The sequence below is a fragment of the Mustela nivalis genome (assembly GCF_964662115.1).
Source record: "Mustela nivalis genome assembly, chromosome: 5".
NCBI classification, from domain to species: domain Eukaryota; kingdom Metazoa; phylum Chordata; class Mammalia; order Carnivora; family Mustelidae; genus Mustela; species Mustela nivalis.
The window spans coordinates 39,700,345-39,844,523 of record NC_139024.1 but is presented as its reverse complement, the minus strand read 5'-3'; the positions used below and the strand labels follow the sequence as shown (position 1 = coordinate 39,844,523).

At 43.0% G+C, this 144,179-nt stretch overlaps 1 long non-coding RNA gene across 1 annotated transcript; it reads left to right on the top strand.

Annotated features, from left to right (window-relative positions):
- The first annotated feature begins 46,983 nt into the window (after positions 1-46,983).
- On the top strand, positions 46,984-140,812 carry LOC309864795. Its single transcript, XR_014311767.1, has 5 exons — positions 46,984-47,155; positions 98,220-98,307; positions 102,485-104,126; positions 137,801-138,019; positions 140,057-140,812. It is a non-coding gene; the product is annotated as an uncharacterized lncRNA (long non-coding RNA).
- The last annotated feature ends 3,367 nt before the right edge of the window (positions 140,813-144,179 follow it).

Genomic DNA, 144,179 nt, shown 5'->3' with positions numbered 1-144,179 from the left:
ATACCTCATGTGGGTTCATTTTCCAATAAAATTGCTGATACACACAGGCACCTGCAAAATACAGTCGCCCGGGACTCACGCTCCCTGGGGACAGCCATATCCTGGGGAACCATTGTAGATTCTCGGACAGGGGCTGACGCAGACTGAGTCTTTAGCAAGGGAGACTCTGGCGCCAGAGAAGAGGGGGGAGAGCGCTGTGGCATTCACAAGGCTGAGAGGAGCCAGTGTGGAGAAAGGAAAATACTCTAGCTTGAGTACCTCATTTAGACTTTAGGGGTCTCCTAGCTCTCAATGTTTGGGCTTCTAATGTAAGGCTGAGGCAGTAAAGGCTTCGGTGTGATGCTACCAGAGCCTACAGCGGAAGGAAGTGAAGAAATATTTTCACGTAATGTCAGTGCTGGTAAAAGTAACCTGAACAGTTCCACAGATACCTCCTGTGGAACTAAGCGTCACCCTGACACTGACATCCTGACACACACGGCCTTGTTCGGTCCTCACGTCAGTCTTCACTATTCACATTCTCCATATGTGGAAACAGAATTAGAGAAAAGTTAAATAACTGGCCAAGGTCAAAAGCTGTTATTACTGGGCAAATTGGGTAGAGGAGCTGAAGACATGAAAGGAGTCACAGGTGTCTCCAAGTGTTCGAGGCTGGAGGGCAGGGAGCACAATCTGGATGGGTTTGTGGTGAGTTTGCTTGCTTTGTTTTGTTTTCTCTTGGGTTATGGTGGTGAGGGCATTGAGATGATGAGTAAGTAGCTTTGATTGCAGGTCACCTGAGTAGTGCTATCATGGAGAGATCTGGAAATACTCCCCCAAGACCAGATGAGTGGTTGGGCTGGAGACTGTGGATTTGGGATCATCAGAGATGAGAGGGGCAGTTTTGTGAGCGGGAGAGGTGACTAACCTCTGGGATGGAGTGGGCAGAATTTCTTCCAAGAGAACCAGCTTGGGAGGGAGAGCTCCGTGGGCAAGACTCCAGCATCAACTCAGCAACTAAAGTCCCCAGCCACTTTTGAAGAGCTGTTCTTTTATGTAGTTTGGTCAGCAGCTCAGCCCCATATTTTCACCCACCAGAATGTTCAGATCAATACTGTCAGTCCTCATGATTTACTGAACCTGAATTTCTCTAACTGCTCCATTAACTTTCTGGAAAGGTTTCTCCCTCTGTTAGCACTAGATCATGATTTTCCATAAAATTTGCCCTTGAGCAAGCATTCTCTCATCATTGTCACTCGGGAAATCCTCTCCCCTTGCCCCCCACCCGGGTCCCCACCAATCCCCATCCTTCTTCACTTTCTTTGGAGCTTTGTTTCATGAACCTGCATTTTGCCTGCTTAATTAGTATTTTTGAATATACTTGCTATTGAGCTTGGAACCTATGGGTTTGGGTTTTTTTTCATGCCAGTTTGTGAGTCCCAAATTCTTTGTGTCAGTTCATAGTTCCCTAACGTGGTTATTAATTTAGGATCTTCTTGCTTCTATGCATAGTAGAGGCACTCTGGTGCTAACAGGCTTGGCTCTCTGGCCCTAGTCTCCACGTGCCCAGTCCTGTGTTCATGTTCATAGTGTTGCTTCCCTGCATGCTGGGCACACTGGGGTCCCGTGGCCAGACAGCCCATCATAAAAGGTGAATTCACACACAATGTGGTCCTTTGTTCCAGGGAATATTTTGTTCCTCTGATCCTCAGCTTCAGCATCATGAAAAAGCATTTGTCAAGCCCTTAATTGCCAGAGTGCTGCACTGAGCACTCCATAAAGAGGTTCACTGCCATGTCCGGCCAAGAGTGACAGAGCCAGGCCTGGGTGTGGAAGGATATTGCTATGGCTCTGGCCCTCAGACGCAGAGTCTTGCAATTTGACTGGAAAAATGGTGTCTTTCCAGGGATACCCAGCAACGTGGAGATACCTGAGTGGCAGTGGGGCGTGGAAGCCACAGTTCATGCGGTATACAGGAATGTATAGACAGACACCCCCAGAAAAGAGGAAGGGGGGCAAGCTGTTTTTCCCTCAGGAAGCCTGAAGGGTAAGCTCCTCAGAGGAAGCGACAACATCACCAAGTGGCACCCCCTTCCACAGTGTGCCAGGGAGGCAAGGAACGTCAAAAGTCTCTACAAGTTCTATCATTTGGCTAAGTGTTAGCATAGCGTTCTTGCCTATTAAAGCCAGTAATCTAGCTTGGAATGACACAGACACATAAATAAGAGCATAACACATGATCACATAAAAGGCATAAGCAAATAAAGAAGTAGACACACATGAAGGGCAAGGGATGGTTTGTATGTGGAGGGGGAGGGGTGCAAAAGCCACCCAACTGATAGAGTGCGGGATGGATTAAATGGGTTAATCCATGAAGTTAATCCTATATATGAGCTATATATATATATATATAGAGAGAGAGAGAGAGAGAGAGAGAGCGCGTGCACCCAAGCAAGAGAGCACAAGAGACCATGATATATATATATATATATAGAGAGAGAGAGAGAGCACTACATAAGTACTATATATGAGCCTGTTGAATGAATAAATGAATGAATGAATGAACAAACAAATCAAGTCCAAGTTAGTAAAACTGGAGGAATATAGCAAGTGATTTCTCTCTCTTTCCACACCAGATTGGCTGCCACAGCCCTGGATTCACAGTTCAGGACTGGGGAAGGTTCAGCTGCACAGAATGTCCTTGAAAGGCTGCCCCAGACCACCTTGATGAGGCATGTGATTCATCTCCAGGTAGGTGTCCCTGTGTGATGTGGCACATCGTAACCCAGGTAATTCTCTTAGGACAGTTCCTAAGGGTGGAGAAAGGAAGAGGACATTCCCATTTTGTTTGCTTTGCTCCCGATCCTGGCAAATTAACTCTAAAGGCAGTGACCGCTGGGTCCAAATATGTATAAATGTTAATACCATAAAAGGATGTTTAAAGTAAACATTTTATGAAGACCAAAGAATTTGTTAAAAAAGCTTGACCTTGCTCTCTGTTTTAAGATTGAACAAAGGTATGGATTTTGATGTCAGGCTTTAGTCTGTGATCACACAGAAATTGCTGGAAGCCTCACTGGTCCTGTCCAATACTCAGATGTGTCCATGTCATTCTTGTCCTTGGCTTGTCTGCCTGTCTTTGTGGACATTTGCTTCTTGACTTCCCTCATTGCCTCCAGAGGGTCTTTGGTCTTTGCTGGCTAATGGTGAGCACTGGGGCAGGATGCCTTGACTCTCTGCATTCCTAACCTGGGCCTTCTCAGTGTGTGGTTTCTCTGGCGTCTGGGTTCTTATACTGTGACCACAGGAGGGCAGTTTTAATGCCCCTCAGGAGTTGCTTGGATCAGATTTCTGGATTGGGCAGCCTTGAAATACTTTCTGCATTGTGTTAGGAAACATTCTCCAGGCAATTAGAGTGTAAAGAATCACCATTGACTACTCAGTAGCCAATGACAGATGATTTCCAGGACCCAAGCTCTCCTCTGATGGGTAGAGCTCCTCTGGGGTTCACAGGGATTCCTGCTGTCCAACTTTAGTCACCTAGAGAGACTTGAGAAGGTTATCCTCACCTGGGATCACAGAAGTGGGCGGATCCTGTTCAGCCACGTGGCTGAGTGTCTATAGACATCAGTCAAGTTTGTTAACAGGTTTATCTCTGCCCCGAGACAAACATATGAATTTTGGAATAGTAGAGGTGTGTGGGGTGCGTGTGGGGTTTATCACAGGGAAACCACGCACAGATTCCGTAATTCCTTCCTCTGTGCCTTGATGGATACCACAGCCCTTTCTCTGCTATCACCAGCCCTTGTAAGTCATTTTTCTAGCTTCACATTCACCTCTATAACATTTTCCCTGGTTAAATCAAACATGCTGTCATGACTTTCGTATTGATTAATACCTTTCTTGGAATTTTAAATTTTCCTCCGTATTGTGTGATATGATGTTTATCCCACAATAAGCATGCAGTTAAACCATGTGACTTAATTAGTGATATACCCAGTTAACGTTATTGATGACACTAGTGAGTCATAAGACTAACCAAGTAATTATGTGAAGCAAACCATGTTATCCAAGACATGACAGGGAAAGGGAAAATAACTTGCTCCGTCAGTTGTCTTTAGTGGTAGATGTGTGGAAAGTGGTATATTAATATACACTTGCCTAGAAATAGATATTGGTAGGGAGATCACAATGATTTTGTAGAAAAATATTATCACATCTGCTAACTCCTTTCTTTGGAATCTCCTCTTGCTTTCTAATGTGTAATGTATACTTTTTAAACTTTCAGTTACCAGAAAGGAAGCTTCATGCTCAGGGTATAAGGGCAGCCACTAAAGTGCTTGAGAATAAATATGAAATAAGAAAATGTACTGGAAGGGCTGCTGTTCACTCCATGAAGGGCCAGTATTTGTGGACCTTTGGGAGGAATAGTTCTCTGAGGACAGGACCCGTGTTCTAATCGTACCTGGAGTGCCAGCACCCAGTTCAGTGCTTTGCTCAGAGATGTGTGTGGAAGAAATGAATGGATATTTTAATTAGCCTGGGTATGGTGTTTTTGGCGCCTATGGGTATGACATATAGATTGTGATCTCATTTATAACACAAGAGAATGATTAAGCCGGAATAAATTTTGTGCTGTTATTTTTTTTAAATGACATAGTTTAGCTTTATAAGTTGTAACAATTTTAAATGTGTATTGTTGGTTTAAAAAAATTTTTTTTTGTAAAAATAGTATAACAATTCTAGTACTAGCATATGTGGGTGTTAGGCACTGCTTTTAATTGAAATAATTCTAACAGGAACTCTATAAGGAGATATTCTCATTTTATAAATGGGAAAGCTGAAGCACAGAGGAGTTGTGATTTTTCCAGAGCTAAGTGACAGGCATGTAATCTGAAGCCAGGCAATCTAGCTGAAGAATCCATGACTATTAGCCAGAAATTTATATAGCCTCTTGTGCTGGTGAGAATCTATCCATACTGCATACAGATAAAGACTGGTTTTGTATCCAGTCATAAAATAAATGTTTATTTGTCTATCAATTAGGTCCGATATGATGGTGATCAAGTTGGAAAGGATCAGGGACACCCAAAATACTTGTTACAGTCATTTAAAAAATCTGAAGAACATCAAAAAGAGAAAGGAACAATGGCTGCTTATAATCTGCCAAATTATTAATGTAGGACAATGTACATTTTTGTCCTAGTTGAAGATAAAAATCCTAGCAAAGGGACAAAGAAGAATTGAGCAACCAGGAGGAACTTAAATGGAGATTCTCCTGGGAGATAATAACCTGGACACATTGTCCATTATGAGTGGACTAAAATCATAGAATACGATCTTTAAATTAACCAGGAAGTTAATACATCTCCTTGAACTGATAAATTTCTGAGCTAAGGTAATCAGCAAGATGGGACAAAGAGACCATTAGGGCTGTCACTTACACATTTTATTAGGTGAGAGAGAGTGCCCTTCCTTCGAACTTATAAGAAAAACACAGTTTTGATAAAATACAAGATATTTTGCAATGTATTTCAGTTAGGTTTTATAAAAATGTTCTAAGGAATAAATATCTATAAAAGTTTGAGGAAAACCTGGAAGGATTTCATCCTGCAAAACTGCGTGTAGGTAAGTTTTAGCACCTCCTATCATTTACATGGGGGGAGGGACATATATATTCTAGATGGCATTTTTGATATTTTAATTCTCCAAGTTGTTTCTGGTTAAAAACATCTTTTAATTTCAGTTTAATAGCCATAAGCCTTTTTGAAATAATAATGCCTACAGTCTCAGGTATATGCATTAAAGGTGATGGCAAGCTTGAAAAAAAAAATCCCTTTCTCTGGTATCAGGCTGAGACCTCACTTTGGGTTTAAATGGATGTGACAGGGGATTCAAGTCTATGGTTTCAGGAGTCAGTGGTGCAGTGTGTTGGGCTCAGCTCACGGTGCTGGGTAGTGTCTGTCACTTTCCTACCTTTGACCACTGTTTCTCCTGTTGGTCCTGTTAGTAAGATACTGGTTTATTTTGGCTGTGTTCCTGCCCAACAGTGAGCTATTGGAACGAGAGGAACACTGGTGTGAAAAGCACCTTTTCTTCATGGAATTCTTATTAGTCATTTATTTCATTGACACATGAGAAAACCCCAAACCATAACGGTAGCGCTGACCTGGTCATATGGACACTTTCCCTGCAGCCCCTCCTCCTTCAGGACTGAGGCACCCATTCCTCCAGCTGCTGGGAGAACCCCTCCCAGAAACTGCCTTTGGATGAAGGTCAGCCTGAGCCTGATGACTGACAGCTGGGGATACAAAGGTCCTACCTCTTGGCTTTGCTTGGGACAACTCTGCCGGGTCATCCCAGCATAAAAGTGCCCACGTGGGGTCCGCTGAGGCTTTTGTTGTGACTAAATGCCACCCAGCTTTTCTTCCTGCTCAGTCCGGCTTGCTTCACTTTCCCACAGATGAGGTTCCTAAAATGCTCCCCAGTAAACTTCCTGCACCCCAGTCTGTTTCTGGGAGACTCGATCTGTAACCCCTGGCAACATATTCTGGATGCTAAATGGTGAAGAAAGGAGAAAGATTCATACAAACTTTCATAAGTTCTTTGGATAAGGGTGATATTTTTCTTATTCGCATGAACTCTTTCCCTGATGTCTACCTTCCCATTTTTTTCCAACCTTGATTGATCCCTAATTCACACATAGAAGTTTCCAATGGGAGATATAATTTGTGCTCAACGTAAAAAAATTCAAATACTGAAGAAATAGGTATACATACATGAGTTGTCGCTATAGTACGCCCCCAAGATTGCCATCATGTAGAAGACCCAGAGTGACCCTCTGCTTCCCCACCCAGCTCTGAGTGCTGGCTAGTCCTTTGTACATGACACTTAACACCTTGATTCACATATCTGAAGATGAACGGGCATTGGCAATTAGAATAATAATACTATTTGGGATTAATTTACAAAGCACTTTCCATCCGTTATATTGATTTATTTCTTGGCATCCTCGAGAAAGTTTGGCCATGCGAGCCCCACTTTATAGATGGAGAGTAACTTGCTGAAGACACTGGGGTTTGGAGAAATTTCTTTCTGACAGGCTCCAACTTCGAGGATCAATCAATGGGCCCAAGCCCATCATTCAAAGAAAACAGCAGAAAAGACACGGTGTTTTGTGAAATGGCACATTCTGAAGTCTCTGTCACTGAGAGACGGATGTAAGCTCGGGATCAAAGCGTCATCTTCAAAGAAGGGCGAAGTACTTGTTAAATAACTCCTGGCAACTGCTTAAGCACTGAGCATTGTAATTGCAGAGAACCAAAAATAGAAAAGTGGATAAGGACAGGACCAAAGACATCATTGTCACTCAAACTTGAATGTCACTTTTTGACAGCATTTGAGTAATTGATTCTTGGTTTTTCCATGCTCAGAATTCAGTAGTCACACTTTGCTGTGACAGCCCTAGGAGAAGGGAAAGGCCAGGACCCTGTCGGAGCCTGAGATTAATATAAAGGATGGAGGGTGAGAATTATTATCAGCCTGTGCCACCTCTTCTCTAGTTCAGTTTCCTTGGAAAGGAAAGAAAGCCACTCAGGCTAGCCCCAATGTACAGAAATGTTAGAGGATCTCATGGACCAGACACACAACCAGACCCTGCTTAGCAAAAGGCTGGCCCTGAGAAGTAGAGGGCTATTAGGAGCTAACCCTCTCTCTCCGTTTCCTAGAGCTGCACCGTTTCTATATCCTAAAATCTCCTCTCATCTAAACCAGTGTCCTTTGCATACGTCTTGTTGATTTCATCCAGGTCAATTGCCATTCTAACTCTGCATCATGATCTTGAAGCTCCTGTAACTACCACTAACTGACAACAGTCTCTGGGTCTCTTGGGGCAAGTTCTCATATGAGAGAGACTCATCAGGCCATATCTTGCTTTTCTCACAGTGGAGCAGCCATGCTGGATGGGGGAAGCCTGGGGGTATAGAGATATGCAGAATGGATGGGGAAGACAATGGGACCTATTTATTATATCCTCACTTATCTGTGTTTCCATCATGTTCTTCATCGTGCTCCATGATCTAGTCGAGAATACACAAGAGGTTGGGTAATCACAGCCGTGAATCACTGTGTAGAGTGTGGTGCCTGCTCTAAATGGGTGTATAATCTGGTTGATGTGATGAGGCACAAGACCAAGAAAAGGAAACAAGTCACACCAGGCATTGCCTGATGAGCATCAGATAACTGGCATAGTCATTAGGTGTTCTAAAGATTCAGAGGAGGGAGGAATCATTGTGTGCTGGGAAGTTCAAAGAGGATTTTTCAAGAGAGGTGGGGACAGAAGAGAGTCTTGCAGGATGGGAAGGATTTGGAGAGAAAGGGAAGAGGAGAGGGTTCTAGATTGGGGCAGAGGAGACAAGAGTGGGACACATAATGCATATCCAAAGCACAATAAATAGGCCAACCTATTCTGAGCGTAAAGTGTGTGTTGGAAAGTACTAGAAGGTACGTTAGGAAATAGGGGGAGGAATAAAATTGTATAGGACTTTGAATACCGTACTCAATAGTTTGGATTACTTTGAATTTTTTATTAGTGATGTTTGAGCAGGGCATGGCAGGGTCAGGGGCTCTCAGGTGTCCCACTGCAGTGGAGGAGGTCAGAGGGCAGACATGATCGAGAGGGCCTTGTAGTGTTGTCAGTAATATGGGGCAGGAGGCTTGAGGGCGAGGAGAGGGACTGAAAAATCTTGGAAAGAAAATGGGACCTTTGTCTTTTAAGGTCTCAGTTGCCTGTCAATTATGCACTTACAAAAGGAGTCACAAGTTCAGGAAAGTAAGCGACTGAAGCTATTGCCTTGAGCTCCCTGCACCCTACAGATCTCTGGCTTCAGTTAGTAAATGCAAATGCTACCACACTGAAATTAATACTCTGATGTTAAGATCTTGAGCCTCCGGGTATATGTAGGAAGTCCAGTCTTTACAGAGTTCCTCTCTTGACCAGTCAGGGAGCTGGCCTAGAAACTCGAGTTAACTTAGGCAGAAATGGTGTTTATTGGAATCATATCTCTTTCTTTTTTTTTTTTTTAAACATTTTATTTATTTATTTGATAGAGATCACAAGTAGGCAGAGAGGCAGGCAGAGAGAGAGAAGAGGAAACCGGCTCCCCGCCAAGCAGAGAGCCCGATGTGGGCTCAATCCCAGGACCTTGGGATCATGACCTGAGCCAAAGGCAGAGGCTTTAACCGACTGAGCCACCCAGGCTCCGCCCCGAATCATATCTCTTTCCTCTCATAGCTGGTTGAGAAGGAGTGTGCAACTCTAGCTTATATGGTGACTCTGTGAGCTCATTTTTTGTATTCTATGCATGACTGAGTTTTGAATTTATTCCCACCAAGTGTCCCTTCTTTCGTTCTGCATTAGCATTTTATCCCATCTGTATTCGTCTTCTCTGGCTGCCATCACAAAATGTTACAGAGTAGGTGGTTTAAGCAATAGAAATTAATCTTCTCACAGTTCTGGATGCTAGAGAGTCCAAGATCAGTAATAGGATAGTAATAGGATTAGTTAGATAGGCTTCATGGTGAGACCTCTTCTGGGGGCCTGTAGGAGGCTGCCATCTCTCTCAGTACTCATGACCTCTTCTTTTTATATGTGAGGACAGAGAGAGAAAGAGAGGTCTCACCTTTTGCCACTCAACCTATTGAATCAGGACTCCACCCTTAAAACCTTACTTAACCTTCATTACTTCCTTAGAGGCCCCATCTCCAGATACAGCCACACTGGAGGTTAGGACTTTCAACATAGGAATTTCGGGGAGACACGAACACTTTCTCCATAACACCTTCTCTATTTCCATACCCCTAATCTAGAGGTTCTCCTGTTTCAGTTCTTTAGAATCACCTGGAGGTGTGATTAATACCTATATGGTGGCTTCCCAGCCACAGAGTTTCTGACTCTGGGGAAGCCTGGGGAAGGGCTTGAGAATTTGCATTTCTAATACGTTGTTGCTCGGCGATGCTTCTGTTGCTGCTGCTGGTCCAGGGACCCCACTCTGAGAACCACTTCCCTGGTCTAAGCCGCCGTCATCACTTATCGGGATTATCCTCCTGACTTCTTAATTAATCGACTCCCGCTTTGCCTCTATTCTATTCACAGCAGCCACAGTGAATGTTTATGAATATAAGTAAAATCATGTTTTTCTACTGTTTAAGACTCTTCAGTGGTTTCTGACCACTCCTCGTGGTCTACCGACCCCGTAGGATCTAGCTCCTGCCAGCTCTGCAAACCCGTCTTATAAAACCTGTCTTAGTCATGTTCAACACTCCTGCCCTCTCCACCTTTAGTTCTCTACCTTGAATATGTGCTCCCAGGCCTTACACTTGAGTTCCTCTGGGATGCTCCCTCCAAAACCCCAGGGGGGAGGCTGGCTGGCTTTGTCTCCTCCTTGATGATTAAGCTCAGATGTTACCCCCTTCCTAGGACATCCTTGAACACCCTCTCTGAAGCAGCCTTCTTCAGTTTCTGTTTACTTCTTCACTCTCAATCTTTCCCTTTGTTGTAACTCTCACAATCATTAATTACCTTGTTTATGTGTTATTCTATCTAGTGTGGTCTGTCCTTCATTAAGATTGTAAGCACCTGGGGGGCGGGGCTTTTCTCTTCACAGCCCTAGCCCTAGGACTTTGCACAGTAGGGAGCACTTGATAAATATTCGTGGAATGAATATTATCTGTATGTACCTGAAATGGACAAGGTTCAGGTATTTTTCTTAAAAGTTCCATGTAGATCCGGGGATGTAAGTTGTTGCTTTGGAGAGGACGATCACCTGTCTCCAGCTTTCAGATTGATCTCATTTGATTCAGCACAGTGAGGATTTCCCTTATACCTGTAGCACCCGGCCTGATGAAGGCCAAGGTAGTTTTTGGCAAATCTCGTGCTTCATACCAGTTCCAACACCCCCATCCTCTCTTCCCTGTCTTTAAGCTTCCGGGGGCTGTTCACAGCCTCCCGCTGCAGCACCCACCAAGCCGATGTCTTCAGTACCCACCTGGTCGTGTCAGATCTTCTCCTCATTTTCAAACATACCTCCCTCCTGTCCCAGTATCTGAAGGCTCTGCTCTGCTAATGTGTGCGGATGGCTGGGCGAGTAGGGTAAACAGGACGATTACTTTAACTTCCTTTACGGTTAAGAGGTATCAGGGCCCCTTTGTTAATAAAACACACCTAAGCTGTATCTTAGAGAGCAGCAAACCATGGAATTCAGGTTTTTACTTAAGTGTCTACTTTGTTTTAGATTTTGTGTAAAGAATGAGAATAAATTGAAATAAAAATATTATTGGAATAGCAGGATTATGTAAACATAAAAAGTGAAAGGAGATCCTGGAAAACAGGTTGCAAAGTGGCTTTGATATTGATCAGCTGAGAGTTGTCCGTGTCTCTTTATCAGAGCGTGTAGTTATGCCGTAGGAAACATTACGATAATGAAAAAAATGATCTACAGATCTGAGTTTCATTCAGTAACATTCTTGGTTAAAATAAAAATGAGGAATGTTTTTTCCATTCAGAAAAAGAGAGTCACTTTGCCTGAGTCATGATTACCCACTTTTTTCCATATGGCTGAGTACTATTTATTGGCTGAAGTTGACAATATTCTAAAGACTTCGTGGTTGATGAACTCTATTTATGGCAGCAATTGAGAAAAGTAAACTTAGGCAATATTAGGAAGGAAATAGTTGGCTTATTAAAAAATAGAAATCAACCACTGTAGCAAATACTTTGAAAGGCAAAAAGGGCTGAAATCCTGAAAACTGCCTGGCTCTCCCCAAGGCCTCTCTCCCCATCCCATAATCACAAAATCCTGATGTTCCTGTTGTCTGGCTCATGGAGCTGCCACCTCCTCACCAGTTTGAGAGTTCACACCCTAGGCCGGTGCTTGGCATTGGGCCAAACTTCTCTACCTCATCGCTATTGATTAGTCTTCTTAGAACAAGATTTTGATAACCTTCCCTCTGATCAAGACTTGTGTCTGGGGACAGAAGATGAACGCCCACTCTCTCCTTCAGTGTCATAACCCACGTGTGGCTTGTTAAAAACCAAGGCGAACCATACATAACACAAACATTGCCATTTTAATAATTTTTAAGTGTACAATTCAGTGGCATTAAGTGTACTCGCAACGCCGTGCAGCCGTCACTGTTACCCATTTCTAGGACTTTCTCATCATCCCAAACACAAACTCCACCATTAAGTAAGAGCTCCTCATCCCCTTTGCTTCAGTCCTGGTAACCTCTATTATACTTTTACTCTCTATGACTTTATATATTTTAGGTGCCTCATATAAGTGGAATCATGCCTGTTTGTCCTGTGTGTCTGGCGGGTCTCCCTTAGCGTGAAGTTCTTAAGGTTTATCCGTGTTGCAGCACGTGTCAGAAGTTCCTTCGTTGTTAAGACTGAATGATATCCCGTGGTATCTATATATCATGTTGGTTTGTCCATTCATCCATCGATGGTCATTTAGGTTGTCCCTACTTTTTGCCTTTTGTGAATGAAGCTGCCGCAAACACCGGTATGCAAGTATGTGTTTGAGTTTCTCCTTCTAATATTTTGGGTCCGTACTTAGAGGTATAGAATTGTTAGGTCAGATGATGATTCTTAAGCTTTTGGAGGAATCCATCACAGGGTTTTGACGCACCCACACCTTTTATTCTCACTTTTCTTTTTCCCTGTTGGAGGCTCTTCTTAAGGTAGTCTGGTTCCCAGCACATTGCCCAAGCAGATCCCTCCTGTGTCTTCCTTCAAACTGAACACAAAATGCTTCTCCTGTTCCCCACCATCAGCCCGTCTTCACCAACTCAAGGTCTCCCTCCTAATGATAATAAATTCCAGCTTCTGCAACCCAGAAGTGAAAAGAGCAGTTACGAGAATGTGCCTCAAGTCTTTGCTTTTTCTTTCAAGAAAGCACACGCCATGACATTCGAAAAGCCCTCTTTCCCTGCTACCCTTATGTGGATTGCAGTGTCTTCCTGAGAGTCTCTCCCTCTCTCTTGTTTCCAACCCACAAGCTTCAACACTCAGGCTTGCTGTCTTTCTCCCTGCCCATCGCCCAAACTCTTCTTTCTGTAGTGGAACTTACCCTTTCAGGTTTTTATTTATTTTTTATTTATTTTATTTTTATTATTTATTTATTTATTTATTTATTTTAACCCTTCCAGGTTTTTAAAGTTTTGTTGTCTGTTCCTCATAACCTAGGCTCTGCATAATTGAGAACACCTGGCTGCTGACCCAGAAGGAAGAGTCACCCTGTAAAAGTTAGGGATGGGTGGGGTGCCTGGGTGGTTTAGTGGGTTTGGCTCAGGTCATGATCCCAGAGTACTGGTTTCAAGCCTCACGTTGGGCTTTCTGCTCAGTGGGGAGCCTGCTTCTCCCTCTTCCTCTGCCTGCTTGTGTACATACTCTCTGTCAAATAAATAAATAAATAAATAAATAAATAAAATCTTTACAAAAAAGTTAGGGATGGGCAAAAATTGTGAATACCTATGCATTAATTATTTCCCCCTTTTCTATATTTACCTCGGAAATGGTTTTCACTTTTTTGCATGATAAGAATTTTTTTCCCTAGGGGCACCTGGGTGGCTCAGTGGGGTCAGGGCCCTGGGATCAAGTCCCATATCAGGCTCCTGCTCAGTGGGGAGTTTGCTTCTCCCTCTGCCTGCTATTCTCCCAGCTTGGGCTCTCTCTCTGAAAAATAAATCAATAAAATCTTTTTTTAAAAAATGAATATTTTCCCTCTATACAATTCTGAGCTATGTGAAAGTACATTTGAGGGAGGTTCTTCTTTGGTTAAAAAACCTCATTGTTAAGAACACAAATCCTTGCCTTGGAACATATGCTCATAATTCAATGCATTGATCTCAAAGGGTCTTTCCAGTGGTATTTCCCACTACTCTCCTATGTGCCCTCCAGGCCCGGGTGAATGGGACTGCCAGCGACTTGCTAACTGTCCCTGCATTTTCCTGTCTGCATTTGTTCGTCTTTCCACTTCCCTTCTTTACCCTCCTTTCATGTCTGCCCAATATCTACCCATCTCTCAAGTTCAAAGTCAAATCCTGCTAGTTCCATAAAAATAACTGTTTGAGGATTAAACAAAACAATATGTGCAAAGCAAAGAATTTTGCACAGTGTCCAACATGTAAGTATGCCCTAGATAAATAGTGTATAATAAATACTTTGCCCTATCCCATTATTACTTGTGTAAACATCTTACTTATAATTTATAAGCTTTTTGGGTCTCACTTTTTCTGCATGTCTTCCTCAGCCTGTATCACTTTGGATTCTTTTGGCAACATAAAACCAAACTCAGCTGGCTTACACAGAATGTGGGATTTATTGGGTCACATAAATAAGAAGTCCAGGGCTGAACTGGCTTCTCCATGTTTCTAAACTCAGTTCTCCTCTACATATTTTAATTCTCAGGCTCCTGAGGAGGTTAGATGGCTGCACTAGCTTTAGCCTCCCAGTCTCTTGGGAGAAGTGAGGGCTGGCTCTCCAGAGAGCTGAAGCCAAACTCCTTGAGTTTCACTGACTCAGACTGGGTCATAGTCCCTTTCCTAAACCATCATTTTTGACAAAGCTGCTCAAGATGCTTTGACTGGCAGTGCCTAGGTCACATGTCACCTAGTAAACCCCAGCAAAACCACTCCGGGAGGGCAGGTAGGTACGATGGACCCACCTCCATAAAATTGGAGACACACCAAAAGTAGGGTGAATGGATGCTGGGAAGCTAAGAAACACCAAATGAGGAATCCTCCCTAGTGCCTTACATAAAGGAAGTTCTTGATAAATCTTTAATGGGTGGAATTCGTGTTCTCTTTAGTGGTCAAAGAATGTGCAAGATTAACTGCTCATCAAATGACAGATGAAAAGGGGGAAGAAGGTGACGTTTGTTGAGCACCTACTATGTACCAGGTACTGGGTTAGGAGATTTATATAGGTTGTCATTTGATTTAATCCAACAAAAAATCTGTGATACAGGTGTCATTATGCCCATTGTACGGGCAAATAAACTAGGAGTAAAAAGGTTAAGTAATTTTGGGGGGCTGCGCAGGGCTGAAATTCCAGCCCAGGTCTGCCCCACCCAGAGGCCTCTGTCCTTTTACAATGCATTTTACAATGCATTCTGGATGGCTATTTATCTTTCTTCAAAGATCACTGGGGATGGAAATTCTATAATCTACCCCTGAAGACCGGTCCATGTCATATAAATCTAAGGGTTAGGAAACTCCTTGATCTCTCCAATGTTTTAAGTAGACTGCATTTCACCCTTCTGTCTTCGATAGTGGAAAACCACTGATCAGTCTCTTAAAAAAAAAAAAAAAAAAAGTCTTCATTGTTTGATGTTAGTAATTAAGCAGCCACTTAATCTTTTCTTATTTTATGTTAAAGGGTTCAATCCTTTCAACCTTTGGTTGGAAAGCCTATTTTCCAACCCTTTGACATTAGTACACATTTTGGCTTACGCTCTGGCCCTGACTTTTCAGCTAGAACATGACTTGAGGCAACTGTCAGACCACAGTTTCCCTGACCTTCTAAAGAAAATGGACTCAGCTGGGTAGACTGTCTGATTTCCCTCAATGGAACCTCTGGGCTGTAGCCAAACCCTCTCTACTGCTGTGATCCCCTACACATATACATACACACACCAACAGCATATACAAACAACAGCACACACATACAGACAACAACACATACCCCCAACAACATGCATACAGAAAAAACACCTGCCCACGCCACGCGCGCACACACACACACACACACACAGCCTGACACATGCCCCAGGCCCTTGGGGAAGTCAAGATTTTGCTTCTCAGTGACAGCCACTGGAATCACCTTCTGTGAAGTCCTGACTCAAGAGAGATGCCTGGGCTTCTGACCACAGCAGATTCATGCCATTCTTGCTTTGAACCCCTGACAGTCTGATCATTTTATTTCTTCAGTCCCATGGTAGACAAGAGAGGAGCGTGATCTGCTGTTTTTGAATTTCAAGAAATGAAACAGAAACGAGGGCTAGTTTCTTGATAAGTTTGTCTCACCGTGCCCCGGATTGTGAAATGGTCCCCTTTCTGGTTTAATTGGCCTGTGACCTGTAAGCCCCAGTGTAGGCTCTCCTGGCTTTCTTTCAACATATCAAAGAAAATTTTAAAAGAAGGGGAAGAAAAAAGAGAAAATTCTGGCTACTGCGTGGTGGGTGATTTTGTGTGTGCGTGAGCTTTTCTGTAGTTGCCAGAATTTCTCTTATGAACATGAATTCACTTGGAAATTAGGAAAAATATCAATAAATATTAAAATTAACTCTAAGCAGTTAAAAGAATATGGGCCAGGGTCAAATCTTTATTAAGCAGATGCAAATGAAATGAGAACATGAATGGCAGTAATAAAGTAACAAAGTAGCATTTATCATAAAGCAGCCTTCAGGATAAAAGACCCATTTTGGCATTTTTATGTTGATATAAGATATAGGATATCTTAAATATGATATATTTATGTTGATATAAGTGATAAAAGCGTAACATTAAACAGAATAAATAAAAATTGACAGAAGGAGAAATGGACAGAAAAACATTTGTTTTTAGGAGACCTAAATTTTGACAATCAAAAAAGAGAAAAAAGGATGCTGAAGTTTGAAATACTATAGTTATTAAAAAGTAAAAAATAAAAAATTATTTTTCCCCTAACAACAAAGAAGAAACCATTTTAAAAGCTATTATTTGAAACCCTGAGCACAAGAAATAATATATAAGGTCACAAATAAAACTTTTATCTAAAATACAACAAAACTAGAAAAAAATTACTCAAGTTTAAATAAGAATAAATAAGTTTAAACTTTCAATTACTTGGAAGTTTTAAAAACTATTAGAATTCCATAAAAAAAGAAAATCAAAATCATAATTATAAACTATTTAGAAAGTAATGAAAATTAGAATATTGTATACAAGTGTTCATGGAAGTGGCTAGATCAGTACAAAGGAATATGTTGAAGGCCTTAACCATTATCATTAGTAAACCAGAAATAATGAAAATAAAATAACCTTCTCAATAACCTTGAGAAGGAATTGACAAAGTTATTGAGAAGCTCCTTTTGAGAACTCTTCAGGTCCAGAAGGCTTATGAAAAAATTCTTTAGAAGTTTTTGAAAACGTGATTTCTGTGTTTTGTAAACCATTCAGGAACATTACTAAAATTTGAGGTCTATCAGATTTTGTTTATTTATTCATCTCTTGATAGACATTTAAAAAACTAGAGGACCCAGCAATTTTACTCCTAGAATCTGCTAAGGGACAGGAAACATATCCACACAAAGACTTGTATACAAATGTTCATAGCAACATTATTCAAAATAGCCCCAAGTGTCCACTAACTGTTGAAAAGATAAACAAATGTGACACATACACATTAAAGAATACATAAATAAAAATGAAGTAAATAGTAAATAAAAATGAATTAAATATATGCTATGATAGCTTGCTAAAATGTGGATAAAAGTAAAAAACAGCGTGTTAAGTAAAGAGTTGGACACAAAACAGTACATATAATTCCATTTCTATGAAATCGCTAGAAAAGACAAATCTCTAGAGACAGAAAGCATATCAGTGGTTGCCTGAGGACTGGAGAGAGCAGGGGTTGACTACAAATGGGCTTCAGGGAATTTGGGGGGATTGTGGGGACTGTTCTAAAATTAGAAAATGTCCTAAAATTGTTTTAAAATTGGTTGTAGTTACATAAATCTATAAATTTACTAAGAACCTCTGAATTGTGCACTTACAATGAGATTTTATGGTATGTAAACTATACCTCAATAAAGCTCTTAAAAATAGCTAGTTATTAAACAAGTACAAATTAATATCAATAGGATGTTGTTAACAGATGTAAACATCTATACAACTAGTAAGATTAAAAAAAAATAGCAAAGATTCAGTTCAAGGGGTACTGTTATACATAATAATCGGGATATAATTGATACAATGCTTTTAGAAAACAAATTGAAGGTGACCTGTGGAATGGGAGAAGTTATTTGCAAATGACATATCTGATAAATGGTTAGTATCCAAATTATATAAAGAACTTATAAAATGCAACACCCAAAAAACAAATAATCCAATTAAAAATGGACAGAAGAGAACAGACATTTCTCCAGAGAAGACATACAGATGGCCAACAGACACATGAAAAGATGCTCAGCATCGCTGATCATGAGGGAAACGCAAATCAAAAGTACAGTTGAGAACAGCTAAAATCAACAACACAAGAAACAAGTGCTACTGAGGATGTGGAGGAAAAGGAATCCTCATGCACCATTGGTGGGAATGCAGACTGGTGCAGTCACTCTGGAAGACAGTAGAGGTTCCCCAAAAAGTAAAAAATAGAACTACCCTATAACCCAGCAGTCACACTACTGGATATTTACCCAGAGAACACAAAAATAGTAATTTGAAGTGATACATGTACCCCCAATGTTTATGGCAGCAGTATCTATAATAGCCAAATTATGGAAACAGACCATGTGTCTAATAAATAGATAAAGAAGATGTGGCATATATAGCCAATGGAACATTACTCAGCCCTTCAAAAGAATGAAATCTTTCCATTTGCAACGACATAGATGGAGCTAGAGAGTGTAATGTTAAGTGAAGTCAGTCAGAGAAAGACAAATATCATATGCTTTCACTCATATGTGGAACTTAAGAAACAAAAGCAACAAGCAAAGGGAAACAAACGAAAGAGGGACAAATCCAGAAACAGACTCTTAACTATGGAGAACAAACTGGTGGTTTTACCAGAGGGGAGGTGGGTGGTGATGGGGATGAAGGAGGGCACTGTATGAGCACTGGGTGATGTATGGAAGTGTTGCATCGCTACATTGTACACCTGAAACTATTATACAGTGTTATACTGTATGTTAGCTAATTGGAATTCAAATTAAAACTTTTTTTAAAAAAGAAAGCCAACTGAAAAAGGATACTATGAATTTGCAAACTGTTAATAGGCTTTGAATTATTAGTTTCATTTGAGGAATTTGTCTATCCAAAGTGAAGAAGTGTGCTATATAGGGATGGGTGTTACACAATTTTTTATGGTAACTACCAATTAGAAGAACCTTGATGTCCAACATTAGGGAAACAGGTACATACATCATAGTACACCAAACAGTGCAATATATGTGGTTTGTAAAAATCATGTTTTCAAAGACTACTTAAGGACATAGATGTATGTTCAAGAAATAATGTCAAATGGAAAGGAAAAGTAGGGCATAAGCTCTTTGTATATGCTAATCCTAAATGAAAAAAGAAGGGTCTGTTTATGATCGGTAAGGCCTAGGCCAAATGTTCACACTTATTATCTGGGTGATGTAATTATGGATGATGTAATTTTCTTCCCAATACTATTATTTTTACGATTTTATTTATTTATTTGAAAGAGAGAGCAGAAGTGGTGGGGAGAAGCATAGGGAGAAGCAGACTTCCTGCTAAGCAGGGAACCCGACCTGGGGCTCAATCCCAGGACCCTGGGATAATGACCTGAGCCAAAGGCAGACACTTAACTAACTGAGCCATTCAGGTGCCCCCTTTTCATTTTGTTTTATCTAAATTCTTGACAATAAACATTTGTTGCTTTATCATTTGCAAGTCAGAAATATTTTTGGAAAACTGTAAGTGTTATAAAAATCAAAGGTGAATGGAAATTAATTAAGTTTTTCTCCATCTGCACCAAATGCAGCTGTCAAATAGGAAGTAGAAGGTCTGTATAACAATCTGAGTTTCCATTAGGGGAAGCAGTTAATCGTGAGCCCTCCCTCACTTTGCCTTCTTCCCATTTCAGTGGAGACCTAGGAGCAACTGAATCAACTTGATGTGTAGGTATGGAGGGTGTATTTTGGGGAATGATGAACTTTTAGGACTGAGAAGCACTTTCCCACCTTGGAGTGAGGGAACTTTTGACAACTTACCCCCACAATGGTCCAAAGTTTGGCTCCCTGTCTTCAGCGATGCTGAAGGACCTATGTTTCAAAACACCGCATATCATGGAAGACACACTCCACCAACCAATACCCATGCATGGCGGCTTTCAGGTCCATGAGTATGCAGAAGCCCTGGGGTTTGTAATAAAAATCTTCCTTCTGGATTCCTTTTTACTTTGAAGATTCAGGCTTTTGTCTAAGTAACTTGGGTGTGATGTGAGTAGGGGAGGCAGATTGGAATCAGAGGGGCGAATGGCACCAACACAAGGAGAGAAACAAGGAGACAGCACCTAGCTGAGGGAAGTCCGACGTGAGGCAGCCTCAGAGCTAATGAGTGGGACGTGCCAAGCCTTCCCTCTCTGAAGTCACATTATGGGCTGCTCCACAAACATTTTCCAACCTAACTTTTAAAATAATTAAACAAATGAAAAAGAAACCAGATTCTCGTATAAAACCTCCTAGGGCTTTGGTCTTTATTACTAATAAACTTCCACCAGCCGCCCCCCATCCCCACCCCGCCTTGACAAGTGTGGGAGAAGCTGGCTGGTAACAAGATTGTGCCGCCCTGATGAGTGTGCTCATTAGGGAAGCCACTCGGTTTGCAGGCCCACCCTGGCCAATCTGATTGCGAATTTTATTGAAATAATTTTATAAACAAGTCTTCAGACAAGGTTTCGTCCTGATGAATCCTCGGAGCTCATTACCACCCTCGGGAAGAAATTTGAAGAGATAAAAATAAAAGTCTAGGATTAAAACAACACTTTCACCTTAGGCAAAACAGTCTCCCTGTGCCTCGGATTTCTTCATCTGTAAAACAAGGATAATGATATTTCCCTCTCCAGCTCATCAGAAGAGCTCACACTAAGTTCGGGGGAGCGTCTTGGCGGTTGGGAAAGAAGGTAACGCATAAACCTGATTATTCTGAATAGCACGAGGGACCTCACGGTGATCAATAGATGTCTGGTCTCTCTCAAGATGGGGTAAAAACAGTGTCAAGGGGAGGCATGCATATGGTGGGAGAAATCGGCCAAATGTCTTAGACATTCACGTGGCTTGAGTTAGAAAGCTCCTCTCCCTCCAGCATTGTCTTGGATATTAACGAGTTTTCAGCCCAATGACATTTCACCGTAAGATCATTAAATGTGTTTGTTGCGGCTGCTACCGCAGGAACAGAGCGACCTGAGCACGAGGCGTGTGTGGGAAAAGCAGTCGGGCGGCCGCCATGGATTCTCAGGCGGTGAGAAGGATTTCAAAGCAGCTTGGCTCTGCCACTCCTCACCAATCGCCTCGATCCAAAGGCAGATGACATTAAAATCCCTCTTGACCCACAAGAGGCACAATTCCACAGAAAGGGATGTGCCTGAATTTTAACACAATGCCACCAAGCCAGATTCAAGAGTCTGCACAGAAGTATCACGTTGAAAACGTGTGAAAGAGCTGGATGAGGTTCCGGGATGATCGATGTATCCCTTGCAGACAGAAGGGACAGCGTCTTCTGCTTCTACCTGGGTCCTTATTTTTGCATTAAACATAAATAGTAAGTGAAGAAATCTAAATCCATAGCAGAGCTTCGGGTTCCTGAGATTAGATGAAAGGGATCCTTAGCATGAAGGCACAAAGACTTGAGGAAAAAAGGCAGAGACTAAAGGAGCAGTAAAAGGCAAACTTCAGTCGGAAAACCATGTGCATCTGAGTGGCTGATCTGAGCTTCACAGAGTCGCCCGGAGCACATGTTACGCTGGGTTCAGCCACTCCATGTATGATCAGATATTTCATATAAATAATTAAAAAGTCGCCGGCTGCCAGGGCGGGTTCATGCGGACAGAAGGGGAGCGTGGGTCACCTGTGTTTAGGCGGAAGGCTTAATGAGGGGGTGGCTGTGGTGTTCTCCTGAGACGGGACCACAATCTAGGGAAGAATTTAAGGACACTTTAAGGATTTAAGGACACCCACCTCCAGCCCTCGGTGTCCACCCCACCCTCCCCCAAGCCTCCCTCTCTGGCTCAGGGTCTCTCGTGTGCTCATTTTATTCTCCTTTCTCAATTCACGGCTGCTACGTGGACATACTAAGGGACGGAAGCTTGCCTTCGAGAAAGAGGAGTACCTCGTCGGGTCCGAAGCTTCGGCCTCTCCTTGGACACAGGCGGGCCGGGGGTGTTTAAGATAACAGCATTGCAGAGTGCAAACGGCCCCCACAGTGGAGCCAGAGGAACCTATGAGATCATTTGGAAAAGCTTGTGAATTCACTGCCATTTGCCTACTTGGCGTTGGATGAAAAGCAAATCTTAAAGCTGCTCAAAATGTGTCTGATTCATCTGTAACTGAGAATGAGACCAATCAGGGATAAGAAGTGAGTAAAATCCTTGTGATCACAGAGCCAAGAGAGCCTATTTTAAAGCACTTAATGTATTTTTTTTCTTAAAGATATATACACCAACTGTAATTAAGCTCTCCCTTTCCTTATGATCTTGGCAAGATGTTAAAAAAGAGATAGAAGGAGGGAGTCGACTTGCCAAGTGGATTTTTCTAAGCGTTCTCAGCCCTAATTAAAAGTCCTTTGTGCAAGGCCAACCAGCAATCAGATTCCTAATTAGAGTTGAGCAAACTGCCTTGGTTAACCGTGGGTTTCTCTGAACCCAGGAATCTGGGGAGAAAGTCTGTCTGTCATATTGGGACCATTTTCTAAAACACATTCACAACCAAGTCCCAGAAGGCGGGTATGCGAAGGCAGGGGCACAACCCTATTCCCGTTGGGTCAGTTCCTTTTTTTGCCTTGAAATGGCTCTGTGGAATCCTGCATGTGGTGGTGTTACTTCTGTGTTGTTTGTCAGTTCCAGTGTTACTAGAAATTGTGCCTTTTTGAAAGCCAGTCTTCAGGATCTGGAATTAGGTGACTCGAGATTTAAGTATATCGAATGCTGGTATTTCATGGTTTATATCCAGATAAAGGAGACCATTCTGTGCTTAACTGGATTTCCCTTGGAGTTTTGGTTATCATAGTAGCAAACACGGGCTTCCTACATGCCTAGCGTGGAAGCTTTGAGAACCCTCTACGTACTAACTCACGTAACCCCCACAGGAGCCTCGTGAATTAGGTTCTGTGGTTTCCCCCATCCCAGGGAGGAAACTGAGGCACAGGGAAGTGAAGTAGCTGGCCCAAAGTCACTTTAGTAAGTGACGGAGCTGGGTTGCCCTGCTGTCAGTCAGGTGCTAGAGTCTGCCCATCCCAGCTGCCTCTAAGCTGGCCTCAAGCAGAGGAGGACCCCGACTGGCCAGGTACCACGGGTCAGAGCACCGCACGGAGACAAAAGCGTAGTTCAAACTCCCATGCGCCCCTGGCCTGCGTCCTGATTACTACACGGGGTTTTCCAAGAACCACATGTCAAATTGAGGCCTTCTGAAATGTAGGCCTTGAATAAAGAGATTCTACTGGGATGTAAAAATAAAGAATGGGGCTGTTCTCTGTTCCCAGAACTGTGGTGAAGGGAGCAACAATCGAATCCTTGTCTCTCTCAGTTCGAGACAAACCACCCCAAGCCACAGCACCTGAGGGGGATGCCACAGAAAGTACGCACACCCTGGGCTTAGCTCAACTCCCACTTAATCCTCTGTTTCTTGATGTTTCCAGAAATGTATACATCCTAAAACAGGGAAGACTTTCTGATAATTATGTAATTTCCTTTTCCTCATATCTTCATTTGGGTCAGAGTCATGCATACTCAAAGGTAAAGGGTCTTTATGGGCTTTCTTGAAATGACTATTTGATACTCTTAAAAGGAGCTATATTTTAACCTAGAGAATTAAGTTTAAAATGTACATGTAAATATGATGGTGTCAAACTCTTGAAACGCTATATGGCAGAATTACCTGAGTTGCAAAGGAAATACCTGTGTGCATTTTAGGGAGGTGGCTGCTGAGAAGGTGTCGGGGGGGGGGGGTTGCTTAGCACGATGAGGGGATGACAGCATTGGAGCAGGGGAAGAGGAAGGCTTAAGTCAAAGATGCCAACAGACGTGAGGCCGGTGGTGGGGGTGGAGGGAGAAAAACTGGACTAGGGAGAGAATTGAGGGAAAGGTAAGAGGCTCCAATGAAAGACTTGGATTTTTTTGTTTTTGTTTGTTTTCCAGAGCCACAGGAACATTCTGTAGCTCTCAGTAGAGTTTGCAGGTGACTAGGGGTTGATAGTATCAAGTGCACTGCCGTATATAATACCTTTGGGGTAGCAGGTTCTTAATAAATGTTCATTGATGGAATGCATTTCCCATATGATAGTAAGTAACATGTTTAAACATTTAAGTTCTGGGGGAAAAAAAAAAGAAAGAAAGAAGCTGGTAAGGTAGGAAGTCTAAGATCAGAATCATCCACGCTGCATAGCTCCCAGAGGAAAAAAAAAAGAGGAAAATAAAATATATGAGAATGATGAACAAATTTACTTCTGAAATGTTAAGGAACAAGACATGGTCCAGCATTTTAGGACCCCTCCTTCTACATCCACATTCCCTGAGTTGAGGAGTTTTTTCTGAAAGTCACTAGGACTTCTCAGGGTTTTGACATTCCCTAAAAGCAAGTCTGAGGAACTAGCCCAGATGCCACAACCATACCAGCACAGGGGTAAACAGTTACCATTTAAGTGAGTGTTGGTATGTGTAATTTATATGACCCTCAGGCAATATGCAAAGATATATAAATTCAGATGATCTAAGTTACAGAAAAATGTAGTTAGCTGATTAAATTAAGAAGTAGTGTTCATAACCAGAGACTGATGAGATTTTAAGATTAGCTTGGGCTGATGGTTATTCTTCATTTCCTGTTAAAACATTCTTCAAAGCTATGATCAGACACCAATCCAACCTGGAAGATACCTCGTTACTTTTCTATCCCGACTTATCTTAGTGCCAATTACACATGTCAGGCATTTTGCTAGTTTTTATATTCCTTTACTTGTTGACATCTAGAGCTGACTTCTCCCAGTTAGTATGTAAAGTGATTTGCTCCTGTGTGTGTTTGTAACACTTGGTTCCATAATGGCCAAATATCTTTGGAAGTGACATTGTGGCACTGGAAGATACACTGAGGTGTGGAGTAGGTCTCTTTTGTTCCCTGGATAGCAGGATGGGTGTGATGTGCATATTTTCCAACCAAACCTCAGACTCTCACACAGTAGGAATTAAAGGAAGCAAACTGTGTTCAATGGCTAAATATTTGCTGTGGACCAAAAATGTTAACTTCGCAAAACTAACGGTAAGTGGGGCTGTCCCAAAAATGTCTTTGGAGAGTATAGAGTAGAAACTGCTGTAGGAGCCAAGAGCATGGACAGACAGGATTATACTATGGAATTCCTGGACGCCTTTGGGTCTTGCTTGTCTACTTGTCTACTTTCCAGCTTGTGCTGGAAAAGGACTGGGATCAAATGTGAATGGGTTTACTAATGACATTTACCGAGTGTTTGCCGTGTCCATACCCTGAGCAGAGTGTAAGTGCTTGGCGCAGGTTAGCTCCTTTAGGCTTCAAAAGTCATCTTAGGGGCAAGGTTCTGGCAGTAGCCTTGTTTCACTGATAAGGAAGGTGAGACTTCGAAATACTAAGAAACTTGCCTAAGGCCAAGCAGCACGTAAGTGTGACACAGCTCCTAAAGGAAGGATTTCTATAACACTTTATGATTTATTAACTTTCTTTCACTGACACCATTTAATTTTATTTGTACCTAGCCTATGGGGATGGGTGGCATTGTCCTTATTTTGCACATGAGAAAACAAAAGCTCGGAACAGTTTTGTGGCTCACGTTGCTGTCTTCAGCAAAGGGAAGTCTAATGGTAAGTTAAGTAGAGAATTCTCTGTGGCACGTGGTTGAGCTGCCTGTCTGTCTCCAGCCTTAACAGGATGGAGAACCAAGAGAACTGAGCCAAGAGTCCGTGGCTCCAGCACCTTCCATAAAACCTGGGGGCTTCTGTTTCCTCAGTGGTAATATGATAGGTTCTCAAGGTTGTTTTGAGGATGAAGTAGGTTTTTTGAGAATTGTGTATTGCATGCAAATGTAAGTTATGAATAATATTGATTAAACAACTGCTCTTCTTCTTGTTCTGAAAGCATCCCCAGCCAGCACATAAATATAAGATGTGTCTTTCTCTCTTGTGCATTTGGGAAGGTTATGGACTAGGGCAGCTTGATTGAAATGAATTTTTAAAAACTTTCCTTCCATTTCTTTTTTTTTTTTTAATTGAGGTATGATTGACCTACAACTTTATAATTAGTTTCAGGTATACAGCACAATGATTTGGTATTTGTGTGTATTGTGAAATGATCACCACGATAAGTCTAGTTCATATCTATCAATCATCACACATAGTTACAGACTTTTTTGTGGTTGAGAACGTTTAAGGTCTACTCTTTTAGCAATTTTCAAATACATAGTACACTATTAATAACTCTAGTTGCTAGGCTGTACATTTTATCTCCATGATTTATTTATCTTGTAACTTAAAATTTGTATCATTTGACCCCCTTCACCAATTTTACCTACCCCCCCACCTCTGCTTCTGACAACCACCAATCTGTTCTCTGTATCTATGAGCTTTTTTTTTTTTTAAGATTCCCTGTGTAAGTGAGATCACGTGGTATTTGTCTTCCACTGTCTGACTTATTTCAATTAGCATACTATCTCAGGACCCCTCCTTGTTGTAAATGGCAAGCTTTCATTCTTTTTATGGCTGAATAATATTCCATTGAATATATGTTCCACATTTTCTTTATCCATTCATCCATCAACTGGCACTAAGATTGTTTCCTTGTTTTGGCTGTCGTAAATAATGCTGCAATAAACATGGGGCTGTATGTATCTTTTCAAGTTAGTGTTTTCATTTTCTTCGGATACTCAGAAGTATAATTGCTGGATCTTATAGTATTTCTATTTTTAATTTGTTGAGGAATCTCCATACTGTTTTCCATCATGGCTGCACCAATTTACATTCCCATCAACAGAGAGACAAGTATTGCTTTTTCTCCATATCCTTGTCAGCATTTGTTATTTCTTGTCTTTTTGATAATAGTCATTCTACCAGGTGTGCGGTTGCATTTCCCTGATGAGTAATGATTTTCATGTACATCTTTTCATCTGTCGATTTTTACTCAGATCCTATGCCCATTTTAAAAATTGGATTATTTGGGTTTTCTTTCTTTCTTTCTTTTTTATTTTATTTTTTTTTTGTTATTGTGTTATGTGATTTCTTTTTTGGATATTAACTCCTTATCCGATATATGATTTGCAACTGTTTTCTGCATTCAGTAGGTTGACTTATCATTTTGTTGATAGTTTCATTTCTCCAATTTCTCTTTCCGTGGTGTTGGTATGCACTTACAGAAGAACAAAAATGAGATAAGTGATTGAAAACAGAAGAAAGAGTAAGGAAATCAAGGCGAGCTGTCCAGATACTAATAAAAAAGTTCTCCTTAGAAGAAAATGTTACAAATATTCAAAATGTTTCAATCTACCAGCAATGGAGAAAAAAAAATATTTCCCTGTTAAAAAACAAAACATCTTGTGGTTAAAACATACTGATAGGAGGATTATCTATAGGGCACACTTTTTAAAAAATCATGCAAAACCTCATAGGTTTATGTGCTTTCACAAACCTTCATAAAGGTCCACTTTACTGATAGAAATAACTCTTTGGTGGTAGTTTTAGTACATTCTCCTTGAAGAATAAATGCCCAGAATGTTTGATAAATCAGTAAATTTGACATGTCCAGTGATGCAGGTTTAGCCTCTGTGTGAGTCCGGCTGCTACGGGATGTGTGGGGGCTGGGGCCTCGGCTCCACTGTCCTTCCTGGAACATCATTCTGCTTCTTTCGTTTTGTTTTTTCCTGGATTCTTTAAAAAAAAAAAAAAAGTCTTCTGGTCTGGGGAGAAAATGGTTTTAAAATTCCTATTTACTGTCTTTTTTTTTTTTTTGCAGTAGTAATGCCACATCCAGTTTAGTTGAATGTATAATAAAACTTCACATTTTGGTTCTTGATGACCAGCCAGTTCACACGCTGCTGAGTAAGCAAGATCCATCCTTTCTAGGGATTCATAGTGAATCCTCCACCCTACCCTTAAGAAAGCATTAAAGAAGTTCCGGAGAAGGGAGCAAAACAAAACGCCCAGCCAGAGACACCGTGTGCTGTAAGCAGCAGGCATGTACTGGTCAAGGAATTAGATTACTCAAGGTGGTGACTCATTCAGCAACCATGTAGTGTTTGCGGTTGAAGAGAAACCCTCGCCAGAGAATGACTAAAATCTATTGGCAGCGTCTTTAAAGAAATCATGACTGGGCCCAAACCAGTGAATACGCAAGTGTGTTTTTTTTCTTCGTCTTTTACTTATTCAAGACTGAGAGTAAGAAAACACCATCCCGGTTGACGTCTACTGTTGCAGCCTGGTCTCCGGGGCATTCCCAAAAACCACTCTCAGTAGGGCCGAGTCCAGACACATGTCTCTCTGTTTGGGCGTGGTCATGTAATTGTGCAAATGTGTGTGTGTGTGTGCGTGTGTGTGGTTGGTGCAATGAACAAATCAGACTTACACAAATTGTTAGAGGTATTTGATCTTGGCAGTTTAAAGAAAAGCCGAGAGGAGAAAATTTCCAAATTTGGTTGTTGTAGATTTCTAGGGCTGACACAACAAAGTGCTACAAATGGAGTGGCTTAAACAACAGACAATTTATTGTCCCGCAGTTCTGGAGACTAGAAGTCCAAGATCAAGGTGTTGGCAGTGTTGGTTCTTTCTGAGGGCTGAGAGGGAAAATCTTTTGCATTCCTGTCCCCTGTGTCTGGCGTCTGCTGCAAACTGTGGTGTTCCTCGGCTTGTAAAAGCAACACCCTGATCCCTTCCTTCACCTTCACATGGCCTTCTCTCTGTGTGTATCTGTCTCCAAATTTCCCCTTTTAATAAGGACACCAGTCATATTGGATTAGGGCCCCACTGTGCTCTGGTATGACTTCATCTTAGCTAATTACATCTGCAATGGCCCTATTCCAAATAAGATAACATTCGGAGGTACTGGGGTTTAGGACTCCAACACAGGAATTTGGGAGAGGGCGACAAATTTCAGCCCATAAGAGTTATCTATCTATCAGCCAAAGATAATATATTTTAAAAAATAATGGATTCATTTAAAATTCTTTGGTAGTTGATCTTAGTCTCTATTAAATCTGGCAGAAAAGTTGAGCCTTTTAACTTAATAAATAAGGAATAATTATTTAAAAGGAGAGAGAGTCTTTAAGCCAAACAGAATATTTCAGCTAAACAAATATTTTTTGAATCATCTGGGTACAATGCCAGGTAAATACATTTGCATTTATGAATGCAAGTACCGCACAAATGTCCCTGCATTAACAATAGTGCAAAATGTGAAATTTTTAATTTAACAAAATTGGAAGAGAAGACAAAGTTGGTACCTAAAACTTTAAGACTTTAGTTTTGAGGTTGCCAAGAGGCTTACTTTTTTTTTTTTTTTTCAATAATCCCTGAAAAAGGACATGCACCTGCGTGAGCACGTACATGTATACCCACATCCCTGTGAGTGCGGTGTGCGTCTTTATGCTAGTGCTGTTTCCCACGCTTGGAAGTCCATCATGTAAATGAGGGTGAACATAGACAGTCAAGGGAGAGAGGGACACTGTGTCACTATAAAGAACAAGATGAGCAGAAGTATAGATCCAAGAACAAGTGGAGTTCTGGGTGAGTTCTAGGGGCCAGGAAGGTATCAGACTTCCAGAGGGAGGCAGTTTATCTCTGCAGAAAAGAAAAACATATTGGGGCTGCCCCAGGGGCTCAGTCAGTTGAGTGTCTGACTCTTGATTTTGACTCAAGTTGTGATTTCAAGGTTTTGAGATCAAGGCCCTTATCAGGTTCTGCACTCAGCATGGGATCTGTTTAAAGTTTTTTTTCTCTCTCCTTCTGCCTCTCCCCAACACTCTTTCTCTCTCTCAAATAAATAAATACATCTTTAAAAAGAAAGAGAGAGAGAGAGAGAAGAGCATACTGGCTGTGAAAGTACCTGACCAGCCAATGTAATGACCCATCCTTTTCATTAGGGATTCATTTCTGCCCATCCCTGCGCTCTCTATATATCTATATGGGAAGTAACAGCCTGTCTCCCGGTTGGATGAGAGGCTTAGTAAGGGAGATCCTTGGGACATCTGGTGGACGAGGTCACTGAGGAGGTCATCATTAGGGGAGGTGAGTTTAAGCACTAAAGTTGAGGCTCTGACCTTTCTTTGTGGAAACTTCTCTTGCTGGGGCTGAAGACTGCTATTGTGTCCCCATCCCTTACATGAACATGAACTGTGAATAAATGCGCTCATTAGGATCATGGCCACCCTTTTATTGTCAGTTGTAATAATTTGTCACTTGAAGGTCTTTTAGCTCATTTTAGTACTAAGTGTGGCCAATTCACACAAGCACAGCCAGATATGCTTTTTACAAGAAGGCTAGAGATTTAGAATCATAAAATTTTATAGCAGAAGGTGACCTTGGAAATCATCTAGTTCAACCCCTCATTCTACCGATAAGGAAATTAAGTTTTGTAGAGATTAAGCCACTTGTCAAAGGTCAGCAACCAGGAAGTGGCAGAACCGGGGCTGAAACCCATTTCCTGACCCTCTTTTCTCTACTGAAAGTGCCATCTATGATGAATCCAGAACTAGGTTATAAACTAACAAAGAATTGTCCTACAACATGCACTGAAAACAGAATCCTGTCCAATGAAGGAGCTATCTGCTATTCTTTCCCTGTGGGTACTGGCCTCTGGTATAGTTATTCAAAGCAGATGCTAATGATTAATTTGTGGTCAATTCTAAGTTTTCAAAGAAGTGAAAAATCTGCCCAGTGGACCTAAAAGAAGGAAATGTGGATTATTTAGGATAAGGAAAAGAAAGGTGGGTCCTTGGATCTATCTCAGACTTCCTTCTCTCCAGGTTGTGGTCCTCAAAGAACAATATCAGATATTTACATGATATGAATACCAGTTCCTGGTATCAATAAGCCACATACTCCATTCTCCATTAAGATGTAGTTTACCAGTAGAAGAAATATGGAACTTATTTTAGATTTCTACCACCCACCCAAAAGTAGTTTCATGTTTTGTATATGAGCAGTTCTCTTTGATTAATTCCGAGACCCCCAAAGCTTACGCCTTAAACATTTCATGTCATCTAAGAAGAACATGTATTTCTTAGTACAGAGACGGAATGCTGCTTCTGCCACAAGTCATTGAAGTGTTCCGTGAGCAAGCAGCATAGGGTGGGGGTCTAGAAGAAATGAATTGGGGCATATTTCGTTGATTTTAATAGTCTGACCTCTGAGTGTGCACGCAGCAAGGCCAGGAGGTAGTGGCAGGCCATACATGACGGAATTAAAACGAAGCCTGGCATCGCTCAGGGAAGCCTTCCCACACCTGCTTCTCATTTCCTCTAGTTATTTCTGGTAATGAAAATTGGAACCGTTGCTATATATTTTGGGGTCTAGAAGGTCTATACATTTTTCTTTCATACAGTATGCTTGTGATTAAATATTTGTCTGTCTTTAAAAAAAACCAAAAAACAAAAAACCCGAAGACCTAAGGGTTCCTGGAAGAATAAGGAAAAAAAACTTAGCATGTTCCCCGAAAAATAGATTTTTGGGGGGTTGTTCTTTTCACAATTCCAGCTGAAAGGCTGTGCTTTACTGCCTCCTTCCCCCCTGTCTGCTAACATTTTCATCTACTCTTCTCTTTACCTTTTTGCATACTGGCTTGGCCCTTCTTTAGGGGCCTGAATGGCAAAGCGGAGTAATAATACCAGCTTGTTTTAAAGAAGCTGAAGGATTTCTCTAGAATGTTGAAAGCATTTGGATGGGAGAGCAGCCCTTCCCGAATTCATTTTTCACTTGAGTTTTTTATTCTCCAATCATCTCCTAGGCAGTCCTGATGTCTGTATCAAAAGAAAGAGATGTGTGGCTCAAAAATGCCAATTGGAGCCTTCTCTAGGGAGCTCTTAGCATAATTTGTGATGAGTTTAGGGCTGGAATTTGGCCCAGTCCTTAATCAATCCTTAGGTGGTCCTGGCTCTTATTTTTATGTTGCTAGGGACAGCCTTCCCATCTTCTTATCATTGTCTGCCTTCAATTGACATTCTGAAGTGCAGCTGTATTGATTATGACTTTTCCCTCCCCTCGCCGGTAGCTTGGAATCTCATTGCTGAGGAGTAATAACATGATATAGATTCATATGCACATATGCACGAACTACCGTGTTCAGTATTTGCATTTGCCTACACGTCTGCTGTGCAAGAGTATGCCATACGAGAGAGTCAGCCTCCTCCCCCTCCCTGCCATGTGATGTCTATATATTTATGAGTAGGAGAGGAACACTTGGGTATATGAATCTGCTTGCAATTTCCTAATGGAATCTGGCAGAAGAGCTTTGCAATAGGACAAGTTCCAGTAAAAAAATAAAAAGAGAAAAAAAAATGTGTTCATGGAAGTGCTTTCCTCTCATACCTTTCACCTATTTGCCCTCCCAGGCCATTGTAGAAATTAATCCTGAGTGAGCTAGATTCTCCCTCTGGTCAGCAACGGATAAAATACTGCGTTGAAGGAAGGGAAAGTATTGTAATTTTGCTCCTTTTAAACAGGACATATCATGGGGGAAGAGTCCAGGTGAACAGGATCCTGAAGGGGGAAAAGATTTTGTCAACAATGGCATAGTCTTCTGTAGCTGACTGGGCTTCAGGTGGTGTTATTTGGGAGCAGAGGGGCTGGGAATGGTCTTTAAGGGAGAACACCAAGTTGTCAATGGCATTAGAGATGAATGGGTTTGAAAAGTAACAGGCTCTTTTTCCCGGGGAGCTGCTGGGAGGGCATCCTGAGATGAGAAATCCTTGCTATTCAGAAAAGGCCTCCATCAGTGCCATGACCTTTGTTGTCATAGCCTGTGCCTGCGTGGACCATTTAAATCATGTGTCTTAAAGAAAACTATAGCAAAAGTCCCATCCTGTCCCACATCCATACTCCCTAGACTTTCTGCCTTCCATCATGGCTTTGGTGTGGCAAGGGCTGTTGGGATGAATGGAATCCTGGGAAGGAGATTTATGGTGATTGGAGATGCCAACATATAGAATCCACAGACCTTGAAAATGTCTGTGTCTCTGCATGCAGACTTTTTATTTGGAACTTTATGTACCCAAGGTCCATGTCTTCAAGTGAATGAAAGAAAAATTGCTTATTTGGGGAAGCCTTGGCCCAATTCACCTGGGATAATAAAGCCTTTGGATCACATACATCCACATATAGTATCATATCATCTGCAAAGAGTGATAATTTGACTTCTTCTTTGCCGATTTGGATGCCTTTAATTTCCTTTTGTTGTCTGATTGCTGAGGCTAGGACATACATCCCATTCCGTAGACATTCCATGGAATGGAATGCTGCAATGTAGTTATACAGCCTTGGGCAGAAAAGAGGCAGGAGAAAATATTCTAAGGAGCAAACTTCTTCAGAAGGACAATTTTTTTGTTATTTATTTTTTTCCTTTGGATACAATCTTCCATTATATCTGAGCAGTTGCTAATAGATATAAAGATAAATGAAGACTATATTTCTTTAGAGTTCATGTAAGGGGCAGAGTCAAAGCATAAATTCTTTTGCTATGGACACTGTCAAAGAATTTTAGTATTCCATATGACCCCCAGTACTTTCCTCATGCAGAGGTCTTGTCCTAGCCCGCAGGTATGAAATATGATGGTTAGACCTCTCCTGCAGCAACACTGCAGCTATTTTAGGGAAGATCCTGAGAACTTCAGCAATGGCTATCAAGCCTAGCAGATGGCAGGATGGCTGTAAGAGATTCTAGAGTTGGTTCATATAAAACAGGCTAAGGAAGAAAAAAAAAAAAAAAAAGATGCAGCCACCTTGTAGCATTCAGAAGCTTCTCCTGCTAGGAAGGACAATGGCCTGAGTGGCCTCCTTCCTGGGGGTGAGGAGACAGAACTGGTGACTTTGCAAGTACCTGAAATTCTCAGTCAAAGGAAGAGGAAATTGTGGCTGATATTTATTAATAATATTGTTTAAATCCTCTCCATTTTAATGGAGATTTTTCTTGTTGTGGTTTAGTTATTTTATCAATTGCTGGTGGGATTGTTAAAATCTCCAACTATGATTATATAGAATTGTCTATTTCTCACATACTCTATTTTATTTCATGTATTTTAAGCTCTGTTATTAGGTGCATATACATTTTTTATTGTCATGTCTTTCTGTTGAATTATGAAAAGTCCCTTTTTTCTTCTGGAAAACTCTGTAATGAAGTCTACTTTATCTAATATTATTATAGCCATTCCAGCCTCCTGGTGTTTATTGTTTGCATAACATATCTTTTCCCATCCACTTTATTGCAAACTATCTGGATCTTTATCTTTAAAGTATATCTCTTATATTGCTTAATATACAGTTGGGTTTTGCTTTGGATTAATTTTGACCATCTCTGTCTTTTAATTACAAGTGTTTAATCCACTTACATTTAATGTAATTTTTGATATGGTTGGATCTGGGTCTATTTTTTCTCATTCACTTTCTTTGTCCCAACTAATACTTATCTGTCACTCCTCAGAAAAGTCCTAAAGCTTGAAAATTAGGAAAGTTGGCTGCATGCCCTCTCAAAGTCATTCTAAAGCATTGTCTACAAGGCCTGCCTAAGGCCAGGAGAAGATAATTTTGTTTGACTTACTATTTGCTATTAAGGAAACTAAGGTGCAGAGAGGTTAGTTACTTTGCTCAAGATCAACAGGAATAAGTATTGGAGTTGGAATTCAGAACCCTAAGACTATAAATTTGGTCACTTTCCCATACTGCCTCCCACTGGTAATTGCCTCATTATTGAGTTTATGAACAATTATCAGAGGAAGCAGGGAGGACTAGTGCTGCCTTTTGCTTGCTATGGTACCTGCAGATGGCATTTTCCGTTAAAGGGAAGGGCAGCTGTGCGATACCTCAAGGCACACGTGAACCAAGCCCAGGGGTCCCAGGGCAGTGAGGCTCAGCCTGAATGCATAGGGCGTTTGTTCACTCTGTTGATCAGGAACCCCTCATGTTTACCACTGCCAAACACACAGATACATAGAAACGAAGTGCTGTTTTCAGGAAATATTCTGGTGACATGCTTTTGTTCTTCTGTCTGATAGGAGAGTGGAACTGAGGTGAAAGAAAGGAGAGTATGACCAGCCAGGAAAACACACTGATGTGACAAAATGTTAGCGATGTTTTAGCACTTCCTCATGAAGCAGTGTGACCTCCTGCCACCCAGACAGTCTCTTTCTTTAGATTTTTTTCTCGCTCATTTGCCACAGCTGTTTGTTGTTTTCTTAAATGTTAAGCTTTTTATAGCTCTTCAGTTACTTATAAAAAGTATCAGTTATTCAGGCCATACGAGTACTGGTTCAGTGCTAGTCTAATGAGCAGTGAGAACACTGAAGGCATATTTTTGTTGCTTCTATTTTCTCAACACTCCCCCAACCCCCTCTCTCACAAAGTTTCCCCTTTGGACTCAAATGACTCCAGATTTTTGGAATTTGCTAAAAAGGTGAGCCACCAGTTGGTCTTTGCTGCTTAAGAATAATTCACTGCCCGTGTTTAATGTTACTGACTTTCCATTGTTTTGTGAAGAGGAGAGGAATAGGTGGAACCTCACCCAGCCGTAGGTGTTCTGACGTGTTCAGAAGGGCTGCAAACCTGTATAGACGCACCTGTGATCTCTAGGGAAAAGAAGTCTCATCTTCGTCATGCTGGGGGGGGTTGCCTAGCACTTGGAGTGCCTTCATTAAGTAAATAGAACTGTCTCTTCAATCTGCATCCACATGGAAAGCAGGTCCTGATAGAAGCATAAGGAAGATTCCAGAAACCATGGTCAAAAACACAATTGACATTTATGTTGTTGAAGAAACTGGACAGTCTCTCCTAGGCTGGAGGCCTTTACAATGATGTCTCAGTTGTACTCACATTCTACATGAGAGCTACAGAATACTCAGAGAAATTGTTCTGATCTTAGTGCAGGAGAATATCATTGAACACATCATGGAAGAAACCTCTCAGGAGAGCCAAGATGGAGAAAATCTACATGTACATTCTGCCATGGAGGTTGCCCACCTCAGAGCTTCAAACACTGGGGGCACTTGGAATAATTTGTAAGCGTCCTCACCAAGCATTTTTTTTTTAAACTAGCCTACATATATATGTGCTATTTTTCAGAAATAAGTAGATACTAAAGTGATTACTAAAATATTAAATATAACATCAAACTACTGGTGCTTTTTTTTTTTTAAAGATTTTATTTATTTATTTGACAGAGAGAAATCACAAGTAGTCGGAGAGGCAGGCAGAGAGAGAGAGAAGCAGGCTCCCTGATGAGCAGAGAGCCCGATGCGGGACTCGATCCCAGGACCCTGAGATCATGACCTGAGCCGAAGACAGCGGCTTAACCCACTGAGCCACCCAGGCACCCCACTACTGGTGCTTTTAAAATATCGTGATTATTTTAATCTGTTTACTTGTTTTTACCTTAATATAGCTGTAGGTTAGAAGCTGATGTTCTAGAAGTGATAGGCCTTATATCCAGAATGTATTACAAATAAACTCCTTAGGATACCCTCTATTTGGAGGAGGTCTTCTATTTGGATGGAAAAAAATCAAATTATGATTTTGTATTTAGGGAACCATACCCTCAGCCTTTCCTTCTCAGTGCTGGAAGAAGTGATGTTTTCCTTTTTAAAGGAAGACAATTCACCTAGCATACAACCTGGGATGATTTTGCAGAAATGGGTCCTTGTTAAAAGTGTTTTGAGGTGGAAAATAGACTTTATTCCAACCAGTGGTGACCTGGATTGATCCCAAGTGTCCATGTTGTACAGGTTTATTTACAGAGGAAATTGTATATATATATATATATATTTATTTAGCTCAGAGGCTTTTACGTGTATCTATTGTAATATCATGCTTTTAAGTGTCCATGTAATAATAACAATGACTAATTATTGAGCGTTTAATACAAGCTGGACACCTTTCTAAACATTTCACATGTGTTATCTCAACAGGCCTTTGTGGTAGCTATTATTATTTTCATTTTCTACATAAAGACATTAGAGCCAGAGAGCTCAATACCTGGCTTACCAGCACATGCATGATGGAGCCAAGATTTGGACCCAGACTCTCTGACTTTTGAGCCAACACTCTAAACCACTATCCTACATTCACTTCATATAGAAAGTCTGACCCAAAGCTGGGATTTTTTTTTAAAATTACGACTTAACATTTTAAAGGATTTTCTTTGTTCTTATTTAATTTAGGAGTTAATTTTCCTTTCTCATGTGAAAATGACTCTATTATGATAAAAAAAAATCTATCTTCTATCTAGCTAGACTCTCAATTAGAGAAACTTATGAAAATTCACATGTACAAGTTTTTTCTTCTTCGAGAATATTGTCTCTCCTTAATATGCCCTGCATACGTGTGGGAGTTTACATTTTCTTTTCTTGGCCTTAGTTCATTAGTCTTTATAGTGGGGCCACCTTTACACTAAAAACAATATAAACAATTACGAATTAAAGAAGACATACAAACAGGGAGTTGGCACAAAAAAGATATTCAACATCATTACTCATTAGGAATATGTAAATTAAAATAAGGACAGGGGTGCCTGGGTGGTGCAGTCAGTTGATCCGTTGACTCTTAGTTTTGGCTTGGGTTGTGATCTCAGGGTCTTAGGATGGAACCCCGAGTCAGGCTTTGTGCCCAGCGGGGAGTCTGCTTGAGTTTCTCTCCCCCTTTCCCTCTGCTCCTCCCCGGCTCTCTTTCTCTCTCTCTAAAATAAATAAATAATTCTTTAAAAAATAAAATAAGGAGCTACCACTACATATGCACGAAAATGGCAAAAATGGAAAGAACTGACAACACCAAGTGTTGGTGAAAATGTAGAGCAGCTGGAACTCTCATTAATAGCTGGTGGAAATACAAAATGAGGCAGCCACTTTCAGAAAAGCAGTCTGACAATTTCTTATGAAGTTAAATATACACTTACGTATGATTCACCAATCCTACTTCTAGGTATTAACCCATGCGATGTGAAGGCTATGTCCAACACAAAGACCCACACGTGGGTCTTCGTAGTCCCAAATTAGAAACGACCCAAATGTTCGTCCATTGCTAAATGGATTAACAAATTTTGATACACCCAAACAATGGAATATTCCTTAGCAATAAAAAGGGAACAAACTATTGATAGATGTAACAACATGGCCAAATCCCAAAAGCAAAAGGAGCTGGACAAAAAGAGACTACGTATTCTGTGGTTCCATTTCTGTAAATACCTGGAAGTGGCAAAACCACTGTGACGTAAAGCCGAGCAGTAGTCAGGAGGGTGGGTTTGGGAGTGGGGTAGGTATTGATTTGGAAAGGGAATGAAGAAATTTGGGGGGATGAAACAAAGTTTCTGTATATTGGTTATAGTGGCAAACATGTTTGTCACAATTCATAAATGCTTATCAGACTCACCAAGCTGCACACTTTAAATCACACCTCAATAAAGCTGATTGAAAAAAATGTGTAGCAATATTAGCGACTGAGCTGTATGTGAGACAATTCCATTTTTAAAACTCTAGGGTCACCTTCTGTTGGGTTCAACCTAACTCATTTCACTCAATGTTTAATAAAAGGACTTGTGGTTTATAATGTTTTGTATCTTAAATCAAAGCTATTTCTTCAATTGGAAAAGAGGGTGCTTGAATTTAATGTAAAACAAATATTCAGTGAAAAAAGGAAAATTGAATGTGTTCATACTTGAAATGACTCATATCTTTTATTCAGTGATCATAGAGCCCTCTAAGGGTCAATACATTTTCGTATTTGTTGATACTGTTAATATCCTCTCATACTGGATCAGCTGCCTTGTGAAGACCTTATTTAGAGTTTGAGAATTTTGATGGTTGTAGGTGACATACTGGTTGCAGTATGAACCCCTTACAACCAAAAATTCTCCATGTGGAACAGAAGCTAACTCTATGAGCTACCTGATAAAGTTTAAGGCTGAGTTTCATTACAAGAAATCATTACAAGAAATAGTGACACTGCTATATGTCACTATACACAGTACATCATTAGTGGTTTGAGGCAAATAATGAATTATCCAGTTTATTTTGTAATTTTCCTATGAGAACCAATAAAAAATAGTGGTTTTTCCATACATCATACCCTTCAGAGATATGAATACATATCTATTTGCCCTCTCCTTCAGCCAAAACGTGTTTATCTAGGGGTTTACTTTAAGCAAGGCATTATCTTAAGAACCACAGGAAATGCCAAGTTGCTTAAACTATGATGATTGCAGTCATATTTAGTTAAAATTCTTCACTGGGAAATTGGCTGAAATGTCTATAAAATTACATGCAAATATTTGTTTTTTATTATTTCAGGAAAAGGATTCAAAAGATATATATTCTTTTTTTTCTTTTTTAAAAAAATGTTTTATTATGTTATGTCACTATACAATACATCGTTAGTTGTTTTTTTTTTTAAGATTTTGTTTATTTATCAGAGAGAGAGAGGGAGAGAGTGAGCACAGGCAGACAGAATGGCAGGCAGAGGCAGAGGGAGAAGCAGGCTCCCTGCTGAGCAAGGAGCCCAATGTGGGACTTGATCCCAGGACACTGGGATCATGACCTGAGCCGAAGGCAGATGCTTAACCAACTGAGCCACCCAGGCGTCCCACATCGTTAGATTTTGATGTAATGTTCCATGATTCATTGTTTGTGTATAACATCCAGTGCTCCATGCAATACCTGCCCTCTTTAATACCCACCAACAGGCTCACCCATCCACCCGCCTCCCCACCCCTCTAAAACCCTCAGTTTGTTTCTCAGAGTCCATAGTCTCTCACAGTTTGTCTCACCCTCCAACTTCTCCCCCTTCACTTTTCCCTTCCTTCTCCTAATGTCCTCCATACTATTCCTTATATTCCACAAGTAAGTGAAACCATATTATAATTGACTTTCTCTGCTTGTCTTATTTCACTCAACATAATCTCCTCCAGTCCCATCCATGTTGATGCTAAAGTTAGGTATTCATCCTTTCTGACGGCTGAGTCATATTCCATTTTGTATATGGACCACATCTTTTTTATCCATTTTTTATCCATTCATTTGTTGAAGGACATCTCATCTATTTCCACAGTTTGGCTATTGTAGACATTACTGCTATGAACATTGGGGTACATATTGCCTTCTTTTCACTACATCTATATCTTTGGGGTAAATACCCAGTAATGTAATTGCTGTGTTGTAGGGTAGCTCTATCTTTAATTTTTTGAGGAACCTCCACACTGTTTTCCAAAGTGACTGTACCAACATGTGTTCCCACCAACAGTTTAAAAGGGTTCCCCTTTCTCCACATCCTCTCCAACATTTGTTGTTTCTTGCCTTGTTAATTTTTGCCATCCTAGCTGGTGTAAGGTGGTGGTATCTCGATGTGGTTTTGATTTGAATTTCCTTTTTTTTTTTTAAAGATTTTATTTATTTATTTGACGGAGAGAGATCACAAGCAGATGGAGAGGCAGGCAGAGAGAGAGAGAGGGAAGCAGGCTCCCCGCTGAGCAGAGAGCCCGATGCGGGACTCGATCCCAGGACCCCGAGATCATGACCTGAGCCGAAGGCAGCGGCTTAATCCACTGAGCCACCCAGGCGCCCCATGATTTGAATTTCCTTGATGGCTAATGATGATGAACACCTTTTCATGTGTCTTTTTTGTAAAAGACCTATATTCTGAAGACAGAATATTTAGAAGTGACTGTGGGGTGCTAGAAAAGGCTCAACCCTCCACCCCCAGATGGGTTTCCCACCAACCTGCCCCGCAGGCCTGAAATGACGCTATTAGAGGAATATTGTGTTAAGCATTCTCTTTTCCCTCCAGTCAACATCACTTGGGAGCTTGTTAGAAATGCAAAATCTCAGCATCCACCCACAGACTGACTGAACTAGAATCTGCATTTTAACGAGATTCCCAGACATCTAGACCACATCGTAATGTTTCTTCCAACCCTGAAGCTTTTCGTTGCTCTCTGGCTACCAGTAGTATGAACATTAAAGGGCTTAATTTCTTCTGCTGCCGTATTTTGAGATGCACTGAAGGTCAGGTGTCTGACCCCTTCCAGCAGGGAGAGACTTGAACCATTCATCAGGTTTCCTGTGAGACCTCTCCTGATGTTTACTTACCACTTGTAGTTCAATAAGCATCTTTGTAAGTAAGAGGAAGAAATTGCAGGTATCTGAAAAGCTTTGTGCACACAGCCAAAGGGGGCTCAGATTAGAAGGGCCTGCTCTGCAACACTCTTTATTTAATAAATGTTAAATGAAAATAATAAATGCCCTTCCTCTTGGCTTGGAAATGGCTTTTGCATGGCCCCCATACAAATACATTTTGTAATCCTTTCAAAGCACCTGTTGTTTTGTTCTTACCTGGGTCCTATGTGGACGACTGTATTTACTCACTGAGGTGTGCGCAGATTACTTGAATGGCTGAATCTTTCTTCCAAGCTCTGGCTGATGTCGGAGCGTAGCCTTTTCTCTTTTACCCAGAGAATGCCCTTGAGGCGCAAGCTGAGTGGAATCCTGAAATGGGTCCCCTCTTGTCCCATCCTTTTGGGAGCTGCTTGTCCACAGAGGTGGCCTGCGCCCTATGTTAGAAGAAGCCGCTCAGCACCCAGGGAAAGGAGAGAGGGGTGAGAACAGGAGTTAAGGGTCAAAACCCTAGAGAAGTCATCTGACTGCCCTCAGCCTTAGTTTCTGGTCTGTAAAATGGAAGGGTCCAACCAGATGACGTAGGATGTATTTGCAACTCTAAACCAGGAAAAGGGTTGAGGGAGTTAGATTTGGGCAACTGTGACACCCCTTTCCTAGTCATTCCCCTGTGGAAACACCACAACTCCAATCTGGAGCTCGTATTTTACAGATGGAGAAACTGAGCCCCTGAGAGGATGAGTGACTTCCTCAACTGTACCCGACTGGGATCGGAGGGCCTGATCTCAGGACCCAGACCCAAGCATTCTGACTTCACCTGCCAGTCCCCTGCACTCCCCTTCAGCTGTTACCAACTCAGATCATTTGCTTTGTTTCAGAATTTTTTTTTAAGGCTGTGCAAAGGTCAGACATTCCAAATCTACCTGCTGCTATAAGTAGGTGAAAAGAAACGAGCTTAAAAATAGTCTCATGCAGGTACAGAGCAGCAGAGAACATACAATGAACTTGGATTCTATTTGGATTACACACACTGAAGAGGGCAAAACACTTTTTTAAACGTTGCCTCTGTAGTCTCAAAACTCCCCTCATAAGGTAGACAGAAGCAGACACGGCTAATACCCTTTCCAAGAGAAACGAAGGCAGAGCAGTTACATGAGCTCCCTAAGGTTTCGAGGTCAGAAGTGGACTATAATCACAGCTGCCGGGCATTTCCATGATCTATTTTCTCACCTAGCCACTGGTCCTGCCTGCAGCCATCATGCCCTCTGTTCTCGTGCCCAGGTGTTGCTGGCCTCAGAAAGTGGGGCTGGGGCTGGGGTTGGGGGAAAGGTGCCTATAAGGAAACAACTAGGAAAATGCAGAATTCCAAAATCTATGGCTGTCCTTAGGTTTTGATAACATAGGGAAGAATCTTTAGATTCCGTCTAGGACATCATTGAATTTAAATATCTTACCAGTTTCAGCTAAACCTTCTCAAATTTTTAGCCCTGCTAAAAACAGATACTTATTTATCTGGAGTTTAATTACAAATATAGCTTTGTTCTGCATGGATAAAATGCAAAAAAGTCAAGAACAGTTAGCTAGAGTCAGAGCAAGTGAGAAAAACAGCTGCTTCCTTTTTTTTTTTTTTTTTTTTTTTTTCATTTTCGACAGTCATAACACCCAAGTAGCACAGAGGCTAAGAGGGTAATTTAGTGTTGCGGTTAAGAGTGTGGGCATTAAACCATGTTTGCATCTTAGCTCTGCTATTTACTAAGATTTTGACTCTGAGAAAGTTGTTTCTTAGGTCAGTTTCCTCATCTGTGCATTGTGGATAATAATGGAAGCTACCTCTTAGGGTAGTTGTGAGGGTTCAGTGAGTTAATACAGGCAAAGAGCTCAGAGTAGATTCTGGTTAATAGTAGGAACTCAACAAATGTCAGCTATTATTGTTATTGTTACTAGCGAGGGGGGAAGTTAAATATTTTGCCTTTACTGAATGCAAACCTAGTACTATGCAATTGAATTCTGACACACCAAGTAAGGAACAGAGGTCATTAACTGAGAAACTGTATGTGGTTGCCCAAGTCAAGAAGTGAGCTAGGAAATGGCCAGTCCTTTTAAATTGACCAAACACAGAGGATCATGCAAAGAAATGGATAATGCAAATAACCTAATGTAGGATTAGTAACCTAATCCATTGTAATAGCCAGTGCCTGAAGTGATGGTGTAGTCAGAAATGATCAAGGGCCTTTTGAACTCCAAAAAGAAAGAAATCCGTTTCTTTCTTTCATTTTTCTTTTTTTTTAAGATTTTATTTATTTGCTGGACAGAAAGAGACAGTGAGAGAGGGAACACAAGCAGGGGGAGTAGGAGAGAGAGAAACAGGCTCCCTGTTCAGCAGGGAGCCTGATGCGGGGCTCAATCCCAGGATCCTGGGATCATGACCTGAGCCGAAGGCAGAGGCTTAACGACTGACCCACCCATGCACCCCAGAAAAACCAGTTTCAACACACTGGAGAAATACATTGTGTCTCTTCATAATAGGTTATATAATTAGGAGAAGAGAAGGAAAATCTCCTCATGAAAAAATACATAAATGTCTGCTCTTATTTATACATCAGTCTCTAATATGTGTAGTTAATGTAAGTCAGTTTCCCTTATCCTAATCAACTCTGCATGAACTAAAAAATTTGAGTCCTGGAGCCAGCAATACTAGCCCCCTGGATCTCAGAATTCCCAGAGTACTACAGACTAAAGTCTGGCCACTGAATTCATTTTATCTCTTTCTGATGTATCTCTCATTAGATACCAGAATTTAAAAGATCAGGATCCCTGTTTCAGTCCCACAGAGTCATTATACCTATGACGTTTTCTGCTCATCACGAAAGACAGAAATGCTCTAGATGCCTTGTGGGAAAGCTGAAGTTACAAAAAACTATACTGAAGACAAATACAAAATTAAGTAGAAAGTCTCCTTCAACATGGTGAGAAGGGGCCGAGTCTGGAATTGACTGATTGAAATAGACAAACTTATCAGAAAGGTCCAGACGACCCTTGTGTACTCATTTTGGTGATGAACAATTGCCTGTAACACACATGGAACTCCTCCTCTGTTTCTATCAAAGCATTCCCAGGTGGCCCGAGGAAGCAAGTTGCATTGCTTCACCATCATCCATTGTTTGTCATCTAAAACGTTGTTGTCGAGAGCTCACCTTGTTCACCACACATGACTGATTTTTGGCAGTTCCCAGAAATCAGATCCACTCTCAAGAAGTTGAAGATTGGCCAGCACCCAAGAGTCAAAGGAATGGCTCACAGGTACGGGGCTGGCCCGAAGGCTGAGCAGTGGCAGTGTCTTTAGGATAAAGGCAGAGCCTCTCAGGGGGCTGGTGTGCTGAGGTGACACTGACTCGATAAGTTCTAGTGTGCTTGCAAAGGAGTACGGTGTACGCCCAAGTGCCAGGATTCTTGGAGCCTGTGTGCTGCCTCCTAATTCTGCCTCTGCCATGTTCTGGCAGCATGACCTTGTGCCAATTACTTGGCCTTCTTGTGTCTTAATTTCCTCATCTGAAAACGAGTTTAAATACGGTTTCATACGGTTGTTGGGAGGATTAAAGTAGTTAGTGCATTAAGAGTGCCTGGCACATAGCGTTATTTTCAGGTCGACTGTTCTTACACTGTCAACCATCTTTGGTCCCATGCTGTGGAAGCCACTGCTTCCACCTGCCTGGTGTCATAATGGAGACAGGTGCTGCCCTTCTCAGTGAGAACCATTCCTTAGCTCACTCACAGCCCCACTCTGGCTCTGGTGGTCGATTTTTCCCTTTCTGCTTCTCTCTCCTCCTTCTCTTCCTCCCTCTCCCCCCCCCCCCCATGTATCTTTCATCTATTTTTCTTGAGATACAGGTGAGAATTAATAAGGGAGTCAACATATCTTTTTCGTTTTACGGATTCAGTGATTGCTATTATGTGCTCATTTGTCTATTTGGATTTTTTTCCTAAGATTTCATTTATTTATTTGACAGAAAAAGATCACAAGCAGGCAGAGAGGCAGGCAGAGAGAGAGGAAGGGAAGCAGGCTCCCCGCTGAGCAGAGAGCTTAAGGCAGGGCTGGATCCCAGGACCCTGGGATCATGACCTAAGCGGAAGGCAGAGACTTTTAACCCACTGGACCACCCAGGCGCCCCATAATTCAGGAGAATTAGAAAGAATCAGGGGCCACATGCTTTATGTGTTTCGGTGTTACAGTGGTGGATAGCATGGTACTTCATGCTGTGTGAATATTTGCATCTCAGAAGTATTAGCATTTGCAAGGTGTAAAAAACAGTGTTTGAAAAAAACCTATTTTGAATGAAATTTACCATCTGAAAATATCCACTTCCAAATTTTGAGGATGAAAACAATTTTTGAAACTTTTGAAAATTTTGTTTCTGTTATGCCTAAAGCAAAGGTAATTTTTAAAAAAATAGCATTAGTGACAAAAAGCCACTTTGCTACCTATCCTTTGTAGAGGTTGTCACCAGGACTGAACAGGTGTAATTTCTTACAGCTAACATTGAAATTGATCTGTTCTCCTTTCACCAGATGTGGGGATTGGAACAATAAAAGGCCTTGCTTAACAGCATGAGGCACCCACCAGGCTAATTTATGGGATTTGGAATGTTAAGGCTAATCAAGTGATCTAACTGTTTCCACAGTGCTCACGGATTTATAATAATCTTCAAGATCAGGGTTTTGTTGGTCTGAACTTCCTCTTTCCCACCTCCACGGCCTGCTTCCTTCTCTCCCTCTAAGCGGTTAAGTTCTATTGTGTTGGCTAGTTTTAAGTCAGGTAGGAAACACTTGAAGTAGGAACCTGGGTTCAAGTCCTAGGGTAAGATTACATGTGAAAATTTGTGTTTGGGTCGGGGACGTCTTTCTCTAATTACCTTTTATGCATTTTATAAAGCCGCTGTTGGATTGGGAATGACTGACAGCCTTGACTCAAATGGCGTTTGGATAGAGAAGTATGTGTTTCTAAGATTGGGGTGGATTGTTCAAGGAGAGCCCCAGAGGAGCATGGCCTCATTTTGCCAGTCCCCCATCTCCTGAAACACCTTCATTAGCCCCTCATACTTGCTCCCTGACGTTAACCTGGATGACATATTAAAAATCCGCTTTAATCCATGTGCTGTGAAATGAACTTAGACAACAAGAACGTATGCAGGCCCCCAAATTTCATTATTCAAAGCCCTGTAAATGCACAGAGGGCAGCATGATAGATGAGGGATGCCAAGCTCTATATGACAGTCACTTATACAGAGCAGACGTCTGTGTCCCAATAACATTACACTGTTGGTTAGATAAAAAGAGAAGCAGGGACATATGCAGTTTACTTTTTTCCCCAGTGCATCCAAGTTGCTAAATTTTATAGTTACTGTAAAGAAAATACGAGCTTTCTAGTAGGCAAGAAGATTTTTGCTTGAGTTTAAAAAGAAAAAGGAAAAGAACAGAGAGGGAAGACAGGGATTTCTATCAGCCTTTATGGAGGGATTAATGTTTGCCAAACCATTAACAAGTTAACGTGCACAAACTCTAGGTGTGAGGGTTTGGGGGTATCGTCCTGGCTTTATAGACTGCAGGTGGAGAGTACTTAAAGTTGTTTGCAGCCAAGTCATCAGCTGGGGGTTGGGTTTCATGGGGTGAGGGGTCTGTGATTAAGGAGGGGAAAAGAGACAAGACAAAGGTCTCGGGGTGAGCTGTCAGAAAGGAGCAAGACTGGTGACAGCTAAACCACAAGGGCTATGACAGTCGTTAAGTTCCCTTTAGAACTCAAATCTGCAGAATAAAGAACAGGAGCAGCGGAGGGCTTGGGATGCTGCCACAACCTTCTATTTGCCAGCCTTCAGATTTGGTAGGTGCTATGTGGAAAACAGTATTTGGATCTAGTGTCATTTGTCTGGACCTCAAGAGTTGATTTTTGTTTTTGCTTTGGGAGGGGTGTTGCGAGGGGTTCCCCCCCTCCCCTCTCTCCTTATCTGTTTTCTAATGAATTTTCTCTCTCTCTCTGAGTCTCTGTTTCCTCATATGAAAATAATAGAATGGCTTTGGGGAAGGTTATATGCCTCTGCCCAGTATAGAAGAGACGTTGACTCAACATTTATTCCCCTTTCTCTCCCTTAAAAATTGCCATCAGGGGAAAAACCTACAGGGATTTTTTTTCTAGTGGCATGCGGTGTGGGGTCATTAGTGAAGGACGTCAAAACACGGCAGCATCTCTGCTGGAGCTCAGTGCTCAAGGGAGCCCTTACAGCTGGGCATCTCAGCTGTCACAGAAGGGAGGGGTGGCCCCTGCTTCTCTTTCCGACCTCCCAGAGCCACGGAGTGGACCCCTGCCCTCACCTTCATGAAGCAGGGGTGAAGATCTGCTAATTAGCATGCACACAAGATTTGGCAAAGCCACACCCAGGTAAGGGCTCGAGACAGTTGTGATTTCATCCTGTTTTTCAACACAAGACCACCCATTCTCCAGAAGACAATTAAACCTGTCTCTGGGTTCATAAACATCAACACTTGCCCTCATCAGAAAGATCAGATCCAGGCTATTCTTAGACCTTGGTTTAGACATCAGTTCTGAGCTGTGTTCTCCTCCTTCCCTCCCAGGGAGTGGGTGTAGGGAGGGCAGGGTGATATTCTTAAACCCTCCCCAGAGGACCCACAAGATGGAGACAGGGAGAATTTGCTTCGCTTCCCTTCCTCTGGGTAAAAGGGCTCCTTGATCGGAAGTCTCCATCTTGGCAATTTCCTACACACAGTTTCCATTCAATGACAAGCTTGGATGACTGCTTTAAATAACACGACTTGAAGAACTTCGTTAAAAAGCATAATAACTTTGCCTAGACTGAAAACTATATAGTTGACAAGGGATTTGGAGTAACGATCATTTTAGTCTGCGACTTCATTGTCGGTGAGAGCTTGTTTGTTCTCCTTTGCTGTGATTTGCTATCCGTATGGAAGCTGGCCTGGGCTGATTTGTGCAGGACACCGAGTCCAGCTGGGAAGGACAGGAGCGGGTGGGATTGATGGGTGAACCGTGTTACATGAAAGGAAGTGTGCCCTGACTAACTGAATTATTTGCAAGGTTGGTTTAGGAAAATCATTTCCTTCAATCATTCAGATCAAAAAGCAATTATCTCTGGAACACCCAACCTCCCATTCATAAAAGCACCGACGTCTCTTTCACACGGAAGCTTACCTTGGCGTCTCCTCTGCACGCACACACTTACTCCTCCCTTTACACCCAGACCTAAAATGGCTGCTGTTGGCAAGAGAGGGGAATGAGCCGTACGCTTCTAGGCCTGCAGCAAATTTAAACTACCCCAGAAAAACACTGGTTTTCCTCCTCCACTGATCAATGAGCATTCATTTTTGTGACTGGCGTGATATTAGCTAGAGAGCATGCTTTAAAAAAAATCCACACAGCAAATGCTTTCAGATTTGATTCAGATATAAGGGGAAACCTTCATGAAGAGCTGATCTCTACATTGAAGATGTAGTTTAAAATCCACCATCTGTCCAGGAGTATGGCACCTTTGCAGACATCTACGATCTTGTCCTCAGAGTAGGATCGATTCTGACACACATGCCTGTGTCAAGGCCACCTTCTTCACCTTTAATCAGCCAGTCAAAACTGCCTAGTGTTGAAAGTTCCTATCCCCATACCCAGATGGAGGATGAGCAGGGGTCTTAACTCCTAACCTAGAAGCCAAGGTCTCTCATGAGCCTCTTTGCTTTACCAAGTCACTCTCTTAGTGTTTGGGGCACAGGAAGTGGTAAATTCAGGCTAATGTCTTGCCAGCACACATTAGTCTAGTTGTAGTTATTGTAAAGTAGTATAATATTTTCCCACTGTTTCATAAAAAGCTGTGCTTGGAGCCTCTTGGGTATCCCTCCCTTACTGTCCTCTGGGACCGCCTGGGCCAGCCCTATGATGTAGCACCTGGAAGGTTATCATCTCGTATAGCTGAGGCTTCCAGGGAAACTGGCCTGATTGTCTGACCCCCTTTCCCTCTCAGTTGTGAACTAATTTAAATGTCATTCCGGGTTTGTAGTCTTCATGGTGAAAATGACTGATCACACAGCTACCTTCCTGACGATTTCATGAAAACTTAAATTTTATGGTGACATCAATAGTCCTTTGCTACTTGGGCAAAGAAAGAGCCACTAATTAGACATTACTCCTAGGAATTTGTCTCAGTTGATGCACTTAGCTTCTTTCCTCTTATTCAACTGGGATTTGATCCCTAGGGACACAGGCATTTATTCAACAATTTAGAGCGGTTAATTAAAACTTCAAGGCCTCTGTAAATACAATTCTTCCTCGGCAGCACCAGAACACTTGGTATGCATGCATGGTAGGAGCATTAGTAAAAGCACAAAGACACTAAAAGACAGAGGTGGCCCCGTTGCTTTATACTGTTGGCTGCCTTCTAAGTGAGAAAAGTTGTGAGGCATGAAGAAAAGACCCAGAGTGGCCATGACCTTGGACTTCTTACCTCAGCTCAACTCTGACTGAACACTCACATTACTTGGAGCTGGAGGTCAAGTTTGTTCTGGGGCCTTCCTAGCTGAATTCTCCTCCTGAAAAGCAGAGGCTGCTGGGTATGTAGACTATTTTTTTATTTTTTTAGGACCATACTCTACAGTGCTGCTGTTTGCTATTTTGTTTGTATAAGTTTTATATAGTGTGTAAGACAAGTTATTCTAAGTAATGGGAACGTTTTCAAATATTTAAATGACTTTGAAGTTACGTAACTAAATAATAAGGGAACAGTCTCAGTATATTAGCAAGGATATATATGCTTCAAATTTCACATGAGTAGGAGGCAGTGTTAGGGGCAGAGCAAAACTTGGACCTAAATGAGCTTGGTTCATTGATGATCTCCTAACCAAACCGAAAGGAAAGGCTGTGGCAATTAGTACAGTGCTTCTAAACTTGAGTAATTTAGGATTCTTCCAAAGAAAAATTTTCAAAGAAAAAAATCCTCTGGAGTATCAGGATTAGTCTAAAATAATGTTAACTTGAATATGGAAAACAAAAAGGAGACATAAAGTCATGATTAAAGCTCTCATATAGTTCTTTAAAGTGATTTACATGGGCACCTGGGTGGCTCAGTCAGTTAAGCATCTGCCTTTAGCTCAGGTCATGATCTTAGGTTCCTGGGATCAAGCCCCACATTGGGCTCCTTGCGCGGTGGGGAGCCTGCTTCTCCCTCTTCTTCTCTGCTATTCCTCTCTCCTTCCCTCCCTCCCTCTCTTTCTCAAATAAGTAAGTAAAATCTTTATTTAAAAAGTAATTTATAAATCGGGGCGCTGGGTGGCTCAGTGGGTTAAGCCACTGCCTTCGGCTCAGGTCATGATCTCAGGGTCCTGGGATCGAGTCCCGCATCGGGCTCTCTGCTCAGCAGGGAGCCTGCTTCCCTCTCTCTCTCTCTGCCTGCCTCTCCGTCTACTTGTGATTTCTCTCTGTCAAATAAATAAATAAAATCTTTAAAAATAAAAAAATTAAAAAGTAATTTATAAATAAACTCATAATGTTAATATAGTATCGACAGATGAGGTTTTAGTGACAGTAAAATGCCTCTTGCCATAGGAATATGGTGTTGTCCATCATGATATATTTTCTTCTGAATTCAGTATTTCTGTATTGAGCTTTGGGGAGTGACTCAGTTCTCCCATTCAAACTCCTAAAAATCCATTATTATATAGCATATAGCATTTGAAAAACTTCACTTTATGTGAACACATTTATGCGTCTAGGCTCCTCCTTTCTCTCAGCTCTGAAGTTCAAATAGTATTACTTAGTGACTATGTGATTATAAATACACAGACAAACACAGTCCTTGAAATCATATGGCATTTTTTGGCAATAATTAAAATAATGACTAACATCTATAAAGTGCTTACTATGTATGAAATACTGTTCCAACTGCTTTATATGTTTGAATTCATGTACCCCTCACTACTATCTTATGAAGTAGACCCATTGTACAGATGAGGAAACCAAAGAGCTAAGAATTTTCAAAATCACACAGCTAGTAATAGACAAAGCCAGATTGTAAACCCAGGCAGTCTGTTTCAAAACCAGGCTCTTAAGCACTATGCTCTACAACCTCTTATAAGTAAATATAATCCAGAATATACTTGTATTAATTTTTCATGAAATAAACCACAACATTAACATTCCTTCTACAGAGCTCTAGAATCTCTGAGAAGTGATCTGTGAGACAGTTTGAAAACCGTCATTTAATTCTTTACTCCTGAACCCTCTACTATTTCTAGATGTCATTATAATATAGTGTTCTTTAATTCTTTAAAGTATAAAATATGTCCTAATTCTATTCGTGATTACCTTAGTTAGCCATAAGGTACTTTTTAAGGCAATAGCATTGTATAAGTTAATTGGCATAAGAGCCCTGGCTAGTAATAAAAATGATAAAAGGGATGACATGTAGACACATTAAAATGTACACATCTTGATGGTCTTCCAAGTATAAGAAACCATAGATAGGCAGCAATTTAGTCGCATTGCCTTCAAAAGGAATGGCAACAAGGCGAGTGTGTTCTGGGATGAGTGGCGTTAAACCCTAAGAGATACTAGGAGAGGCGCGGTTGGCTGAAATCTTGAAAAGGAAGGCTGGGCACAGAAACTCACTCAAACTCATTCTGCCCTGAAGGTGGCAGCTAGCAGAAAATTCTGGAAACAAGGACCCAGAATTGTCACTAATTTGAACTTGAGTGGAAGGTTTCAAGAAACCTGTGAGTAGCGAAGTGGGAAGGTTCAAGAAGCAGGCATAGAGAATCATCTTGGATTTTTGGCCTTGCTTTTTAATTCTAAGCTAAATACTGTATCCAGCTAGGTCTCAGTTGAAGATCATTTCTCATTTGTCTGTTCTCAGCAGGGTCATCTGTGTCATTGCTGCTTACTTGTCTTAGATTGTAAATGAAGAGAAACTGGAGAGGCTCTACCTACTCCACACATCACAATGCCAGGAAAAGACACGCAAAAGCATTCTGAACGATAAGTCAGTCAGACTTTTTTATTGAGCACCTACCATACGCAAAGCCCCTCTGATAGCTGCAGATGACAGAAGGATGGGTGACTGATGGCCCCTGCTGTCAAGAAATTTCCTAGAGTAAGACAACAAGCAATATATGAGAATGGTACAGAGTAAGGCCTGCCCCTGGGATAGCCTGGTGGCTAAGTGCTGGGACTGTAGAGTAGAACCAGTTCCAGTGTCAGCTCTAACCATCGATGGGGTACCCTTGGACAGGCTAACCTCCCCTTCCTGGTCTGTAAATGGAGATGACGATGATAATACCAGTACCCATATTATAGGGCTGTTGACAAGACTAAATGAGATGATACATGTACAATGTGTAGTCTGTTTGCTATGTTAGAACCTAGTTTATCAAAGGTGAACCTGCAACTCCTGGGGCTCTGCTAACGACGACCATGTCTCCTCACCAAGGGTGTGCTTTTGATTTTGCCAAAGTGAGAGCAGCAGGGTCTGTTGGAAGGTGGGGAGAGAAGCTTGGAGAGGCATCAGTAACGTGGCGTGCCGGGGGCAGTGGGAGCATATACCACCGCCCTCTACTGGACAGAGTTCTTGCAGATTTATAATAACTACCCAAACTAGTTCAGTTTCTCTTGTTCCAACACCTTGTGTTTGTAAAAAGTCTCCTTTGTGGAGAGTTTCTCAGCCCATCTCAGGCACTTATTCCTCCTTCCAGATACTTAGGAACCAGGGGAAATGCTATTGTCTGTGCCCCAGCTCCTCACCTGCTTTTAACTAATATGGAGTCTGGACAGGTATTGATTTTTCTGCTTTTCTCTGACTGTGCTCATCTGTCATATCACTGGAGACTCCATTAGCAATAAAAATAAAGGATGGAAGTTGCAAAGCCCATTAGAGAAACTTGCTCTCTGTATCGTCAGGGTGAGGAAAACAATTAAAAGCACGTCCTCGTATAAACATTCTAATAAAGGTATTAGAAAAGTGAGTAAGCCCAGGATGTGACTGTTGGGGGATGAAATGAAATCCTCCTCAGAGTCAACTAGAAGGGAGTGCCCGACATTCTACAACATCGTGGGCACGGAGCTCAAACGCTCTACGTGGATGAGATGAAAAGGAGAGTAAATACGAGAATAGAGGAACATTACACAGCAGAGATTCAGCTGTAGGCTCATGCATTAGTGAATTTCAGAACCCTAATGGCAGCTCAAAGATGAGAAAAAGGAGGAGTTTAAATACAAAGGGAAGGGCTGGCAATGCAACACCGACTTGGGAATTTTGGTTAAGTTGGGGAAACAAGGACATGTCTCCGCTAGGTTAGGCGGCCCTGCGCAGGGTGTGCAGATGGTCAACGAAATTTGCTTAATTCCCCCGTGGGGAGCTGAGAGGGGAGAACAAAGCAGGAACAGACCGTGGAACTCGATGCTTGTTGACTGGAGACTGTAACTGATGGTGCAGGGGTCGGTGTGAGTAACTAGCAGCATTCCTGGCACGTGCTGGCACTCAAAAGATGTTAATTCCCTTGCTCCCGTCCCTGTAAGTGAGACAGTGTGTAGAATTTATTGTGACTGTTATGATGCATTTAACTGAATTTCCATTTATTTTCAGAGCTTCTAAGAATAAACAGTTTTCATGCTAAGGGCTATTTGGACATTTATTCTCTTTACATGAGCACTGAGTATATATTAAGGTGTCTGACCCTCTTCAGTGCAGAAAGCAATAAATACTTCCACAAAACCCTATTGGTGGCAAAATTTATCGTTGGTTCTCTCATTCTTACTCAGACAGCAAGTTGTTTGGTAGTGTCGTCGGTTTTTCTACTTACTATAAAATTGCCATGTGGTATGCTTTTTCTCCAGATTGCAATCCATTGTCTAGAAACAGTGTAATGGTAATACTGGGAATGATAAAAAAAATTCACACTCCTTCTCTAACATTTGAAGTATTTACACTTTCCATGTTCTTCCAATCTTTATCCATATGCATACTTACTTGTTATACAGAATTCTGTATTTTGCTTTTTCGTTTAATGTTATTTTATATGTTTTAATATTGCTTCATGGAAGTCATAATTATAATATTTAATGGCCACAAATACTTCATTAAGCTTATGTCTTATCATTTACTGAGTCAGTTTTCTATCAGAGGCATTAAAGATTTCTTACTATTTTTTGCCATTATAAAAGATATCATCATAGTTGTATAGATAGGTTTTTTTTCTTTTTTTTTTTCTCCACGTCAATTATTTTCTCTGAGCAAATTCCTAGGAGTTGGGTTACGGCTCTTGATGTACATGACCAGTTATTTTCCTAAAAGCTTGTGTGATTTTACTCTGCCAGGAGTCATGGATCAGACCTCTTTTGCATATCTTCTGACCAGTATTTGCTACTGTCTTCCCTAGGGTTCCCTAGGTACCATCCTATGGAAGTTTTCCATCTACTTTCCTTGGACTTCTTTGTAGGTTCAAGAGCTCAGGCCTGGGCGGTCTCCTCTTCCCATTACTTATATTCCCCTTGGAACAGCCCTCTACAGCAGGCTTGAATTACTATATCATGGGTCACATCACATCCCTGAACACCAGACGCATACATCCAAATGCCAACTGGACATCCTTGTCTGGTTCCCTCAAAACAGTTTTCTATACGATAGCCAGAGTGCTCTCTCAACATGTGAGTTGGATCATGTCATCTGTGAAAAATGCTTGTGTGGATTTCTGTTGCTCTTATGAAATAACTGGGATTCCAAAACTTGGATCCCAGGACCCTTCATGGTGTGAGCCCTGTCCCTTTCTCTTGCCTCTCCCATTCCATATTCCTGTCATTTCCTTGTATGTAGCATGGCTTCCATCATACTTATGTGCCTGTCAATACTCTTCTTCCAGGCTTTTGTCTAGCTGACTCGTGTGCATCCTTCGGGACTCAGAGACATCTTTTCTGTGTTTCTCTGTGTTTTCTCTGTGTTCTCCAAGCCCCCTTCCCAGTCAACCACTTGCCGTACATTATGGAGGCCTATTTCAGCACCATCCTTGCCCTAGCGCCTCTGGCCTGCCCTCTGCACAGGCCAAGCACACTCCTAAGTCTAGTCCTAGCTCTCATCAGTGGGTCCTCACAGTAAGAGGCCAGGGATATGCACAGGAGCAGTGGGTGCTGAGGGCCTGTGGGCGGTTACGGACACCTGTTATAGTCTACCCCCTACATTTCTCAACCCACTCGTGTTCCATATTGAATTCACTCTAGCCGGCCACTGATTCTTCAAGGTGGTGGCTCACCTCACACTCACCTGGTTTTTCTCTAAATTTGTTTTCAAAAGGAAAGAAAAAAAAGATTCACAACAGGAGGGCAGGTGGGATAAGCTACAGTCCCAGACACTGCCCTAAGGCCACAACTAAGGCAATTTTGCTGGTCTAGGCTGCTTGCTCAGTGGGGTCACCCTGAATTCCCCTCTGAGAATCTGAGCCTCTGGTTACACTTTTGTCAAGCTCTTATTGCCTCTGGTTGTTGTGCCTTTAAGGAAGAGGAAGCACAAAGTTCCTAATCAGGTCACTTAGATAAGTGATACCAGTGGCCACATAGGCCTTGTATTCAGAATATCCAAAGTATACTATGCATTTAAAATGATGACTTTATTCTAAATCTGGCCCCTCTGCTGGGCCCTTTGGAGACCTTTCTGACACTACCAAGCTGGCAGCCTCCAGAATGTGCCATGTAGGAAAGAGTAATGGATCCTGAGGTCATAGGCCATCATGGCACCTCCTTGCTGTCAGGTGGGTCCCTAGGTCCGAGGTGATGTGATGTGTAATCTCATGTCAACCAATCAGCCACTCTGGGAGCTCTCAGACCATGGGCCTGGCCAGGGCACTGTGGACAGGGAAGGCATGGCCATACTGGGCACACAGGTCAATCTCACTAATGACAAATTACTGCCCTGCTCCCACCCCAGGAGGGCAGGTTTCTGACACAATCAACTTGCCACCAAGTGGCTGGTTGGTCACCAAAGGGATGGTATCATGTTGGGCCCTCACAGTTGATTTCTGAGGCTCAGATCAGACACTGCTCAGCAGTGTCTTTCTTCTTCACTCTTAGGTACCTGATCATAAACACGCAGAAACCTGGCATTAAGGAGATGTCTCTAGTGATCTTTGTTCACGGTCTCGGTGCTCTAGCTCCTACTCTCCCTTCAAAAGACAATTTTCCCAGATGTGCTTGAGATCCAAGCTGAACGAATCGTATTGTACTTCAAATAGGCTACAGAAAAAGATTTGGATTAAAGCAAAACTAAGGGGGGAAGAGGTAGGAGATCCTCCCCTGTAAGAACAAGCTGACATGGGTGGCAAGTATGTGAATAAGGGGGGGGCAGCTGTCCCACGAACCTAATTCTATTTAGTCACTAGTCTGCTCCAAGCAATTATCTTTGAAGATGCATTTTTGCAGAAGACCAGTTAGCACCCCTGTATTTCTGTAATGATCTGAAGCCCATAAACACAAGTAAATATCTTAGCCCCACCCCCACACCATGTTCCCAATGCATGACCCAGTGCCCTGCTCAAAGTCCTGAGGAAATATGTATTTGTTGAATGAATGAATGAATGAATGAACAAATGAATGGATGAAGTCTTTGATGGGTAAAGGATAATTTATAGGAATCATTTGAATAGCAGGCTTCTCTAAACCGTTTAAGGCAGGATTTGATTTGCAGGGGGTGTGGTGGGTGGCTTAGCTGGTTAAAGAGTGTGACTGTTGATTTTGGCTCAGGTCATGATCTTAGGGTTGTGAGATTGAGCCCCAGTTGGGCTCTGCACTCAGTGCACTGTCTGTTTGAGATTCTCTCTCCCTCTGCCTCTCTCCCTGCTCATTTTCACTCTCTCTCTCAAATAAATAAAAAAAAAATATTTAGAAAGGAAGACAGTACTTCATTTGCAGAACTTTGTTTAGACACAGCATTTCAAGGGTATGCTTTCTGATAAAGGGAAGTCTGGCTATAAATGAACAATGCTTTTAACAGTGTCTGAGTCACCTCACACCCCTCCACCTCATCTGATAATGGTCCTTGGCAGATCTGCCCTTTTGCCGGGGATTCCCCTGGGCTATCACCTCTTGCCTACCCCTGTGTGTTCTACCGCATCATGCATAGCGTTGCCAGGCACCAGAATGTAAGCACTGAGCGGGAGGAAATGGGGGGAATGTGAGGATAAGTCTGTGGCCCTGAAGCCTCCTGACGGTATGTATTTCTGTGGATATCAGGCACATTTTACCTCATGATGGTATTTTTTATGCTGACAGGAAGATAAAGCTGGGCAATAATGGAAATGCTGACTGCTAAAGTAATGCCGAAAAGGAAATAATTTGTTTCGATGAGACATTGTCATTATGTGTGTTGGTTTAGCCCAAGCATCTGCCTCCTCTTCCCACCCACAAAGGTTATCTTCTTCCAATATCTTGCGGAGGGGGGTGGGGGTTGTGTCAGAGCAAGCTTCCGCCACCTCTTCTGTGTTGCCACCTTCTATATCCACACACCCAACAACGGGACAATAGGGATGTGACGAATGGGCTTCATCACTTTAGCTTTGGCATAGCAGGAGTGTCTTTATCTTCAGCCAGATGAAAATATTTAACTAGGCCTTTCTCCCTCAAGAATCTCTCTATTAAATAAAGCACATGCAGTAGAGATCCAATAGAAATTCAAAAGAAACTAAACAAAAGGTAAGTCAAAGATCAGTGTATTACATGCCCCCTGAAAACATGTAAGCAAAATTAAAGGTCTTGGCATCTTTAATGAAACAGAGAAACTAGCTTTGGATGTGCAATGAGGAGTCCACCTGCACTCCAGTGCTATTTAGCTCTGTGAAGCTGTATGATCCTGGTAAGGCTTGTGGCCTTCTTGGGCCTTGGTCTCCTCCTCTGGTAAATACTGGTTTGGTGTCTGTGTGTGTGTGTGTGTGTGTGTGTGTGTGTGTGTTTATAGGAACCTTCTCTTCAAATGAAATCTCTCAAGAAAGGAAAACTAATATATATAAAGAATATTATCATGGGTCTTCTCTGGTTGAGGGAAGCAGGAGCTGAGTCAGAAGTGCCCATTCCTAGCAGCCCCTGAGGCATATCTCAGGAAACTGTAGGGTCCAATTGGAAAAACTTCCTAGCTCTGGGAGTTTATGATGTGCAAACTCTCTGAAAGGGCTGCTTTCCTGATCTTATCAGTCAGAGAAGAGGGAGACTTTCCTGGCCAGAAGGACCAAGAGTTTGGGAATATCCATTCTGGCCAATTATCTAAATATCCTGTATTAATTATTATGAAAAACATAACTTTGAATCTGAATACCTATACTTTAAAGGACATCTACAGACTTGGGATTCCCAATTACAGAGAAAATTATCCTAAATAATTACCTTCATGATGGGGCTAACCAAATGGCCAGCATTTCTCTATACACATTCTCTTTTGATAAGCCCTGAAAACTAAAAACAAAGAGAGAGAGAGACAGAAAGAGAGCACAAGAAAGAGGAATGGCCCAGGGAGGGAAGATTTCCCTTGGGGGTATTTGAGGAGATTGCCAAATGCAGATTAGAGGCAGCACCTTGCACCTCATTAAAACACACACACACACACACACACACACACACACAGAAACACAAAAGCCCAGCTCTAAGGCAGAGTATCCCTCCTGCAGACTGGCATACCAATCCCTCAGCTCCCAGGAGCTGTCATGAGCCAGGCAGCCTCCTCTGGGCAGGGATCACCTCCTGCTTGCCCCACTGTGAAGTCCAAATATTACATTCCCTCCTCCTGCCCCCCATGCCCCATGAGCATGGAACAGTATGCCAAGTACTGTCCAAATCCCAGCCACTACAACTGGGAAAACAAATGTAAGAATCTCCCGACCACCAAGGACAGTGCCAGGTATACAGCAGGTACTCCGTAAATATGTGTTCAGTAAATGAAAAGATGAACGAATGAAATTCTTCATCTCGGTATCCGTTTTGGAGACCTGCAGATGAAAACCCAGTTCTGAACATCTTCAGATCCATCCAATCAAGTTATGAAAAAGGAGGGGGAAAAGTGACAACTGGTGGGATCAGGAGCTGAGAGGGCAAGTGTGATCTGATTCCGCATCCCCGGTCGTTAAGTGTCCCCAGTGCCTGCTAGCTTGGGCGACGACAGCATGCCTCGGTCCTAGGTGAGTGCAGCCCTTGCGTCACCTTATCCAGATCTCCATCGCCTGCCCTGCTGCATTCCCCAGCCACCCAGCGGCCACCTCACCCCTGCAGGCTGCCCTGTGCTGCCAGCTCCCTTCCGGCGTCACGCACCCTTGGGGCTGTCTTCTCTGGAGAGTCCAACCTCTTCCCTGTGCTGGCGTGTTTCAATAGCTAGCCTACATTCCGTGTCATTGTCCCCCTACTCCTCACCCCGGCTCAGAGAGAGACAGAGCACCAGGGACCCCAGTGGAAATAGTACCAGTTCTCCAGGGCAGCATGGACTTCCTGGAGCCTGATTCTTTCCGATGGCTGTCACTGCACCTAGAGCCAGGTGGAAGTCAGGCACAAGGTGGCCTGGTTCACTCCAGTGCAGCAGGAGCGGGGGAGGTGGACGGCCGGCTTTTGTGGGGGCAGTGGAGAGAAGCAAAGGAGGTGGTATCTTTTTTTTTTTTAGATATTTTGAGATTTCTACTTTCTCCACTCATTTCAGGGACCCATATTGGTTGTGCAGGTTCCAGAAGGTCCCAGAACCTGGGCAGGGAGTGACTCATAGCTCTTCAACAACAATAACAATAAGCCAGCAGAAGTCACTCTTTTTAGGTCTAGACCAAAAATGAGATGAAGCTTAATTTGATATTTCTAAGACCCTCTAGTTCTATGTTTTACTGCATTGTCCCCCTCTTTCACCTGGGATGAGAAGAGGCAGTGCACATGGCCGGCTCACTGTGTGATGTCTGATTTCCAAAGGTCTGCCTCTCCTGGCCTCTTCTTTGAAGGCTTAAGTTCTCTGTGGCTTCCTTGCATGATGGGCTTCTCCCAGGGCGGGTGTCCTCAGCCCACGGGCCATGTTTGTTCTCCTCTTGATTCAGGTGTCAGCCACCCAAGCAGTCCCAAACCCCCTGGTGCACTTTAGAAGAGACAGAACAGTTGGCAAACAGCAAAGCAGATTTTCAAAGACCCGGGATGCCCTTGAGAAAGTTATGATAACAGCAACTCATCTCTTATATTCCCCCCTGATGCTCTCCACAGTCTGCTCCCTAGAACCTTCTTCCTCTGCCCAGTTGTGCTTCTCTCCTCAACACCTCCCTTTGCATTCTGCCTCCTCTCTCTTGTGTCCCCTGCTCCTCAACCCTTAAGCCCATGGTAGCAAGTAATACAAATGGCAGTTTTGACGTGTGGACTTCTAACTTATGAATCAGGTTGCATCATTCCCAAAGCGAGGCAGGAGAACACTTTTATATTATTATTATTTTTTTTAAAGAAAATGAATCCTCAAACCAGCCACTTTGCTATCCTCACGGGACCTTTAATGGGAGTCCAATGTGGCGAAGACTATCATCCCCGTGGCTGGGGTTCTGGAAGGACACAGGACTGCCTCAATCCTGTCCTCATTAGGGCTGTCTCTGTGTCATGAGAGTGGAGACTGCAGAACAGGTGAAAGTCCTGGACATAAAAGTACGGAACAGAGATCTCCTGAGCATCAGACTTGAGTGGGAAGGACCCCATTCCTCTAGGCTACACCATCAGGCACTTCCTCGGTGGTGGGTACCTAGTCCTTAGCACTTTGCCCAAGAGAAGGGTTGAGGATTGATTGGGCCATGCCTCCAAGGCTCAGCTCCAGACTGGGGCCACTGTTTCCAGCTCTCTCCTAGTGTGTCATGGGGTGCAGGCTCCCCAAAACCTCCTTAGAGCTCTGCTATGCACACCCTGGGTTGTTACAACCTCAGTTGTTAGGCTTCCTCTTTCTTCCTTTCTCTTTTTATTCAAGGAATGTTTTATTCAATAAATATTAAGTGAACACATAAGCACATCCCAGGCATGTGCTGGGTCCTGGAGACACAGTGGTGAGTAAAATCATTATGGTCTTCAGGCTGGAGTTATTGGGAGCAAAGGCACCCAATCCTCTTTCCAGTGTGGGCCCAGAAATGTTCCTCAGTAATCATGTGACTGGGTCATGTTCGAACAGTGTCACACATCAGCAGACCCCATTTGGGGATTCTTTCCTGACCTCATGGCCCTTCCTCTGCAGGTAATTTTTTCCTCCCCTCAAGAGAATCACCTCTTGTGATCCCTGCTCGTCTGTTTTCTCACTGTTTTCCTCATGACCCTTCCCTGGTAATTGCTTCCTGCTCTTCACCGTTCTGCCTTTCTCTCTCGGTTCATTGCAGTGGGTGGCCCATTTCTGACTGACATTTCTCCACAGTCCCTTGGCTTCTGCCACATCTTCATGTCCTCAGCTTTGTATTCTCCGTGGACTGCATTCTTCACTACATCCTGATGGAATCCACGGCCTCCTCTCTTGGCAGCTGGCTGCCTTCAGCTCACCTAGCACCCTGGATATCTTCTGTCATCTCTCCTCAGTCTGCATTCAGCCAGGGGAGCTGCGTGGTGGCAGGTGTCTCTTCAAAGCTGACATCCTGCTTGTGTTACGAGCCTGCATTATTAACAAGACCTTCCTGACACTGAATGTCCAATATAAGTGTGCTGCGTGCAAGGTGGGGAGGTTGGGGGGCAGCTGCTGGGTCTGGCCCAAGTCTCACAGCTGGAAACAAGGGAGGATCTTATCTCATATTTGGCCTGGAGTTTGATGTGATGTGTAACATGAGCCTCCCGGCCTACCCTCCAGCTCCCTAGAGGCCACCTAGACCTTGCTCATTTGACGTTCTCTCGTTCTCCTCTGCCACTGCCAGGCCACTGTCACTAACAGGTGTTACTCGGTAGAGACTGTGACACATGGGCTTAGCTTGAATTCTACTTCTAGCATTTACTAGGCCGTGTGATCTTCACTGTATTATTTAACTTCTCTGTGCCTACGTCTTTTTCATCAATAAAATGCACATTAAGCAGTACCTGGTTTACTGAGGTGTTGATAAGATTACAGGAAGTGCTTTTCCCCTTGCCTGGGTCCTGGTGGCTGGTTAGTGAGAGACCCAGGACTGTACCGCAGCCTCTGGGCTCCCTTCCTTTCTCCTGTACCTTAAGCTCCCACTTACGAGTCTGCTTCATGGGGTAACACTCAAAGATGTGTTTGTTGTACATCGCAAAACAGTTGTCAAGACTTTTCTCTTGAGTTTTTTGTCTCCACGTGACATTTTGATTCATTTTGCAAAGAAATGTAAAACCAGCCAAATCCATTGGCTGTGGAAACTGGTCTATAAAATCAACCATTTAATGAATAGTTATGAATGAAACGATAATAATAATAATCAGCATTATCCATTGCCCAGAGGTCCAAATATAGAAATGATTAAAAAATCTTAGGATGTTGCAGCAACTAGGTGACCCAGTCACTTAAATGTCCTCTTGATTTCAGCTCGGGTCATGATCTCAGGGTCGTGGGATTGAGCCCCATGATGGGCTCTGCGCTCAGTTGGCTGTCTGCTTGAGTTTCTCTCCCTCCCCTCTCCTCCATGCTCTCTCTCTCTCTCAAATAAATAAATAAATCTTTTAAAAAATTAGGATATTATCATGCCTACTGATCCTAATAGCAATAGAAAATAGAACAGGAAATAATAAAGATCAATTAATTTTGTGGTATCTTTTCTTTGTTGGTGGTTGTTATTTTTCCTGATTTAGGAAAGACAAGAGCCTATATAATTGATGATTTTAGGAAATTATTTTTTAAAAAGGACTTGTGGGATCTTGTCTCTGAGGACTGGAAACTACACTAGATTTATAATTGAATTTTCTGGTAAAAGGCATTCAAACAAATTTCAGAGAAACATCTAAAAGATGATGCATATTTATCTGCACTTCTCTAAATCAGGTGTCTTTGATCTTCTCCAAAATCTGTAGCTTTTGAACTTGATCTATAACTTGTACGTGTTAACTTATAGATAAGATTGGGTGAAGTTTGTGTTGACAGACAGACCTGGCAAAGGCTAGCTCCCGAAACATTACCAACAAAACCTCTTGATAAGGTAAAGCAGAATGTGACCATGGTCAGGGAGAGCACACCTCAGCAGAGCTTGGGAAGTGTCTCAGAACAGGGAAGGTGACATCAGAATTTGTGGAGTTTTACGTTGGTGAAAGGTAAGGTTGGTGGAAACAGCAAGGTAAGGGTTCTGAGAGAAGGGAGGACAGAATATTAGGCTAAAAACTGCTGATGCTTTCCACTGAAGAGTTTGTGAATCTTTTGTTGAAATTCAGGTGAGACAGCCCTGGAAAAGTAGAGTCATAGTAACAAAGACAGGAGGAGAGCAAAGTCATGTGAGTGTAGACAGTAAGGGCCAGTTTCAGTTCTCTGTGTCCAGGCTGGGTATGGGGTAGATGGTTTTGGTTCTCACACCTCTCTTAAGTGTGAGAAGCTTCCCCAGGGCTGGGGTCCTGGGAGCTTCTTTCATCACAGGCTTCAATTTTCAGGCTCCTTTCGATTGGGTAGACTAACCCTGTTTCTCTTGGAGATGGCCTATGGCTGCCATGAACAAAATCAAGCTGTTGCCAACAAGAAAGAAAGAGAATGGACAGCAGCCAGGCTACTGGCTGTGTTTGCCACAGTGAGGAGGGAGAGAACTTGATGGCCAGCAGAGAAGGCTGGCCTCTTTGGGGTCACCTTTACCCAGATGCCCCGTCCTGAGGTAAGGTTCAGCCTTGGTACCAGCTCATCTTTCCTCTATGTTCAGGGCCCTGATTCTTGGACTCTTTCCTTGGGGTCATAGTCTGCTGAATTGTAGTCTACCACTAGCGGGAATGTCCCAAAGATTCTGACCTTTTGCTCTTGGGCAAGTCCAGCCTGGTGCCGATGGTGTTTTCCATCTCGTCTCCTACCACCTTCTTCCCCTCTCCCCAGGCTCCAGCCACACTGCACTTGCCCACTGCTAACACGTCAGTTAACGCTGAGTTCTGCCTCAGGGCCTTTGTACTTGATACGCATCTGGCCTGAAATGCCCTTGTTAGGATTCTTTGTGTCTCCCACCCTTCAGGCCTCGAGCTCAGCTGTCCCCTCCTCAAAGAGGCCTTTCCTGACCCCCAATTTGGAAAGTGGACCCTGCAGAATTCTCAGGAACACTCCACTCCATCATCCTTCTTTGCATCTATCGTTCTTCGAAATCATCTTGTTTGCTAGTTTGCTTACTAATCTGTCTCCACCTTAACAGGAACAGAAGGTTCATGAGAGTCCTATCTTGTCGGTCTTCTTCACAACTGGAGCCTCATTTCCTAGAAAAGGCCCAGGATGTAGTTACAATAAAACATGACAAATGAATAACGGCTAACTTCTTGATAATTTATATGGCATCAGGCACTGTTTTTAAGAATGTCAATGTATTAATTATCTATTTAATCTTCCTAACAAACCTGTTATCTCAATTTTACTGAGACACAAAGACGTTAAATGAGATCATAGACAGGAAGTAGCAGAAGTGGCATAAATCAAGTGTCCAAAAAATATTTATTAGACTTTTTTAAATGAACCTTTTATTTTGTTCTTGACATCCCTACCAGGGGGTATATACTCTTTGGTAACACCCAAGAGTCTCCTGACACAGAGAGTGAGGCTTCTCTGCTCCTGCCTTATTAATTTTCGAACAGCACCATGTCACATTTCCTTCTAAAGTTTTAACACGCAACTACAGTCTGAACACCACACATCTTAAGGTTATATAACAGAATTATCTGCAACGAACCCACACCACATCTTAATTTAATATGTGATACATATCACACATGTTAGACGTTCTTTGATTAGAGTATAAATGCTTATCCTCGAAATTCATCTGTGTTAGAAAATATCACCTGGGACTTTCCACTCCATTCTCAACTGAACAGCCCAGCCAAGCAAATAGCTATCTACGAACCCACTGCCCCATGATTATGTCTCCTCCTACTTCCCCTTATCAGTGTGGTTTTAAGTTAGGCATGGTCTCACCCTGCTGCTCTCCAGGCTTCTGTCTACCCACTGGAATGCTATTTTCCTTGGAAGTTCCCCTTTCCACTCTAGCAGTCCCTTGCCTGGATGTTCCTCCCTTTCGTGCCCACCTGATCCCACATGTCTACAAGAGCTTATCCACTTAGCAGGAGACATCAAATATCGATCACTTTATCCTACAAATAATCATTGGTGCCCACTGCCGCTTATACAGCAGGCCTAAGTGCTAAGGAAACAGGAATCAGAAAAATGAACATGGTCTTTGCCCCCCTGAAGCTTAGTCTCATGGGAGACATAGATGTTAATCAAAGAATCACACCGATATTGTTGAGTATGCGGAAGGGCCGTTACTGGGTGCTGTGAGAGAATAGTCTGGAGGAGTAAGGCAAGGTTTCCTGGACCTTCTATCTGAGGTCTGAGGATGATTTGGAGGAAACTGGGCAGGGGGGAGGGGAGTTGAAGTGAGGAGGAGTAAGGCCAGTGCTCTGAGGGGGTGAGTATGCTCCTTTCAAGGAAGTGATAAGAGATGGGTGAAGGAGCTCAGGAAGAAGGAGGAGAGGTCTGAGAGATGAAGTGGGCAGGAACCACAGTGGGCAGGGCCTTGAGATCCATGTTCTGATTTTGAACATATCCCATGGGAAGGTCTTGGAAGCATTTGGGTAGAATAGTCATGATCTTATTTGTGTTAACAAGTTCATCTGGGTAAAGTGTGGAGAATGGATCCGATGACCCTAGGTTTTTGTCTTGGGCTGTTGGCTGTGATAAAAACAGAAGAGGAGAGCTATTTGGGGAACAAACGGTCATAATTCAGGATAGATGTGACTGGCCTGCGATAGCTTGGAGCCTTTTGAGTAGATGCACGGAGTAGGCAGAGGAATATATATTTGGAGTTCTAAGGCAGACCTGGGTTAAAGCTATAAATATGACGTGGCCATTCAAGCCATGGGTGGGGCTGAGATTGCCGCAGAAGGCAGAGACAGTAAAGGGGGGGCAAGGACCAGTCTTAGATGGATGATGGCATTTAAAGTCTGAGTAGAGGAGGATTAGTCAGGAAAGGAGTTTGAGAAGAGACAACCAGGAGGGAGGAGAGCCAGGAGACCATTGTACCCAAGAGGCTGAACTTGAACTCCTTCAAATGCGTGTTACTGGAATTCATCTTCAGTTGATTTAAACAAACAAACAAACAAACAAGGAGGAGGGAAAAGAGGAGAAGAAGGAGAACACGAACAAGAAAAACAAGAAGAGCAACACGATGAAGATGATATAGAGGAATTTGTTGGCTCGTAACAATCTAAACTTAGTACAAGTCAGACATGCCCGGATTCACGTGCTCAAACAGATCCTTGAGAACCTGCCTCTTTCTCCATCTCTCATTTCTGCCTTCTGCTTAGTAAGCTTTTTTTTGCCAAGTGTGTTACTCCTTGTGGTGGCATGGCCAGGTCACTAGCAGAAGCTTCAGCTTTACATCCTACCTAAGGTAAAGAAAACATCTCTCTTCTATAAGTTCCAGCAGGAACATTGGGCATCATTATTTTGGGCATGGCTTAAGGTTATATGCTCATCTCTGAGCTGGGGTTTGCCACCAGTCCTACATACACCTCATGGATGGAAAGTTCCTCAAAATAAAAATCACAGTGCCATTGCCTGAAGAAGGCAGAGAAGAAACCAGGCAGGCAACCCCCAGAGGGCTAGGGATGCCAAAGGGATGAACAGTCCAAGAAGGAGAGTATATTCAAGAGTATTAAATACTATTAAAAGTAAGATGACAACTAAAAATGCCCATGGATTAGCCACATGGAAGATATTGTGACCCAAGACACACCGTGGAATGTGGCAGGAATCATAATACAAATAGAAATGGCCGTGTGAACTCAGGAGAGAAAAATCACTCAGAACTCGGGCAATCAAGGAAGGCTGCATGTTGGAGGCAGCATGTTGAGCTCTGAAGGATGAGTAGTATATTTAAAAAAACCAAGGCTGCAGTGCCTGGGTGGCACAGTAAGTTGAGCATCTAACTCTTGGTTTTGGCTTAGGTCATGATCTCAGGTTTCTAGGATTGGGCCTCCCTTTGCACTCGGCATGTAGTCTGCTTGGGATTCTCTCTCCCTCTCTCTCTCTGCCTCTCCTGCTTGTGCTCTCTCTCTCACTGTCTCTCCCTTTCTCTAAAAATAAATGGACAAATCCTTAGTTAAAAAAACAAAAAACAAACTAAGACCAGAAAAGTGGAGGAAGAAGGAGTACCCCAACTAAATGCAACACGGAGCACAAGCATGGTGGTGATGACATTTGTGCTGTGTTTACCATAGAGTTCAACAGTTCATATTTGGTCTGAGGGATAGGGGCCAAGAGTGGATGCTAGCTAAGGAAAAGGGACTTCCTTTGTTCAATTTGCAAGTTATTCAGCTATCACCAACATTCCCTCAGGTTACCAGTCCGAAAATACAAATGAGGGACGGCTGTCACTGTAATAATGGGACCGACTCAGATCCCTCTTGGAAAAGGCCTCCCTGCCTTTCCCTTTAAGGAGGGGTCTCACGTGTGAACTCAACCGCAGCCTCTTTTCCTCTCTTTCACCTTTGAGCCTTGGTCTTTCCTATGAAAGAAACAAGAGAAGAGAAGAAGAGGAAGAGGAAGGAAGGAAGGGAGGAGGGAAGGAAGGAAGACATTGACATCTGTGTCGGGCAGGAACAGAGTGAGGAAACAGTGTGGTGAAGAAGACTGAGGACAGGTGTCCCAGGACTCAGCTAACTCCAGGAGCCCCGGACAGGGATGGTGTGAATGTGGGGCCAGCCCGCTACTTTCCATTAGTGTCCGGGCTTAGAAGAGCTGTGCCTGACTCCTGGGTTGGCAGCGGAAAGAGGACCTTGTCCAGAGGGCAGGGAGGAAGCGACCCGTGTATGAGAGTGGGACCCAGTCTGGTGCCAACCAGAGTCTTACTGGAGACTCGAGCTGCCCATTGCAGTCCGCGGGGTGTCCGTCTTTAGAGGGGGCCCCTGATGCACCAGAGATCCTGCATTCACAGTCACCTTGCCAAGGCCCTCCAGAGAGCCTCTCCTCTGAGACTACCCCCTCTTCACTCGACTCTGAGGGGCTCCTTGGCCTGCTACTTAGTCTCTGATTTAGCCTCTTTATGGAACTTGGGACGACTTTGCTGGAGCCCCCTGGAGTGTGAGCATCCCCTTGTTCATCCACTTAAGGTCAGACATATTATCACCGTGAGGGTGATCGAATCTCTCTGGTCCTGCCAACCTCACTTGGCAATGCATCACAGAAGGCCCCTCTGTTACTTCGCCAGCCTCAGAAGAGGGATGCCTTGCCCCGGGGAAGGGACACAAATCCTGCTTGTATTTCAAAAGGGAGACCATTCTCATAGCCCTGCTTTCCAGAAATATGTGGAGCTCTCCTGAGTGAAAACCCATTGACCTCACACAGCACACAAGGATATAATGTGCAGGCAGGGTGATGGGATGGTGACACGTGGTTGGTGTCCAGGACCTTGGGTGCCATAATATTCCTTCCCCAGCTCCTGGGAGACAGACTGGGGAGGGTGCCCTTGATGGGTTTCTGAATCGCTACCACAGAAACAAACAAGTGCATCCTTAGGCAAACCGTGGTAATCAGAAGGGAAACATAATGATAGTGAAGTTACCTTTCTCCATTCATTCCACAAGCATTTTTCTGAGGTTTATTTTTGGCACAGAGCTATTTTAGGGGTGGGGGAGAGCATGTGGGGAAAAGGAAAGGGAATTGGTCCAAGGTGGCAGCTTGAGAGGAGGCGATGGATGGAGGGGGATGGGCAGTATTAGTGTTTGGTCTGTGGAAGATGAAACGCAGCTCTGCTCTGTGGGCGGTTCTTTGATCTTCCAGTAACTGCTAGAGTAGCAATTAGCATCCTTAATGCTGAGGGGAGTCTCTGAGAAAGCCTGTAGCCTGCTGATGTAGGTTGGTAAATCCGGAAGTGTGGGTGCCTTTGCCTGCGTGTGTGTGTGTGTGTGTGTGTGTGTGTGTGTGTGTGTGTGAGAGAGAGAGAGAGAGAAATGGAGAAATGTTTTTTAAATTAGATGTTTGATGCTTCTAATTGATCGAATTTTTACTTTTAAATGACAAAACATTTTAAACAATCATAAATGTATCCACCACTCAACTGTCAGTATTTTGCTATATTTGCTTCATATAGATTTTTTAAATGTAAAAAGGTTACAGATAAAATTGAAATTACTTTTTCTTCCTCCCCAGAGGCAACCATTCTCTTAAAATTGTTCCTTGTCCATGCTTTCATATGTACGGCATATGCATGGATTCACAAACAACACACCATATAGTGCTGTCTGGGGTATTTAAAATGTTTACATAAACAGTATTTTGCTGTTTTCACTCAACATTGTGTTTCTAAGATTTACCTATTTTGATGCTCGTAGAACAACTTTATTCATTTTTGAAAACACATTATAGTCTTCCATCTAGGAATGTATCATAATTATGTTTCCATTCCCCAAATGATGGACATTTAGGTAGCTTCCACTTTTTTCTTCTATGACAACAGTGTGACTAAAAATATTAGTGTTATATCTTCTTGTGCACTTGAGTGATAGTATTTCTTTTTTTTTTAAGATATTATTTATTTATTTGACAGAAAGAGATGACAAATAGGCAGAGAGGCAGGTGGCGGGGGGGCGGGCAGGAGAAGCAGGCTCCCCAGTGAGCAGAGAGCCCGATGTGGGGCTTGATCCCAGGACCCTGGGATCATGACCTGAGCTGAAGGCAGAGGCTTTAATCCACTGAGCCACCCAGGTGCCCCGAGTGATAGTATTTCTATTCTATGTTTGGTATACAAGGCTTCAACTTTCCTGCCATTACCAAATGGCTCTCCAAAATGATTACATACCTATCAGAACTGTGTGAGAGTTCTCATTGCCTTACAACCTTGTCAATACCCAGTAATATATAATTAACATTTTGCCTCTGTCCTTTTTTTTTTTAAGATTTTATTTATTTATTTGACACAGAGAGATCACAAGTAGACAGAGAGGCAGGCAGAGAGAGAGGAGGAAGTAGGCTCCCCCCTGAGCAGAGAGCCCAATGTGGGACTCGATCCCAGGACCCTGAGATCATGACCCGAGCCGAAGGCAGCTGCTCAACGCACTGAGCCACCCAGGTGTCCCTTGCCTCTGTCTTAATTTGCATTTCTCTGATTACTATTGAAGGTGAAAATGTCTCTTTTTATGTTTTGACCATTCAGGTTTTCTTCTTCTGTGAATTTTTAAAAATTTTTCTCTTTTGAGTTTTCTTTGTTCTTTTTATTTGTAAGAGATCTTCAAGTAGTCTGGGCAGTGATACTTTGTTGATCATATGGATATTTTAGGATTACTTAGCAAGAGCAGGGATGGTGCCTTCTCTGTGTTAGACACAAATTAATTGTTTCTTTGGTAGAACAGTGAGATATAAATTAACACAAGGGACAAAAGTTAACCCAAAGGCTTTCAAACAAATCTTTTTTTGTTTTGTTTTCTAACCAAGATAAGATTAGATCATAATAGCTATTAGCAACCCTCTTTTCTCAGCTTCTGCTGCTAAAGTTTCTTTTGTATTTCAAAAGTCTGTATGATTAAGAGCCACTTCCTCCCCAACCAGTCTTAAAAGAGATGGACAAAGGGGCACCTGAGTGCATCTGACTCTTGATTTCAGCTCAGGTCACAGTCTCAGGATCCTGAGATTGAGCCCTACATTGGGCTCCCCAGTCAGTTGGGGAGTCTGCTTGAGATTCTTCCTTTTCCTCTCCTTCTGCTTTCCCTACACCTGCTCCCACGTACCCTCTTTCTCTCAAAAAAAAAAAAAAAAAAAAAAAAAAAAGAGAGAGAGAGATGGACTAAAAGGTTGTTGTTCTGTAGACATAAACTTGCAACTGTTCCATAGTTAAGGAAGGTGTCCAGATACACTCTTAATAAGTTAGAATGTTTGGCAGAGATGAAATCCAATTGTAACTGTTCTATCATTATTAGGGGCACTGAGAAATCGGCTTTTCTTCACAGAAGCATTATAAAGAAGCAAGTATACACCGCATTTCTTTTCTTTTTTTTTTTTTTAAAGATTTTATTTATTTGACAGAGAGAGAGAAATCACAAGTAGACAGAGAGGCAGGCAGAGGGGGGAGGTTGGAAGCAGGCTCCCTGCAGAGCAGAGAGCCCTACTCGGGGCTCGATCCCAGGACCCTGGGAACATGACCTGAGCCAAAGGCAGAGGCTTTAACCCACTGAGCCACCCAGGCACCCCTACACCGCATTTCTTTAAGAATAAATAATAATAAATAATAACAATAAAGAGTGAGATATGAGAATGACATGTCCCTGATCTTCCTCTACTTACATTTTATATTAATTTTCTCCTTGGATGAAATGGCACGTGCTTTGTGTACAGTGCTTCTAGAAATCCTGGTGTACCAGTGTTTTATGTCCTTCCAGAAGAAGAAAAAATTATAAGATGGCGAATGTCTGACAGCCTTGGTATGCAAGGCAGGATTTTCCAAGGACTTTCGGATAACGATTTGCAAATATTTTCTCCAACTTACTGGTTGTCTCTTGTTTGGGGGTGTTCTTTCTTGAACAGAAATAGATTATTTCATTCTTTGTGCCTTTCTACGTGTCTCTCCCTCAGTCCTCCTGAGGCAGTTATTTCCATCATACTCCTTTCAGGACCCTGACTAGTCAGCTTAGCCATCTGCCACTGCCAATGAGTCCATAAATACTTTCATCTTAGGTCACTTCTCCCATAAAAAGTGGACAATGAAGTGCATTATCTGAATCTGTTCATCAGAGAGATTTCCCCTCATCACTGTCCCTCCAAGACACCCTGGGTTGAGCTGTAGTTCTATTTTCTATTTTCAGCTTGTACCAACAACCCAAACCAATCCACCGTGGGCCAAGTTCAGGTGTCCCTTCTCCATAAACTGCTCATAGGGGACCCCTTCCCCAAAGGACACCATGAGGTAGAATTGTGACAGAGGAAAGTGTCACAGGGGCCTGGGCCACTGTCTGTGTAGCATACTTGTGAACCTGATCCCAGATATATCATTTCCCTGTTACAATTTTAGGGCTTATTACGTCTGATATTACTCAGCTTCCAGCTGTATAGTCAGACACCAGTTTCCACACAGTCCAGTAGCATGGCAGGAGCTACTTTCCAAATGGTTTAGGATCCTCTGCTGTAGAATGATTCTCTGCCATGGGCTATGTGGCCTTGCTCCAGAGTGTCTCCCGTTAGCACTTGCCAAAGGCGCCACACCCTGTCTTTCTCTTCCACAGACACCTCTGAGCAACCAATGATCTTCTAGGCCACGTGCAAGCCTGATGCTCCCGCAGCCGGAGCATCTATGTTTCTGTGTTTTCAGAGGGTTCAGAAGAACTTAGAGATTCATGGTTTCCAGCAGGACCTACCCAGATATCTCATCCCGTCTCTCAGGATCCCTTTCCCTCCCCATCAGAACCCTGATGGTGGTAGAGGAGACTTGGTTAGGCTGAGAGTTCAGCCTTCTCTAAAGTTCTGCAACTCTTAAATCCTGTGCCCTTTTTTCGGATGCATTTGCCCTCTGGCTGAGGGGATAAGAGTCTCTGTTAGGGAGACCTCTAACCGTCACATTTTGCCCTAGGTTGTTGATTAATAAATCTGAGCCTGTCTTTTCTCTCCCCAGTGAATCAATTGTACTTTGCCACAGTCCTTATCATTGCATCCTGCATAGTCCTCAGATGTCTGGACATTGTCCCAGCTGGAGGCTTCCCCTTCTAGCCATGTCTGTCCCCTCGTGGTTCATCACAGGTGAATGCTGTTTGCTTTCTATATCACCCACAGACTTATTTAAATATTTTAATCATATTTATTATATAGGCATTTCCACATTGTTTTGTTACCTTAGGTTCCTGGTTCTGCATGGCCTGGCTCTTCCTTATGGCACTTTGTTTCCTTCCAGGGGTGTAATATTTTACTGTGGACAAGCCACTCTCTGGTTCTTTTCTGTGGAAGCCTCATCTGAGCTGAACAGTCTTCACATCAGGATTCTTGTCTGTCCTGGACCAGGTGTTTTTTTGTTGTTGTTTTGTTTTTTAAAGATTATTTATTTATTTGACAGACAGAAATCACAAGTAGGCAGAGAGGCAGGCAGAGAGAGAGGAGGAAGCAGGCTCCCCGCTAAGCAGAGAGCCCAATGCGGGACTCGATCCCATGTCCCTGAGATCATGACCTGAGCCGAAGGCAGAAGCTTAACGCACTGAACCACGCAGATGCACCATGTCCTGGACCAGTTTTTGCCAATTCCTATACCATGCTGTTATTGCAAATTCAGGTAATGAAGCCAATGCCTCAGATTTCTGGCTGTTCATGGGTGATCCTCTTCAGATGTGCGGGGTCGGGGGAGGCTGACCAGGGTCCTACTGCTCATGTGACTTGTAGAAAAGTGCTGCTCTGTTCCCCGATCTTGGCTCTTGGTGGTCTGAGGATTGACTCTTATGTTCCTATAAAGATACTAAAACATGGGGTGCCTGGGTGGCTCAGTGGGTTAAAGCCTCTGCCTTCAGCTCAGGTCATGATCCCAGGGTCCTGGGATCGAGCCCTACATCAGGCTCTCCCCTCTGCAGGGAGCCTGCTTCCTCCCCTCTCTCTCTCTGCCTACCTGTGATCTCTGTTGGTCAAATAAATAAATAAATACAATCTATAAAAAAAAAAAAGATACTAAAACATTAGCCTTGAGCTTTAAGCCCATGCTTGGGTCTGCTGGCTACATCGTCTGCTACACATCAGCTCTCGCCACTGTAGTTCTGGGTGAGTTCTTCCTGTTTAGGTCCTGGAAATCGTCTTTCTTCAGTTTGAACTCATCTATGCATTAAATAAATCATTTTTGCTAGAGTTCATCCAGCACTTGTAGGGGTTCTTCATAGGAAGGTGGCCTGAACTTGTCAGCTAAATCTACTGTATTTACTGGAAATTACACCAATTTTTCTCAGAAACGTGCTGGTTGGTCCACTGCAGTCTTAGAGGGCTTTATGGATATATTCGATGGATAACTTCAGACATTATAACCACAAATTCTCCAAGCTTAGAATGCAGTTTCCATTACTTTCCATTCAGTTTGTGAATATTAGATTTTTCTTTATGGTGTAAAGAACACTGTTTCTAAGGGAAACCATTGATGTTTATATATTCCTTACTCCTAAAGGTCATAGAATCATTAATGTGGCAACATCATTTTGCTAGAGGGACTGTTCAAGTTTCAGCAGTATGTGGAGCTGTTTCCTGGTGATGAGGGAAACTTCAAAATGATAAAACACAGGACAAGGATATATAAATAGTGGAAATTTCCAGATAACCTTGATAAATGGAGACAAGAGGAAAATAGGTCCATTTCACTTTGATTTCAGAGGGATGACTTCTGGTTGTATTTGAATACTGCACTTAGATCTGCCTTCAGGCACAAGAAACTAGGGAAGCTGACCCCTATGTCACAGATCACATGGGTTTGGCTGTCCTTATAGCATGACAAAAGTTGTGTGTGTGTGTGTGTGTGTGTGTGTGTGTGTGTGTGTGTGTGTAAAGATCTATATTTATTTATTTCCCATCAGTGATATTCCCAGTGCATAAGGCAAGTGAAGGCACATTTTCATTCATCTGCTGGCAGGCATGTCTACAATTGCCATCCTTTCCATCCTGCTTCCCGAACACAACATAATTATAGGGCCGTACGGGAAGGGCCAGACCACAATATGCCTAGAGGGGTCCAGAGAGACTGGGGAAGTAGGTGATGCTTAGAAACAAGAAGGAAAAAACTGTCATGTAAAGACATGCTGGGAGCAGAGCTGTGGCCAAAATGATCACATATGAGACAGCAGCTGAGGCAAGCATCCAAGAGAATTGTATTTGATATTCATTTTTAAATATCAGATGTGTAGTTTTAGGGTTGAGATGCTAAAAATAGACACCACTCCATATAACCCACTCCCTCTAATTTCTTATAATTAATTCTCAAACAGCTTGTATTTCCCTACCGACATGCAAGAGTACATTAAGGACAGTACTAATGTCCCAGAATTGAAACAAACCAGAAAGTTAGAGTCATATACTTACATGAGTAATACACTAGTATCTCTTCCATATATGTCAAAGAATATTTGTTGTTTCTTGCATTCAAAAAGTGTGTAAATACAATATTCCAGCTGACTCTATCATGGCACATTATTGACTGTAAGTAAAATAGAGTGACCATTTATTTGAAGGCTGCATTTTTCTTATTTATTTCTATATATAACATATCACTCGTGATTGTGTGTGTTTAATATTTTGGCAGAGAGTCTTCATATAAAGCAGAGCAATAAAAAAAAAAAAACACCACACGGCACATTTTCTCTATATTTTTTTCTTCCCCTACTCTCTTTACTCCACTTTCTTTTTGTCAAACTCAGTTGGTTTCGGTGGTTTCATCTGATTTCTCAAATTATTCTCCCTATGTAAGCTCCCTTGTGTATTTCTATTTACCTTTTTCCTAAATTGTTCATTTTCCTGTGTCTTCATCTTTTCTTCTTCCTTTTGGGCAATTTACCTACATTGTTCCCTCTCCGTTAGCATTGTCTTCCCATCCAGGACTGATTTAAATAGTTCCCTTTTCCAAATCGTGATCCAGGGCATGCTGGGCAGTAGAATGAAAGCAACTAGTATGATTTTCTACCAGGAGCATTGCCTTTTGTCTATGAACTCGGCTACCAAAAACCTCAAGTCCCTCATGTCTTCTAGTGACCTGACATCCTACAGGACATGCCACAATCTCCAAAGCATCCCAGAAAAGCTTTGGCTCATTGGGTCACCATCCTTACGACTCAGGAACACTTCTCAAGTGTAGGTCATAGGGTTGCTAAAGATTCCCATCAAAATCTGTAGGCTTTTTCTTTCTTTAATTGACAAGCTGATTCGAAAATCCATATGGAAAGACCAGGGAACTAGAGAGTTGCTAAAAAAAATTTTAAAAAAAGAACAGAGTATCCATACTTCCTTATTTCCAAACTTGGTATAAAGCTGTAGTCATTAAGAGAGTGTCAAACTGTTGGAAGGGTAGATAGATAGATAATGGAACAGTACAGGGAGACCAGAAATAGAGACACATGTATATGGTCAATTGATTTTCTTTTCTTTTTTTTTTTTTACAAAGGTGCAAAGGAAATTTCAGGGAGAAAGGATAGACTTTTCAATAAATGCTGCTGATACAATTGAACAAAATATGCAAAAGCAAAAAACAAAAACAAAAGCCATGCCCCGTAACACACACCTTGTGCAAAAATCAACTAAAAATGGGTCATAGATGTAAATTTCATACCTAAAAAGTACAGGCCTAGAATACAAAGAAAAAAATCTTTGTGACCTTAGGTTTGGCAACTGTTTTTTGATATGACACCAAAAGCATGATTTGTGAAAGAAAATATTGGTAAGTGGATTTTGCTAAAATTGAAAACTTCTTCTCTATGAAAAACGCTGTTAACAGAGAATAAAAAGATAAACCACACACTGGAGAAATTATTTGCAAAACACATATCTTTCAAAGGACTTGTTTCCAGAATATAGTTTTAAAAAAATATATCAGGGGGCGCCTGGCTGGCTCAGTCAGCTGAGCGTTTGCCTTCGGCCCAGGTCACGATCTCTGGGTCCTGGCATGGAGTTCTGCCTCGGGCTCCCTGCTCAGCGGGGAGTTTGCGTCTTCCTCTTCCCACCCCTGACTTGAGTACGCTCTCTCTCTCTCTCTCTCTCAAATAAATAAATAAAATCTTTTATTTTTTAAAAATAAATAAAATCTTTTAAATTAAAAGTTTTGTAGCTTGATAATAAGAAAGCAATCAACCAAACAAGTGATAGGTTAAGGATTCAACCAGAAACCTCACCAAGACAAAAAAAAAAAAAAGAGCTCTCGTAAAGATGCTCAATGTCATTACATATTAGAGAAATGCAAATGAAACCACAATGTGGTACCACTACAAGCATATGTATTAAAATGAGCAAAATTTTTATTTTTTTTTGTGACATCACTAATAGCTGGAGAGACTGCTGAGCCCCAGAATTCTCATTCAGGACTGGTGGGATTACAGGCTTGTAAACCACTTTGGAAAATAGTTTGGTAGATTCTTATAAATTTAAAAATGTACTTAACATAAACCAAGAAGTCCTACTCTTATATATGGACCAAAGAAATGAAAATTTATTTTTACATCAAAACCCATACATGAATATTTATAGAGACTTATTCATCATTGCCAAAACCTAGCAACAAACCAAATGTCCTTCAGCTGTTGAATGGGTAAGCAAACTGTGGTACATCCATACAGTGGAATACTATTCAACAATAAAGCAGAATAGTCTATTAATATATGTGACAACATAGATACACCTTACATGGGTTGTGTTTGGTGAAAGAAACCAGGCAAGAGCTGCATACTGTGTGGTTCCATTTATATGACACACTGGAAAGGCAAACAATAGTGACAGGAAATAGATCAGGTTTCCAGGGGCTCTGGGTGGAAGAGTTAGATGGGGGACAATGTGGGGGTGGTAGAACCATTCTGTGTCTTGATTTTGGTAGTGGTTCTTTGGTTGTATGCATTTATACAAACTCAGAACTATATACCTAAGAGAGTGAATTTTACTAAATGTAAATTAAATCTTAAACTTAAAAAAAATTTTAGATGGGACAATAGAAGAAATAAGCCATAAAAAAAACAAGCAAAAAATAAAAAAATTATACTTTCAGTGCTGCGTGGTGAGTTCATGAAGGGACATAATATTATCCTCTGGTTTTGCAACAAAGTTTCCACAATGAAAAGTAAAAATGACAGCCTCAGCAGAGCAGACTTCGTGAGCTCGCATTCTCCTCTGTCATACGACTTCTGGGCTTCCTCTCCCAGAAAAAGTGCTTGAAAGATTAGACTTCAGACACAATTTTCACTTCCTCACTGTCCATTCAGTCCCTACTTCTGTCCCCACTAATCCGTGGACTCATGTCAAGGTTCTTGGCAAGGTCACCCACAACCTCCTGGCCCTCACATAGCCAAACAGGAGATCATTTTCTTTTCTCATTTATGCCATATTTTAGCAGCTTATGTTAGTTTCTTTTCTCGGTTTCTGTGACATCCTTATAGTCTTGGTGTTCCTCCTCTCTATTCACACCTTCTTAGTTTCGTTTGCTGCCTCTTCTTTGTAAAACCCCTAAGCTGTGTCACGTCTGAGTGTTCCGTCTTCAGGCTAAATATATTTACTCTCTGTCCCTAGGTATTTTCACTGGGCCCTCTGACTTTAAATGCCATCTGTGTGCCCATGATTTTCAATCTGCACTTGTACCCTAACCTTGCCCAAAAACTTCAAAGTCACGAATCTAACATCCTACCTGACATCTTCATTAGGAATTCTACCAGGCAGCTCAAAATTAAAATGCCCATAAAATTAGAATGGTCCTATCCCAGAGTGCTTGGGTGGCTCAGCTGGTTGAGCATCTGCCTTTGGCTCAGGTCATGATCTCAGGGTCCTCAGATCAAGCCCCACACAGGGCACCCTGCTCAGTGAGGAGTCTGCTTCTCCCTCTGCCTGTCCCGTGGATCCCAACCCCACCTCATGCTTGTGCACGTGTGCTCTCTGTCAAAAAAATAAAATCTTCAAAAAAAAGAATGGTCCCATCCTCATACCTGACCCTAGTCCACATATCCCAATAAACGTCATCTCATGTCTCCAGTTACTTGAGCTAAAAACTGAAGAACCATCCTCGACCTCTTCCATTGCTGTCTTCTCCTATCCTACCCATTATTACCCATTTCTTTCCAAGACATATACTCAGTACTTTCCATTTTTGTTTCTACTGCTACAATCCTAATTCAACTTGTCATATGCTTTTGCCTATTTGTTTCTTCTTCCTATTTCTTACCCTCCTCCAATTTCTTTGATAAATACTTGTGTCTAATTTAAGTTCTAAAATTCACTCATAGTTTAATGAATGGTATCTGTAATAAATAAAACATTAAATTTAAATTTCTAGGAAACTACAATACTCTCTCTATTCTTTCATTACTTAAAGATAGAGTCTGGATTTTTTAAGCACTACTGAAGAAAATTCCCTTCATAAAAGGGAAGATGGGGAAAATATGGACATTGCCTTTTTAATTCAAGGTCATGCCTGCATACCTAAATTTGAAGATGGAGTTTAGTTACCAGGTCACTGGCAAGAAAATACAGATTATTTGTTCAGGGAAATGTAATACTTAAAAACTAATAATATTTGAGCTGGTTGGTACAGATTAAATCTTTAAAATAACCTTATTATTTTGCTCTGTCAACTGTCTTTAGAGACCTAGGGATAATCCAAGGAGAGAGAACCCTAGTTCCTTTCAGAATTTTTTTGATTTCATTAGGACTAATTTATTAGGAAGTCACTGGGAACCCAGTCTGGGAAATTAGTACATGGACAAAGCAGCAAAAATTAATTCATTGAAAATTAGTGACTTCTAGTTTTATGTCCACTGATCACGTGTCTATGTTCTTTTGTTGGTCCAGATACAAACTGAAAAAAAAAATCTTTGTTATTTTACTTCTGACTTAATAGATCAAACTCTCTTAGGTTTTCTCTTAAGAATCATTTACCAAACTGTTAGAATCTTGTCATCTTTCCCCAAATTTACAAGCATCTCCTTAAATCAAGCGTTGTAATTAGATATTACTGAAGAAAATAATGGCGGGAAGTTGGGGACAGAAGAATTAGGATAATAGTAGTAAATATTAGTAATAAAATTGGGAAAATTTATAGCTATTCTCCTGGTGTTGGCTAAGACAATAGTTCAGGGCAAGCAATGCATGTGTGTCAGAATCTGATGCACCCCAGGCCTATTTGACTTCCCATAATTGTCACATAAGCCATGGGCAATTTCCTCCATCGTCTTGTGTTCTTTGTATATGCTTCGTTTAAAAGGGTTTAAAAAGTGGAATTTTTATTTTAGTCAACTTGTTTTTCATTTATAAAGTTATCCAAGATGTTCACGATTCATTCTTAAGATAGTCATTTCTGTATTTTACATGGGTATCATTTCTTCCTACCTACGTTTGCGAATCTTCATCTGTCATCATTGCATTTAATTCTGTTGGTAGTTAGTGATTTGAACTAATTAAGAATTCTTTAAGTGTGGGTTCTTGTGAACACACTACTTTCTTTTTTTTTTTTTCTTTTTTTGATAAATATCCAAATAGCAAGCAAACATGCTTTTTGACTTTACACATTTTCCAAACTTTTTGTAAAATGGATTCTTTAAAGGACTATCGGGGGTGAGGGGGGGGTGCCTGAGTGGCTCAGTCGGTTAAGTGTCCGACTCTTGATTTCCGCTCAGGTCATGATCTCAGGATCATGGGATTGAACTCCACAGTGTCAGGCTCTGCACTCAGTGGGGAGTATACATAAGATTCTCTTTCTCCCTCTCCTTTTGCTTCTTCACCCACCAGTGCTCTTTCTCTCTCCCTCTCCCTTAAGTAAATAAATCTTTAAAAACAATTAGGACTATTATCCCCAAAGCTTTTTATTGCCTATTGAATGAACAATAAATCCTCTGAAAATTTAGAACATAAAAGTAGGCGGAAGAGGGAGTTTCTATGATGCCTTCAAGGCTATGACTCATTTGTTGTATCTTCCTATACTTCTCAATATCCTTCATGGTTTGGTTAATACTAGCTTTGTTGTGTGTTTTATTTTGTTTTAACGAAGTAATACATGTGTGTAGTTTAAAAAGTCAAGTAAGACTGAGAGGTGATAACAAAATATTAACCCCAGACCCTATACAGACTCATCTCACTCTACCGAGTTTCTTTTGATATTTACTGATGTATTTCCCTTAACCAATACATATATTTATTGTTATCTTGATACTTTTAATTATCTTTTGATTTACTATGTAGATGACACTTTTGGCTTTCGTACAGGCCCTTTACCCCCTACGTTTGAATTACAAATGTTAGTTAAATCCATCATGTTTCCATTTTATGACTATGCAACCATTGTTCAGAAAGTTACAGCCTTTTATTTAGAGTTAATAGTTCCTCAGTTTTCCATTTGCTTCATTTTCTATGAACTTTATGGATTAGTTTCCCCAAAGCTTCCTGTGGCTTCCATATGATTAAACCATGTTTATTTCCATTCTTCACTTGAAAATTGTTAATACTTCCCTCCATCTCTCCACTCCAACTGAACCAGTTGCTCTCTAGACTTACTACCTACCTGCTATTCTATTCATGGACAGCTTGAGAGGAGTAATAGTGTTTTCCAAGAAAACAGAACCAATAGAATGTGTGTGTGTGTGTGTGTGTGTGTGTGTGTGTGTGTGTCTGAGAGAGAGAGAGAGAGACAGAGAGAGACAGAGGCAAAAGAGAGAGAGAGAGATTTTAAAGAATTGGCTTATGCAACTGGGGACTGGCAAGTCAAAACTCTACAGAGCAGGCCAGCAGGCTGGAGACCCAAGGAGAGGTTGATGCTGAAATCTGAGTCTGAAAGTAGTCTGAATGCAGAATCCTCTTTTCTGTAGGGAACTTGGGCTGTTTTCTCTTAAGCCCTTCAACTGACTGATTGAGGCCTACCCACATTATGGAGAGTAATCTGCTTTACTCCAAGTCTGAATACCACTGTATCTCATCCCCACCCCCAAATCTTTGAAACTCTATCTACTCTGCTGTGTGACCACATATCTGGGTACTGTGGCTCAGTCGAGTAGACACATAAAATTTGCCACCACAAGAGGTAACTGGGAGCATGAGAACTTGTTACTCAAATTTGAAAGGTTGTTTTTCTGTGTGGAAAGCCTTGTCCTTTCCAGTATTCAACCTCTCAAATTCTGGCCATTTTAGCAACCTCAAATGTCCATTTTTATTTTATTTTCCCAAGAGACCACCATCATTTGCTACCTGAGCTTTATATCTGTGGGCCAGTTTGATACTGTGTTTAGGGAGAAAAACACGGTGAATGCATGTCAGATGTACCTTTGTGGGTGCGTCTGCGTCGGATGCTTAAAAAGAGTTGGTGTATGTATTTGTTTGGAGTTCAGAGCTGTTTGTGGTAGGAAGATAAGCACAATACCAGCCACTCTTCCATCACCAGAATGGAAGCCTGCTTGGGCTTCTTAACAAGGCCTCCAACTGCTATTCTGTTCCCATTCTTGCCCCGATAATCTCTTCTCCACCCAGAACCAAGTGGTCTTATGAAAAATAAAGTTAGGGGCACGTGGGTGGCTCAGTTGGTTAAGTGTCTGCCTTTGACTTGGGTCATGGTCCTGAGGTCCTGGGACCAAGCCCTGTGTGGGGCTCCCTGCTGAGCAGGGAACCTTCTTCTCCCTCTTCCTCTGCTGCTTCCCCTGCTTGTGCTCTCTCTCTCTCAAGTAAATAAATACAATTTTTTAAAAAGAGAGAGAAAGAAAATTAAAGTCCCATCATAATACTCCTTGTCAAAACTCTTCAATAACTTCTCATCACAATTGGAATGAAAACACAGCTCCTGACTCTAACCTGCAGATTCCATCGGGACCTATCCGTCCAGTCTGCCTTTCTCTCCAGGCTGATCTCTGCCCCTCCCCTTCTCCTTTCCACTCTTCACCACACCACCTTCTCTCTGTTCCCCCAACACGCCAAACTGCTTCCTGCCTAAGACTTGGCATCGTTTCATAGCTCTCCTCATACACTTTTTTCCTCAGTGTCTCATGGTGGACTTTTGTCATTCAAATCTCAGCTTGAACATCAACTGCTCAGAAAGTTTGTCTCTGACCAGGCAATTTAACACAGCCCCCAAGACATGTTCTGGCACACATCCCTGTCTTAGTCTCCTCATAGGACTTTACTGGCAGTTTTCAGAAACTTTTCTTGTTCATTTTCCTACCAGTTTTCAGTGTCGCTCCTTCATGAGAGTAGGAAACTTGCCTGAGCTCCTCATTGCTATATCCTCAGCACTTAGGACAGTGCCCAGCACACCATCAATTCTCAATCAAATTTAAATTTATTGAATGGAGGAGTAAAACAAAACACATCCAGGGCTGGGGGTACCTGTTGTAACAAGCATGCCAATGAACAGGAATTTTTTTTTTTTTGGCTCCCACTTGTGTGGCTCCAAATTCGGAAAGGAACTCTACGAGAAGTACTGCCTTCTTTGGTTTGGCATTAAGTGCACATTTTTTGGTGTGTGTGTGTCGTGTGTCACGGCATTTTCAGCAGCATTTTCAGCCTGCAGAGTCAAACAGGAAGGGTTATTAATCTCGTTTTGCCACACTCTAGCTCTACAACCTGGGAAAATTAATTGATCTAAGTCTCAGTTTCTTGATCTGTGAAAAAGGGTGATAATCATCTTTATCTCATGAGAGTTTTGTGGAGGTCAACTTAAATAATTAATCTAGGGGCGCCTGGGTGGCTCAGTGGGTTAAGCCGCTGCCTTCGGCTCAGGTCATGATCTCAGGGTGCTGGGATCGAGTCCCGCATCGGGCTCTCTGCTCTCTCTGCCTGCCTCTCAGTGTACTTGTAATTTCTCTCTGTCAAATAAATAAATAAAATCTTTAAAAAAAAATAATTCATCTAAATTATTTAGGATTGTATTTTGGCACTGTATTTTGAATGTTCAAAATATACTTAGTGTTATTATTAAGTATTATTAGCTTATGTGATGGTGCTAACTCTTTCGCAGGATTAATAGAAATCGTACAGGGGTGAGGATTGTATTGGTGGTATTAGGCACTGAACCTAAAAATTACCTTTTTCAAGAATTTCCTGGTAAACTACTCCCTCCCATTACTTTTCGGCTTCATGCACTCAGTATATATATATTGTACTTGGTCCTTCTTTTATTTTTCCTTTTCCTTGAACATCATCACTGCTGCTGCAAGTTCCTTCTTTCTTTTTAAGAATATAGAGATGTTTAATTTAATCACATGTTCCCATCCATCCCAGTCCCCTTTCCACTAGCAACCATTCTTAAGTATTTAATGTGTATTACCTAGCTTTAAGTGTTCTTATAAAATGTGTACTAGTGTCTTGTGTGAATGTACTTCTAATTTCCATAAATGCCATTATCTTACTCTCTATCATTCTGTTTCTCACTTTTTTTTCACCAAGCACTGGTTTTTGCTATGCACATATCTCCCGTGTGCTGCTTAAGGATGCACAGTGCTCCGTGGTGGGCATTTATCTCATTTTATATATTCAGTTCCCCACTGATTTTCAGATTACCTTCCACTCCTCACCACCACCAACTGCAAAGAAATGTATCCTATGCATTCAGTTCATAAGGTGTGTTGAAGTTTTCTTTAAGACATATTTCAAGGTGTGGAATTGTTGAATCAGAGCATGAAACGCTAGGTGTGCAGCTCTATCTATCTAACTCTCGGTAATTATTTCCAAGTATCTCTTTCTGGATACATGTTGATTTTTCCTCATTAACTTGAGAGCTATGGGGTCAACTCTTAGATCTTAAAGCAAAAAACAACAGAGAAATCAGGTCCAGCACTGGGTAAGTAGAGACTCAAAGTGGCAAGTAGAACATGGGGAGAATTATTCCATTTTTGTGTGACTATAGACATACGAGTAGAGAAATTGGCTGCATATTTGCTATTTTTACAGCTCCATCCACAAGAGGATTTGCTGGCATTGCTTGCACGGCATGTGGAGAGTCCAAAATACAATCATCCAAAGGGGAAAAAATTAACACCAAAAAGAATCAGGAACTAATGGGTTGTAACTGCTTGACACACCCCTTCTGCAGGTCGGAGAGGGCATGATCTATCCCTGATTTGGACCCTTTATTCTAATCTGCAGTCACGAAAAGTCAGAAAATCACCAGTGTCCAAGAAACAGCAGAGAACTGGAAGGAACTGAGCGCTCAGGGTACATTTGTTCTTCTTCCTTTTTTTTTTTTTTTTCCTCTTCCATTTTTATTTTGACAAATGTCAAACTTTGGAAGAGTTGCAAGAGTAATACAATGAACACCTTTCTACCCTTCAGTAAGACTCACTAAGTGTTAACCGTTTTGCCACATTCGGTCTGTCTGCCTGTCTATCTGTCTATCACAGTTTGCACATTCTCCTATACATCTTCAGTGCTTCTGTCCTAAAAATGAGAACATTCTCACCAATAACCACAAATTTAACATTGATACATGCTGTTATCTAATAGACACTCCCTATTCAAAAATTCAGACAGGACTCAGTGAACTTTTTCTAAAGAGGGCCGGATAGTAAATATTTTTGGCTTTGTAGGTCAGACAGTCTCTGTGGGAAGTACTCAGTTCTGCTGAGATAGAGCAGAAGAAGCCACAGGCAAAATATAATACCACTGGGTGTGGAGTGGTCCAAATAACACTTAATTTACCAAAACAGGAGGTGGTTGGTTGAGACTTTTTTTTTTCTTTTTTAAGAATTGGTGCAAGGTTTACATTTACAGTTAGTAAATCTTACAATTCAAGGTGTACTATGAAGATCAGTTTTGGTTTCAAAAAGATTTTGCGCTGGATTGGACTACTCAATTAGATCATTCTACTGCTTACGTTTCTTCATGTCTATAAATCTAGTTCCTACAAATCTGCCTCTTCATTCTTTATTTGGAAAACATCAATGCCTATCATAAATATTGCACAGCCTTATGTTTGATCAGTGTTCTTTTAAAAAATTGTGGTAAAATATACAAAACCTAGAATTTATTATTTTAACCATTTTAAGTATACAGAGCAGGGGCATTAAGAAATTTCATATTGCTGGGAGCCTGGGTGGCTCAGTTGGTTAAACAACTGCCTTCAGCTCAAGTCATGATCCTGGAATCCCAGGATCAAGTCCCAGGATCGAGTCCCAGGATCTAGTCCTGCATCGGGCTCCCTGTTTAGCGTGGAGTCTGCTTCTCCCTCTGACCTCTCCCCTCTCATGCTCTCTCTCTGTCTCTCTCTTAAATAAATAAAATAAAATAAATCTTTAAAAAAAAAAAAGAAATTTTACGTTGTTATGCAACCTTCACCACCATCCATCTCCAGGAAATTTTCATCTCTGCACCCATTAGAAAGTTAACTTCCCATTCTCCCATCTCCCCCAGTCCCTGGCAACCACCATTTTCCTTTCTGTCTTTATGAAGTTGACTACTCCAAGTACCTCAAATAAGCAGAATCTTACACTGTCCTTTTATGTCTGGTTTACTGGCTTAGCGTAATATCTTTTAGGTTCATCCCTGTTGTAGCATGTGTCAGAATTTCCTAACTCTTTAAGGTTGTCTAATATTCCATTGTGGGTATAAACCACTTTTGGTCTATCTGTTCATCTGTTGATGGACACATAGGTCATTCCCTTCTTTGGTTATTGTGAATAACGCTGCTAAGGCCATGCCTCTAGGCTGATTCTTTTTTTTTTTTTTTTTTTAAGATTTTATTCATTTATTTGACAGAGAGAAATCACAAGTAGATGGAGAGGCAGGCAGAGAGAGAGAGAGGGAAGCAGGCTCCCTGCTGAGCAGAGAGCCCGATGCGGGACTCGATCCCAGGACCCTGAGATCATGACCTGAGCCGAAGGCAGCAGCCTAAACCACTGAGCCACCCAGGCGCCCCTCTAGGCTGATTCTTAAAGCAGTAATTTTCTTTCTGTCTAGGGGATAAGCTCTAACAATAGACAGGAACCTAAAGTGTCACATTTAGCATAATAGAGTCTGAAGTTAGCTCAATAGACGATATCTAGGCAAATAATCAATTCACCTGCCCCTTTGTCTTGTTCCTTCTGGGCCCCAGCATCTCTTGCCTGGATATTTCAATAGCCTTGTCCCCTTGCTTCCAGATTTGTCCTGATCTGCACTAGCACCAGAGTGACTTAAAATGCAAAACTGATCATATGATTTGCCTGCACTAGGCTTTTCCATAACTCCTTATTTCCCGTGAGACAAAGGGCAAGGTCTTAGCCTAGCATAGCAGACCCTCGGTGTCCCAGCGCTTCCTTGCCTCCCCAGCCTCACTTCCTGCCTGTTCTGGCCTCTTACCTCATATTTCAGTTGCACGGAGCTGCTTCCTATCATCGCTTCCTCGAAAATAAATAAAAACAATAAATGATGCTATTGGGTGTCCCTTTACCTTTGTTTGCTGTGTTTGTTTCATCTGCCCGGAAAGCTTTTCCTCCATTTTCCTTGCTAGGTTATACCCAGTCATCCTGCAGGATTAATTCAGCAGCGAGGGTGCCTGGCTGGCTCCATTGGTGACCGTGCAACTCTTGGTCTCTGGATCATGAGATGAGCCCCACGTTGGCCATAGAGATTACTTGAAAAGACAAAAAAAAAAAAAAAAGGAGATTAATTCAGCAGTAATCTTCCAGGAACCTATCCCAGACATGCTCCATCCCTTCTCCCTCCAATCTGTGTGCCCAGAGCACCTAGGTTTGTCCCTGTCCTAGCATCATAGGGTCTCTGTAAGAGTATATCCCCATGTGATTTAACCTCCTGAAGGATAGGGATCATCTTTCCACCCAGTGCTCAAAAGAATGCCAGATATCTAGTAGGTGCTTAATGAATGTTTTCTGAATTGAATAGAATTACAGGCTTTTATTTTTCTTTTTAAGATTTTATTTATTTATTAGACAGACAGGAATTAAAGCCTTTTAAAAGGACATACTAAGCCCTTTGTAAGCTGCTCCAATGTGATCAGCTTCATTTTCTGCTATTCCAGTCTCCTTTTTTTTGCCCACATGCTCAGCCACACCTAATTTCAGTAGTTCCTCAAGTAGGGGAGGAAATCCCATTCCTCTGGGCCAGTGTGCATTGTCAACTCCCTGTAGAATTCCTTCCCTTCCCTTCCTAATGTACTCCTCTTCACCCTTCAACACTCAGCCTACATGTCTTCTACTCTGAGGAATGGACTCTGAGTCCCTGACTCTGCCAGACAGAAGGAACTTTGCTTTTCTGCTCTTCATAGAATGGAGAAGCCTGGGGTGCCTTGATGGCACAGTTGGTTGAGGGTCTGACTCTTGGTTTCAGATCAGGTTTTGATCTCAGGGTCCTGAGATTGAGCCCCACGTAGGGGGCAGAGTTTGCTTAAGGCTCTTTCTCCCTCTGCCCCTTCCACTTGTGCTCTTTCTCCCTCTTTCAAAACAAATAAACAAATCTTAGAAAGAAAAATGAATGGACTAACCCTATTACATCCAATATCACAACATTATATTGTCAGTAACTTATTTATCTGTCTTTTCCCATCTGTCTTCTCGCTGTACTTCATTTCATTCATGTTTGGGTTTCCAAGGTCTAGTGCAGTATGAGAGCACATAGAAGGTGTCTGATAAATGTTGGAAAAATAAACGGATGAAGGAATGATGTAGACATTTGATAGCCATAGTCTGAGCGGACACAAATAGAATCTGATTCAGTCTGTTTTCATTCCAGGATAATATGACCTAACTCAGCATCTGGGTTCAGATGCTAAAAGCATAATCTTTCCCTCAACATTGTCATTTATATTTGAGGTTTTATGTAGCCCTGTCCTTCCATAAATTTACACAGAGACAGAAGGGCCTATTCCTTAGCTCCACAAAGGAGAAATGAAGAGATAAAACTGTGACCAATAGTCTGAGGTGTCCCAGGTGAAAGTTTGAGGGAGAGGACAGTAGGGCCTCTGGGAAGAAGCTCACTATAGGGAAGAGGTGAGCTGGGCTCAGTGTCAGGGTCTGAGTCTTCGCTGGGAAGTACTGATCTGGGGAAAGGTACTATCTGTTGAGGCAGCCACATGTCCTCGAGAGATACCTTTGAAGAAAATGGCTGCAAACATGTCTCTTGAAAGAGCTGTGATCTTCGTCAAGATGCTGTGATAGCTGCGGCCAGCCAGCGTTGCTGTGGGTCATCTTTGGCAAGAACAACAGGAAGGAGCATCTGTTCTCTTTTCACCAAGAACCACAGTAGCCTGGGCAAACTGTCCAAGGGTCTACCTTGGGGTAGGTGAAGGCGGGTGGCTCTGTGTTTGTGTTGATGGAGACAGCCAGGCACGAGGGGCAGCTCACAAATGGCTCGGTCAAGCCTTAGAGTTGGACAGTTAGGGTCTTCAGCCTGGAGCTCCCGCAAGCGTGGGCTTCTGGCTTTACGTCTGTGGAATGCTGGCCGACTGCCAGAGTGGGACAGTGATTAGGGAAGCTGCATGGAGGGCTTTGCCAGCATTTCTACAGCCATGCAAGAGGCTGATAACGAAGACGAGCTCATAGGTACGTGTAAGGAGCTCTGGAGAAGTGCTGAAAGAGAGATAGCTACTCTGGAAAAGACTGGAGTTACTGCTAGGAGCAATGGGAGATCCCAACCCTTATTATTTAGGCCTAATTGTAAATAGGACCTTGTTTGTTTTTTGCAGGTTGGTGAAACCAGGGGCACAGTGATTGCATAGATAATAGAAATCTTTAACTGATTAAGTGAAAAGATGCAATTATAAGAGGAAATTACTGGGGTGCCTGGGTGGCTCAGTCATTAAACGTCTGCCTTCAACACAGATTATGATCCCAGGATCCTGGGATCCTGGGATGGCGTCCCACATCAGGTTCCCTGTTCGGGGCGGTGGGGGGGGGGGTCCGCTTCTCCCTCCGCCTGCTGCTCCCCCTACTTATGCTCTCTTCTCTTTCTCTCTCTCTCTCTGTCAAATAAATAAATAAATAAATAAATTCTTAAAAAAAAAAAAAAGAAGAAGAAGAAATTATTACCCATGATGGATAATAGGAACAGGGTACACTCATCAGCCTGGACCTTTTCTCATGAAGCACAGTAGATTATCCTGTTTTCTTGTGCTTGATTGGTTATATTTGGTCCTGCCAATGCACTTTTTTAAACAAGTAATCTGTACGTCCAACATGGGCTCGAACTCACAACCCTGAGATCAAGGGTTGCATGGTCTACCGACTAAACCAGCCAGGCTTCTCTGCCCTTGCACTTTGAAAGGGCCTTGCATGCAGAACTGCTCGGTCTGATTGGGACATCCACTGACAGGTCATCCCAAAAGTTGCAGTGAGGGCCCTGATCTCCCCATTCCTGACCCAGGAAGCCTTGGAGCATCACTCCCCTCTCCCTGACCCAGGGCCCCTGCTCAGAGATTGCCCAGCTCCTCCACATTCTCTCCTCTGAATGTCATCTTTGCCCTGAGATCACCTTCCTGCCATCCATTTCTCTCACACCCTGAGCCCTGGGAACTTGAATTGCAATAAGCTTGAACCACAGACCAAAAGTCTAAATGTCCTGACCATAATCTCATAATCTCATAAATCTCATAAATTGTGGGCTCAGCAGCTTGGGAAGTAGTGGGCATGACTTCCTTCACCATATGCAAGATCTGATGGAATTAATCCCTGAGGAATGTATTGAAAGAGACAGAAAGGGAGTGGACCAGAGACCTAAGGAGCTGTTTTCCTCCCCAGTTTCTGGGATTTTTGCAACAAATCATGTAATCATATGCAGCAGGTATAAAATACCAAAAGCCAAAAGCCAAAAGCCAAAAAAAAAAAAAAAAAAAAAAAAAGGTTGGGGGGAGAAAAGAAGAGAAAAAAAAGAAGGACATTTCCCTTTGTCTCCTATTGCAAGGCTACTTCATTTGTAGAGAAGTAATTGTAAACCTCAAGCATGCACTTGGGAATGTGTGTTTCTGGGAAGATTCGCGCTCCTCCCATGAAGAGCTGAAGGGGACTGACTAGAAACAGTCTCTCCAACTAGTGACTCTGCGCCTGAATGAATTGAAAGAGATGCTTCTTCGCTTTAATTTTTTCACCGCCCCCAACTCCATATTTAAGGGGGGGGGGAGCCTTTTTCTTTTTTCTTTCTTTCTTTCTTTCTTTTTTTTTTTTTTTGAGACGAAACCAGACTAGTTAATAGAATGGGATAATTCTGGATACAAGGCTCTGCAAAATAGGAGAGTATAATGAGAGGCATTTGAATGGATGTCATTGTCTTTCACAAAGCATGCTTTTGTCTCATTGTTTTCACCTAAGACTTCTTGCAAAACAACGGGCTTTGAAAGTGCAAGATATGCTGCTTCACTCTTGAAGAGCTGACAGACATCCCACCTTTTCCAGGAGGATTGTGACTGGAGCTTCAATCATTCCCCCTCCCCCCTCCGCCCCCGCCTCCGTTTCTGTGCAGTAGGTGCGACAATTAGAACTGTTAGCTGACTATCCTATACCCAGTTCCGGTCCTTTCAGAGGAACTAAAAATATCCTGTGGTCAAACTATAGTGAGTCCCGCTTCTAAGGAGCTTGGGCGGAGGGTAGCCAGGGGGTGGGAACGTCACCCACAGAAGCAACAACCAGATGACACAAAACCATTGCATGAAATTTCCTTGTCGGAAAGACTGAGACCTTTTTTAGGATACAGCACTTGGGTGAAACAAACAAACAAACAAAAGGGCCATTTCTAAATATAGCCGGCTTTTAGAATATAGTTAGTCCCATTTCTACTTTGTAAAAATATCGAAATGCATTTTGGCAGAAATTTTCATCGTGATATGTTTTTTTTTTTTTCCCTTTCACTTGCCCATATTTAAAGCTGTGGTGACACAAACTTTTTAAGGAATATAACCAGAAAACCTGAGGAACTCTTCTTGAGTCATGTCATTATTCACTTGACTGTTAAACACTTACGAATCAGGGAATCAGGCCTTGTTCCAAGCTTCTGCTTCGAATCGGTGTTCACTACAGTCTTTTGTTCTTGGAGCTCTCCAGGAAATCCCCGCATAGCTGGAAAAAAGGTGGCTTAGGAGAGAACATTTGAAACAAAACAAAGATCATCAAATCCCTTCTTTCTGGGGCCCCTGTGAATTCTGGGTGCATTCCAGCCTGTGCGGCATCTAATCAGTGTGCCATGAGATGGGTACTCAGTAAATGTTAGCTGTCTTTACTAGTAGTAGTAGTATTTGCATAGAGTGCACACAGATCAATTTGTACACACATGTACGTTCTCCATCCTTAAGGCAGAGACTTGCAAAAACAATTTCGGTCTTTCAGCACAGAAGCATCCAACATGCGCATCACAGAGCTGGTCCAGACGGAAGCCGGAGCCTCTGCCTTCTTTTCCACTGTGATGAAACATACACAACAGAAAGTGTACATTTTGACCGCTACCTAAAAAGATTTTATTTTTTGAAACAAGATGGGATCCAGAGGGAGACAAACCCTAAGAGACTCTTAATCTCACAAAACAAACTGAGGGTTGCTGGGGGCAGGGGGGTTGGGAGAGGGTGGCTGGGTGATGGCCATTGGGGAGGGTATGTGCTATGGTGAGTGCTGTGAATTGTGTAAGGCTGATGACTCACAGACCTGTACCCCTGGGGATAATAATACATTATATACTAATAAAAAATAAAAAAAATTAAAAATGAAGGGATTTTATTTTTAAGTCATTGGGGCCCAAACCCACACCCCCAAGATCAAGAGTCACACGCTCTGCTGTGGGAGCCAGCTGGGCAGCCCCATTTGAACCATTTTTTAAGTGAACAGTTCAGTGGCATTGACAGCATTCCCATTGCTGGGCAACCCTCAGCACCGGCCCTCTTCAGAACATTTTTATCTTCCCCGAACTGAAACTCTGTCCACGTTAGACAGGAACTCCCTGCCCCCCCCCTCGCCGCCCCCCAGCCCCTGCCTGTCCCTGTTCTACTTTCTGTCTGTATGAAGTTGATGAGTCTGGGTACCTCATGTAAGTGAAATCATCTACTGTTTGTCCTTTTATGTCTAGCTTGTTTTCCTTAGCGTCGTGTCTTCAAGGTTCATCGCTGTTGTAGCATGTGTCAGAATTTCATTCCTTTTTAAGGCTGAATAAGGAGCTTTCATTTTAAATGGAGGTATTTTGGGAAGACCATATGGCTCTAGCTCTCACAGGCGACTTCCAATCCTCTTTTCACTCTTTTAGGCCTCATTGTATGAGTATTCTAATGAGATCTAATGACATGGCTTCCCTGTGGGGTCCTTCCACTGGAAAGGCTCTGCCCTTGAACCTGGGCTCTCGAGTCAGACGGACGTGCATTTGCATCTGCATTCTGGTGCTTAAGAAATGTATTCTCTTGGGCATACATTTGGGTGAGACCATATGATAATGCCGATATTTGATAATTTTTACTAAAATTACTAAAATGTACTAAAATAACAATTTCATATGGCTCAACCTAGTTTTTTAGCTCTCTGCTTCCCGTTTATTTGCTATAAAATACAATGTTAAAAATGGTGCTTGCCGTGGGACGCCTGGGTGGCTCAATTGGTTAACTATCAACTCCTGATTTCAGCTCAGGTCTTGATCTCAGGGTCAGGAGTTCAAGCCCCATGGAGTCTACTTAAAAAAAAAAAAAAAATTGGTGCTTGCTTCATGGGGTTGCTGGGGAACTGAATGACAGCACGTGGAACAGTGTTTCGTCTGAGCTTGGCCAAGGCTGCTGTGGGAACTACGTGTCACTACCTCCTTCAGGGAAAGGAGTCTCCTCACAGGTCCAGGCTCCCAGAAGTCTCCTGCTCACCTCTCTTGCACCTGACCAGTTGTGCCTTCATCATCAGTTCAAGGGCAGGAGAGTCAGTCTGGAATGAGAACAGTTCTTCCAATGCTTTACCCCATGTAGCCCCGTGACCAAAATAAGTATGATTCCCCACCTTCAGGGAGCAAAGGTTCTAGTTAGGGAGAAAGAAAACAAGGGAAGTAAGATAAATATGTGGTGTTTTAAGAAAACTAAAATAGAAAAAAGGGATTCAACGTGTCAGTGGTACTTTAGATGGAGGAGGACACAGCGCCCTGCTCTGTACCTGAAGTAGATCTGGAATGTGACCTTCTTTGTAGGCCTTCTCTGTATCACCCCTCTGCCTCCCTTTCTCTTCTCCCTTTCCTTCCTTCTTCCCTTTCTTCATTCCTCCCTCCCTTCTCTCTTTCCTTTGCTTTCTGGTCTACGGCCATACCACCCTGAACGCGCCCGATCTCGTCTGATCTTTTGCTTTCTGTCTTCCCATTTGTATCCTGGGCAGCTCTCTTGGCTGACTTCCCACCGCCTTTCAAGGGTGGCCGCAGGCTGCCTCTAGCGAGGTCCCCGGATCCGGAATTCCACGAGAAGGCTCCCCTCATCCCGAGCCTGTTATAGGATGCGTTGTTCAGCTGCCGGCTCCACATCCATTCGTAATTGGGCTATCTGGGGCCTTCCCAGGGTTCTCTGTGCATTTTACCCCTTCATAACCCTAAGCCTTCAAATATCTTCCACCCGAGGCCTTCTGTCTCATGCCAACCAATTCCTCAAGCAACCAGCTCCTCCCTCTCAAGGAATTGCATGACCGTGTCATCACAAAACGGTCACCTTTTCTCATCGGAGCTGTCTGTTGCCCTGGCTCTAGCCAGGCCTGGGGCTGCTTGTTAAAACATAAACTGAGGCATATTAACATTTTTTAAAGGTTTATTTGAGCAAAAATCCATTTGAACCAGGGCAGGATCCAATCCAGTGGTTAGAAAGGAGCTCTCAGGAGCTGTACAAAATTGAAGACTTTCATAGGTAGAAGGGGGCAGGAACGAGGACATTATACTGGCCAAAACCAGTTTGGGTATTACGAGGTTACTTTCTCTGAGGAAACGGCAGGGGTCTGTCAGGCCATGAGCTACCTCACTGGGACTGATCAGGCAGTTCCTGATTGGCGGGGCTCAAGATTCTGGTTCTGGTCCAGAGGACGCTGAATGCAAATCAGTTTGGTGACATAGAGCCGAGCATAAGCAATTCTGTTTTGGGCCTGTTGTCTTGTTTCAAAAAGCCCCATCCGGGGTAATTTATGAGCTCAAATTGGGATTTAATAATATGGGATTAACTGCCTTTTCCTCCACAACGCACATGAGACTCTCCAGGGCCGAAAACATCCGCTGTGAAATGCAAAGATAAGATCACAAAAATCAGTGCAGTAAAACATGTATATTGCAATACTGTCTGTTTGTTCGGCATAGTATGGGTGGTTTATCCTCTTTTGTCTCGAAGCTCATAGTTGGGGCAGGAAAATGTGTCTGTGGGCCTGTGGGGAAGACTGGTGGTGGCAGCTGACGATACTCCTTCCCGCCCCCTGGACTTGTATGTTGTTCTTGGACTTGAGACGAACCACAGTGAGTGGCGTCCATTGTCTTCCTGCAGCTGCCACCTCTTGGGTTCACCACTGACTCAAGCTTTAGCTCAGAAAATGCTGCCTCATCCCTAATGGCTGCACAACCAGGAAAATATTATTTTCAGCTGTTTCAAATTTGTGCAGTGGGAAACATATGTCCTGCCGTATGGAGCACAATAGGAGCTAGTTAAGGCCGTAGTGGAAACCAGGATTAGGAGGTCTCCTTTCTTCTGTGTTTGAAGTCAGACCTGCAGGCCAGATTTCCCCGTGCGGCCGTCAGAGCCGTGCTCTGAATGAGAGTACGTGTGCAGCAGAGAGAGGCTGTGGCCACAAAAAGGCAAATACAAGCCCCCCGCTCTCACCAGCAATGCATCCAATTAGGGGAGCTGAGCAATGCTGCTGTCGCCTCATCTGGAAATCAAGCCACAGACAACCTTGCAGATGCTCCAAGGTCCTATGCAGTATGACAGAGAATGTACAAATATCCAACTGCACAATGGGCAAGTTGTGCTAAAGCTGCCTGTGTGAAAATTTGATTGGCGTAATTTTCACCGTTCGTTTTGAAAAGAAAGCTCCCAGAGTGATAGTAGTAACAGTGTTGGCCTTTCACATATAATCCGAGAAAGAAATGAAAAGAACACTAGAATATGGAAGACAGCGCTGGCTTATCAGTCACTGACTCACTCGGCAAGTGAGGCTTTTGTGTGCCGTCCAGGGCTGGGCTCCGCAGAGGGAAGATGTGTAAGACAAGCTCCTTCCCACAAGAAAAGCTTCCAATCCACCTACTCTTCCCCTGAATTTTCCTTTCAGAATGCTTGGTTTCATTCATCGAGCTGTTCCCCATACCAGGCATTGTGTGATGAGCTCTCACAGAGCGCTCTCATGGAGGAAACAGGCGAGTGATCCGATTTGACTGTCTCGCGTGAGCTGTAGAGCTATGATTTAGATAATGGGGGATGCTGAGAGAGCTTAGTGAGGTCATTTGGGGAGGACGTACGGTCAGAGAAGACTTCCCAGAGGTCACGGCCCCTGAGTTGCCTCCAAAGAAGATCACCTAATGTTTATTCAATTTATGGTTTAAGGGGGTGATGCTCAGGGGATGATTCTGGGTTGGCAGCTGAGCTAACCTCAAAAATGACTTCCCTGGAGACTGGGCAGTGGAGCCATAAGCCGTAAGCCTATTTTGTGCCCTAGCAAACAGCAAGTTCCACCCAAATAGAACATCCCCATGAATTCCCATTTTCAGTCTGGGAGCTAGGGATCTCCTACTCTTGGTCTCTGGAAAGCAAAGACATCAGATGGATCTTAAATCCAAAGACTGGCTGCTTTTTCCCAGTGCCAGGGACCAGCTCAACCCGTTTCCTGTGAGTCTGGTGTCTTCTCCTCCTGCCCGCCAGAGGTGACCCCCCAGAATCTCAACATGACAGGCTTACAATAGAAAACCATCCTTATGGACTGTCCAGGGAGACTGTTCCCCCAGAGGCAGTGGTGGGGAATTTTGATGTAAGAATGAGGGTGGAGCCAGATGTGTAAGACAGCTCTAGCTCTAGCACACTAGGCTGAAAAGCTTGGACAATAGGAAGACATCGCTGATTGGTACCCATGGCACAAACATGATGAAAAAATGGAGTTTTAGGAAATAGCTCAGTGATTGAATGTAGGATGCATTGGGCAAGAACAAAAGGGTAGAGGCAGGCAGACAGACTAGAGCAATAGTGCAATAGTTCAGGTTTAGTGTAGTAGTAGCTATTGGCCTTAGAATAGGAAAACAGGGCAAAGCAATGGAAGAAGTGGAAAGACTTGGAGGGGGATGGGAGAGCATGTGATAGAGAAAACCAGCAATCAAGGGTGAGGAGTTCATGAAGATGATCGATCTGATTTAGTATGGATGGAGGGATTGCGGCTATTGACTTGTAATAATACAGCTTTCATTATTATTTTAAAGCCCTCTCCTAAAATAAAGTCTGTACATTGAGTATGGCCCTATGCTTCAAGACTGGACATCTGTCTCTTCCGGTGCCCCTTTTTGTCATGTCTCATGCTTCCCTGGCCTTGGTCCTCCTGCCCTTAAGTCCAAAGACACTATCCCCCAGGCACATAGGGAAACGTACCTATTCTCTGTTTGTCCTTTGGTAACAGACACTAAGGGCCTGTAGACAAGTGAAAACAGATAATAACCTGGATGCAACACTTGAGCTTTGTATAAAATCTTGCTTATATATAGTTTAGTAAAATACATGACTTTGTGTTAATGCAGAGCTTGAGGGGTAAATTTTTAAATCCCATCCTCTTCCTTGAAAAGTGGAGTCAAATGAAAAATAATTTTGGGTTGATTTATAGTAAAAGCAATACTCAAATCTGAATTTACCAGAAGCTTGTTTTGAATGGCCAGATTATTTTGTAAATGTGTTGGTTTCTTTCTTTCTTTTTTTTTTTTTAAGATTTTATTTATTTGACAGAGAGAGAGAAATCACAAGTAGGCAGAGAGGCAGGCAGAGAGAGAGGAGGAAGCAGGCTCCCTGCGGAGCAGAGAGCCCGACGTGGGGCTCCATCCCAGAACCCCGGGATTATGACCCGAGCCGAAGGCAGCGGCTTTAACCCACTGAGCCACCCAGGCGCCCCAATGTGTTGGTTTCTATGGTCAAGACATTTCTAGCCTCTAAATTGTGGGACATTGAAGTTTCCAACATTTTTTTTTTATTATTATTATGAAACAACAACGGTGAGTCTTGCTGTCTGCTGGCTATTTCAGATTTCTTTCTTGACATACCTCGGGCAAGGTTCTTGCAGAACACAGAGATGGATGCTCACAGCCCACCAGTCCAGCTTTATTTTGAAAGGTAAAGCTCTTCCAGACCTGTCTTCTTTAAGAGTATACAGTCCATTGCATGAAATGCTTTGAGATACTGCATTCCGTTCTGAGTGCTTAAAAGCCCTCAAGTGGAAAACTCAGATCAGTCTCCAAGAAACAGCCATGTGTTGATAGCCAGCTTCTCTGTGCAATTTCTATCTGTTCCTTACTGCTAGAGCAGCATGATGTCAGTGCTAGAAAAAGCAAGCTTCATGCCTTTGCTGCTTTTTCAGTTTCTGTTTGGAGCATTGGTGTGGTGTTCATCAAAGGCTCATGGGAAATATAATGTCTGGTGTTGCTACTCAGAGTAGAAGAGCAACACTTGATGAGAACATGGAAGTCTCCTTGTAAATGCTATACATTGCATTGCTGGGTTAATGTAAAGCTACAGAAATAAAATACCTAAGTGTTTCCGCAGACAGTTAATATCCATCCTGTGGACATGGAAAAAGCGAGGCAGAGAAGGGGGGAAGGCAATGAATGTTCAGCTGGAATAAAAAGTGGAACAGAGTAAGCCGATGTTTTCTCCCTGTAGAACTCATTTGGATTAATCTTCTATTTAAAGCTCTTAATAGTAAATTATAGCTACATGGCCATTTGGAAACATTCAAGATGGCAGAATGAAACAATTTGAACACATATTCTTATTACTCTATATGAACATAACGAATTTGAGATGTTCAGTCAACTTCTTTGAAAGAGAAAATAGAAAAAGGGAAAAAGACAAAAGCCATGTTCCAAGAAGCAGAATTAAAACAGAGAACACCCTTCACCTGGTCAATTATTTTAGAGCAAGAGATAAGGCTCCTCATTAAGAACTAGCATCATAAAAAGTACTTTGTGTGAGGAAATTAAACAAGAAAGAAAAAAAGAGCTGGAAGCAAGGACTATGGAAAGTGTTTCTACATTTTTCTAATTACTCACTTCATTTCCTGGAAAGGAATGGCTGCCCACTGATGGGTTGATCTAGTTTAATATTTACCTCAAAGTACAATTTTATTGCCTAAGCATTATTAACAAAGTCAAAGTTACTGAGGAAAAGTGAATGAACATTAGAAAAATGTGGACTTCCTGATTATTAGTGGCTATGTTAGAGATGTTGTCTAATTTTTCTCCTCACTTTTGTTGAGTGATGAGAGGTTAGCTTGGACAGGTAATGCAAACAAAGGGAACAGAAAAATCCAGTAGGTCTAGAGAGTCAGTTCAAGCAATGCACGTGCGCCCCGCCCCCCGCTTTTTCTATTTTAAAAGATTGACCTGATATTTACATAGGAAACAAATTATGCCCCCTGCACTCCACCTCAGATAGTGGAAAATCACCTAACTCCCACCTCCCCGAATCCTTGCACTTATTTTCATGTTTCGTCTTAACACAGTTTCTGTAGATCAGAGGAATGATCACTCTTGCCCACAGCTACCTTTCTCGAGGTGCCTGGCCTCAGTAGCAGAGGGATGTATTTATTCACCCTTTGAGCTCTTGGGGGTGGGAAAGGGGAAATTTCCATCTGACCTTTCAGTACATTCCTTTTCTGAAAGTGACTTTTTCGGTGTGAAATCTCTGATGTGGTTGCGTTTGACTGAAGTTATTTTATTTTTAGCCCACCTAGCAGTGAACCCAAAGTTAATATTACTGCATGTGCGTGTATTGGGGTGGGGGGACGGGCAGAGAGTGGCTTGACTGCTTAAACTGTTCCTGACGTTCAATCACGGTTATCATTGCAGGCCTCGATTTTCTGGAAGGCAAAAATGCAAATAATACCCCACTCTTATTATCTGGTAGTAGTTTTTGTAGATCAGTTGCGACTTTGGTCATCGTTATTGCTGTTGTTTTGATCAAAGACTGCTACTCCTTTAGACCAGGTACACATCCTGGAGTAAGAAACTTAGGGACTCCAATTGCCATCTGGAACAATATACTTTTAACTTTCATGGAAATGTCTTTATGGAGCAAATACAGCAAATACAAATACATTTTAACTTTGTTTGAAAATGGATCATTGTACCAGCCATTGAATTTCAAGGGCAGGACAGAATTATGCATCATTAGCGAGAACACATCAGAGCTTGGCAGGAAATGCCTAGGATGCGCCTCCCTGCTTGCCATGTCTATTTCCTAAATGGAACTCACCATAATTTCCTCTCATAGGACAGTGTCCTGAATTCATATCTGCCTATGACATATCACTCAACAATAACAACGGGCTCACATCAATGCACATGTGAATAACACCTGCAAGAATTATAAGGCATGGTCTCTCATCTCTCTTTTGCTCCTGTTCAGAAAATCCAATTAATTGCCTCTGGGTTGAAACGTTGGGCTGATGGAGGAAGCCACAGAGGAGCCAGGTGAAACTGCTAACAATGCTGATTTGGGCTTTTGGAGGCAGATGTTCGCTTTGCTCAGAGGCTGGGAAATCAGAGTGACAGATCCACTGGGGTTAATTTGTTACCTTTGGAATGGGTGGGGGCTTTGGCCAGAAATGGGCAAGATCAGTGTTTCTCAAGCCTTAATGGGCTATGGATCATCTGAAGATCTTTTTTAAAATTCAGATTCAGGTAGAAATCACAAGGTAGAAATCTCGAGATGCTGCATTTCTAACAAGCCCATGGGGGAATGCCAAGAATTCTGTTTTAGGTAGAAAGGAATATAGTGGCTACTAGGAGATCCTTGGTGAGGGAAGAAAGTATGTGTGCCAAGAGGTGAGGAGAGAAAAGGCAGTAAGAAGGGAGTCTGGATGGAAAGTTGGGTCCTAGGCCCTAAGGCTGCTGAGGGTTAGAGGAGCTGGGATTCCGGGAAGCAGGTCCAGTGCCAGGAGAACCAAGGGACCTGTTGGGGGGACGTGAGCCAGGCTGGCTGTCTAAGCCATTTTTCTGGGGAGGCAAGTTATATTACACCCATGTTGCAAGATAAGAGTCATGATTCACTGTTGGTTTTCTGAACAGTTCCTCTTGGTTAGGAAGCTCTTTCCCTGGGTGGCATAGGAGCTGATATCCCTCCAGAATAACGAGAGCATCCATACTGAAAATCTCTATGCCAGTAGAGGATTATGAAGAGAAGAATTCTTGCAGTCAGGTGTGGGTTCAAGACCCGGCTCCACTAGTGACAATCGTTCCTGGACGTGTTGCCCTCTCTAAAACTCAAGTTTCTCATTGGCAAAACAGGGCTAAACAACAGGTTATCCAGATATAGTTGTGTTTATGTCCAAGAGATCATAAGCATCATGCTTGGTCTGTCAATGTTCCAGAACTGATCTCCTGCTTGCAGGCATTGAGACCCGAGGTGTGCTACATTCAGCAAGTTTACTTCCTTTCATCAGTATGACCCTATATTCTTGGACCCTATACTTGGAGTTCAGGCTTTGCTATATTGACCATCACTCTCCTTTCTGAGCAAATAACATGGCATATATAGGCTTATTTTCTAACCTATGGAAAGATGTTAAGGTGAGAGTGAGATTGGTGTGTTTCAGGGACAAAAGGACTTCTGGTATAAGGTAGTCAAGAAACAGTGATACAGGGTGAAATCTGAGATAAGCAGGGGCCAGTTCACATAAGGCTATATGTAAGCTTCAGAAAAGATTTCAATCTGGGGGCCTGGATGGCTCCATTGGTTAAGTGTCCAACTCTTGGTCTCGGTTCAGGTCATGGTCTCAGGGTCATGAGATCAAGCCCCATGTTGGGCTCCACGCTCAGCACAAAGTCTGCTTAATACTCTCTCTCCCTCTGCCCCCTCGCCCCTATGCATTCTCTCTTTCTCTCAAATAAATAAATAAGTCTAAAAAAAATTTTTTTAAAAAGAGAAACGATTTCAATTTTATTAAATCAACAGCGATAGAATTGAGGTGCCTCAATAGAATTAGGTGCCTCACGATTAAATGAAAATAGCAATAATACTGAACATTTATTGAGGGCTTACCCTATGCCAGGCATGGTGTTAAAGGTTTCTCTGTATGTTCGCATTGACTCCTCACATCAGCCATAGGAGGCGGATACTAATATTACCTTCATTTTATAGATGAGTAAGCCCAGGCTCAGACGGTTCATGAAAATGCCCAGGTCACTAGCCGGTCATGAACAGGAAACAAGATACTATCCCACAGTACCCTTCTCAATCCACTGCAGCCTGTTTCGTCTACTGTTTCAGTTTGGGTTTGTTTGATTGGCAGTGATTACCACTGGTCCTGCTGCCTGGAGGCCGCTGGTCACGGCGCCTCCCGCGCGGCACTGAGCGCCGACGGGAACCTGATGCAGGCGGAGCTCTCCTGGCAGTTCTGAGAGAGGCACGTGCGTCGTGTCACCGGGATCAGCCTGTCCTGTCATTTTCCTATCTGCGCATCCCTGCACGCACACATGTCCAAGCGCCTGTATCCTCTTTATGACTCGAACCTGCCTTCCCTCCGGCCACAACGAATCGCAGCTTTTCCCTAGAGGGTGTAATGAGTCCATCGGCCCAGCGGTGCCTCCCAGCAGCAGCCCCTCACCGCGCACCTCTGTTCCCGCGAAGCTGCAGCGCACGGCATGACCTCTCCGGAATCGCACACCCTGGGAGAGAGAGAGACTGGGTTTTTCAGTCGGCACGATCTCTCCCTTCCTCCCTGGTGGAGCGAGCTCCCTTTATGTGGCTTAACAGGGAGAGAGAATATTCCCGAGCATTCGGGGACGATTTTGAAGGGCAGGCCTATGGCCAGGCCTCCTGGAGTGGATGAAAGACGGGGACAGGTATGAATGTTGTGGATCAGATAGCATCTCTCTTACAACACATTGTCCTCAGAGTTTCACCGCAGCTCACGGATGTGACTGACACAGGAAATTGTGAAGACTAGTTACCAGCAGGACGGAGGCCCAGGTTTCTGATTCCGCAGCCCCGCACTTCATTCACGAAGTTGAAAGAGCCACTCTCGATTCAAAGGGAGGCAGCTGCCACAGAGAACTCAAATGGCAAATCTGAGACCCCACCCAGAGTTGGCAGAAGACAGCAGGATCAAACTTCTCCTCCAGCCCCCAACTTACGACAACTGTTGCTGCAGCATAGCTCTTAGGGATTGGCATACGAAGATATTTCATCAGACGTGTCAAAACAATCAAGATAAAAATAATCACTGCGTCAGGAGGCTCTCCCATTGATGAGATGCAGGCATCATTTCTGGGAAGTGTAGGAGCACGTAATGCCCATTGTCCTCTCGGTAATTGCCTTGGTCCCCAAGGGTCCTAATGGGGAAGGGGCTTAATGAGCGTTGGCACGCGAGAAAAAAGGAACTGAAACAAAATATCGATTGTTCTGAATATAACCAGAATGTTCCCCAGGACAGAAAACTCTGGTGTTACACAGGAAAGAGTACTCATGGCTGGTGAGAAGAAGATATTCTCTATGGGTAAGAGGCTTATTTCGATATGGAAGGAATACACAGAATTGTCAAAATACACAACAAACACTCTGCTTGGTTCAGCAACTATTTGTTGAGGTGGCAGTATTCGAAGCATGAAGGGTACAGCAGTGAGTAAGACAGAACGCCTGTTCTCGGGCTAGCAGTTCAGTGGGGCCTAAGGTAGACACAAAAAACATGGAGTGTAAGTGGTCTGCATAGAATTACTGCTGGGAAGGATGAGAGAGAAAGAGACTGTGTTGGTCAGGGAAGGCTTCCTTGAGGAGGTGACCTCGAAGCCCATGTCTGAATGTCAAGGAAGAGTCAAGTGTGCCGTGTTGAAGGGAAGAGGATTCTGTGTGGAGAATCAGCTTCCAGGCTCTAAGCTGACCATGAGTTTGGTGTGTTTCAGGAACAGAAAGACGCCCTGCTGGGTTCGAGCAGGGTACGTAGAAAAAATGATAGGGTGTGAGATCTGAGAGGTAGGCAGGGGGGCTAGATCACGTGACTCTTATTCCATAGGAGAGGTCAGGATGACTTCTTCCAAAGTGTGTCACCAGAGGGATGGGGAGAAATGGATAGATTCAGGCTGTATTTTAGAGGTAAGCTTAAGAAGGTCTGCTGTTAGTTTGGGTGTGGGATGATGCAAAGAAAGCGATCAAGGGTAATTTCCGGATTTTTTGTCATGAGCAAGTGGTACATTTTAATGGCACCAATTGGTGATGTCACTAGGGTACCATTTACTGAGAGAGGAGACTGGTGGAGAAACTTGGGAGGGGAATATCAAGAATTGGGATTGGCCCTAAGTTGAGAGGCTTGCTTAATGTCTATGGCTGGAACCCAGCTGAAGTGGGCTGAGGGGGGATTTATGGCAGGAGGAGGTGGAGGCAGTGACCATAAGAAACCACGTCAGGAAGTTTTCCTGTTAAGAAGAGCAGAGAATTGGGGTCATGGCTGTGTGGGAATATGGGGCCAAGAGAGATTATTTTTATGTCCATATTTCATATGGCAAGTACAAGATCACACTCTGGTAGAGAGCGTGAAATGGATGATGCTGAAGAGAAGGAAACATTGGAGGCACAAAGTCCCTGAGTGAGACGGGTGAGGGAAAAGACGGGAGCTGGGGGGCAGTTGGGTCTCAGGAGAGTGAGACTCCTGAGCTGTTGAGGACCTAGGGTAGTGGTTTGGGTGGTGACGTGAGAGGAGACCTTCTGATCACTTCAGTTTTCTTGAGGAAGTGTGAGGCAAGGTCAGCAGCTAACACTGGGGTGCAAACGGTGTGAAGAGAGAAGGGGGTCAACAGTGACCTAGAAGAATGGGACAGCAAACGCATGGAGAGCTGGCAGTGCCCAGGCAGTGCTGAAGGGTGCTAGAGACTTTGTGACCATGAGTCAGAGCACAGCTAGTCAGGAGAGATGCGTTGAAGGGAAGATACAAAATATGGGTGTGTCCCCAGAGTTCCGACAGCGCTTCTTACTTGCGCGAACTCATGTCATCATTAGCATAACCTTGGAGGACGGGAAGGCAGGAGGTGCACCATATGGCTGAAAGAGACCACAGGACTGGCCTGGGTCACGGAAGCAAAGCACTCGACTCTGAAGCTCCGGGTCCTTCTGTCACACTGGCATTGGTGGGAGTGACTTAAAAGCGAGAACAACCACAGAACACAGTATAACACAGACTCATGGACTTAGCTCTTTTGAAAAGATGTTTAAACTTGATGCTGCAGCAGAATATGGCTGCAAAGTTTGTCAATGGTGATTTATGATAGAATTGTTAAAAAAAATCCTTCCAACATGCCCCAAAGGAAAATATGGTTGATAAGTGTGGATGATAGATGGTGCTAATAGCGCGATGGTTAAGGAGAGGGTGGACATTGGTATAAAAAGGGACTCGGGTTCATGACAAGTTTTTTTTTTTTTTAATTTAAAAGTGTACTTAGGTTTAAAAAAATAAAAGTAAAAAATTACCGAGGTTCAAAGCCTGCCTCTATCAGCCATGGGCTTTGGGACTTCGGACAAGTAGTTTAACTACCCAAACTCAGTTTGCTCATCCGTGATATGGTCATGATAGTATCATCCTCCTTCACTGAGTTGAGAATTAACTAAAATAATTCCCATAAAGAATACAGCACTGTGGCATATAGTTAGGGCTCGTTAAAGCCGTACCATTACTACTACTAGTGAAAACTAAAGTTGCAAGGTGAGGATGGACTGCTGTACTATTATGTCGACAGACATTATCATGTGAACTCCAGCAATTATTTCTCGAAGGTGGTTGATTAAGGAATTCACAAGTTCCTCTATATATAAACCTTAGGTTATTTAGCAATGACTGCCATCCAATATACTAGAATAGAAGCTTAATTGAGGGGCGCCTGGGTGGCTCAGTGGATTAAAGCCTCTGTGTCATGATCTCAGGGTCCCGGGATCGAGCCCCAGCATCAGGCTCTCCGCTCAGCAGGGAGCCTGCTCTTCCCCTCTCTCTCTGCCTGCCTCTCTGCCTGCTTGTGGTCTCTCTCTCAGTCAATTAAATAAATAAAATCTTTAAAAAAAAAAAAAAAAGAAGAAGCTTAATTGATAGGCTAACAGATTTGACTCATAGAACAAACATTTTGTTGCTGGCTAAACACAAAAACAAAAAGACTCAAGACCTTATGCATATTTATTTATGCATGTAAATATCTCATTTAAAAATCTATACAGGAGGGGCGCCTGGGTGGCTCAGTGGGTTAAAGCCTCTGCCTTCAGCTCAAGTCATGATCTCAGAGTCCTGGGATTGAGCCCCCGCATCAGACTCTCTGCTCAGCAGGGAGCCTGCTTCCTCCTCCTCTCTCTCTCTCTCTCTCTCTCCCTGCCTCTCTGCCTGCTTGTGATCTCTGTCCGTCAAATAAATAAAATCTTTTAAAAAAAAATCTATACAGGAAATGTAAGTGAATATGTAATACTGACAAAGAGACTACATATAATTTGAAAAATGACAAAATCAGAGTAAACATGTTGGGTCAGAAATGTGATTCTGATCTTACCATGGGGGCACTTTATAATCACATTAGAGCAATATTTCCAAAGATGAGTTAGCTGGTGGCTGTCTTCTCATCAGGGAACTCTTGCCTGTCCATATGTGGATATGTGGGACTTAGTTGGTGAACCCCTACTATCTTACTGAGTTTCTAACATGGTCATCCAAGTTATTAGAACAAGGTCCTAATGCAGTGCTTCTGGTATTTCTGGTCGCTCTGCGCGTTGAATGCTGGCTTATCCAGACCAAATGTTATATAAAACTAAAGAGAAAGCCTGGGTAACTTACAGTAGAGGGTTACATATAAATCGTGGGTTTTATGGACCCTAACAACTTTTTAAAACAATTATATGTAGTAATTCTCTTGTAATAAATAGTAGAGCTCTGCCATGCTGCTCGAAGGGCCACTTTATCTTCCCAGTCTGACTCTAGGAGGTGTTAATATCTAGGATACAGGATTTGCTAATTTAGCTCTCTGCTATGGAAGGTTTTAGCGGAGCTCTCACTAGGCCCTATCCCTCACAGGCATCTATGCAGCGTTAAAACTTTGTGATGCTCTGACCTCACCGGGAGGGCCTGTCTCTAGGGTTGGAGCCCAGGCATCGGCAGTTTAAAGAGATCTGCTGAGGGGCGACGAGGTGGCTTAGTCAGTTAAGCAGCTGAGCCTTGGTTTCAGCTCAGGTCATGACCTTGAGGCTCTGAGATGGAGCCCCGCACCCAGGCTCTGTGAAGAGTCTGTTTCAGATTCTCTCTCTTGCTCCCTCTCCCTGTAGCTCATACTGTCTCTCTCTCAAATAAATAAAATCTTGAAAAAAGAGAGATCCACTGTGATTATGCTGTACATGTACACTCTAGAAGTTGAGAATTGCATCTAAAGCAAACCTCTCGGCTTTCATAGGCTACTATGGAAGTATGTGCGTGTGTCAGACATTCATAGATGTATGGTCATTTTCATTAAAATACGTAGGATTTTTTTTAAAAGATTTTTATTTATTTGACAGGCAGAGATTACAAATAGGCAGAGAGGCAGGCAGAGAGAGAGAGGAGGAAGCAGGCTCCCCACTGAGCAGAGAGCCTGACTCGGGGCTTGATCCCAGGACCCTGGGATCATGACCTGAGCCAAAGGCAGAGGCTTTAACCCACTGAGCCACCCAGGCGCCCCTAAAATACTTAGGATTTTTTAATGCCTACAAAGCTTATGCTTCTGAAAGTTTGATTGGAAGTCAAAGTGATTGTGGATTTTTCTGCTGCGTCGGCAAGGTATTTTAGAAGCTTATCACAAAGCTCTTTATCAGATAAGAATGTTTTCAGCAGTAAACAACAGAAAACCAATCTGAGTCACTTAAACTATTTGAAGGGTATTTTTCTTCCAAAACTAAGAAGGCTGCAAGTAGGTAACCCAGGACAATTGCTGCAGCTGAATAATGTCAATGAGTTCCGAAAATATTTTTCTTGGTTTCTTCGGACGTCATTACCCTGTCGATTGTTGCTTCATGACTACAGTATGGCTGCCTCTGCTCCAAGCATCACGTTCATGTTCAAGGCAGGAGGAAGGAAAGAAAGAGTGGTGCTAGCTAGCCCTGTCTTTATGGGGAAGGAACATTGCTGCTTACATCTCATTGGCCAGAATTGTGTCTTATGGAAATCTTTTGCTGCCAGAGAGATTTCTTTGCCTCCACAGTAAAGGAACAGAGAGGAAGGAGGGTTAGGAATGGCCAGCCAAGGCCGACTGCCCCATTTTGTATATCCATATGCCTATTCCTTTAACTTCCCTGGCATTGGGGAAGGAGACTTTTTTTTTTTTTTTTAGGTAAGCTCCACACCCAGCGTGGGGCTTGAACTCAGGCCCTGAGATCAACAATCACACGCTCTGCCAACTGAGCCAGCCAGACCCCCAGGGAAGGAGTCTTAATATACCTCTCCAATCATTCAGTTTTTAAAATTACCTTTATTGCCATGGCTTATCTTAAAAATGGCAATAGTGGCTATCACTATCATTTACAGACTCACTGGGTGCCAAGCATTGTGCTAGCTGATTTTTCTATCTTTCCTCCAGTCTGGTTACAGTAATCCTCCCTGCAAGGGGAAAATCACTGTCCTTGTTTCAGAGATAGGAAAATTAGCTCTCGAGGCACCTGGATGGCTCAGCAAGGTAAGCCTCTGCCTTTGGCTCAGGTCATGATCTCGGGGTCCTGGGATCGAGCGTCGCATCGGGCTCTCTGCTCAGCAGGGAGCCTGCTTCCTGTCTCTCTCTGCCTGTCTCTCTGCCTACTTGTGATCTCTGTCAAATAAATAAATAAATAAAATCTTAAAAAAAAAAAAAAAGAAAAGAAAAGGAAAGAAAATCAGCTCTCCAAGGCTGGAGAGGGTAAATGGTTCGCCCGAGGCTACCTAGTAAGAAGTGTTGGAGTTAGTGAACCTCAGACTATATGGCTCGAAAGCTTATGCTCATCCCAAAGCAGGCACTGCCTCCAGACCTGGATCAAGACCGGCCTTGAGAGGTCCACACACATGAAGAAATATAGATTTTCATCATCACCACACACTCTTTTTATAGCAGGCTGCATCTATGACCCACTTGCTGCCCTCTTCCAACTCCTTGAAGTCACTCAAGTGAAAAAAAAAAAAAAAGGCATTCTGGTGTTGAGGACATCCCCTCAGTGATGCTGGTACCTGAGCCTGGGCAGTCAGCTCACCTTGGGACTCGGGCCTGGCCCCGCATGTGCCCTGGTCCCCGGGCGCTCTCACTCCTGCCACAGGGCACGTGGCTAGGTAGCTTCGTGTTGCCGTCTTTCCAGGGGTTCTGCAAGGGCTCTGGAAAATGCAGGGGGCATGCGGTTTGAAAAGAGGAAGTGCTATGGTCATGTCCCTTCTCAGTATAGGAATGGATTTTTCAGGGGCAAGGCCAAGCCCTGAACCCTGGGGGAGACCACGTCTGGGTGCTGGTGCTCTGTGCAAATGATCAGGGCGCTCCGCAAGGCCATCAGGCAGTCCTTGGATATAAGTGTGTGGGAGGCTGTCACCAGGAGTGGACTCACCGCAGGCAGAGGGGGCCTTTCTTTTTCAAGTCTGATTTACAAGAAATGTGCCACCATGCAGCAGGGAAACTAACCTCTGGCAGCTCTTTAGATGAAAATTTCTGTTAATAAAAGGAGCCCACTGTAATGGTGAGGCTTTCCTTCTGCTCTAGAAAACCCCGATGACATTTTTCTCCTGGGCTTATAAAACCAACATTCTCAGGCTTTAGAGACCCACATCTAATGGCCTTGGGATTCTCTCAAACACTTTTGAGGTCCTTGCTGTGCAGTCCCTTGAACAATCAGAGGGGAGGTGGGGGTGGGGGGAGTCTCTGGAGATGTATTTAAAACCATGGAAGCCCAGGTATCTATAATTAAAGCCTGTATCTGCAGGCTAGACAGTGCTTAGAATTTTCTTGAGCCTCAAAGGTAAATCAGAAAATATTTTCCCGATTTTGACTCCTATGGCTACTCAGTTTTGCTTGTCTGAGTTTGCTTACTCTGAGGAGACAGATGATCAAAGGTGACCCAGGGACAATGTCTCTTCTGTCTGCCAAGCAGATCCCAGTAGCCTCTGGCTTCTTTGGATTGGTGCAAGTCAGAATCCAGACTTTGTTTCAGGTAACCCCTTGCTTATGTGTCAGGCTTGGATGACTTGGGTAGTTCAGCCCCCATAAAACACCTGCAGCGACTGAGAGCCACAAATGCACACTTGTTCTTCTTTTGGAAGAACAAAGACAGATCTTGGGTTCAGCCATCTCTCTACTTTACCGTTGGCACCTTCCTCCATTGGCAAGGAGTCCCATGTACTAGGGACTTAGTCTCCACTGCCTATAAATGCTGGGAGGTTGGGGAGCATGATGGGAAGTCTCTGTATTCTAAGTCAGCCTAGAGCTCTGCCATGATTTCACAGCCAGAGATGAACTACATTCTGCTTTTAAACTCTAGAAAAATTCCTACCTTCCTTGGTTCTAATAATGGGACCATGAGGTTTCTAAATTCATGAATTTATAAATATTACTTGTCTCCTTTTCCAAAGCTAACAATTCAGATACGGCTGTAAACATCTGAGGAGGGTCCTCTGAGGCAGCCCTCCAGGCTTAAAATTCTCTTAGGCTTTTCTTGCAAAACAGCAGATGACTTGGGGTTTATCAAATTTTCCATTTCTATTTTTGTCTCCCTCAGAAGGAAATAACCTGAATCTCATGGCTTCTACCATTATATCTTCCAGTATGTCTCATATCTTCTTCCCCCTACTCCCCTAATTCTTTGTGACTTTTTGCTCTTTCAAGAAGAAAAATCCTGAGGGTAGAGAAGAGAAACGAGTCTGCTTGTCCTAAAAATGGGCAGCCCTTCCCCAGGAGGCAGAAACAAGTTTGACAGTTGGGGACGAGGCACATTATTTTCTCAGTCAGTTTGCATTCAGCAAGTTTCTTTGTGATATCACCATCTCTGGCTTCTTGTTTTTGGGCAATTCAGCAGGAAATGAGCAGCACAATACCTTGCCACAAATGAGGCAGAATCAGGGGGACTGGTTTAACCACAGACCTCCAACAGGTGAGGTTCCCTGAACAACTCCATTCGATTGGGATTTCTGGTTTTTTTCCACTGTTAACACAGGCAACCCAGCGGTGTGAACAGAGGGCCCCTAAGTCCCTTCAGTGGCAGATACATTTGAAAATATGTTTCCAGCTCAAGATCATTTCCCCTTCTCTGGAGATGACCTTCACTTCACCATCTCATCCTCAGCAGTTGGACTCCAGAAGCCATGCTCGTTTTTGTGACCCTGCCTTTTGATTTCTCCTTTGTGGATTTAAAAGTGGGTTTCCAACTCACTGTGGTGAAGTCGGCCATGTTCACTTGTATCTTAGCTTCTCACTGGAGTCAACACTGACAAATATTCAAAATTGCATCCTGACTTTCCCACCCCATGCCCTGGGTTCCCCAGCACCCTTTCTTGGAACCCTTCTGGTTCCAACAGGCTGTCATTCTGAAGACTGAATGAGTTCATCACTGAAGTCAGATCCAAACCAGGTGCTGTGTCATAGGTCATAAAGGTCATAAAATAAGTGGTGAATCACGCTGGCGGTTACTGGAATGATGTAAGGAGCTCAGCCCTGCCTCGGGCTCTCAGCTACCAGACATGAAATGGTCTGTGATAGATTCAACTAACTGGAAAGAGAACAGATCACGAAACTGAAGCTTCCATTATATGAATGTAACAAACAAAAGAGTGAGATATAAGGAATAGCATAGAGGACATTCGGAGAAGGGGAAAATGAAGCAGGTGGGGCGGGGGGAATCGGAGTGTGAGACGAACCATGAGAGCCTATGGACTACAGGAAATAGACGGAGAGTTTTAGAAGGGAAGGGGTTGGGGAGATGGATGAGCCTGGTGATGGCTATTAAGGAGGGCACATGTTGCATGGAGCACTGGGTGTTATACGCAAACGATGAATCTTGGAGCACTACATCACAACCTAGTGATGTACTGTATGGTGACTAACATAACACAATAAAAAATAATAATAATAAAAAAAAGAGTGAGATGTACCATAAAGTGAGCAAGAGGTCTCTCCGGGAAGCAAAGTTATAGGTTTTATTTATTTTTTCCTAGTTTACTCTGATTTTTCAAAATCTTTTAATATAATAATGTATGCCTATATTCATAAATTTATGTGCCATTCACAAATGTGGTCTTTATATTATTTTTCCTATTTTGATCGTTCCCTTTTCTATTCCTGCTCACCGCATCTGGGCACACCACCCCTTAGCCCAGAAACCCATTTTCTACAATGAACATCAGTAGTACATTGGTACTACATTCATTCCTTTAGAAAATGACTAACCCCTCTACCTGGCACAGCCTGACTCCTCCACCTACCATGGGACTCATCTTGGCTCTGACCTGTTTTGATGGGCCAGGGAAAGGAATGTGTGACAAAAATAAGACAAGAGCGTGGGGGTGGGGGGAGGGGGGAGATTCCTGTTTGTTTCCTGAATGAGTATCAGAAACCTTAGGGCACCTGGGTGCCTCAGTCGGTTAAGTGTCTGCCTTCAGCTCAGGTCATGATCTCAGTGTCCTAGGTTGAGCTCCACGTCGAGCTTCCTCCTCAGACGCGAGTCTGCTTCTTCCTCTCTCTCTGTGATCTCTCTCGCTTTCGCTTGTCTCGAATAAATAAATAAAATCTTTAAAAAAAAGAAAAAAGAAAATGAAACCTTAGAGCTAATAGAATCTCTGGCAAAACGATGGGCCAGCTTTGAGAGAAGAAGAGCTTTAGGCTCTCCTACCAGACTTTAAAACAGGGCAGATTTCCACCGGACACGCAGGTTGTTAGCATGCAGTTCTTGTGAAGAGACCAGGGAGCCTGTTCAGGTGAGACTGGGACTGGAAACATGGCCATTCTTGAGGTAAACTGCCCCATAACTTGACATAGAAACTGCAGTTAGGAGATCCCCCTCTTGGCCATCCAGCCTAGAAAGCCAGTCTGTGGCAGGCAGGCCTCACCGCCAGGAACAGGATGTATGACGGGCCCCACAAGACAGAGCAGGATGTTGACAGGGTCACTTCCTGCCAAAGAGAATCACCTTGGAGACCCAGAGGGCTACACTCTGGGCTACCTCAGTCCTTTGACTCTTTCCTAGAATGCATATTTTTATCCATCCATATATTTACCTACAGGTATCTGTGTATATTTTTTCCTTCTTCCCTTTAATGCCTTACTTGGACTTTGATGGGGGTGAGAAAGGCCCATGAGAACCAGTATGCGTGGAGAGTGAGTTGAAGCTGCTCAGTTCCCAGGGGAACAAAAGGGCCCACCTGAGAAGGTCTGGGCAGCTGGGCCAGACACGCTGAAATTCACAGAATTCCCCAGTCAGCTACGGGAGGAAAGCAGTTACAGCTCTAACAGCCATGGAAGAGCCTTGGAGGGTGTTCCTCCTGGACAGGCAAGGAAGCTGAGGCCCAGAGACGTCAACGAGAAAAACCCAGTTCCTCTGCAGCCCAGTGACGATGGGTTTTTGCCTGCCTAAGCCTCCAAGGGACAGTACTTACTCAGGAGAGAGGAACTAAGACTAACTTCTCTTCTTCCTTTGTCACGATAGAACCAAGTGAGATTGATTCCTCCCAGGCAAGCTCGAGTTGTTAGGACTCCCTTCGCCCTTGCTGAACCCCAAACTAAACGGATCTCCAGCTTTCTGTGTGTGGGGAGGGCTGGCAGTGTTTACTCTTAGGGTATTTGTGTTAAAGTGCCTGAAAATTTTACCCCTATGGTCTTCTGAGTAGACTCCGAACCCTAACTTGTGGTTTGAGTTTCTCATCCTTGGTGATTCAGTGTTATTTTGGGAAACCTGAAGGGAGTGGATTGGCCTAACCTCTTGCAACACCTTGAAGGACTGGTATGAGGACATCCGTGTCACAGAGTTGAGTTTCCCAGCAGCAGCAGGAACACGTGCTTCCAGACCATGAGCCTCTCTCCTCGGAGGTCATAAAATACACCAGAAGATCTCCTTCTTTCTCCCAAGTCCACTGAGTCACTGAGTCAAAAGCGCCTGTGTTAGCAGTTGTTAAAAAGTAATTTAAGTTTCATTAATTTGGGTTAATATCAAGGAAAACTGCCTGGATCCAGAGCAGAACTGATTTAAAGGCCAAGGTGACATAAAAGGAGTTTAACCCCAAAATCTTACAAGTAATATACCCAACCCCTGGTGCACGTAATTTTCAGCAGAGGTTCCTTAAAAATATTTGGCCTCACCGGTTTGAAGGACAGGTGTTCAGAAATGCTGAAAAGCCACTGCATTCTCAAATAGTGATAAAATTTCTCTTCACTCTTACAAACTAGAGATGAAACCACCAACTTGCTACTGAGTGATTCTAATCCCACGGATGGCCCTGTGAGAGGGAATTATGAGAAAACTCCTAATCTTTCCAAGGGTGTTTGGGACATGTTTTCTTGAGAGAGCATTCACATGAGCTCCATGGCCGGAGACACCCTTGCTTTCTGCACAGTCGGCCAACATATGAAACATGAAGTATTTTTATTTTTCGGAAAAAAAATTAATTAGAAATCCCTTTGGAAAATACGTAATTGGGGCGCCTGGGTGGCTCAGTGGGTTAAGCCGCTGCCTTTGGCTTGGGTCATGATCTCAGGGTCCTGGGATCGAGTCCCGCATCGGGCTCTCTGCTCAGCAGGGAGCCTGCTTCCCTCTCTCTCTCTCTGCCTGCCTCTCTGCCTACTTGTGATCTCTCTCTGTCAAATAAATAAATAAAATCTTAAAAAAAAAAAGAAAATACGTAATTGATGGAATAATAAGGGAAACCACAGTTCCGAGCTAACCCTTGGTTTTAGCTTCACCCGCATGTAGAAATACATTTAGGGCAGTAAAGGGAGTCAGAGGGAAAAAACGGTAAATCTGGAACTGTTCTTCGAATGCAAAAATAATGCCTTGCTCCTTCCATCAGCAAAGCAAGGTCACTATATGGCTCCCACCTGGTGTTGATTCTCCCTGTTCTCAGCCTCTGAAGCTGCTTGCGACCTCTGTCATCCCTGGGCCAGGAGGAGAGCCGAGGAGGACCCGGCCGCACATTCTCCTGTCTGAGTGGAAGGGAAATGAGCCTCCCAGGCACCGTTTCCTTGGCGTTGTCCCCATGATCACCTGCGTCTAAAAACTGTATGTTTTGTTTGAGTATGGTTATAAAAATAGTTTGCTCTCGAAGAGATATTGGCCTTTTTAGAAAACCGCTCCTGGCACGAACCGAGCGAGTCGGTGGCCCCAAGCTCTCGGAGAAGGCAGCGTGCGTCGGAGAGCAGCAGTAAAAGCGATGGTTGCTAGGGGAACAATTGAATTGCTGACACAGAGACAGATGATGGGCCTGAAAACTCTTTTTTCTTCTCCTGCCACATGGAAAAGAAAGCAGATGAGTCAGAAGGAATGGTGGACGCTCCTTTCTGCCTGTTAAGAAAGCTAAATGGCCGGAATGGCCTATTAGTTAGTCTAATGGGAAGAGTCTAGTGGTGGTAAAGGCAGGGAGAAGCTGAGAGCAGCTGGAAAGTTGGGGGTAAGCCCGTGAAGGCTGAAAAAAAAAAGCCACCCACGAATGAGAGGAAACACGGGAGGCATTTGATCATATGTACATAGATGCTTCTTTGAACACCCTCTCCTAAATATGTCGAAATATTTTTAATTGGTTAATTTGCTCACTTGTGTGCCATTCTGTTCCCATTTTTGAAATCCCGTTGTTTCTTGAAACACCTTTCTTTGAGGTATAATTACCTTAAAATTCATCTCCTGTACCTATGGGGTATAGTGATTTTTAAAGTAATTTTAGAGGGTTTGGCAGTCATTTTCCCAATCCAGTTTTAGAACCTTTCCATCTCGCCAAAATGTTGCCTTCTGCCTGTCCACAGTCAATCCCGCTCCCAGCCCCAGGCAACGAATGATCTGTTTTCCATCTCTATAGATTTACCCTTTGCAGAAGTTTTATCTAAATGGAATCATATGATCTGCGGTCTTTTGTATCTGGTTTATTTCATTTCCCGTGGTGTTTTTGAGGTTCATCTGTATTGTACCCCATATCAGTAGCTCATTCTTTTTTTAATGATTGAATAATATTGTATTGTGTTATCAGTCACTTTACACGTGTGATGATGTACATATGTGTTATGTATCACATCTGATTCATCCGTTCAACTGTAGAGGGTCATTTGGATTGTCTCCAGTTTAGGGTGATTATGGATAATACTGCCATGAACATTCCTGTCCTGTAAGTCTTTGTGTGGACATGCATTTTCATTTCCCCTGGGTACATACCTAGGAACAGAATTACTAGACCATAAGTATATGTTTAACTTGTTAAGAAACCACCAACTGTTTCCAAAGTGGCTTTGCCATTTTACATTCCCATCAGCAATACCCAAGGGATCCAGTTTCTTGATGTCCTCCATCTACATTTGGTATTGTCATCTTTGTGATCGGGGCTGTTCCAGTGGGTGCGTAGTAATATCTCCTTGGAGTACATTTCCCTAATGACTAATGACATTGGGTATCTGCTCATGTCCTGAAGGTTTTTTATTGGGAAACATATTTGAAATGGTAGAATTTGGACTGGGAAATCTGAAAACCAAAAAAACGATGACTGGAGGCACATGTCTAAATGTTGTCCACTGAGGTTGATAGGATAGTGTTTCTCATGGCAGACTGCTTGCAGAATCACCCGGAGTATTTGTTCAAAATGCGTATTTGCCCTCGCCTGCAGAATTGATGCCTACGGAGGGGTTCTGAAACACACATTTTTAACTGCTTGATTCTTATGCACATGGGAGTTTGGGAGCCAGCACCCTAAACCCAAGGCACTTCTGCTCACCTGGGGACCGGGTAGGTCCAGAGTCCCCACTAGTAGGAGAGGGACCGAAGAAACAAATAAGCCTGTGGGAGACCTTTGGTCCAAGCATCATGAGCTCAGTGTGTAAGCCTTCAGGAAAACCATCTTTCTGACTCTAGATTTCTTCTTCTGGACACGGGAAACTTAAAACTCATCAGACATGACGTACATAATCATTGTGTGTTGTTAGAATTGCAAGAACCTCGTTCTCACCTCCTTTATAAGGCAGATGAACACAGACCCGAGAATGCCCGTGGAACGCACTGAGCTCAAACATGAAAACACCATCTCAACCCAGCTCATGAAAACAGGACCCGTTTTCAATCAGGAAAGCTCTGTTTTAGTGTCGTTTCCAGAAGGAAGGCTTTGGCTCTGTCATCAGGTCAAAAAAAAAACCCATTAGGGAATGGCTTCGGTCTTCTGCTCAGGATTGAGTCTGGTGGCCCAGGATAGATGAAGTGTCCTAATCAATGTCACCAGTTCCTCAGATACTTATCTCTGAAGGCAGGCTGACCTAAGTGATTTAAAAACTCTCTTAGACTCGGGGTCCGTTGTCATTACCAGGTCACGCTGTATGCATAGGTGTGTAAGCACTATTGCTGTTACCCAGAAAACAAGGGAAATTGAAAGCACCATGGCCAGGCCAGGCTTTGGCAGACTATTTCACTTTAAAAGGACGGTTTGGGACTCAAAGGAACACATTCTTTGTACACCGTGATAATGGCTCAAAGCAGAAAATGTTAATGAACCTGGTAGGAAAGGGTTCAAAGAGCTTAGAGTGGAGGTGGGGCTGACGGTCTGGAATTTTACCAAGGAACTGCTTTTCTTTCCATAAAGGAGAGTCCAAAAACAGAATCTTCCCATTTGTACTTCGAACTAGTTTTAAATATATTAGGAAAAAAATATATACACACAACAAACCTCCCACCCAGACACCCTCCCACTGGCTGGTAGTTCTATTTGAATGGTCTGTGGGTGGCATCCTGGGCAGCGCGTACATCATTGTGCTACTCTCTCTGCACCTCCAGGAGGGACATTCCGAGTCCGCGCATCTGACGGCGGGACCGCCTCTGCTTGCGCTCTCTGTGGGACCCTTTCCCTCCAAATGGCTACTTAGGGGCTTTGTGAAGTAGAATTGCTTTGTAGGAACACAGAAATGAAAACATTTATGGAATCACTCTGCACAAATTACTTGGCACTGCAAATTGGAACAATTAGCAAACCTTTGTGATGAAGGAATGCCGAACGTGAAACAACTTGAGAATGGAATAAAAATGGACCTATTATTCTTTGATTCAATTAAAGTGCACATTATCTATTCAAAATGCGTTTGCCAAGCCATATAGTTATCTGTGCTGTTGGAGAGGGCGCGGCGAGTCCTAAGCGAGACGCATTCATGCCAGCCCTGCCCGGCACCAACCTTGGAATGAAAGGAACAAGCCGTTCCTTTGAGTGGAAGAGGACTGGTTCGGTTGCACAATATTCAGCCCACAAGTAAAACCACGTCCATAACACTGGTCATTTTTCGTAATGGTCACAGATTTTTACAGAAATCAGTGACAGAGAAATGGATCATCTGAAATACTGCAGTTTAGCGATGTGACTTTCTTTCCCTTTAGATAAGTCAAAATTATGGACATACTGTTCCCTGTATTTGTCCAGATGGTAAACTAGAGACGTTGGTTGGAAGTGAGCTTTCAAATTGGCACCAAGTTAAAATTTCTGTCCTCCTAAAACAAAAATATCGAGTGGCCTGGTAATAATTTCACATTTTCAAAAGGCTATGAAATCCTTTTCTAGCTTGTCTATCCATATCATTTTTAAAATGGGATCTGTCTAGTTATCATTAATATTCACCCTCTGGGGAATGAGTCACCAGTGACTTGGGGCTGCCATCAGAACCTGATGGGACTCTAAAGACGCCGTGAGGGGCGCCTGGGTGGCTCAGTGGGTTAAAGCCTCTGCCTTCAGCTCAGGTCCTGATCCCAGGGTCCTGGGATGGAGCCCTGCCTCGGGAATCTCTGCTCAACGGGGAAGGGGGGGGGGGGCTGCTTCTCTGCCTACTTGTGATCTTGGTCTGTCCAATAAGTAAATAAAAATCTTTTTAAAAATAAATAAATAAAGACGCCATGAGTCTCACTCTTTCCCTGCAGGTCGGGGGGACCCTTCTCTTCCAAATCCTTGTCAGCCTGGCCCCGAATCAGTCCACGTCAAGTGTGTGCAGAAAATGGCTCCAGAGAGACACAGCTCATCAGACTCCTTTTAGATATCATTTTCTTCTGTCCCTTCTTTCTCTGTCTGCCTCTCTGCATTTGTTCTCCCTTTGAGAGTGCTCTCTGGTAATGCAAATACTCGTTTTTCTTCCTCAAGCTTCTCTGATTCTTGGAATATTCAAGTTGGCTGTGTCTTGGCATTCATGTATATCAAGTTTCTTCTCTTTCAACTTTGAGTGTCTTCCGTGCTAGGACTCTTCTTTGGGGGGAGGGGTAAGTTTTACATTTTGAAATAATTTCAGAATTTCTGAAAAGTTGCGAGAATAGCACAAAGCATTCCCTTGTACTCTCCACCCAGATTCTCCGGTGGCTACCGTGCTCACACGTTGGCTCAATCTTTTTCTCTCCGCGCATATACATATCTCTTAGTTTTTGTCTGAACCATTTGAGAGTAAGTTGCAACATGATACCCCTTACTCCTCCAGACTTCAGTGTGTATCTTACTCTGAAAAGTATTGCACTTCAGTGCTGAAAAAAGAAAAAGCAGATAAGCAAAAAGAAGGAAATTAAAATCCATCTGGATTCTTTCTACCCAGAAATAAGCGTTTTGCTGTATATTCTTCCAGTTCTTTTCTATGCATATATTCAAATTTCTTACACAAATGTGACATTATGTATACAATTCTAAGCCCTGCTTTTCGAGGCTCCAAAGCTATAATATATATTACATATAATATATATTATATATGTGTGTTTAATATACAGATAATACTATCTGTAATCACTTCCCATAGCCAGTGGCCACAAACTGGGTCAAAACAGCAGAAATTTATTGTCTGATAGTTCCAAAGTCCAGGAGTCTGAAATCAGAGTGTCAGCAAGGTCGGTTCCTTCTGGATCTCTGAGGGAGAATCTGTTGCCTACCTCTCTTCCTTAATCTCTGGAGGCTGCCAAGAAACCCTTGGTATTTCTTGGCTCGTAGATGCAAGACTTCAATCTCTGCCTCCATCCTCACGTAGACTTCTACCCCGTGTCCCTGCGTGTCTCAGACTGCTCTCTCCTTTCTCATAAGGACAGCCGTCATTGATGAAGCTGGGATGACTTCATCTTGAGATCCTTAACTAATTACCTCTGCAAAAATCCCGCTTCTAAATAAGGCCACTTTCTGAGGTTCCGAGTGAACATGAATTGTAGGGGCCACTATTTATCTCATTATCACCATGTTCATGAATAAGGATTTTCACCTCTCTGTGCATCAGTTCCTGAGTGTTTCAAGGATTAAATGTAATAATACACATACAGCAGTTAGCACCATACCTAGAACATAGTAAGCATTTAATAAATGCTAGCTATTGATTATGGCAATAACATGACTTAACATAATTTATTCAGTCAATAACCTATTTGCTATTTAGATTTTTCCAGTTTTTTTCCAGCTATGATAAGTTCCTAACAAATATCCCCGTGACTTTATTTTTGCAACATTTTTACATATTTATGGTTATTTCCTTACCATAAATTCATAGGCATAGGTCACAAAATTCTAATAATTCCTTTCTTGGACCTCATGGTATTTTGTTTTTTGTTTTTAAAGATTTAATTTATTTATTTGACAGACAGAGATCACAAGGAGGCAGAGAGGCAAGCAGAAAGAGAGAGAGAGGAGGAAGCAGGCTCTCTGCCAAGCAGAGAGCCCATTGTGGGACTTGATCCCAGGGCCCTGAGATCATGACCTGAGCCGAAAGCAGAGGCCCAACCCACTGAGCCACCCAGGCGTCCCGGACCCCATGGTTTTATGACTGACTTTCGTTGTCCATTTTGGGAAATCATCTTTTGCACAGGTGTCCAAAAACTGAACTTACTTTTCCCTAAATTACCATTCTTGGAAATACACACTATGCTGCAGGCTTGCTAATGTTGGTGGCTGTTCCCCTGGGAGCACAGCATGGCCTAGGAAGGGGATGCCCAGCAGGACATGTCACTGTGGGCCGAGGCTGGGTGAGGCATGAGAGGTACCAAATCTGAACCAAAACCACTGGATTCTGCAAAGCAGTTTTGAACACTCAGGTAGACGGTAAACCACAGTAACCGTGGCAGGAAAACAGCCCACCACAAATAAAAGCCGAAAGCTCTAGCTGACGCTCCGGTGTTCACGTCTTAATGAGAAATTGCTCAGCAGTTCAAACCTCCTGGTTCAAAGCCCTCACCACACGTGAGGATCCTGAGAGGCCATCTTTCCGGGGTAACCCTCAGGCCACAGGTGACTCCGGGCCGACTTGTCGGTCCCCCTCTCTCTTCCTCTTAGGCACAGAGGGAAGCTGGGGTGAGCCCAGAAAGGACGGGGCTTTCTGCCGTGCTGCCTGTGGCAGCCGGAGGGCTTCCATCTAAAGTTTTAAGTAGGCCCTTCCTCAGGTCAGAACACAGACAGCACTCTACAAATGCACCTGCTAACCGGGTCCGGCAACACTCGGGCCCCGGCGTTTGACTGTTTCCTCTTGGAGCAAACGCACGAACCTTTAGTCAGCTTCTTTTGACCACAATTAGAAAATATTACCGGGGTAGGTGACCACAAATGGTATTTAAAAACATCTTGACAGTTTGGGGAGGTCAGGACAAAATAGAGCCTCACTCCCCCCACACATACACATACACACGCACACGCACACGCGCACACACACACACACGCACACGCCTGACTTTACTCCAGCTCCCACATACAACTACTTTTCTTTTGATTGACACTCTTGTAAAAGCATGCTTGAAATAGTTCTAAAGTCATGAATTTGGAGCTGAGTGGGTCTATCTGAAAAATCTATATTTAGCTTTGCAACGGGCTTGTGAAAACTTGTTTTTATTTTGATTGTTGTGGGTTCACACCCCTGGAGTTTCGTTTTGACTTTTCGGGTTAAATGAGTTTCAAAATGAAAGTCCTCCAATTGTCAAATTTTCCCCCAAGTTTTAATTTAAAAACTGGAGGCTTTCTTATTCCATAGGTTCTGATGGCTAGTCTTTCTCCAGAATTCCTCTCCTCTCGAGGTAGCAAGCTGACTCTATCCCTCCTGCCGCGTGTTTGATGCCTTGCTTTTTCTCCCATCCAAGTACTAACCAGGCCCCACCCTGCTTAGCTTCCGAGATCAGATGAGATCGGGCGCGTTCAGGGTGGTATGGCCGTAGACTGCCTCGCTTTTTCTTAACGCCTTGGGAAATAATGAGCAGAGGCCAAGGGAAAGCCCTTGGTTGAAGTGTCAAAAGGGCTGAGCTCATATGTTTTTTTTAAGATTTTATTTTTTTAATTTTTTATTTTTAAATATTTAATTTATTTGAGAGAGAGAGCAAGAGAGAGCATGAGCAGGGAAGTCAGAAGGAAAAGCAGACTCCTTGTGGAGCTGGGAGCCCGATGTGGGACTCGATCCTGGGACTCCAGGATCATGACCTGAGCCGAAGGCAGTTGCTTAACCGACTGAGCCACCCAGGTGCCCCTGAAGATTTTATTTTTAAGTAATGTCTACATACAACATAGGGCTCAAACTTACAACCCCAAGATCAAGTGTTGCATGTTCTACTGAGTGAGTTAGCTGAGTACAACCCTGGGTTCGTATTCTTGATCCCACGTGGCCGAGCAAACTTGAGCAGACCCATGCCTCAATTTCCCCCCCTTGGAGAAATGGGGTGCAAATAAGATCTCCTCTCTATTTTTTAAGGGTTCCATGACCAAATAACCAAGTTGATCTTGACTGTTTATTAAGGAATAATATTCCCTGTATGTGAAAGTTGTTATTGTAGGAATGGACTCATCCACCAAATGGTTTTTATAAGCATTTGAAGGCTCAGAACTTGACACAGAAGCTAGAATGAATTCCTGCTACCTCTGAAAGGTACAGCCTCAGAGAAGTCCTCTGACTGGCCAAGAGAAGAATGAATTTATTAAGCTGATCTGAAGAGACAATAAGGTGAATGGGCTAATCAACACTCTCTATTTCCCTCTATTATCACAACTTATTAGGATTACTTTTTAAATGTCTGTTAAACATTATGCAAAATGTTTAATAAGCTACAGTTACATTCAGTGCGTATTCATTTGCTGCTGTAACAAATGACCATAAACTGAGTGGCTTTAAGCCCAATGCAAATTTATTATCATATAGTTTGGCAGGTCAGAATTCCAAAATCAGTTTCACTGGGCTAAACAGAAGGTGTGTGCCTCCTGGAGGCTTAGGTGGGGGTTAGTATCTGTTTCCTGCCTTTTCTGGCTTCTAAAGGCCACCCACACTCCTTGGCTTGTGGCCCTGCATTACTGTGACCGCTCATAAGAACCTTTATGATTATATTGGATCCACCTGGATAATTCAGAATAACTCCCCATCTTAAGATCCTTATCTTTGTCACTTCTGCTGAGTCCCTTCTGCCAACAACATACTCGCAGGTTCCAGGGGTCAGGATGAAGACAGCTTTGGTGGGTGCATCGTTTGGCCTGCCACACACTATAAAGGCAGGAGCCCTATCTCCCCTGCTCCGTCTTGATCCCAGTACCTAGCACACACCTACACCACAGCGGGCCCTGAATGTATATACATGGAATGAATGGAAGAAATAGATGATGCTTGCTGTTGGCAGTTCAGTCTGTCAGATGCTCATTGAACACCTGCCGTGAGCCAGGCCCGAGGGGCTCAGAGCTGTCTTGGAGCACACAGCCTGAGAGGCAGACAGTGGAGGAGGAAACTGAAAGGAGCAAAAGTCAGCCCTGGGTGTCCAGAGCCCTGAAGAGCAAGGACACGGTAACAATTCCATGTATTCGTGCAGTTGCCCCCTTTGAGCTACTGGCTGCTGTCTTCTCTAAGAATTCTTTGAACACATTACCCTTGGCAACTGTGATTAATTATATTTAGATTTATTTCTTTATTTCTAGCTTCCCGCCCCCCCCCCCCCGGCTACTCTTCTGATGTGCTGAGAATTTCTACCGAGAATTAGTAAAAGATTCAATGTCAAGGCTTTGCAGACCCTCCCCATCCCCATCCACACGCCCCACTCAGGGAAAGCTCAGAAACACAGAATGGGTTAAATGGGTTTCCTGAACCAGCCCGGGAGCCTAATGACTGTAGCTTTTGGTTTTATGTGTCAATGTATTTCACATTTCAAATAGAGCTGATATACGTGTGACACTTCGGAGTACGCCTGTTAGCCAGTTACAGACTGCCTGCTTGTATGTCGGTGTCTGGAGCCTGATTTTCCCAGACTCATTTCAGGACAACTCAGCTGAGTTATGGAGCACCATAGGGTTGGGCAGATGTAGGTCTTTGGAAGATCCATTAGCCATTGCCTGTCTGACTTGGCCTTGGGGCTTTTTGCATTTCTCCCATTTCCCCCTTCTCTCTGTCTCTCTCTCTCTTGCAGTCTGAAAGGGACTTTGTCTAGTGGATAAGCAGCAAGCTCAGAGGAGGAGGACAGTGGGAGGCTGAGGACAGAGCTCCAGAGGCTACAGGTGGCCATGGAGGATGGGGTGGGGTACGCTAGCTGCTGGAGGGCAGGCCACGTCCAAAGGCAGGTCCCTCAAAAGATGAAGACTGTCTTGTATTTGCCAACCCACATGCCCCCTCGCCTAAGGACACCAGGCTTTTGCAGAAATACATATTTACCCATTTTTGAAAGGTTGATGGGTCTTTCTAGAGTTTGAAGGGATATCTCTGTTGCTCAAAAGGTATGAGTTAAATTGTGAACACACTTGGTTCCAGTTTAGTCTTGCAAACTTTTCCTCTACAATTTCTCGTCCTGTTAGCTGATAGCGCTCCTGAGCACAAACGTTTCTGTGCTGCTGCCCTTTCGGTGGTGGATGTTGGAAAAAATACAGAGTGCTAATCCCACACACCTGCTTTCAATTCTGCCCACATGGGTTTGGAGTAGGAGGTCTGTTCACTCTGAATATTTCTACACAGTTTTCAAAACCTGCATTTTTCCATGCTAACACATCTCTGCTTGTCGGCACCTAATCGAACACACACACACACACACACACACACACACACACACACCCATGTGTTCACATGCCTACCATTTATGTTCTCAGAGAGAAGCCTGTGAGTGTGTGCTAGGATGACCACTAGGTGGCAGTACGTGAAACACTCCCAGTGTGCTCAAGGGAAGGAAGTTTGAGGATTGCCCAGGGCTGGGGTTCCCAAACTTTAATCTGTAAAACTTTTTCAAGAGAAAAAGAAAAGGGGAGCACTGCATGGGCCTGTCAAATTATGTTTCCAGGGAACATCATTAAGATACAAATCATGGGGTGTCCTGGTGGCTCATGGATTAAGCCTCCGCCTTTGGCTCGGGTCATGATCTCAGGGTCCTGGGATCGAGCCCCGCATCGGGCTCTCTGCTCAGCGGGGAGCCTGCCTCCCCTCTCTCTGCCTGCCTCTCTGCCTCCTTGTGATCTCTGTCTGTCAAATAAATAAATAAAATCTTAAAAAAAAATACAAATCAACTTCCTCTGTTTCCTAAGAGATAGATTTTTAACCATAAAGAAGTAGGAAAGATAGAATCTACACATTAGGAATCTCTTCTAAGTCTAATAAATGTAGCCTTATGGAAAAGTGACTACATTGTCCTTTTGTTTTCATTTTGATGCCAACCAAGGAAAATGTCATCATGAACAAGCATTTTGGGAAATAAACCTTGAGGGAGATTTGCAATTCCGGGACTGTTTCCATGAGTGAAATCAAGATCCTTGGACTTGCACTGTCTTACCTCCAAACTGACCCTAAGACCTAAGGATTTCCATCCAGAGGCACAAAAGAGAAGCGGTGATTGTCGCTTGATCAAACTGGATTTGCTAAAACTAAGAAGTGGGCATTCAGAGGCACCTGTGTGGCTCCATCAGTTAAGCATCTGCCTTCAGCTCAGGTCATGATCTCAGGGTCCTGGGATCGAGCCCTGCATTGGGCTCCCTGCTCAACAGGGAAGCTGCTTCTCTCTCTCTCTCTCTCTCTCTCTGCCCCTTCCCCTGCTCATGATCTCTCATTCTCTCTCTCTTTAAAAAAAAAAAAAAAAAAAAAAGTGTGCCCGGGTGAGTACATAGGATCACCCGCACATACACTGGCTGTCTTCCTGAGCCACGTGCCTGGTCATCTGGACTACCTCGGGCCTTCCTTTGCTTGTCTGGATCACTGCTAGCCTCCTTGGCCTTGGGGATGAGCCCATCTATGTGAGCCTCTCGCTGAGACAGGTCTGCAGGTCCCAGGTTGTGGAGGGAGGGCAGCACTGGCCCAGGCCCCCCATCTTGGCATCTTACTCCTACTCACCAAGATGTTCTACACTAGGATACAAGGCACTCTGTCGTCCCCCCTTCTGTGGCAGAGGAGGGGTGAGAAGCCATGTGCTGCTAAAGGATGTCTCGCAACTATTGTGAGACAAGTATAGGCTTTCGATCAGAGAGACCTGGACTCTAACACTAGGCCATGAGCAAATAGCTTCAGCTCTGACCCTCAGAGTCCTGGACATTAGGGTAGTTAGAGCAGACACGTCTCAGTCACAGTCGGATTAAGTGAGGTGATCTAAGTATGTATTACAGTACTGATTGAGTGCTCAATGTGCGTTAATAAGTATTAACCCTATAACTAATTTTAGTGCTGGGTGCTCCTTTCTAGAACCGGGCAGGCTGGTTCACCCTAAAGTAGGCCATTCTTTGCCATGTGAATGCTACACACAATGTTTCGGAAGAAATTTCCTCCCAGTAACTTGCCGCCTCCGAGTCTGACCTCCTTTGAACTGTGGTTCCTCTGTCGCTGGTCACATCACTGAATATGCCTGGGACGTTAAGCAGCCCAAGGATTTGGTTCTGAAGCACAGTGCGGGAGACCTGGGATGTCTCCTGGTAGGATCTCAGGCAGCCCTGCTTACTCATAGGGATGGCACCTACTTGGTATTCAAAGGGTGGGGAGTCCAGTTAAGCTCTTCCCTTATTCACTGTAGTAAATTCAGGAGAAAGTCCCATGGCTGGTATCTTCCCCCCGCAAAGCTATGCAGCCTCTGGTAAGGCTGGAGAGCTCAGAGAAAACTCCAGATAACCAAACACACTGAAACTGATACCACGACACCAGAGTTGTGAATTGACTAAGTCCCGCCTGATTAGGAAACCTCTCACTTGTCATTGTCACCGAGAGCGGATAGAAAGGGCTCCCTGGAAGGCTGTGCTTGTACTGCCACCTAGTGGTGACAAAAAGCCAGGCCAGGTCTGGGGAGGATTCTTGATCTGACAGTCAGACTGGTAGCTGTACAGTTATTACCAAGGTACAGCCGTAACTTCCTCATGGATATTTTGTAAGATGAACATTTTAGTCACAGCTTTGCAAGTTAGTCCCCTGATTTAATTTAATCTCATCATCCCCCCAAAAGCACTGAAATGCTAAGATTTAAGGTAGGGCCAAAAGACCAGCCTGGGAGTCTAAAGGTTCATTTGAGTCACTAGCTCCTCTAGAGATGTGTGTTAAAAATCGAAATTAACAATAGCAGGTTTTAGGTGACTGTGAGGCTCAGGTGTGAAGCCCCTTTGTCAACTGCATCAAGCAATGAAGCATGATGTTCTCCTCTAACATCTGGCTCCCCCATTTCACCTGGATTCTGCCTCTCCAAGCCCTGATGCCCACACCCACCCTTCACGAAAACCAACCAGGCAACCTCCTCTTCTTCCCCAGGAAGGGGAGACCCTCTCCTTAGTTAGTGCTGAAAACAGAAAATAAAAAACAAATAAAAAGTGGGAAAGATCCAGCCCAGGATGTGCTCATGGAGAGAGTTAACAATAAAAAGACTCAAGGGGGGACGCCTGGGTGGCTCAGTTGGTTAAGCAGCTGCCTTCGGCTCAGGTCATGATCCCAGCGTCCTGGGATTGAGTCCCACATCGGGCTCCTTGCTCAGCAGGGAGCCTGCTTCTTCCTCTGCCTCTGCCTGCCATTCTGTCTGCCTCTGCTCGCTCTCTCCCCCTCTCTCCCTCTGATAAATAAATAAAAAATCTTAAAAAAAAAAAAAAAAAAGACTCAAGGGATACCCCTGACATTCACAGCCACCCAATTTACCAGGATAAAACTTCATTTAGAGGACAATGTGCACACTCTTGAGGTGGGTTGACTGCAGACAGAACACACAGAGTTTATGCCGAATGGTGGCCCCACAGGTGGAGACCAAGGGGTCTGCTGGTCTTCCCCAGCCTCCGCCCTGACCGTGGGCATTCCAGTGTGACCTGAGTGGAGAGACATCCTCAGAACAACTTCCCACCTGGCTCAACCCCTGTTGGATCTCTGAAATCTTCCCAGTATTCTGCAAAGCTTCCCTAAGCTCAGTCCCCTGCTTCTCATTCTCCATGGGGCTGGCTGAGGCTCTGAGTGGATCCTGTGCCCCAGCTGACCTCTGGGCAGAGGTCTCCCAAATTGCTTGATTGTGCACACCTATCTGTAAAATCATTTTAAACATATGCTTCACTATGAATCTTTGCGTGTATCATGTATTTTAAAGAACGTTTGCAAAAATAGATAACCTAAAAGGGCGAGAAATTAATACATAATGTATCATCACCCTTACGCCCTAAACCGAATACAGCCCCAATGGGCACCACAGGTCTGGGGTGGGCCTGGCCCCCTTCTCTACCCTGTAAGAGCTGAAGTCCAGGTTTGGGAAGGTTTTAGCTCAAGAGCTAGCATTAGATAAGAGAAGCTGGACATAGAAGGCAACATAAAAGCTGCCACATAAACTCAAGTGGAGGGAGATATTTGCCAGGAAAATTGTCAAGGTGGGAGGAGCCAGAGTTCTAAAACACTCAGAAGAGGGGAGCCGAGCATGAAGGAGAACCTCAGACTCGGGCCACTAGACCTGTGCCACAGGATTTCCTGATTCTCCTGAAAGGAATGTCTTGGTGACTGGCTTAAGTACAGATGAACAGCTCTCCAGGATGTACTGGAGAAGAGCATTAATCGCTCATTTACATACACTCTATCACTTAATCCCCAAAGTGGTCCTGAAAGGAAGCGCCCCTTTGCATAAGGAACTGAGGCTGAGAGGGGGAAGTCATGTCCTCAAGGCCACGTACCCCATCAGAGGCAGGGTCTACCTCGTTCTAAATCCCCAGACTCAGGGTTCAAGTTCAGAATAGTCCGCTTTTGTTTTTTTTTTTTTGTTTTTTTTTTAAAAAGATTTTTATTTATTTATTGGACAGAGAGATCACAAGTAGGCAGAGAGGCAGGCAGAGAGAGAGGAGGAAGCAGGCTCCCCGCTGAGCAGAGAGCCCGATGCGGGGCTCGATCCCAGGACCCTGGGATCATGACCTGAGCCGAAGGCAGAGGCTTAACCCACTGAGCCACCCAGGCGCCCCAAGTCCGCTTTTGATACTAATATGAATACAAAGTCAGTTAACACTTATGGATTGCTTTTATAAAGTCTTCACTGTTGCATTTGTTCCTCACAAAAGCATAATGAGTTGATGCTATTATGTAAAAAGGAAACTCGGGCTGAGGGAGCTCATTTGTTCAGAGTTGCGAGTTCTTTAAAATTATGACAATGTGACATCTCACCTCAAAGCTGGAAACTGTAACCTTTATTTCCTTCCTTCCGCAAGACCGTTTGCCTCTGCTGCCTGGGAGATGGGAATGCTGGACCCAAAGCCCAGCGTTCAGAACTTGCTGAAATTTTCTCTCACCGCTGAACATTGCCTGTACAGGGCAGGGTTTACTGGAAGGGGATTCTATTAAATAGGATTAGTCTGATTAGGAGAAGGCAGGGCAAAGCCCGGACTGGAGAGCCCATGTGAATCTCTGAATTTGTTTTCTTGCTGTGAAATGGAGGAACTGGACAAAATGCTCTCCAAGCTCCTTTTTACCCCCGATTTCTATGGCTCTAGAAGATGGAAAATGGACATTTTTGTGTAGAGAAGGGAAAGGTCTGAGAACATTACCACCAACTGTGTTCTCCAACTTCTAACCATATGCTATTTGTTCTTTTTAAATTTAACTATCATGTAAAAAAAAAAAAATCAGTCCTTCATTTAATTCCTGAATTTCAGGGAAATATTTTTTATCTCTGGAGACTTATTAGTTTCAGAATATGGGACTCTACCCTTGAATTAGGTACCTTAAGAATATCAAACAATATTCACAAGGCCTTGTCTTCTGTGGGTGGTCTTCTCTTCAATTTAGCAACAATTAAACAAGAGTTTTACCCCAGAATGTGCTGAGTCCCCAAGACGCAAAACTTGGGAGGTGTATTGAAGTAAGAGGTTAAAAAATCCCAAGAATTAATAATCTATAAGCATACTTTTGGCTAAATTTTAAAACTTACCAAGTGTTGTATACACTCCCAAGGGAATACTTACAAATACAGAAATTGAAGCTGGTTTATAAACTTCCCGTAATAGTCTAACCTGTAGCAGAGGACAGTGAATTTGCACTCCTCCCCTAGACTGCACCTGCCTGAAGGTTGGAGGCCACAACTCCTACATCTTATTTTTCCACAGCCCTGGTTCAGTGCTGTTCCTTTTTGTTGAACTGGATGGATTTTTAGGAAAGAAGAGTTCACAGGTTCATTTAGTGCATCTGTTGCTGGGCAGCTTCCATGGAATGTTCTTCTCCAACACAGCTAAGGCATATCTGCAGGTATTGTGCTCCTCATAGGTGGGAGCAGGGCAGAGAGCAGGGTTACTGGGAGCCTCTGCAAGCAGAGACTGATTTGGTTCTGGAGACGACTCCCAGCTCATTTGTTGGTATTTTAGCAGAGGCCCAAATCACACCAGCAATATGTTGTAGGAACCAGCTACACATGAACAGGGAACTGGGCTTCCTTGGTCACACCTCCACTGGCAATAGAAGAGGCTTCTTATACCATCTTCCACCTTAAAAGCAAGGATTTATCCTGCATTTAGTCTCTAAGAGCTTGTGGTTTTCCATGTGGCTGGATATAAGTGTCATTATGAGGTCCCACCCACTCTGCCGTCTTTCCTACTCATCTACTATCGAATGAGCTGGAAGTTCCCATCTTTAGATTTTATATAGACCGTGTTAATACACATCATCACAAGTTGATGATAGGGCCATCTACTCCTTCTTGAATGAACTCAGAGCAGACAGTGTAAAGATCAGGTAGGGTGAGTCACAGGAAGCAAGGGAACATCATGACTCAGGACATGGGACAGGCAAGCTCAGAAGCAGGTGTATGTTAGCTGTGACTGTATTCCCAGGGCTTGGACCAGAAGCCGGGACTAAACTGTGCCAAAGGAAACAAGGGGAGTCGGGGCTGCACAAGTTGCTGGGTATTAAGCAAAGGGACCATAAAGGAAGACTAGAGAAGTCCAACCAGGATCTCCAAGAGAAGCAGTGTCCCTGTGCCAGTTTTTCACTTTGTCTTTTCTTGGCCCTCCAAATTTCTTCTCTATTTACTGGGATGCAGGACACCATTCTGGAGCTGTTAACCTTTGCCTTAGTTCCTATTATATGAGACTGAGCAATGACACTCAACCCATAGAGAAAACGTAGGTCAGACATAGGTTAAAAGTTTTGTTTTGTTTTGTTGAGTAGCTATAGAGCTGAACTGTAGGAGTGTAGGATTAGAACTGGGTCTGATCTCTAGCACTTTTCAATCCTGGGCACCTCACTGAACACCAGTATCCTCATCTGTGAAATGGGACAACAGTAAGGATTCCTTGTCAGGACTGTTGAGGAGATCAAGTGAGGTAATATTTAAGACAATATGCGAAGGAGAGAGCTTCATACAGGTGTTAATTAGTCATTATCTTCATTGCCAGTCCCTCATGGGCGCCTCTTTCACAGCAATTACGGTACTGAATTCTGGGTGGCCTCCATTACCTTAGGTTTACCCAAACGTGTCGCGCGCGCCCCCCCCCACCCAGATTTATTGTGTTTAAACAATTGATGGATCTACCTAATACCCTTATTTGAAGATGATGTAGTCACAGTCTATGTGGTTTTGTGAGCCAGCAAAGAATAGTTTAATGGTTCAATTAGCTCCTTGAGGAGATACATGGTGCTTGAGATATGCCAAATAAGCAGCATGCAACCTCTGTGGGGAGAGGAGAAGTCAGCCGACTTCTTGTGAAGACACAGCTTCCTACAGAGCCAGATGTAGTTCGCATTTTCCTCTTGCTTTTTCCCAATAGCAGTGCTCAGGGGGGATAAACTTTACTTAACCTAATTAATTTTAATCACAGCTTTCAAATCTCATACTGTGAAAAGAATTACAAATTGGAATACATTAATAGAAGCCATAGTTTATGCTGTAAGCTAATCATGAAATGTGCATTTACATTTTCTGCATGAGTTTGCAATTACCACTAAAATAAAATTCCGTTATGTCCTTTTAAATTACCAAAATGTGAAGAGCAGGTTGAGCCAGGCCCATTTTTGTGCTAAATTACTAGCAGAATGTCTAAATTTCCAAGAATTAGACAGCTTTCTTCATTGGAGCTACAGCAAGGAATGATTTCCAGTCGTCTGCTCCAAGCTATTTCTGTTTTTAAATAATCTTTTAGACTAACTGTGCAAATGTCTCACCTGCTTTCCAAGTGGTCCTTTGAGTTGAATACAGAGGAGAAAATATTTATCTATATCTAGCTAGAGAAATATGTGTCTGTATGCATACAGATGTGTATCTCTATACCTATAGGTGTATTTAGATCTATATGTGTAATTTTGCTTTTTGGCTCTACATAGACATTTATTGTGTGGAGGTGTATATGCAAGTAAATGCTCCCTCGTTCCTCAGAGGATTCGAGGCCGTTTAGAGGAAACACAGAGGGTATGGTAATCAGATTTTAGTAAAGCATAAGTTCCCAAATTAGAATAGAATGGCCGGACATCTGTGGAGTAATGTCATTGCTTCTGTGTGTGGAGGCCTTTGTGGGTTTTGTTTAGCTCCTTTCACAGGCGTCCCCTCCCTTGGTCCTGAGGGAGGCAGCACAGTGGGGACCAGGTGTGGCAGGCAGGGGCAGAGTGGGTCTTTCAACTCCAGGCTGAGGCTCATTCTAGAGAAAGGCTCCTGGCCGCTAGAAGCACAGTGTTTGGGCTGTGAGAGCGAGGAAGAACAGGCAGGCATAAGCAGTGACCAGGTGCCCCCCACAGGCTGATGTCCACGTGCACAGCGTGGCGAGGCCCTTGCTCCTCCAGAGCACTTTATGAAACTTCCGCTGGCTGATTTGGCCGCTTGGCTGGACTCACTGAGGCTCTGGCTTCCTGGGGCAATTTCATATTGAAGTGCCTGGGAATGTTCCTAGTCTCTCTCTGGCTGGTTCTGAAGCAAGGCACAGACATAGCCCCATGACAACAACAAGAAGAGGAAAAGCAGCTCCCAGTGACTGACTGCTTACGGTGTTCTAGACACTTTGTCATATTATATAGTCTTCCCATTTAGTGCCCTGTCTTCTTTCTTCTCAGGCAAATATTCCACTTCTGCCAAAGTTTCTATTCAAGATGGCTTTCAGATGCCCACCAGCCACTTTGTCTACCGAGGCACAGGCCAAGGCCAGGAGGGCTCTTCCTCTTAGCTGGTCTACATGGAGGCAGAGGACCTTCAGCACCAAGAGGGCCAGGACTGTATTTCCAAGAGTGGTCCAGTTGCCTGGTCTGCTTCAGATGCCAGCTCCTCCTGACCTGCTTTCCTCCTGGCCTGCTGCTTCCTTTATTCATGGCTCACCTCACTTGCTTTAGATTCAAATGTCCAGGGTAGGATACATCAGTCAGAGGCACAGAGCGTGGATCTCAACCATTGTTATGAAGAACAGTGGACGGTGTGTGGCACCTGAAAGCCTTGGTCTTTCAGATCGTGCAGACCTGGGTGTGAACTGTGGCTCCACAGTGTGTCTGCTGGGAAGTTGGATGATTTACTGAATTGCTCTGCACTTCAAGTTCCTTCTTTGTTAGCAGGGATTTATAGTCTGCTTTGCAAGGGCTTTGGATGAAGATGAAATGTGACATCTGCGTGAAGCATAAATTCAGTCCGTGGCACACAGTCAGTGCTAAGTACCCTGAGTGAGGCTTTACCTGGGCCCTTGCCTAAGCTCCTTCTTTCTTTCTGTGCCCCTTAGTATCTTAACACCTGTCACAGGAGGTGTCTGGGCCCATCTTCTGAGCATGCGCCAGCCCTATACAACCTTTTCTACCTGCTTCACTTCAACTTCCACCCTTTACTTCTTGGTCTGTGGAGCCAAACCTGAAGGCCTGGACCCCTGCCGAATGGGGTCTTGTGTCCCCTGAGGATCCAAACATGGGCCTCTGGCAGACTCCGCACCACTGATCAGTGATTTGAGGGTCGTGAGTCCCCTGTGGTCCGTCTGGGTTGGCAGGTGACCAAGACTGCAGCAAGTGCATCAGATCTTGCTACTCAGAGTGTGCTCTGTGGACAGCAGCACTTGCACCTGGGAGCTTCTTAGACATGCAGAATCCTGGGCCACTGAGTCAGAGTCTGCATCTTTACAAGACCTCCATGGATGCCCATGGGCATCAGGTATTGAGAAGTCCTGGATTGGCCTCTAGAAGACAAGGATCCCGCCAATCAGTTCTACAGAAGAACTTGGGTTCTCTGCTCCAGGGCTGAGCCCTAGTTTCTTCAGAGTCTCCAATAGATGAGCTCACAACAAACATTAGAGTCAAATTTATCTGTGTAGGAGTCAGTTTTGTCTTCTTTCCAGGTTGTCTAAAGCAAACATTTGAATCTCTTTCTCTAAGACGCACAACTAATCCAGGATGCTGGTCACTTGTTGCAGATCAACTTGCGTGCCCCCACTGCCATTCAGTCAAGTGTCCCAGGCCATACCACCTCCAGCTCTTTCCGCTCATGGAAACACCATCACACACACAAAGGCAGACACATATACACAGTTGCATACACGTGGGTGGGCATACATTACACACACACACACACACACACACCCAGGGTCATACCACTTCTTACCCCTGGACCTGAGCCTATGTTGTCTCTTCTGCCTGGGATGCCTTCATGCCCTCGTTTGGCTGGATTTTGAGTCTTCCTTTAATTTTCATTTGAAGTGTCAGCTCAGGGGCACCTGGGTGGTTCAGTCAGTGGAGCAAGCCACCCTTCCCTTGGTCTCAGGGTTGTGAGTTCAAGCCCCACATTGGGTGTAGAGATGACTTAAAAATAAAATCTAAATAAACGAAGTGTCAGCTCAGCCAGTGCCGCCATTTTGCTCTCACAAGACCCTATATAGAATGGCCGTGTGATGGCATCTCTACTGCCGCACATGGCATTACAATCTTCTGTTTATGGCTCAATCAGGTCCTGGAAAACAGTGAACCCAGGGAGTGCAAGGACCAGGCCGTATTTATTCATCTTCGATTCTCCAACACCTCACACAACGTTGGGACATTGTAGATGCTATGAAAATGCTTATTGCATAAATGAAATAGTAAAAAGCTCAGATTGTTCTAGTGGCTTGGCATTTTGTCCTTTGAAGTTTAATCAGAATGCAACAAAATTCCTGCAGACTCAAAGCGTTTGGGGAAAATTCTATAAAACCTTGCAACCCAAGTGGAAAAAGCAGATCAAAGGGAAATTAGACGGCAATTTGTTATTTTAAAAAATCCTGCAGCGGCATTTTAATTACAGAATATTCTCATTGAAATTTAAGAACTCCCAGGGAAATACTTCATATGTTCGAGTATCCCTCCTCACACTTCTCCACCAGCCGCGGCAGGCAGGACCTGCTGAGCAGCCTTTTTGAGGGAAAGCTCCAAGGAAGGCAGCACACAGCACAATGAGACGCCCAGCACTGCCATGGCATTTTGCCCTTGGCACCGGTAAGCCTTTCACCCCTCCTCGGGAGAACGTGGCAGAACCGACAGGACTTGATGGCTGAGATAAGAAACTCTGAGCATAACTGACCCACTCGATGCACACAACCGGACTGTCACAGACAGGATTCGGCATTCTGGAACCTCCTCTCACATCAGCCAGTCTTTCCCCTTACCTGAGAAGGTCATCTCTTTTAAAATTTTTATTTATTCATTTATTTATTTATTTATTTATTTATTTATTTATTTATTTTTGACAGACAGAGATCACAAGTAGGCAGAGAGGCAGGCAGAGAGAGGAAGGGAAGAAGGGTCCCTGCTGAGCAGAGAGCCCGACACGGGGCTCGATCCCAGGACCGTGGGATCATGACCTGAGCCGAAGGCAGAGGCTCAACCCACTGAGCCACCCAGGTGCCCCTTTATTTATTTTTTTTAAAGATTTTTTTTTTAAGATTTTATTTCTTTATTTGTCAGAGAGAGAACACAAGTGGGCAGAGTGGCAGGCAGAGGCAGAGAGAGAAACAGGCTCCTTGCTGGACAAGGAGCCTGATGCAGGACTTGATCTCAGGACCCCGGGATCATGACCTGAGTGGAAGGCAGCGGCTTAACCGACTAAGCCACCCAGGCGTTCCAGGTCATCCCTTCTGACAAACATTATACACCAAACCCTAAGATTCTTTGTAAGGAGGGAGTCAGGACTGGATCAGTGTTCCCTTGACTTTGGGATGTCACAGAGCCATAAAATTGTTGAAACTTAAGTTTAAGGATTACTGCGTTTCGAATTGCCAGATTTGTTTTGCTAACTAGAAATGCTAAGAAAATCCATGATCAAAATTATGTCATAAAAGAAAATACATGTTGACATTTTAAAAAATGATCCCAGAAGAAAGCCCGGCTTTTAAAAAAGTGAATACATTTAGCTTTATAAAACACTCACCACATTTTCGTTATTTTTTCTCATTTCACAGCAGGCCAATGACAACGAGTGGTAGTTTGGAGCAGAGTTTGGGAGATACGGGCTTTGCCAATCTTTAAAATGCTAGCTCCGTGTATTTGTTGAAATCCCGAAGCCAAGGTTTTGTAGCAGAAAAGTGGGTGAAAGCTTGTGTGCGGTCATTCCATGCCTGGCCAGTCGCCAGTTTGCTCCTTATGTAACTGTGGCCAGACACACAGCTCACTCATGCTGCTGTGGTCATTAAAGAAGATGGAGGACTTGAAACTTTGGTGTGATTTTTCTAGGGAGTTTGAGGTAGGAGTAGGCCAAGCAAAAGGTTTGAGCTGAGGACTTTATCCCATGGTATACCCTACTCTCTTTTGCTTTGTCCATATAAGGAAAATAAAGAAGATAGCTTAGTACTGGGATGTGAATTTGGGCACTTAATGCTAAGGGAAAATAAAAAAGGACACAGAACTTCATGTATAAGAAAACTATGGAGTTAGAAAGACAAAAAATAATTACTGTGATTGGTTAAAGGAGGGGGGTTGTGGATAGATTTTTCTGTCATGTATTCCAAGTTTGGTTACTCTGTTTATATTAGTTTGGAATTTAAAAGTGATTTTGAGAAAAATTGAAAAATTACATCTTCTGGAACTTTTAGGGTTATCTCTGAAACGCTGTAAGAGCAAGCTGCAAACTAATGAATGTGTAGTGGCAGAGTGTGTTTTCCAAAGATGTCCTAACACCACTGTCCCTCCCACAGATTCCTCCTCCAAAGAACCTAACACGCCTCCCACTGAGCTCTTCCCCATGAACCTGGCCAGATCTTTGTAGTGGCCTCAACCGAGTACAGCAGAAGGGATGCAATGTGACCTTTGAGGCTAGATTATAAAAATGTCATATACTTCTGCTCTGCTTTCTTGGGATACCACCCCTTGAATTCAGTGGCCAGGCTATGATGAAGTTCAAGGAAGCAGCCCAGGTAGGTTGTCCACACATAGATGTTCTGGTTGACAATCCAAATGAGGACCCAGTATCAACCGCCAGATGTGTAAGTGAAGAAGCCTCCAGGCTTGGACTCTGTCTAGAGGCCTCAGACACCAAGAAGAAGAGATGGCCAGCTGTCCCTTCTGTGCCTGGGGGAAATTCCTGATTCACAGAATCCCTAATTCTAAGCAAAATTAAATGATTATATTATTAAGGTTTGGGGTTTGTTACATAAAGAATGGGTAAGTAGTATCATTCTCTTTCTGTGAAAGAGCAATCAAGAGCAAAAATGAAATTCTTGTACATCTAGCTCTCTATATAGTGGACCTTCGAACAATGCAGGGGGTTAGAAGTGGCACCCCACCCACCCCAGCTGAAAATCCATAGATAATTTTTGACTCCCCTAAAACTTAACTACTTAACTACGAATGGCCTACTGATGACTGGAAACTTCACTGATAACATAAACAGTCGAGTAACACATACTTTGTATGTTTTATAGATATTATATACTGTATTCTTATAAAAATAAGCTAGATAAAGGAAATGTAAAGAAAATCACAAGGAGGAGAAAATACATTTACAGTACTCTACTGTATTGATGGAAAAAAATCCACGTATATGTGAACCTGCACAACTGAAACCTGTGTTGTCCAAAGGTCAGCTATATATACAGAAACACCCTTGTACAGACACATAACTTAAAAAATTGTTATTGTGTTAAAATATACTAAACATAAAATTTACTATTTTAGTCTTTTTTTGTCTTTTAAAAAATATAACTGATATATATCCATTTCAACCATTTTTAAGTGTAGAGATGTGCTCATTGTTGTACAATCATTGCCACCATTCATCTCCAAAACTTTTTCCGTCTTCCCAAACAGAAGCTGTACCTTGTTAACACTAACTTCCCACTCCCACCTCTCCTCGCCGCTGACAGCCACACTTCTACTTTCTGTCTTTATGAGTTTGACTATTCTAGGCACCTCATGTAAGTGAATCATACAGTATTTGTCCTCTTGTGACTGGCTTACATCACTTAGCATAATTTCTCATAGGTTCACCCATACTGTAGCACATGTCAGCCTTTCCTTCCTTTTTAAGGATGAATAATATTCCACTGTATGAGTGTACCATATTTTGTTTATACATTCATCTGTCAGTGGACACTTGGGTTGCTTCTACTTGCAGTAAATAATGCCACTGTGGTGTAACATACAGACTTGCTGAGTCAGTATGATATACGCCCCCCCGAAACTAAGTTAACACTGTATATCAGCTACACACTTCAATTAAAAAATAAAGTAATGTGATTATAAATAATGTTACAATGAACAAAGGTGTGCAGATATCTGCTCAAGTCCCTGTTTTCAATTCTTTGGGGTACATACCCAGAAGTGGAATTTGGGGATCACATGGTAACATTTTTCATAGTGACTGTTACCATTTTACGTTCCCACCAGCAGTGCATAAGGGTTCATCTCTCCACCTCTTCAACAATACTTACTATTTTGTAATTTTTTTTTTTTATTTTTTTATAACTGCCATCCCAGTAGGTGTAAAGTGGTATCTCACTGTGGCATCTCGTTTTCATGTGCATTTCCCTAATTATTATTATTGTTGAGCATCTTTTCATGTGCTTACTTATCATTTGTATATTTTCTTTGGAGAAAGAGATATTTAAGTTCTTTGCCCATTTTTAAATTGGGTTACTAGGGTCTTTTGTTTGTATACAATCTCTTAAATGCATATATACACGAACAAGGCAGAGGCAGAAAAAAAATGGACAACAGAGTGTTACCTCAAAGAGTGTGTTCTGGGAATGGGAAGACCAGGACAAGTGAGTCCTCTTTGCCTATTATGACACATACTGCCAGTTTTCACTTGTCACCAACATGTGTCACTCATTGAATAAAGAAAAAAATGGAATGAAATTATCAATAAAATGTTATTTTGCTTTAGTATCTTAAAATACCTGACTCAAGGTTTTTGTTGTTGTTGTTTTGTTTTGTTTTAATTGTACAACCAGGAAAATGAAATAGGCTAGAGCTGACCCCTCAAGCAAATTTCACAGGTAAAATTTCAACAATGAGAAGAAAACTTCATTGTTCTGGTTGAAGATCCTTGGCCTGCCTTTCCTCCCACCCCTCCTCCCTTCTGGAAAGAGCTCAGACTAAGAGAGGAGCCTGTCTCTCTTTAAAGAGAGTATTTGTTTCCATGGTAACTTGCCTTCTTCATCTTCAGAGTTGTAAAGTGGGAAATTCTATTACAGGTTTATCCAGGCGCTTGCTCTTGAAATGGTGTCTGATATTAGCTGTTTGTTTCATTCACCTTTGCTGCTCAGGAATCTTTTGAATTTGGTGATTCTGTGTTGATCAAATGGAGGAAGTAAAAGAAAACAAAATGAAGCTGATTATAATTGGTCTGATTGGGCCTGCTGGGCCCTCCTGTGGGGAGCTGTCCTGGGCTGCAGGAACCGCCCCCCATCCCTATCCCCCCCCCACCCAGGCTGTGATGTGTGAGGCCCAGGAGAATGATGAGGGCCAGGCCCACCTCTGCACGGATTCCCCGGCAGTGGAGCCCAGCACGCAGAGCACTTGGAGATGCCCTGTGAGGTCAGCTGAAGGGGAAACAGAAACTACTTTCTGCTGTCAAAAATGACTTATTGTTAATGGATTTCATGTCTTATCCATGAGTTCTGATGTGGGCAGGTGGACTGATTACATCCCTGCTGTGAAAGCAACTGTAGTGCAAATAGGTACAAATAAAGCAAGTAACCAAATTACCCGAGGCTGGTGATTTTCATTTCTCCGGTAGCGTCTATGCTTGTAAAATGTCATTTATTGACTCTTGGAATAGAAGGTTTTGAGAGTTTTTATTGACCACAGTGATTGGTATGCATGAAATCTATATAGTTTTTAATCTTTCTGAACTCTCAGACAAATGACATTTAAATCAATTTATAAACACAGGAAACCTCTCAAAAGCACCTTTTCTATTCAAGAAATTCAGCTACTTTATTTCATATGAAAGCAGCTTCATGTGATTATATCGGGAAAATAACATTCTACCGGTTTTCCTTTTTTTTTTTTTTTTTAAAGCTAATTGCTAATCAACAGCTTACTTTTAGCTTCTAAACAGATTTCTTAAGCAAAATCTTAACATCTATCTAAAAATATTTAGATTGGGATGATGAAAAAATTCTGGAGATGGTTGTATAACAAGGTGAATGTACTTAATGCTACTGAACTGTATGCTTAAAAATAGTAAAATGGTTAAAATGTAAACTGCATGTCATGTGTATTTTACCACAATGAGAATAGTATTCAGATTTTTCCAACTGGAAAATACAGAAGTTTCTGCAGTTGCTAAAGAAAAGCACATTAAGCAAAGCATAATTATCTGAGAGTCTTGGGCTCCTAGCTTTCCCCCCCAACTTCTTTGAGGTATAATTGAAAGAAAAAAATTATATATATTTAAAGTATACAACTTGAGGTTTTGATACTTTTTTTTTGGTGAAATGATCACTACAATCAAGATAATTAACATATGTACCACCATAGTTGCCATCTTCTTCTTCTTCTTTTTTTTTTTTTTGGTGTGGTGAGAACTCTTAAGATCTACCCTCTTAGCAAGTTTTAAGTACACAGTACGATACCTATAGTCACTACGCTATACATTAGATTTCCAGAACTTATTCATCTTATACCTGAAAGTCATACCCTTAAACCAATCTCTCTTCATTTCCCCCATTTCCCCTAAGAAGATTGGCAACCACAATCCTACTTTCTGCTTCTAGGAGTTTGACTATTTTAGAGTCCACATACAAGTGAGATCATGAAGACTTTGTCTCTGTCTGGCTTATTTTACTTAGAATAATGTCCTTCACTTTCATCCATGTTGTTGCAAATGGCAGAATTTCCTTCTTTTTCAGGGGTGAATAATATTCTATTTCTCTCTCTCTCTCTCTCTCTCTCTCTCTCTCACACACACACACACACACACACACACACACACCCATTTTCTTTATCCGTTTATCAACAGACATTTGGGTTGTTTCCATGCTTTGGTTACTGTGAATAATGATGCAATGAACATGTGAGTACAGATAACTTTTTTTTTTTTTTAAGATTTTATTTATTTATTTGACAGACAGAGATCACAAGTAGGCAGAGAAGTAGGCAGAGAGGGAGGAGGAAGCAGGCTCCCCGAGAAGCAGAGAGCCCAACTTGGGGCTCGATGCCAGGACCCTGGGATCATGACCCAAGCCGAAGGCAGAGGCTTTAACCCACTGACCCAGGTGCCCCGAGTACAGGTATCTTTTTTAGATTTGGGCTCCTGTCAAGCTTCCCTTCATCCTTAGACTCAAGAAAATTCCAGATTTCACTTTCTTTCATTATCTTCAGTTTTGAAGCATTTAAAATGCTTCCCTTTTCCCATGAAAGATGATGAAAGTACTATGTTCAGTAGCTCTAGAAATATTACTTCATTCCCAGCTCTTGCCTGGGAGGAATCTGCTGTCTGACCAGGGTAATCAAAGAACACAAATTATCCCAGAATTGCAAGGGATCTCTGGGGTTAACTCCTCTGTTGTCCTACCAAAGTAGGCTCCCCTCTTCAGTATCTCTAGCAGGTAGGCATCGTTTGCCTGATTACTTCCAGTGATGAGTAGCTCTCTCCCTCCCAGGATGCCCATTCCACCTTCGATCAGTCTCACTTTCTACACACTCAGCCAATGGTTTGTCTTGGCCCCACACCAGGCACTGGAGACACAAAAGGGAATAAGAAGGACGTGGTCCTGCTCTCGTAAAGTTTACACGAGACTCTTCTTCTGTCTTTGCGGCTGAAATCTTGCTCCTTTACCTTAAGCTCAGTTGTTCTAATTATGCCTGCAGTCATAAAGACTGCACGATGCCATTCGTGTGTGCCCGCCGTGGGCAGCCCGGTGCTAAGAGCCTTGGTGGCTTTACTCCTTTCACTCTTCGTGGGAATCCTATGAGGCAGAGACCATCACTGTCTCCATTTTACCACTGAAATTAAGATTTAGAAGGTTAAGTACCATGCCAAAGATCATATAGTTAGCATCTGTTTCTCCATTCATATTCATTCATTTATTCATCACACACTGGCTGAGAATCTACCGTGTCACCAGCCTGCAATGGAGAAAAACTTGGTGGTGGCTGTCCCAAAGAACTCACAGACAAATGGGGGAAGACATGGAGCCATGAACAGGCACAATGCAGTGTGCCAGCTGCGCTGTGGCAGTGACGACAATGAGGAGGAAGGTCTCTCATCTGGTCTTTGGGTCCAGTGAGGTTCCTGATGAACGCAGCCAGCCCCTGCTGCTTTCTGTCGTACATCTGACCCCTCTAATCCATCCATCCATCTGTCACCTGAATCCCGAGTGATGTTTAAATTGGGACTTGGTTTTGTCACATTCCTTCACTCCTTTCTGCAGCCAACAAGTATTTTTGAGTGCATAAATCAGATACGGCCAGGACATTTACAGAGTTTGTAAGGTAGGTAAGAAGAAGAGATAGAGAGATGAAAGGGGTCATTAAAAAAAAAAAAAAAAAAAAGCATTGGGGCGCCTGGGTGGCTCAGTGGGTTAAAGCCTCTGCCTTCGGCTCAGGTCATGATCTCAGGGTCCTGGGATCGAGCCCCGCATCGGGCTCTCTGCTCAGTGGGGAGCCTGCTTCCCCCTCTCTGCCTGCCTCTCTGCCTTCTTGTGATCTCTGTCTGTCAAATAAATAAATAAAATCTTAAAAAAAAAAAAAAGCATACAGCCACTGTGTAAAACAGCTTGACAGTTTCTCAAAAAGTTAAGCATAAAATTACCATATGACTAGCAATTCCACTCCTAGGTATATACCTAAAGGAACTGAAAACAGGTACTCAAATACCTGTGCACAACTGTTTAAGCAGCATTATTCACAACAGCCAAAAGACAGAAAGAACCCAAGTGTTCATCAGGGGAGGAACGGGGAAACAAAGCGTCATCGTATCTATACGGTGGAAAGTTACCTAGTCATATAAAGGAGCACAGAATGTTACATATCATACAATTCTTTTTATGTAGAATATCCAGAATAGGTTAAATACAGACAGACAGAAAACGGATAGTTGCCTTGCAGCCAGGAGGAGGGAAGAAT